The sequence below is a fragment of the Mesoplodon densirostris genome, chromosome 1, assembly GCF_025265405.1.
Source record: "Mesoplodon densirostris isolate mMesDen1 chromosome 1, mMesDen1 primary haplotype, whole genome shotgun sequence".
Lineage (NCBI taxonomy): Eukaryota > Metazoa > Chordata > Mammalia > Artiodactyla > Ziphiidae > Mesoplodon > Mesoplodon densirostris.
Window position 1 is genome coordinate 75,137,849 of NC_082661.1, and position 128,428 is coordinate 75,266,276.

At 40.9% G+C, this 128,428-nt stretch overlaps 1 protein-coding gene and 1 non-coding gene across 9 annotated transcripts; one reads left to right on the plus strand and one right to left on the minus strand.

Annotated features, from left to right (window-relative positions):
- The first annotated feature begins 32,383 nt into the window (after nt 1-32,383).
- Nucleotides 32,384-121,252, plus strand: SGMS2 (sphingomyelin synthase 2). 8 transcript variants are annotated; one of them, XM_060104647.1, is made up of 7 exons: nt 32,384-32,432; nt 70,064-70,183; nt 99,416-100,115; nt 103,496-103,613; nt 109,170-109,323; nt 114,942-115,108; nt 116,801-121,252. In XM_060104647.1, exons 3-7 carry the CDS (start codon nt 99,565-99,567, stop codon nt 117,002-117,004), a joined length of 1,194 nt encoding a protein of 397 aa, XP_059960630.1. In that variant the 5' UTR covers nt 32,384-32,432; nt 70,064-70,183; nt 99,416-99,564; the 3' UTR covers nt 117,005-121,252. The 8 variants fall into 8 exon arrangements, with proteins under 8 accessions (XP_059960630.1, XP_059960613.1, XP_059960620.1 ...); XM_060104630.1 differs by lacking the exon at nt 32,384-32,432 and adding an exon at nt 32,528-32,858; XM_060104637.1 differs by lacking the exon at nt 32,384-32,432 and adding an exon at nt 32,528-32,848 and having other exon boundaries at nt 70,064-70,371.
- TRNAA-UGC (transfer RNA alanine (anticodon UGC)) lies at nt 114,486-114,556 on the minus strand. Its single transcript has one exon. It is a non-coding gene; the product is annotated as a tRNA-Ala (tRNA).
- Nucleotides 121,253-128,428: the final 7,176 nt, after the last annotated feature.

The window sequence follows — 128,428 nt, forward strand, 5'->3', positions numbered from 1 at the left end:
TATTATATTTATTTTTTGGTTGCGTTGGGTCTTCGTTGCTGCACACGGGCTTTCTGTAGTTGTGGCGAGCGGGGACTACTCTTCGTTGCGGTGCGCAGCCTTCTCATTGTGGTAGCTTCTCTTGTTGCAGAGCACGGGCTCTAGGCGCATGGGCTTCAGTAGTTGTGGCACGTGGGCTCAGTAGTTGTGGCTCACGGGCTCTAGAGTGCAGGCTCAGTAGTTGTGGCCCATGGGCTTAGTTGCTCCGTGGCATGTGGGGTCTTCCTGGACCAGGGCTTGAACCTGTGTCCCCTGCATTGGCAGGTGGATTCTTAACCACTGCACCACCAGGGAAGTCCCCCGTCAAGCCACTGTGGCAAATCCCACCTCAGCTTCCGTCTTCCCAGAAACCGTTCCTACCTAGGTGAGCAAAGATCTCCTTTGTTGCCAATATAATGGAGGATGTTCTAGGCTTATCTCACCCAGCTACACAGGAGGAGATGACATAGTTGACTCCTCTTTCCTTCACACAGTACTCGCCCCACCCCGTCCCACCCAGGCATCTCCTGGCTTTTCTCCTACATTACTGGTTCTAAATATCTGCCTTCTTTTATTGGTTTCTCCATCTCTACCTGATGTCAAAATGTTGACACTTCCTGGGTCTTAAAATTGGAATGTCTCTTCCCTAGTCATGTCTTTACCTTGGGTAAATTTATTCATTCTCATATTTTTAACTGATTTATCACAGATGAATACTTCCAGACCTAACCTCTCCTCTGAGGTCTAGACTCATCTATCCAACCATCTATTTGACATTTCTTAGACATCGAATAATTATTTTTAGTCGTATTTAACCATACTCATAGTAACCAATATTTATTGGGCACTTACTATGTACCATGGAATATTCTAGGTTCTTGGGATATATTAGTATCATATTTCTCTCCTTCGTGGTGCTTATGCTCCAACGAGAGGAAATGAAGATTAACAATTGACCTTATAAAAGAATCATAGTATAGGGAATTCCCTGGCAGTCCCATGGTTAGGACTCCGTGCTCTCACTGCCGAGGGCCCGGGTTCAATCCCTGGTTCGTGAATTAAGATCCCACAAGCCATGCAGCGTGGCCAAAAAAAAAAAAAAAGGTCATAGTATAATAGAAGGTGATGAAACAGAAGTGCTAGGTAAAAAGAGAAAGTAGAGTGCTAGGGATGGAAGAGCAGTCGTGGTTTTAAATAGGGTGATCAGCGTAGACCTTACCAAGATGCTGAAATCTGGGCAAAGGCTTAGAGGTGAGGTCAGTGAGATAGTTAAGATATCTGTAGGAAGAGCATTCCAGAAAAAAAAAAAGAGAGAGACACTACAAAGATCCTGAGGTGGAAGTGTACCTGGTATGTTCATGGGACAGCAAGGAGAACAGTGCAGCTGGAAGGGAATGAGCAAGGACGTGTGTAGAAGACGAGGCCATGACTCTGGCTTTTACTCGGAGCTGGATGTGGCGTCATTGGATGGCTTTGAGTACAATTCAAAAAGATCCTCTTGCTGCTGCACTGTGAAAAGATACTGTAATGGAGTATGAGTAGAACAAGGGAGATCAGGTAGGACCCTTGTGCAGAAATTTCAAACTTAACATGTACAACATTGAATTAAAAAAAATTTTCCCCTAAATCTCTTCTTCCCTATGTCAATAACAGGCTCCACCCAGAAGCTAAAGCCATACATCTAGGGATCACGCTTGTTTCTTCCTTTTCTATCGCCTTCTTCTCCTTAAATCCATTAACAAGTCCTATCCCTTATCCGTGAACTCCTCTCCATCACCAAGCCATTATCCCTGATCAACAACCAGTCTCTTGTCTCTTAACAAAAGACAGCAGCCAAGCCAAATAAGGTTCTAGCCTCAGCTTCCTGACAATTACCGCCAGCTGCATCTTCTGATGATGAGGGAGATCCCTCACTCACTTAGAGATCCTCTTGCCTTCATATCCCCCAAGTCATCATTCTCCCTCCATTCTCCAAAAAGTAAAATGTTTTCCATTAATTATTCAAATTTTTTCGGTTTTATTAAAAGGAAAAACCTGCTGAGATGATTTTTTAAAACAAGTCAGTGTCATAGAAACCATCAAAACAATTCAGAAATCAGAAGAAACAGCAATAAAATTTTCCATTTGGGGAAGGGAGAAAAACACAACTACAAAAGCATTCCTTTGCTTTTTTCTCTCTGCCACCCAAGTCCTATTTGTACTTGACAAGGCCAAATTAAACTTTTTTTTGCCTTGTTAGGAACTGCAAGGACTTTTTCATTCTTCTCTTTTTCTCAGACAACAGCAGTCCTCTTCCAAGACACCAGACTGACTTCAATTTTTCACCATAATCCCACCGGATTTCCCTCCCTGTTTTCTCTGGAGAATGTCATTTGAATATATATTGCAGTGTTAAAAAGGAAATTTTAGTTGAATTTTTTTTGGGTTTTTTTGGTGGTACGCGGGCCTCTCACTGTTGTGGCCTCTCCCGTTGCAGAGCACAGGCTCCGGACGCGCAGGCTCACCGGCCATGGCTCACGTGCCTAGCTGCTCCGTGGCAAATGGGATCCTCCCAGACCGGGGCACGAACCCCATATCCCCTGCATCGGCAGGCGGACTCTCAACCACTGCGCCACCAGGGAAGCCCTAGTTGAATGTTTTTTAAATCACTGATTACTACTCAGTGAAGTTGAGACACTACAATATAGAAAATGATTTTTTCTTCCAGACATGTTTTCATTTGGTGAGAACTATGCATCTATCTTTCTGTTGTGGGTAATGTGAAGACTTCGTGGGAGGCTGTCTGAAGGACTAACAAATTGCCTAATTAAAGATGGTCTTGGGGAATTCCCTGGTGGTCCAGTGGTTAGGACTCTGCGCTTCCACTGCAGGGGAACCCAGGTTCAATCCCTGGTTAGGGAACTATAATCCCGTGAGCCACGTGGTGCGGCCAAAAAAAAAAAAAAAAAAGCCGTCTCGATTTGCTTTTCTTTATTGACTGTTTCACCTTTTTCCTTAACATTTCTGCTACTTGAAGCATTTCTGCTCATGCAAAGGAAGGACAGTCTAACGGTTAAGAGTGCAGAAGTTCTGAAGCCAGATGCTTAGGTTTAAATCCCAGCCTGGCTACTTCTTCGCTGTGTGACCACGGGCAGGTCACTTAACCTTCATCTCAGTTTCCCCATCCTACTGACATAAGATTGAGATATGCCCAGCACATTCTAAGTGCAATGTAAGTGCTAGCTACAACTAAGGGCTAGGTATACATTTGTTGCCAGGGATCAAATGATAGACGAGAGCAACGCCATCTTGCCCTATGGAGCTTTCTAGCTGTAGGACTTAAGCAAATGACTTAACATGAGCCTTGGTTTAATTATTTGTAATCAAGTGTTTCCCTCACAGGATTCTTACGGGAATCACATGAGATATGCCAAGGAAAATGCTTAATAGGGTGTGGTGAATATTAAACACTCAACAGGAGCTAATACTGTACAGCAAGACAGGCAGATCATTAAACAGCCTAAGAGATGCAATAACTTATAATAGAAGTTTAGAATGCTATAGGAGCGCCCCCTAGGATATCGAAAGTGAGTCCTAAAAAATAAGGAGGAGTTCGCCAGAATAAAAAGAGGAAGAGAGTTCCCAGAAGAGGAAGCCAGAGAGCTTCACCGGTTTAAACAAACTAGAAGTTTAATGTAGTAAAGAATGGAAGCCGGGAGTGGCAGGCAGAAATCAAGTCATTAATAGAGCTTTTCAGCTATACTCAAAGTTGACCGTATCCTGAAAAATGGGAGAAATGAGAAGCCAGGTAATGGGCTCAAATAGGGGGTGATAAAACCAGAATGGCACTTTAAAATGAGCCTGATGTCTGCAGACTAGGGAATGGAAGGGAGGGGGTCAGGAGGCAGGACGCCCTTTGGGAAGCTGCTGCAGTTTCTAGGTTCTAAGTGAGGGCTGGAAGGTGGTGAACTGGGACAGGGTAGTGACAATGGGAATGGAGAGACCTGGTGTCCTTCCTCAATCCTGCTGCTTTGGTGAGCACTTCATGTCTTCAGTCTGAAGTCTTCTTTCCTATGTAGATCCCACTGTGACTTTCTCACCTCCTCTCACCTACTGCAGTGAGGGGTGTTATTGTCCTCCTGAAACTTCCCCAAACATCCTGCCCCAGCAGCAGGCACTGGAGGAGAGCTCACCAGCTTAGCTGGTTTGAGTGTTGATTTCCTCCCACAAAGAGAACAATTCTTAATCAAATATTGCTTGAGGCCCCCTATCATTTGTTTTACATGCTGCCATGTGGAGCTGCCCCCAGGTATGTCATATGACCACAGTGTCGCCAAGATGATTAGGACTGCAGTTTTCCAGCTGGAAAGGTAATATTTACCTCACCAGGAGGAGAAGTGAAACTACTTCTTCATATAATAAAATAATGACTTACAAACTTCTTCACCACCTGACCATACTGTATCCAACTATTTATAAATAATTCCTTGGAAATGACTTGGGTGTTGGGCAGTGGGGAGGGTAAATTAGCTCTGTTATGGGCTTCCCTGGTGGCGCAGTGGTTGAGAGTCCGCCTGCTGATGCAGGGGACACGGGTCCGTGCCCTGGTCCGGGAAGATCCTACATGCCGCGGAGCGGCTGGGCCCGTGAGCCATGGCCGCTGAGCCTGCACGTCCGGAGCCTGTGCTCCGCAACGGGAGAGGCCACAACAGTGAGAGGCCTGCGTACCGGCAAAAAAAAAAAAAAAAATTAGCTCTGTTTTGGGAGCCCAACCCACCCTAATCACCTAATCCACCCTAATCACCTAATCCACCTTATCCACGGTCAGAGTTCAATGTAATCCTGTATAGAGGTTGTGGGTTGTGATAAGTGAGCAGTAAATATCTAATCAACTGAAGAAGAAATGCCATTTTAGAGGTCATTGGCCTCACTGTGCTCCTCCAAAACCATTATGGGATTTGGGTAGGAGGTTAGTTTTATGGTTTGTTTTCGTTTCCTTTGTCATCTTTGCTCAGTAGCAGTCCTGACTGGAATAGCCTCAAGCAAAATTGTAAGGGTGGTGAACTGAGACAGCATTTTCCTCGTTTCACCACTCTTTGCTTTCCTAAACTTCAGTGCCTTCACCTGATCCTCTCTTGAAAGCAGGAAAAGGTATGAACTTATTTACAATAAGACTAGTGTGTGTGTCTTAGCGTAAGGTGGACCCAGTCCCAGGGAAGCAAAGGTGATCTCAGACTCAGAGGGCCTGGAAAATTTGCTGAAAAACATGAATTTAGGATCATGAAGATAATAGGGGGAAGCGCAAGTCAAAACCAGTTCAACTGAAATCAACTTCCAGTCTGAGAGCCATGAACCTCAAGTCTTCCTCCCCTGCTCCCCTCTGGTCATGCCCCGTGCAACTTTAACTTTTAACTTCACAAACCATCCAACACCGTAACTTCAGATCTTTAGCTGCCATGCTGTAGCAAGCTTCACCCCCTGGTGCTTATGCAAAATCCCTTAGCCAGAAATAGGTAAAACCATATCACTTGGAACTGTGCCTACTCCAAAATAATAAACTTATAAATCCCTCTCTGAAAACAATGGCCTCAAACCTACACTTCAAGTTCATGGAGACTTCAGTCTTTATCCCTTTTCCCAACCTCAGCCCTTCCTAGTTTTATTTATTTAATTTAATTTATTTATTTATTTATTTATTTATTTATTTATTTATTTATTTATTTTTGGCTGCGTTGTGTCTTTGTTGCATGTGGGCTTTCTCTAGTTGCGGTGAGCGGGGGCTACTCTTCATTGCAGTGTACGGGCTTCTCATTGCAGTGGCTTCTCTTGTTGCGGAGCACGGGCTCTAGGCGCACAGGCTTCAGTAGTTGTGGCTTGTGGGCTCTAGAGCATAGGCTCAGTAGTTGTGGCGCACGGGCTTAGTTGCTCCACGGCATGTGGGATCTTCCCAGACCAGGGCTCAAACCCGTGTCCCCTGCATTGGCAGGTGGATTCTTAACCACTGCACCACCAGGGAAGTCCCCCTTCCTAGTTTTAGAGCCTCTGTAATCTAACCTGAATCCCATTCACTGAACTGAATTTATTAGGTTTCTATTTTATGCCAGACATTGTTCTAGACCAGTTGTTGTCAGCCTTGGCTGTAGACTGGAATCATTCAGAGACCTTTAAAAAAATACCATGCCTGGAACTCACCCAGAGATTCCAATTTAACTGGTTCAAGGTGCAGTTTAGGCATAAGGACTTTCTAAAGCTCTCCGAGTGATTACAATCCACCGTTAAGAGCCGTTGTTCCAGGTACTGGAGATACAGCAATGAACAAGACAAACAAGGCAGAACTCTTATTTTAACAAGTTCAAATTCTGTCCCTCCTCTGATTACCAGCTGTCTCAATTCTCTTGCTAGCTTATCTTTTCTACTATTCTTGCTCTTCCAGGTCATGGTCCTAGATAAAACCGTCTAACACTCTCTTTTCTCAAGCCCCCAGGTGTCCTGTCCCAGCTGTGTGAAACATATAACTCTGCTGATTAGCTTCATTACAAATTTATGAGCTCCATTCTCAGTCTGGCTCTCAACATTGGCAAATTTTTACTTATCTTTTGGCAGCTTCCTTTCTCATCTTTGAGAGCAAACATTTCAAATCTTTATTTCTCTCTTAAAACCCCATATCAAGATCCTGTCTCTCTCACTCTCAGCAGATAACTCAACCTCTTTTTAACAAAGAAAATAGTAGCCAGAGTGGTGAAATCCTTCAGCATTCTTCCTTCCCACCTTAACAGTGCCTTCCTTTTCTCCCCCTTGTATCTGTAATTTCTCTCTACAGCCAGACCCTTCTCTACTTCTTACAAATGTCCTCAAGCATCTACCTATTAAACCTACATAGAGGGACTTTCCTGGTTGTCCACTATGTAAGACTCCGTGCTCCCAATGCAGGGGGCCCAGGTTTGATCCCTGGTCAGGGAACTAGACCCCACATGCATGCCACAACAAAGATCCCACATGCCGCAACTAAGACCCGGCACAGGCCAAAATAAATAAGCAAAATAAATAATTTTTTAAAAACCTGCTTAGAATCAGTCTATTTGCTCTCTCTCCTTTCACTGACATATATATCTGGACAGACTTCTCTACACTCACAGCTTCCACCTCCATTTCTCCACTTAGACCTCATGAATTGCAGTTTGACTTCCACTGCTATCACTATGCAGCTGTGCTTTCCAAACTTTTCCATGTCACAGCAGCCAGAGAAAATTACTATATTTATTTGGTATCCTGAGAACAACATCAAAGTCAATCTAGCTCCTCCCGGCCATGTCAGGAACTTAAGGGGTTAAGTTTTCAGCCCCCCTTGCAATCATTCATGCCTCACCAGCCTACCTTGGCATACCAGGGGGGAGGCTCTCTTCCACTGCAACTGGTCTGGCAAAGGACACCAGTGACCTAACTGACAAATGCAGTGTCCACTTCTCTGTCCTCTTCCGTTCTATAGCACAGTTTATTGAACATGGAGATCCTATTTAAAATGACCACATTTGGTCAAGATAATGGGGAATTGGAGGCCAGGAAGTAGGTGGAGATGAGAAGAGCAGGCTACTTTCCTTTCACTGTCTCCTTAATCAAAGCCCAGTTGTAGGGCTTCCCTGGTGGCGCAGTGGTTGAGAGTACTCCTGCCGATGCAAGGGACACGTGTTCGTGCCCCGGTCTGGGAAGATCCCACATGCCGTGGAGCGGCTGGGCCCGTGAGCCATGGCTGCTGAGCCTGCGTGTCCGGAGCCTGTGCTCCGCAACGGGAGAGGCCACAACAGTGAGAGGCCTGTGTACCGCAAAAAAAAAAAAAAAAAGCCCAGTTGTATAGGAGAATCAATAGGCAATGCCTGGGAATCCATGGTCAGATTACGCGGCCAGAGAAGGTCATTTGCCCCAGGCAAAGGGCCCCAGAGTCTTTTTTTTTTTTTTTGGCTGCCTCCCACGGTTTGAGGGATCTTAGTTCCCCAACCAGGGATCGAACCCGTGCCCCCTGCAGTGGAAGCATGGAGTCTTAACCACTGGACCAGTAGGGAAGTCCCAGGGGCCCCAGAGTCTCAACTGACTAAGCAATTGGTAAACTGTGACACTCATGAACATTTTGTGTATTATTGTACCCCTAGAATGCTTTCACAAATCAATTCGAATTCATTAAGATCCTGACCATGGACTATCTGCATATTTCTGAGGAGAGGCCATTTAGGGAGTCTTTGCGTTACAAACCTTAGGATGGTTTTTGTTGTGTGTGTGGTTTAACTTGGGATTGTCCACAGCATCCATGCGTAACTGCTTACCTTACCTTCATGTTGGCTTCATTTTCTCCCAGTTGGCCCTTACTCTAATGGTAAAGTTTGGCCTGACAAAAGAGCATTTTCCCACCAAAATAATAGGGGTAGAATGTTAACAACTTGGCTACATTTAAACTATATAGTACCTAGTTGGTGTGTGGTGGGAGGGGGTTTGGGAGATTGACTGGTTAGGTTAAATTCTAAGGTCATTGGTCTCTTCAATTTGCCCTATTATGCCTGTTGCCAACCAGGCTGAGGATGCTGGAGTTCACTGCCTTAGAAATCCCTTACCATAAACCTACCTGCAGAGACTCCTAAAACTCTGTAGGGATTTGTGCTGGGTATTCTCTATTTGCCCTTCCAGATCCATTCTCACCCATCTCAGCTCTGTTCTGTACCCCTGGACACTAAACCTTTACCAACGGTATCGTCTGGGTTTTCTCACCCTTCAGCTTTGGGTTCGGGTCAGTTACCAGCAGGAAATCGGGGGGCAGGAGGAGAGGGAAGTCAGGATCATTGTTCTCACTCTTTCCCCTCTTGTAAAAGTTCTGCGTGGTTACACTCCTCCCGCTAAGGCCGTAGCTCCCGTCAGGCTGCCCCTTTACACAGAGCTGGCTCTTATCTGCTGCTGGAAACATCTTTCCCCTTCTTTCCCCTTCAGGCCTAGAGTTAGTAATGACTTCCCAATGTCCCTGGGCACTTCATCATTTCTTATTCTATCTTTGTATTGGCCTCTCTGACTACACCCTTTATAACTAGTCCCTTCGTTAAACTCTTTGTAGTTAAACCCTGTGGGTATATCATCTTTTTCCTGACAAGACCCTAACTGTATGAGCACATGTATAGCTGTATGCCAATGGTTCAGCATTTCAGTGAATATAATTACTATTGTTAGTCTATGTTTTCCTCTTAACTTTTTCATTTATTTAGTTATCTACTACTTTAATTCCCTAACATGTTTCAAGGGGTATTATCCTAGTGATGGAGGGACAGGGGGAAGCCAGAAGCTGTTGGCACTAGTAGGCACAATTAAAGTGGGTTCTAAAAAGCATGGCATGTCGTCCATGAGTTGGGTTGAAAAACTTTGAAAACAAATGTGAAATAAGTACATTAAGTTTTAAGTTACTTCCAGGTGAAGTATGATCACATTTTCATCAATGTAATTCTGATGTGTTTATCTTATTTTCCCAACTGTATTGAGAACATTTTGAAACCAGGAATATAGGCTATACTTTTGTCTCCCTTATAAAACTCAGTATTTTCCAGAGTAAATACTACAGTACTACATGATCTATAGCTGGTTTAATCTGCAAGTACAGAGGAACCAAGAAAATGAAGGGCCAACTGTCAATTGTACTCAGATTTTCAACTGTGTGGAGGGTGGTCACCCCTAACTCTCGAATTGTTCAAGCGTCAACAGTATAATGAAGGAAACCAGACCAGAGGAAGAGAGGGCTAAAAGAAGGACACAATTAATTTATGAGACCTAGCTACAGAAGGGCAAGGGCAGGGCTTCCCTGGTGGCGCAGTGGTTGAGAGTCCGCCTGCCGATGCAGGGGACACGGGTTCGTGCCCCGATCCCGGAAGATCCCACATGCCGCGGAGCGGCTGGGCCCGCGAGCCATGGCCGCGGAGCCTGTGTGTCCGGAGCCTGTGCTCCGCAACGGGAGAGGCCACAGCAGTGAGAGGCCCGCGTACAGCAAAAAAAAAAAAAAAAAAAAAAAAAAAAAAAAAAAAAAAAGGGCAAGGGCAACAGAGAATGAAGAATGCCAGGTTGGGTGGGTAGGGGTGATGTAATGTCAAGAAATTAAATGGAAAACAATGGGTTTTAAAAGCACAAAAGAAAACAGAAAGTGGTTTTTTAAAACTATTATAGGCAATTACTTTCTTCTGAATCTTAGAGCATTTAATATTAAATACTGAACGCAGACTAAGGAGTCACCAAAATTTAAGAGGATGTTGTAAAGATATAATAAATGAGTTAATGACATGAAAGTACTCTGGATTCTTTTCAACAACAACATTCGTATAAAAGCAAGATGTTATTTCATGTTAAATTTATAGATTGCATACATGATATACACTCTAATGGCCACTATCTGAAAACACACCTAAGATTAGAAGGGTTGAAGAAACTGGGAAGTCAAAGATTTTCATCGATTACTTCTTATCGTCTATGTCTCTCTATCCCTGACAATATTTAACTACTAGAAAGTTGTAAAGATGATTGAGGCCATCTTTGTAGATGATTGACCTACATGTCTGAGGTCATTGACTGAATACTTTCATATAGAAAGCACAACACAGTGCAATTATTACCCCCCCTTCATTACAGAAAAGGCTTGAATAAACAGGCAGAATTTGTACCTTTCTCGTTCAACATTTTGGTTTGAGCTAACAGCTGAAAAGTCAGGGCTGCATAAAGTTACCATGTCCTTCAGCAATATCATCCTCCTTCACATTTCAAATTAGGGGGGTAAAAAGTCTGTTTAATTTGCAATTCAAGTCCCATCCCTTTTTTTTTTCTCAACATCTTTATTGGAGTATAATTGCTTTACAATGGTATGTTAGTTTCTGCTTTATAACAAAGTGAATCAATTATACATATACACATGTTCCCATATCTCTTCCCTCTTTCGTCTCCCTCCCTCCCACCCTCCCTATCCCACCCCTCTAGGTGGTCACAAAGCACCGAGCTGATCTCCCTGTGCTATGTGGCTGCTTCCCACTAGCTATCTACGTTTGGTAGTGTATATATGTCCATGCCACTCTCTCACTTTGTCACAGCCTACCCTTCCCCCTCCCCACATCCTCAAGTCCATTCTCTAGTAGGTCTGCGTCTCCATTCCCATCTTACCCCTAGATTCTTCATGACCTTTTTTTTTTTCTTAGATTCCATATATATGTGTTAGCATACGGTATTTGTTTTTCTCTTTCTGACTTACTTCACTCTGTATGACAGACTCTAGGTCCATCCACCTCACTACAAATAACTCAATTTCGTTTCTTTTTATGGCTAATATTCCATTGTACATATGTGCCACATCTTCTTTATCCATTCATCCGATGATGGACACTTAGGTTGCTTCCATCTACTGGCTATTGTAAATAGAGCTGCAATGAAAATTTTGGTACATGACTCTTTTTGAATTACGGTTTTCTCAGGGTATATGCCAAGTAGTGGGATTGCTGGGTCATATGGTAGTTCTATTTGTAGTTTTTTAAGGAACCTCCATACTGTTCTCCATAGTGGCTGTATCAATTTACATTCCCACCAGCAGTGCAAGAGTGTTCCCTTTTCTCCACACCCTCTCCAGCATTTACTGTTTCTAGATTTTTTGATGATGGCCATTCTGACCAGTGTGAGATAATATCGCATTGTTGTTTTGATTTGCATTTCTCTAATGATTAATGATGTTGAGCATTCTTTCATGTGTTTGTTGGCAATCTGTATATCTTCTTTGGAGAAATGTCTGTTTAGGTCTTCTGCCCATTTTTGGATTGGGTTGTTTGTTTTTTTGTTATTGAGCTGCATGAGCTGCTTGTAAATTTTGGAGATTAATCCTTTGTCAGTTGCTTCATTTGCAAATATTTTCTCCCATTCTGAGGGTTGTCTTTTGGTCTTGTTTATGGTTTCCTTTGCTGTGCAAAAGCTTTTAAGTTTTATTAGGTCCCATTTGTTTATTTTTGTTTTTATTTCCATTTCTCTAGGAGGTGGGTCAAAAAGGATCTTGCTGTGATTTATGTCATAGAGTGTTCTGCCTATGTTTTCCTCTAAGAGTTTGATAGTTTCTGGCCTTACATTTAGGTCTTTAATCCATTTTGAGCTTATTTTTGTGTATGGTGTTAGGGAGTGTTCTAATCTCATACTTTTACATGTAGCTGTCCAGTTTTCCCAGCACCACTTATTGAAGAGGCTGTCTTTTCTCCACTGTATATTCTTGCCTCCTTTATCAAAGATAAGGTGACCATATGTGCGTGGGTTTATCTCTGGGCTTTCTATCCTGTTCCATTGATCTATATTTCTGTCCCATCCCTTTTAAGGTCAAATTGGAGTAAGGCTATATCATCATGTACAGTGCCCTTATGTAAACTTAGTTTGTAAACTGTAAGAGTTATGTAGATAATGGCCTTATTGTTATCACTATTAACAACATTAATATTAAAGTGTGGGGCTTCCCTGGTGGCGCAGTGGTTGAGAGTCCGCCTGCCGATGCAGGGGACACGGGTTCGTGCCCCGGTTTGGGAAGATCCCACATGCCGCTGAGCGGCTGGGTCCGTGCGCCATGGCCGCTGAGCCTGCGCATCCGGAGCCTGTGCTCCGCAACGGGAGAGGCCACAGCAGTGAGAAGCCCGCGTACCACCAAAAAAAAAAATATTAAAGTATGAATAATTTTTAAAAATCACAGTAAAAAAAAATCATATACAGTGCCCTGTTAAACTGTATGGAGGAAGATGTGTGTGTGTATGCACATTCTAATTGGAATATAACCAGGGATACAGCTGGAGATCCAGCCAATGAAGAAAGAGAGTGAGGCCTGGGAGGCTAGCAAGCTGTCCAGATGTGTTCTACAGGGGGTCATTTTGGGCACCAGTCTGTGAAGTCCAGTCTTTAGTTTGGTAAGCTTAAAATTCAACTTTGCTAGAATAGCAAGGTGACTGGCTTTCTAGAGGCAGCCTGACCAGAATTATGTCATAGAACACTCTAAACATCAGAACATAACTATTAAGTTCATTAGTGAATTCTCTTCCTCTTGGCTAGAGTCTAGACCAGTGACTGTCAAACAGAGAAAGAGGTTGGAAATAGGGTGGTGGAGGATGACCCTCCCTAGTGAGAAGGAGACTCAGTTTCTCTGGGGAATCTTTTTAAAGTTAAATCCACACTATCCTCCTTCTTACCCAATCCCAGACAGTGTTGTAATTCTGATAGCCCCGTCCAGGAGGGCATGGTCCCTGATTGAAAATTATGGCTAATATTTCTTATTATTAGAAATAATAATTATTATTATTAAGCAAATTACACAACTATATAGGGAAATTTGCTCAACTATATAGGGAAAAAGGTAGAGAATCATTGCCTTAAGCTAAAATTTTCCAAGTTTTTCTCAGCATAAGAATCACCTCAGGGGAGTTCCCTGGCGGTCCAGGGGTTAGGACTCGGCCCTTTCACCGCCGAGGGCCTGGGTTCAATCCCTGGTCAGGGAGCCAAGCCCACGTGGTGGCAAAAAAAAATAAAGAATCACCTCAGGCACTTACTTAACATGGTGTCAGGAATCCCTTCCCTGAAGATTCAGTGAGTCATGGGTGGGCCCCACGTAATGACGGTATTTAGAAAACTGGCTAGTTTGGGCAATGCTGCTACAGGCTAACCTCTCTGGGAATCAAATCATTATCATGCAGGCCTCCTTCTTGCTGTTGCTGAATTTTCCAAGGCACCTGTTCCCACTACCCTCCAGGAGACTCTCAGACATATATCTGCCATTTCTCATGTGGTTCCAACACTTACCCCTTTATGATAGAAGTGAGGGTCAAAGAGTAAAAACAAAGCAAACTCAAAGTCAGCCAGTCAAGCATATACACAGACCCCAGAGGTTAGACCAGCCCTTACTTCTGATTCAAGTACTATATTTCAACCAGCCAGATTCCCCCGACTGATGGACCTTTGGTACTATTCTCTCGATCCCTTGGGTGCTGACCACATAAAGACCACCTGGAGCCGCCGATATGACAGATCTCAATATTAAAATGGAAGGAGGGACTTCCCTGGTGGCTTAGTGGTTAAGAATCTGCCTGCCAATGCAGGGGACACGGGTTGGAGCCCTGGTCTGGGAAGATCCCACATGCCGCAGAGCAACTAAGCCCATGCACCACAACTACTGAGCCTGCACTCTAGAGCCCACGAGCCACAACTACTGAAGCCTGTGCGCCTAGAGCCTGTGCTCCGCAACAAGAGAAGCCACTGCAATAAGCCAGCGCACTGCAACAAAGAGTAGCTCCCGCTTGCTTCAACTGAAGAAAGCCCGTGTGCAGCAGCGAAGATCCAATGCAGCCAAAAATTAAAAATAAATAAATTTATTAAAAACAAAAGAACAGTACGGCACTGGCACAACAGACACATAGATCCATGGAACAGAAGAGAGACCCTTTGCCTGTCTGTTCCATCACTACTCCCATTCTCTGTGCCATGCCCAAGTGGCTGAGTGCTGCCAGAGAAAGCCACTCTTGGTATCACCATGGCCCCAACCGTGCCATCTGTCACATTTACAGAGTTTCTCTAGTCAGTTCATGTTCTTACTTTCCAGTGTGGTTACTTCAAACTTTTCCCATTCTCTCTAAAACCTCCCACCTCTTCCACTTCCTATTCTCAGTTGATGTTGTCACTTTGCGCTCAGCAGAATGGGCCTCCCAAAGATGTCCATGCCCTAATCCCTAGAACCTGTGAATATGTTACATTACATGGCAAACGGGACTTTGCAGATGTAATTAAGATTATGGGTCTTACAATAGAAAAAGTATCCTGAATTATCCAGGTAGGCCCAATTTAATCACATGCATCCTTAAAAACAGAGAACTTTCTCCAGCGGAGGCAAAGAGATGTGGCAGAGAAGTAAGAAAGATTCCAGTTGTGAGAAGGATTCAACATGCTGTGGCTAGCTCTGGGACAGATGCTTCTGCTGCCAAAGGTGACCCCCCACCCCCCAGCTGACAGCCAGAAGGGAAATAGAAACCTTTGTTCTGCAAGCGGAAAGAACTAGATTCTGCTAATGACCTGAGGAGTTTGGAAGCCTGCCAGAACCTGCTAAAACTTGGAGCAGAGAAACCAACAGACCAGCGGAACTGTGAGCTAATAGATTTGTGTTATTTCAAGCTAGTAAGTTTGTGATCATTTGTTACAGCAACAATAGAAAACTAATACACACCTCCTGACTCACAGAAAAATTGAAGCATCCAAAGGGGTGAGTTCAGGGCTTCCCTGGTGGCGCAGTGGTTGAGAGTCCGCCTGCCGATGCAGGGGACCTGGGTTCATGCCCCGGTCCGGGAGGATCCCACATGCCTCAGAGCGGCTGGGCCCGTGAGCCATGGCTGCTGAGCCTGCGTGTCCGGAGCCTGTGCTCCGCAACGGGAGAGGCCACAACAGTAAAAGGCCCATGTACTGCAAAACAAAACAAACCAAAAAAAAACCCCAAAGGGGTGAGTTCAACTTTCTACACGCAGTCTACAAACATAACTGTGTCACTCCCATGCTTCTCTTTCTTCCTTTTTCCCTCTTGTTGTATTGGACTAGCTGTTCTTTCTCATCTCCCAGGCCATTCCTTCCATCTGTTCTGAATACCGTCTCCTCTTGACTTCTGAACTTTGTTGATTATCCTCCCCATTGTCTCCTTCCTCATCCCCTTTACTGATTCCTTCCCATCAGCAGTCAATTGTAGAAAGTTTTCTTCACCTCAGAAAGAAAACCTATACTATTAGCCCTCATTTCCCACCAACCCAAGTTTATTTTACCAATTTATTCTGATAATGCTTTAGCACCCCTTATAGATCAGCCCTCCAGGAAGACAGCTCACTGGCCTGCTGCTGAACCCAGCTCTTTTTCACTCCCACTCAATCAGGATTCCACTCAACATAGCATAACCAAACTCCCTCTGGCTAAGGCTAACAAAGACCTCTATGTTACCAAATTCAATGGACTTTTACATCTTTATTTTACCTGCGCTCTCAGGAGCATTCAATATATTATAGATGGCCATTCTGCCTTTCTCAAAAAGTCTTTTTTTTTTTTTTTTTTTAGTTTCTGCTTTATAACAAAGTGAATCAGTCATACATATACATCTGTTCTTCCCCCATCCCTTCCCTCTTGCGTCTCCCTCCCTCCCACCCTCCCTATCCCACCCCTCCAGGCGGTCACAAAGCACCGAGCTGATCTCCCTGTGCTATGTGGCTGCTTCCCACTATCTATCTACCTTACGTTTGGTACTGTATATATGTCCATGCCTCTCTTTCGCTTTGTCACAGCTTACCCTTCCCCCTCCCCATATCCTCAAGTCCATTCTCAAGTAGGTCTGTGTCTTTATTCCTGTTTTACCCCTAGGTTCTTCATGACATTTTTTTTCTTAAATTCCATATATATGTGTTAGCATACGGTATTTGTCTTTCTCTTTCTGAGTTACTTCACTCTGTATGACAGACTCTAGGTCTATCCACCTCATTACAAATAGCTCAGTTTCATTTCTTTTTATGGCTGAGTAATATTCCATTGTGTATATGTGCCACATCTTCTTTATACATTCATCTGTTGGTGAACACTTAGGCTGCTTCCATGTCCTGACTATTGTAAATAGTGCTGCAATGAACATTTTGGTACATGTCTCTTTTTGAATTATGGTTTTCTCAGGGTATATGCCTAGTAGTGGGATTGCTGGGTCATATGGTAGTTCTATTTTTAGTTTTTTGAGGAGCCTCCATATTGTTCTCCACAGTGGCTGCACCAACTCACATTCCCACCAACTGTGTCCAAGGGGTCCCTTTCCTCCACATCCTCACCAACATTTTTTATTTGTGGTCTTTATGATGACAGCCCTTCTGACAGGTGTGAGGTGATATCTCATTTTGGTTTCAATTTGCATTTCTCTGATGATTAGTGATTTTGAGAATTGTTTCATGTGCCTGTTGGGCATTGGTATGTCTTCTTTGGAAAAATGTCTGTTCAGACCTTCTGCCCAGTTTTTTCTATTTCTGATATTCAGTACTATGAGCTGCTTAGATATTTTCAACATCAACCCCTTATTGTTCAGATCACTTACAAATATTTTCTACCCTTCAGTATGTTGTCTTTTTGTTGTCAATTGTTTCCTTTGCTGTGCAAAAGCTTTTAAGTTTAATTAGGTCCCATTTGTTTACTTTTTCTTTTGTTTCATGTGCCTTAGGTGACAGATCCAAAAAAATATTGCTACAATTTATGACAAAAACTGTTCTGCCTGTGTTTTTTCCTAAGAGTTTTATGCTTTCCAGTCTAACATTTAGGTCTTTAATCCATTTTGAGTTTATTTTTGTATATGGTATGAGAAAATGTTCTAATTTCATTCTTTTGCATGTAGCTGTCCAGTTTTCCCAGCGCCATTAATTGAAGAGACTGTCTTTCCTCCATTGTATATTCTTGCCTCCTTTGTCGTAGATAAGTTGACCATAAGTCGTGGGTTTATTTCTGGGGTCTCTCTTCTGTTCCATTGATCTATGTGTCTGTTGTGCCAGTACCATACTGTTTTTTTGTTTTTAATAAATTTATTTATTTATTTTTAATTTTTGGCTGCATTGGATCGCTGCTGCACACGGGCTTTCTTCAGTTACAGCAAGTGGGAGCTACTCTTTGTTGTGGTGCATGGGCTTCTTATTGCAGTGGCTTCTCTTGTTGCAGAGCACAGGCTCTAATAGTGCAGACTTCAGTAGTTGTGGCTCACAGGCTCTGAAGTGCAGGGTCAGTAGTTGTGGCACACGGGCTTAGTTGCTCTGTGACATGTGGGATCTTCCTGGACCAGGGCTCAAACCCGTGTCCCCTGCGCTGGCAGGCAGATTCTTAACCACTGCACCACCAGGGAAGCCCCAGTACCATACTGTTTTGATTGATGTAGCTTTTTAGTATAGTCTGAAGTCAGGGAGCATGATACCTCCAGCTCTGTTCTTCTTTCTCAAGATTGTTTTGACTATTTGGGATCTTTTGTGCTTCCATACACATTTTAAAATTATTTTTTCTAGATTTCTGATAAATGCCATTGGTATTTTGAAAGGGGTTGCAATGAATCTGTAGATTGCCTTGGGTAGCAGCTATGGTCATTTTAACAATTATTAATTTTTCTAATCCGTGAACGCAGTGTATCTTTCCATCTGTTTGTGTTGTCTTCAGTTTCTTTCATCAGTATCTTACAGGTTTTTTTTTTTGGCCGCACTGCATGGCATGCAGGATCTTAGTTCCCTGGCCAGGGATCAAACCCATGCCCCCATGCCCCCTGCATTGGAAGCATGGAGTCTTAACCACTGGACCACCAGGGAAGTCCCATCTTAAGTTTTCTAAGTACAGTTAGATTTATTCCTGTCTATTTTATTCTTTTTGATGAGATTGTAAATGGGATTGTTTCCTTAATTTCTCTTGTAGTTGTTAGTTTTAGAAATGCAGCTGATTTCTGCATATTGATTTTGTATCCTACAATTTTACTGAATTCATTGATGAGCTCTAGTATTTTTTTTTTTTTTTTTTTTTTTTTGCGGTACACGGGCCTCTCACTGTTGTGGCCTCTCCCATTGCAGAGCACAGGCTCCGGATGTGCAGGCTTAGAGGCCATGGCTCATGGGCCTAGCTGCTCCACGGCATGTGAGATCTTCCCGGACTGGGGCACGAACCCCTGTCCCCTGCATCAGCAGGCGGACTCTCAACCACTGCACCACCAGGGAAGCCCATCTATTTTATATATAGTAGTGTGTATATTTTCAATTTGGATTCCTTCTATTTCTTTTTTTTTTTTTTTTGTCTGGTTGCTGTGGCTAGGACTTCCAATACTATGTTGAATAAAAATAGTGAAAGTGGGCATCCTTGTCTTGCTCTTGTTCTTAGAGGAAAAGCTTTCAGCTTTTCACTGTTAAGTATCATGTTAACTGTCAGCTTATATATGGCCTTTATTATGTTGAGTTATGTTCTCTATATACCACTTTGTGTAGAGTATGTGTGTGTGTGTGTATGTGTAGAGTTTTTATCATAAATCGATGTAGAATTTTTTCAAAAACTTCTTCTGCATCTACTGAGATGATCATATGATTTTTATTCTTAAATTTATTAATGTGGTGTATCACATTGATTTATTTGCAGATACTGAACTATTCTTGCAACCCTGAGATAAATCCCACTTGATCATGGTGTATTATCCTTTTAATGTATTGTTGGATTTGGTTTGCTAATATTTTGTTGAGAATTTTTGCATCTATGTTCATCAGTAATATTGGCCTGTAATTTTCTTTCTTTCTTTTTTTTTGATATCTTTGTTTGATTTTGGTTATCAGGGTGATGCTGATCTTGTAGAATAAGTTTGGAAGCATTCCTTCCTCTACAGTTGTTCTACAATTGTTTGGAATAGTTTGAGAAAAATAGGGTTAACTCTTCTGTAAATGCTTGGGAGAATTCACCTGTGAAGCCATCTAGCCTTGGACTTTTGTTTGGGAGTTTTTTGTTTTTGTTGTTTTTTAATTGGAGTATAGTTGCTTTACAATGTTGTGTTAGCTTCTACTGCACTGCAAAATGAATCAGCCATACGTATACATATATCCCCTTCCTTTTGGATTACCCTCCCATTTAGGACACCACAGTGAATTAAGTAGAGTTCCCTGTGCTATACAGTATGTTCCCATCAGTTGTCTATTTAATACATAGCATCAATAGCATATATGTGTCAATTCCAATCTCCCAATTCCTCCCACCCCACCCCTTTCCCCCTTGGTAACCATACATTTGTTCTCTATGTCCATGTCTCTATTTCTGCTTGGCAAATAAGGTCATCTATGCCATTTTACTAGATTCCACATATATGCGTTAATATACAGTATTTGTTTTTCTCTTTCTGACTTACTTCACTCTGTATGACACTCTAGGTCCATCCACTTCTCTACAAATGACCCAATTTCATTCCTTTTTATGGTTGAGTAATATTCCATTGTATATATGTACCACATCTTCTTTATCCATTCCTCTGCTGATGGACATTTAGGTTGCTTCCATGCCCTGGCTTTTATAAATAGGGCTGCTATAAACATTGTAATGCATGTGTCTTTTTGAATTATGGTTTTCTCTGGGTATATGCCCAGTAGTGGGCCTGCTGAGTCATAGTGTAGTTCTATTTTTAGTTTTTTAAGGAACCTCCATACTGTTTTGTTGGGAGTTTTAAAATTACTGATTCAATTTCATTACTGGTAATTGGTCTGTTCATATTGTCTATTTCTTCCTGATTCAGTCTTGGGAGATTGTACATTTCTAGGAATTTGTCCATTTCTTCTAGGTGGTCCATTTTATTGGCATATAGTTGTTCATAGTAATCTCTTATGATGCTTTGTGTTTCTGTGGTGTCCATTGTAATTTCTCCTTTTTCATTTCTGATTTTATTGATTTGGGCCCTCTTTTTTTCTTGATGAGTCCAGCTAAAGGTTTATCCATTTTATCTTTTCAAAGAACCAGCTCTTAGTTTTACTGATCTTTTCTCTTCTTTTCTTTCTTTCTTTCTTTCTTTTTCTTTCTTTCTTTCCTTCTTTCTTTTTTTCTTTGTCTCTATTTCATTAATTTCTGCTCTGATCTCTATGATTTCTTTCCTTCCACTAACTTTTTTTTGTGTTTGTTCTTTTTCTAATTAATTTAGGTGTAGGGTTAGGTTGTTTATTTGAGATTTTTCTTGTTTCCTGAGGTAGGCTTGTATCACTATAAACTTCCCTATTAGAACTGCTTTTGCTGCATTCCATAGATTTAGGATTATTGTGTTTTCATTTTCATTTGTCTCTCAGTATTTTTTTTTTTTTTTTTTTTTTTTTTTTTGCTGTACGCGGGCCTCTCACTGCTGTGGCCCCTCCCGTTGCGGAGCACAGGCTCCGGACACACAGGCTCCGCGGCCATGGCTCGCGGGCCCAGCCGCTCCGCGGCATGTGGGATCCTCCGGGATCGGGGCACGAACCCGTGTCCCCTGCATCGGCAGGCGGACTCTCAACCACTGCGCCACCAGGGAGGCCCTCTCAGTATTTTTTTATTTCTTGTTTGAGTCCTTCAGTGATTCATTGGTTGTTTAGTAGCATATTGTTTAGCCTCCATGTGTTTTTGTTATCTACATTTTTTTTGTTATTTTTAGTTGATTTCTAGTCTCATCACGTTGTGGTTGGAAAAAATGTTTGGTATAATTTAAATTTTCTTAAATTTACCAAGGCTTGTTTTGTTTTGTGGTATAGTATGTGTTCTGCCCTGGAGAATGTTCCATGTGCACTTGAAAAGAATGTGTATTCTGCTGCTTTGGGATGGAATGTTTTATATATATATATATATATATATATATATATATATATATATATGTATATGTCTATTTGTTTTAATGTGTCATGTTGTGTTTCCTTATTGATTTTCTGTCTGGGAGATCTGTCCATTGATTTAAGTTGGGTGTTAAATTCCCCTCCTATTATTGTTTTGCCATTGATTTCTCCCTTTATGTCTGTTAATATTTGCCTTTTGTATTTATGTGCTCCTAACTTGGGTGCATATATATTTACAATTGTTATATATTCTTCTTGGATTGATCCCTTGATCATTATGTGATGTCTTTCTTTGTCTCTTATTACAGTCTTTGTTTAAAAGTCTATTTTGTCTTGATATAAATATTGCTACCCTGACTTTCTTTTGATTTCCATTGCATATTACATCTTTTTCCATCCCTTCCCTTTCAGTCTCTGTGTGTCTTTAGATCTGAAGTGAGTCTCTTGTAGGCAGCATATAGATAGGTCTTGCTTTTTTTATCTATTCAGTCACCCTAAGTTTTTTTTGTTTTGTTTTGTTTTTAGAATTCTCTCTTCTCTTTAATCACTGTGTTTCAGATTTTACAAATAATCTTAGAACAATTCAGGTAACTAAGGTTTTGGGAGGAAACAGTTCTTACTTGTACATGAAAAACTACTACATGCTCCATTTTTTTGTAAATAACTCCATTGGCTGGATTAACAAAGATTGTCACAGAAACACAGAACTTTTTTAAAGCCATAGATCACTGCATATATATTCACAAAAAGCCATAAACAAATGTGCATTTCTTCTTACTAGGAGAACTTAATTAGATGTTTGAACATTAAGGCAGTGATGATTCTAAAACATAATGAAATTCTAAGTTAAGCCTTTATGTTTATTTTGAAACCCATATTCATAGGCAACTGTGACCAAAGCAAACTTTTATCTACCAGCTTGAGTTCATCTGCCCAGGGTATGTTATTTATCCACTACCAAAAATTCTTTGACAGGATAGGAATTAGTAGCGACACCATTGATTTACTTTAATGAATTATTAGTCCCCTCCTTAGGTTTTATTTTGAGGATTTAGCTTTCAGCAGCATAAGCATGTGCCACAGAAGGAACAGAGCATTTTTCTGTGTAAACTTAGAAAAATTTACAGACCGCACTGATTTTTACTTGCTTGAAAGTTGGCCAATAGTCAAGAACTCAGAATCTCCTAAATACAGAAAACCCCAAAAGCATGCTTCACCACACACCCATCTCAAAACATAGATGTTCTTGATTATTGAAGCACTTGGTTTTCACATCATTTTCTTTGAAGATTGTTTGGTATTACCCTTTCTAAACAAACAAAGCAACAAAATGCAGAATACGATATTTTAGATGGATCTATTCTATAATTGCTACCCTCAAGGCACAAATACTGTCCTTGCTAGACCAATGTGTTTCCTCATTTAAGAAAAAATGAGAGATGGATGAAAAGAAGATTCACTTTAAAATAGTTGTTGACTGCACTCTTGCCCTATCAAGCTTATGCAAAGTATTCAAATTTAGTGGGGAATGTCCTTTTCTCCTTATGTTATTTTTTTTAACATTTAGAGAGACAAAACTCAGACTCAGCTGGTGGGTGCATTTTGAGGAGCATCTCTGGGGCACCATCTTGGCCTTCTGTAAGGAGTAGGAGGGATGCTCATAGGACACACTCCAGTCTGAGCTAACAGGCATGATTTCACAGCCCAGCGTTTCCATAGTTGGGGTGACTTACTGTCCCTTAGACTGAAAGTCAGTCATCCTACGTTTTTTGATTGGGACATTTAGTCATTTACATTTGAAGTAATTATGGATAGGTTGTATTTAATTTCATTTAGTTAATTGTTTTCTGGTTGTTTTTGTAGTTCTTCGCTGTTTCTTTCTTTTTCTCTTGCTCTCTTCATGATTTGATGATTTTCTTTAGTGTTATGTTTGAATTCCTTTCTGTTTATTTTTTATGTCTCTATATTAGGTTTTTGGTTCATGGTTACCATGAGGTTTATATATAGCAATCTTTATATATACATGATTATTTTAAGTTGCTGATGTCTTAATTTCAAATGCACTTTAACAACCCTCCATTTTTACTCTCCTCCCCCCATCATTACTGTTTTTGACATCATATTTTACATCTTTTTGTTTTGTGTATCCCTTAACTGCTTATCACAGATATAAATGGTTTTACTACTTTTGTCTTTTAACCTTCCTGCTAATTTTGCACATGGTTGATTTACTACCTTTTCTGTATATTTGCCTTTACCAATGAGGTTTTACTTTTTTGTAATTTTCATGTTTCTAGTTGTAGCCTTTTCTTTTTCACTTAGAGAAATCCCTTTAACATTTCTTGTAAAGCTGGTTTGATGGTGTTGAACTCTTATCTTTTGCTTATCTGTAAAACTTTTTTTTTGAATTTTAGAATTTTATTTACTTTTTTATACAGCAGGTTCTTATTAGTTATCCATTTAATACATATTAGTGTATATATGTCAATCCCAATCTCCCAATTTATCACCTCCCCTCCCCCCACCCCGCTTATCTGTAAAACTTTTGATCTCTCCATCCAATCAGAAAGAAAGCCTTGCTTGGTGGATTATTCTTGGTTGTAGTTTTTCCCTTTCATCACTTTAGATATGTCGTGCCAGTCCCTTCTGGCCAGCAGAGTTTCTGCTGAAAAGTCAGCTGAGAGCCTGATGGGAGTTCCCTTGTATGTAATTTATTGCTTTTCCCTGGCTGCTTTTAATATTCTCTCTTTATCTTTAATTTTTGTCATCTTAAATACAATGTGTCTTGGTATGTTCCTCCTTAGGTTGATCCTGTTTTGCACTCTCTGTGCTTCCTGGACCTGGATGTCTGCTTCCTTTCTCAGGTTATGTAAGTATTCAGCTATTATGTCTTCAAATATGTTCAGTCCCTTTCTCTCTCTCTCCTCTTTCTGGGATTCCTATAATGTAAATGTTAGTATGCCTGATGTTGTGCCAGAAGTCTCTTAAACTGTCCTCATTTCCTTTTATTCTTTTTTCTGTTCAACCTCAGTGATTTCCACAGCTCTATCTTCTAGCTCACTGATACCTTCCTCTGTATCATTTAATCTACTCTTGATTCCTTCTAGTTTATTTTTCATTTCAGTTACTGTATTCTATCTCTCTCATTCTTCTTTATATTTTCTAACTCTTTGTTAAAAACTCCTAATTTCTCACTCTGTTCATCCATTTTTCTCCCGAGTTCTTTGATCATCTTTACAATCATTACCTTGAACTCTTTATCAGGTGGATTGCCTATCTCCATTTCACTTAGTTCTTCTTTTGGGGCCTTATCTTGTTGCTTCATCTGGAACATTGTCACCTCATTTTCCAAGTTGCTATTTTTACTTCTATGTATCTGGTAGGTTGGTTACATATCCAGACCTTGGAGAAGCTGCTGTTTGGAGGAGATGTCCTATGCATCCCAGCAGCACACTCCCCTCTGGTAACCAGAGCTATATGCTCTAGGGATGCTCCCTATGTTGGGCTACATAGGTCCTTCTCTTGTAGTGGGCTGACTACTGTGGGCAGTTTGGTAGGCGTGGCTGGCCCCCTGTCCAGTTGGTTGCCAGGCCCTGCCTGTGCGGAGGCTGCCAGCTGCTGTTTGGTGGGGCCAGGTCACGAGTTGGCTAGCTATGGAACCTCGGGGGCTAGCTCGTGGTGGGCAGAGCTAGGTTCTGTAGTGCGTGGTTGTGGGGCTGGACTTCCCAAATATAGTGTTGGTGGTGGGTAGGACCAGTTCCTGACAAAGCTGGCTGCAGGTTCTGGGGTTTCCCAAAGCTGGTGCTGGCCCACTGGTGACTGGGTTTCAGAAAGAAACCAGAGCCTTGGAGCCTTGGGTGTCTGAGGAGTCCAAGTATCTCAGACCTGGTGTTGGCCTGCAGGTGAGTGGCCCCAGGGCCCAGGGGCATCCCAGGACTAGTGCTGGCTCACTGGTGTGTGGAGCTGGGTACCAGGGTCTCTAGCTGCAGGGCCCTGGGTGTTCCAAAGCTGGTTTCAATCCGCTGCTGGGCGGGGCTAGATCCTGGGGCTGCTGGCTAAAAGGTGCAAGGTGTCCCAGAGCTGGTGGGCATGGCCGGGGCCTGGGGGTTTCCAGGGTTGCTGTGTTGGCTGGGTCCTGACAAGTCAAGCTGCAAGGCTGCACTGGTCCTGGGGCCAGTGTCTGCCTGCTTCTGTGTGGGGTCGTGGCGCAGAGATCCCGGGACTGGTGGGTCGCCCACTTGGGTGTATGAGTCTTGACTGTACTGTGTGTGACTCCACTCCTCCTACCCATCTCATTGCTGTTTCTATTTTTTTTTTTTTTTTTTTTTTTTTTTTTTTTGCGGTACGCGGGCCTCCCACTGTTGTGGCCTCTCCCATTGCAGAGCACAGGCTCCGGACGTGCAGGCTCAGCGGCCATGGCTCCTGGGCCCAGCTGCTCCACAGCATGTGGGATCTTCCCGGACCAGGGCACGAACCCGTGTCCACTGCATTGACAGGCGGACTCTCAACCACTGCGCCACCAGGGAAGCCCTGTTTCTTTCTTTATATCTTTAGTTGTACAAGATCTTTTCTGGTAGATTCTGGGTTTTCTCATCAAACGTTGCTCTCTAAATATTTGTAATTTTGGCATGCCCACGAGAGGAGATGAGCTCAGGGTCTTCCTACTCCACCATCTTTGCCAAGGTCTCCTATGGCTTTCTTATCTACATGCTGACTCTTCTCAAATTTATATCTGCGGTTCTTGGCTCTTTTCTGAGTTCCAGACTACTATCATCAGCTCCCCATTTGACATCTCCAATTATACGTCTCAGATCTCAAAGTCATCATGTTTAAATATAATTCATCATCTTCCTTCATAAACCTGTTCTTATCTTGGCATTCCTTGTCCTGGTAAAGGGCACTACCATCCATCCACCCAAGTGCTCAAGTAAACAAAAAAAGTAGGAGTATCTTTGGCTCCATCCCCACATCCAATTGATCTGCAAGTTCTGTCCATTATCCTTCAAATCTGCTCTACCTTCTACATTCCCATCACTACTCTCCTAATGCAGACCATGGCCATTTCACACCCGGACTGCGGCAAAACTGCTTATTGCAGTCCCTACACCCTCCTCATTTTCCTCCAGTCCAGAAACAGCATGGACAGTAATGTTAATAAAATGTGGCAAATAGTACATTTCATTTACTTTTCTGAATACCCAAAACACTTTCATTTAATATAGAACATTTGTATAGATAGTGTAGTAGTACTAACTGTAAAAAAGATAGCCCAAGGATTTTCATTAGTAGAAAAATATAAAAATATTAAACTAAATTGCTCCTCAATCAAGAACTAGACTACCATGGGCCTCCCTGGTGGCGCAGTGGTTGAGAGTCTGCCTGCCGATGCAGGGGACACGGGTTCGTGCCCCGATCCCGGAGGATCCCACGTGCCGCGGAGCGGCTGGGCCCGCGAGCCATGGCCGCGGAGCCTGTGTGTCCGGAGCCTGTGCTCCGCAACGGGAGAGGCCACAGCAGTGAGAGGCCCGCGTACAGCAAAAAAAAAAAAAAAAAAAACTAGACTACCAGATTTCAGAGACCAAGTTCAATGCACACACATACATGTACAAGCATATATATATACTTTTGGCACACCTTCCAGCCACTGAAATAATAATCTTGAGGAAAGAGCATATGATATAGTGCTCATTTAAAAAAAAAATCAGAATAAGAATAATTTGTATGCTGTTGTTGAAATTATCTTAAACAATGGAAATCTAAGGGAAGGAGATTGGACACCAAAATGTTAACAGTGTTTACATTTTTTCTTCATTTTCCAATAGCAGCATAATATGGTACTATTACCTTATTTTTAAAATAAGTTTAAAATAAACATGTTTTAAAAACCAAAGTAAGAGTATTGTTACATCAAAGGAGTTATATCAGTGTGGATGCAATTTTTTTTTTTTAGAGCATGTTTCAATGTCAGTGTTTAATGTGTCACAACATTTGGCTCATCTTGGCAAATCATGAAATTTTTCTAATTCCTAAGGTATCATTAAACAGCTGTTGTTTTTCTTCTAAATAATAATAACTCTGCCCCCTCCCCAACCAGGACTGTCTAGGTTTCAATAGCCTAGATTTTCAGTGCAATGGTGTCAATTTCACTTTGGAATCCTTTCACAGATTATGGATGTCCACTTCTCATGCAGGGGTATGAACATGCAAGAAATGGTCAAGAGTTTGCTGTTTGTGAAAAGATTCAGCTGTAGCGGCATCTGGACAACACACTTTCAAAACGGGGTTATTTCATAATTGCATCGGCTCAACTCCGACTGCACTGGACCTTGTCAGTTTATTGTTGGCTCCGCAGTTCCACGCTCCAGGGTGGCAAGAACTGCCCTGCTTGGCCAGCCTGGAGAAGGCTTGGTGAATTCCTGCAACCATGGCTCCATTTCTTGCTGCCCACGATTGGCATGGCATTGGAGTGAAGTCCATTTGGCCTGTGACTGGACCTCTTATTAGTCACAGGCAAAAAGTCCACTGAGGTCCCCAGGAAAAATAAGATGGAATCCAGGTGATAAGGTCTTAACCCCTTCTTGTGCGCTTGGTCTAGTTTCACTTGCTCACAGGGTGCCACATGCAGAGGCCTTGCATCATCGGCCCTTCACACCACAGCTCCTAGCATGAAAGAGCCGGGCCTGACTCCTCAGCTCCGAGACCATGTGCAGAAGCGCCACGCACAACACTCAGTGTGGATGCAATTTAAGGAATAGTGGCCCAAAGCATGAACTTTAGGGCCAGAAGACCCTGGTTTTATGCCCCAATGATGCCACTTACTTTTTTTTTTTTTTTTGTCACCTGGTTTTAGTTCCCTGACCAGGGATTGAACCTGGGCCCTCAACAGTGAGAGTGCAGAGTCCTGACCACTGGACTGCCAGGGAATTCCCATGATGCTACTTACTTGAATGTGATCTCCAGAAAATGACAATCTCTCTTTTCTTTGGTTACCTTATATGTAGAGAAGGGCATTATGAGTACCTATCTCAGATTGTTGCTGGAATTGTTAAATGAGATAATATAGGTAAAGCAATTTGCACAGTCCCTGGCATACAATAAGTACTCAATAAATGGTAGGTGTTTGCTTTTTGGATGGGCCTGGCACAGAATAAATATCTGAAACCCCAAATTCAGAGGGTGATCAGCCTTAATCTCTATTGTTCTGGGCATTATTATCTCTCCAACTAGACAGTAAGCTTCCTTATGTCATGGACTTGTATTACTGCCTTCTCAGTTGTAATATTGCTTGTGTTGTTGTTTTTGATTTCAAAAGTAACGTCTCATTGAAAAATAGTCCAGAAATACTAGTTTCCCCCTCACATTCTTACCTTCTATATAGTTGCCCTCAGTATCTGCAGGGTATTGGTTCCAGGACCCTGGTGGGTACCAAAATCCATGGATGCTCAAATCCCTTATATTAAATGGCAAAGATTTTGCATATAACCTATGCACACCCTCCTATATACTTTAAATCATCTTTAGATTACTTATAATACCTAATACAATGTAAATGCTATCTAAATAATTGCTGGCACTGCAAATTAAAGTTTTGCTTTTTGGAATTTCCTGGAATTTTTTTCTGAATATTTTCAATCTTGGTTGAATCGGAGGCTACAGAACCTGCAGATACAGAGGGCTGACTGTATCTCATTGCAAGAGGTAATACGTAGTTTGATTCTGGATTTTTTGGGGGGAAGTTTTTTTTTTTTTAAACCTGTTTTCCTCCTTTTTTAAAAAATGTTTTCTTTTTGGCTACCTTGGGTCTTAGTTGCTGCGTGCAGGCTTTCTTCTAGTTGCGGCCAGAGGGGGCTGCTCTTCGTTGCAGTGTGCGGGCTTCTCATTGCGGTGGCTTTTCTTGTTGCGGAGCATGGGCTTTAGGCATGCAGGCTTCAGTAGTTGTGGCTCACAGGCTCAGTAGTTGTGGTGCACGGGCTTAGTTGTTCCACAGCATGTGGGATCTTCCTGGACCAGGGCTTGAATCCGCGTCCCCTGCATTGGCAGGCGGATTCTTAACCACTGCGCCACAAGGGAAGTCCTGGGAAGTTATGGTTTTTTTTTTTTTTCTTTTTAAATTTTATTTATTTATTTTTGGCTGCATTGGGTCTTCGTTGCTGTGCGTGGGTTTTCTCTAGTTGTGGCAAGTGGGGGCTACTCTTCGTTGCGGTGCATGGGCTTCTCATTGTGGTGGCTTCTCTTGTTGCAGAGCTCGGGCTCTAGGTGCGCAGGCTTCAATAGTTGTGGCACATGGGCTAAGTAGTTGTGGCTCGCGGGCTCTAGAGCACAGGCTCAGTAGTTGTGGCGCACGGTCTTAGTTGCTCCGCGGCATGTGGGATCTTCCTGGTTCAGGGATCAAACCCGTGTCCCCTGCATTGGCAGGAGGATTCTTAATCACTGCACCACCGGGGAAGTCCTGGAAGTTATGTTTGATTCATAAAAATTGTGTGTGTGTGAATATATTTCTCATCAGCTCAAACTTTCACTTAACACAGAGTTTTCTAAGAGCCTATGGAACTATTTTATTCTTTTTTTTCCATTGCCTATATAGTATCTCATAACATGGGATTACTTCACTATTAGTTTGTTCTTTGAGGCTTGTTCATTCATTTATTTCACTCACTTAATAATTACATTCCAGGCACTGGACCCTGGGAAAATTATAAATAGTACTGCTCTAAACATCTTTAGGTAATTTTTTTTAAAAAGCAAACATTCCCATTGCTGAGACATATGTTTAGAAGATGCACATGGTGATTCTTAGACAAACAATGCAGGCACAAAGTGGGAACTCAATAAACATTTGTTGCTTGAGTCAATGACTTAGGTACATCTAGAGTAGAAGTTATTATAAGAGCAGATAAGTACTACAGATATGTATGTTTTCCTAACTTAACCAGTATGTTGTATCATACCAAAGAAATATCTGTAAAACTCACTTTACAGTATGTACAGGTTTAGAAAAAAAAATTGACAGGAATACAACTGTCAGCCCTATCTCTCCTTTAGAACATTCAGCATTATTATTTTCGGAAGGTGATTAATCAGGGACTTAATAAACTTTGATATGTTGTATAACAAAAAGTTCAGTTGAAAAAAAAATCACCTCTTTCTGTGAGACAGACAAGTCAATCAGTGTTTTTCAAAACATGGAAATTAAGATGAATAATTTCCTTTCTCATATGTTGATAATGAGTAGAATGGAAAAACTTTATGGAACTCAATCACAATTATATTATTCAATATTACATTTACTGGGGTATATTTAAGTGGTATAATAAAATCATGTAATTATTTATTTCACAATATTTAAACTGAGACATAATAGTAACTACAAATTTAAAACTACCCATTAAACAGCCTCTCATACAGACAGTGACCTTTGTAAGACAGAGCTGCAGGATTTACATCTGCAACAAGACACATAGGATGGGAGGCCTTCTTTTGAGGTTTTTGACTTCACCCACGTACATAGACCCTGAAACCCACAATATCATTTTCTGAGATCTGTAGAAAATCTTACCTAAACATATCTCCATAATGCCTGAACATTTGGGTCATAAAGTAGGGAGTAGGTGGGATATTCACTCAAACTTTCCTGTGGCTACACATTTGAATCTAGTCCTTCTGTGTTACCAGTGGACAGGACACCCAAGCCTCTGATTACATCTGCGATGGTCTATAAAAACTGTTGGTTTGAATTTCTATTTACTTTACATCCTAGCAAACCAATCCATTTGCTAGTGCCTTCTGGGCAAAATGCCTGGGTTTTGTAAAAAACGAACTCCTATTGAAAAGGAAACATAAACCCAAGTAAAATAAATTTCAATTGTTGGTGTTCTGGGTTGTTACCTTTCTGTACCTTGATGTACATTTTCCACAACAATGATGTTGAACCTCTGGTTAACTCAGGAGCGTTTTCATTTCAGGGAAACTCCTGTAGTGACATCATACAGTTGTCCGTTTTGGGACTGTCCTGCAAGTTTTTGTGTGTGTGTTTTTTTGTTTGTTTTTCTGTTACCATCCTGTTGAATAATCATAAACAGATGATTGTTTACCTCCATGATTTCTGCACTGGGCACCCAGACATGTCTCTAGATTATTTTTGTTGACTATATGTAATCACCCACAAGCCAGTGCAAATCCTAAGCATAATTACCCTGTCCGAAACTAGAAATTAACATAAAACATATCTGTCAGTTAAATTCAATAAGGATTTGACCAAATTCCCTCTGATTCATCCTAGTTAGAATCCGAGGCAGCCATCGTTTACTTTGAAAACTGCCCAGCAGGTGTATGAATAGCAACTCCAAAAACTGTAGAGCCTCGACCATTTTAAAGAAGGCAACACCCTTCTAAAAACATAACTGCTGAGCTCATCAAAGAAATCTCACACGGCCGTCTTGTGCTCTCAAAAAGCTGCGGAAAAGCGCAGTGTTCCGCTGAGCAAAGAACTACTCTCTCACTGTTTATTTTGGTTACTGTTTTCTATCCTTAATGAGAAGCAAATCAATTAACAGGATATATGACATGGTGGTTAGTCACCTAAGGGAAAGTATTAGTAGCCTCATTAACTTGGAGAACCCTTCCAGCTCTCACCTAGAGTTACCATCGTGCGGACCCATGACTAACCCTGCCAGGCAATCCTTTGAGGTCTGGAAACCCAGTCTTTGGCCCAGGCCCAGGCAATACCCAGTGAATCACCGCTGGTGCCCCAAGCCCACTCACACCGACATCAGGATGCCGTTCCCGAGAAAGGCGACGTGCGGGGGTGGGGGGATTTCTTCCCGGCCCCACCCTTGAAAGTTGCAGGGAGTGGCACCCAGAGAACTTTCCCAGATTGTTCTCTGTCACCGCTCAGGGAGGTCCGCTCCAGCCTTTCCCCGCTGAGCCAATCTGCCCCGCCTGCCAAGCCCCTCCTTCCCTGCACCTTTAACGGCTGGGAGCAGAGAGCCGCGTCTTGGGGTTCACTTCTCAAGAAGTCGCACCGGTTTTTCGAGCTCCGCTCTGCGCCTGGAGAGCCACAGCAGCGGGAGCGGGCGCCGCTGGGTGAGTCACTGTTTGGAAACGGAGTGGGCGGGCAAGGGTGTGAGAGAATGAATGATGTCAGGAGCGCGCAGGGCGGCGGGCGGGGAGAGCGGGCCGCGGGGCCGCGGTAAACACCGAGCGCCGCGGCGCGGGCTGAGCGGGGAGACCCCGCCCTCCGCGCGCAGAGAACCGTCCTCGGCCGCCCGAGCCCGGCCGGTGCTGCAGCGCCGCCGAGAGCGGCCTCGGAGGCGGCAGCCGCGGGAGCGACCCGGGAGGTGCTTCCCTGGCAGGGCCGAGGCAGGAGAGGGCGAGACCCCGAGCAAACTTTACAGCGGCTTCGGCCGGGGGCGTCTGCGGCTGCGGCAGCGGGCTCCGTCCGCGAGCAGATCCCGGGCCCAGGAGCTGGTGCGTCCGGCCGGGAAGGTCTGGAGCCCCAGGTGAGAGCGGGTAAGGAGCGCCGGAGGGGCCGGGGAGGAGGATGGGCTGGAAAGCCGTGCGGCGGGCGCAGCGCGGGGAGGGCAGGGTGGACTGCGAACGCGGACGTGGCTCTAATTCGGCTCCCACGCGCCCCGCCCCAAGGCATCCTTCCCTGATTTTGCCTGATAGAGAGGATGGACGTGTGGCTTCGTCTCCACGCTCTGAGCATTCATCTCATTCATTTGCAACCATTGCGGGTCACTGGGTCCTGACGTTGAAAGGACACAGATTGAGCCATAGATTGTCCTGAGCCACTCTGGAGGTCAGGACTGAAGTTCAAAGGAGGTGGAGGAGGGACTGTCTTTAAGCTTTTTTGAGAGGCACTTACTGATGATGTGTGAACGGTAAGAACCCAGCTCTGGTCTGCCCACACTGAAACGTTTCCACGTTTGGCATTCCAAAGCTTCTACCCTTAAGGAAAGGGAGACTTGGTGTTTCAGCGCAGTTGGGTGCCAGTGGACCCGTCTACTTCTCTGAGGTATGGATAGTTAATAGCCCGAGGTTACGTCTTGAAACAACTCAAATGTTATGTCCTGTAATTTTTATACATCAGTCTTTGCCATTCTATTTCATCTTGCTTGCTCTTATACGACCTTAAGATCGTTTTGACACGTATGTTAAATTTTTGAAGAGATTCAGTTGTTTAGTGCCTCTAGGTGGGCGTGGATTTTGAACTTAACTTTCCAAATCCTTGGTTTCACTCCTAGTCACATCTATTAATGGTGGGTTCTCAGTCGCATTAAACACTCTGAACTAGTAAAATGGGACCGTAACTACTTCAGAGGATAATAATGAGAATTAAACCTCCGAAGACCTATCATAATGTCTGGCACAAAGCAGACCTCAATAAAATTTAACTGTTTATATATAAATAGTGTGTTCCAGCTGGCTTAGATAATCACCAATTAATTTCCACAGCATTTCCTACTTATAAACCTGGTGGGTTGAGGTTTAGGATGTGAAATCCTTTGACAAGTTCCTCAGAGTGTGAAGTCAGTTAAACGCTTCTGTGTGGATACCTAAAGAGTTCCGGTTCCCACCCCATACCAGGGGAACTGCCATTCACTAAACAGAGTCAGAGCAGTGGCTGAAAGTGACAAATGGAATTTGGAGGAAGAGAGGATGTGTGGATAACTCTCTAACTTTACCCTTAACTTGTTTTTTTGCCTTTTAAAAAAATACGCAGTACAAAATGATAGCCCTTTCCTTGGTTTGGTGCTGGCCTTACTTCACAGTAGTCTTCTGGTTGAAGTGTTTTTTAACGAGTTAATGTTTAATTTGGTTTCTCTAGTTTCATTTTTCAGTAAAGCTGGTTGACTTTTGAACATGGAGGGAAACACTTGGACACCTTTGGGTTGCTGCCTACTGTCCTCTTTTCACGGAATCTTATAAAACCCCCTAGGAGATAGCTGGAGGGATAGGGAGCATTTGCTCAGGTGTTACTGAAAACATTTGTTCTTACCTTATATCTGCAACAACTTTTAGGGTCAAAGGTTACAGGGAATTTTTTTCCCACAGTGAGATGCAGAGATCTTGGGCATTAGAATCCAGAAGACCTAAGGCTATCCAGGTGGTAACTTACTGGCTGTGTTTCTCTGAGCAATTTACTTAAACTCCCTGGAATTCTTGTGGGACTTTAAACAAAATATAGGGGAAAACATAGAAATAATCTTACATCTATTAAAATAGACAATGGAATACAAATGAGAACTTTAAAAAAAGTGATACGTTGAAGTGAGATGTTGTTTGTTTTCTTTTCTTAAGGAAGAATTACCGAGAATTCTAGACAGTTTCAGATAAGAGTAGCCTATCCACCTTTATCTAATTCCCTTATGAGGGATTTGAAGCCTCCATCGTGAACTACTACTATCAGATATTTATTCAGTTGGTGAATGTTTAGTGAGCAGCTACTATATTCCAGCCACTATGCTAGGTACTAGCAACTCTAACATGAAGGAGGCACTGTAACTGGCTTACAGTCCTGTAGAAAGAACCCCTAGGCTTTGATTATGGAGAGGAGAAAAAAGTCAAAAAGAAGGAGAGAGGAAGGGACTTGGGAGGAAACCAGAAATGATTAGGCTATGATAGGCTGCCTCCCACTGATAATTTGAGATCTACTGGCTTTCTAGTGAACTGGGTCTCATAAGTTTTGAGGCTGAAACATGCACATATGCCTTGATTTACCCAGTAACAGTATTATATAGACACATTTAGCCCTTAAGTCAAGTATTTTTTAAATAATTTATTTTATTTTATTTTATTTTAATTTTTGGCTGTGTTGGGTCTTCATTGCTGCGTGCGGGCTTTCTCTAGTTGTGGCGAGTGGGGGCTACTCTTTGTTGCGGTACGTGGGCTTCCCACTGCGGTAGCTTCTCTTGTTGTGGAGCACGGGCTCTAGGCGTGTGGGCTTTGGTAGTTGTGGCTCACAGGCTTAGTTGCTCCGTGGCATGTGGGATCTTCCCAGACAATGGCTTGAACCTGTGTCCCCTGTATTGGCAGGCGGATTCTTAACTGCTGTGCCACTAGGGAAGTCCTTTTTTTTTTTTTTTTTTTATGTGACCATTTTTTAAAAGTCTTTATTGAATTTTGTTACAATATTGCTTCTGTTTTTTGTTTTTGTTTTTTGGCTGAGAGGCATGTGGGATCTTAGCTCCCCAACCAAGGATCGAACCTGCACCCCCTGCATTGGAAGGCGAAGCCTTAACCACTGGACTGCCTGGGAAGTCCCAAGTCAAATAATTTTAACCATATCAGAACAAACTTGCTTAAATGAAATCTGAAGGGTAAAATCAGTTCAACCAAGATTTATTTACTGTGAGCAAAGAAAGCACCGTTGTAGATTTTTAAGAGAATAATCACTGTGTGTGAATAGTATAATATTTCAGTTTCTTACTTGTAGAGGTTTAAAAGTACAAGGTAAACAAATCAGCCACCATCCAGAAAATTACTTAGTGTTATATCCTCAAATGCTTTCTCACCGCTATGAACATACAACATCGAGAGCTAACATGTATAGCACTTACTGTGGGCTGGGCAATATGCCAGTTACTTTATACAGAGAATCTCATGTTATCCTCACTCTAACCCTATGAGGTAGGTACAATTATGGAGGAAAAAAACTGCTTTAGGGAAATTAAGGAACTTTCCTGAAGTTACACAGCTAGAAAATTATTCTCTACAAAACTGGGTTTGTTCTCTACAAACTGTTTTCTAACTTTTTTTTTTCACCCAAATATGGATGCCTCTATATATCACTAAAATATGCTTAAACAGCATCTTTTATAGTTTTCTACTGAATGGCTGCATCTCAACTTAACCAATCCCTTATCGTTGGACAGTTAGTTTGTTTCCAGGTTTCACTATTTTAAGCAACTCTGCAATAAGTATCCTTCTAACTATATCTGTGTGCAATCCATGATTATTTTAGTCATTTTAAAAAGTGAATTATGATCTTTAATTTATCTGCCTTTTTTTTCACCACATTCAGAATTAGAAACTTTCTCCTTTCTCTTTAAAATTTGTTATAATTTCTGTTCCTTTAGTGTTTCTCATAAGATTTCAGCAATAGGATCAACATTCTCTATGGAGGGGCACAATAGCTCAGTAGGTCATTACTCAAGGGATTTATGAGGAAAACAGAACACAGAGCCTTTCTTAACAACTATTTGTGTTTGTATTATTGTTATTAGATGTAAAGCTGAACTTTTATGGGGAAATATAGCAGAATGGAGCAGTGCTGATTTTGCCAGGCAGAAAATAAATTTTTTTTTGTTTGCGGTACGCGGGCCTCTCACTGTTGTGGCCTCTCCCGTTGCATATATAAGTGTTTGTCTCTCTTTCTGACTTACTTCACTTAGTATGATAATCTCTAGGTTCATCCATGTTGCTGCAAATGGCATTATTTCATTCTTTCTTTATGGCTGAGTAAGTCTATTGAAAATATGTACCACATCTTCTTTATCAATTCCTCTGCTGATGGACATTTAGGTTGTTTCCATGTCTTGGCTATTGTAAATAGTGCTGCTATGAACATAGGGGTGCATGTATCTCAGAAAAGAAACTCTACTTCTACAGTTTGCCTCCGTGGTACCCAGTAGGATAGACAGGTTGCATTTTGCAGATATTACATATACAGCAGATGTATCATCAGGTTTAGAATAAGCTCATCACTTTTAAACTGATCACCTTTAAAAAAAAATCTTAGGGGGCTTCCCTGGTGGCGCAGTGGTTGAGAGTCCGCCTGCCGATGCAGGGGACACGGGTTCCTGCCCCGGTCCGGGGAGATCCCACATGCCGTGGAGTGGCTGGGCCCGTGAGCCATAGCCGCTGAGCCTGTGCATCTGGAGCCTGTGCTCCACAACGGGAGAGGCCACAACAGTGAGAGGCCCGCGTACCACAAAATAAATAAATAAATAAATAAATAAAATAAAAATAAAAAAATCTTAGAAATTTGTTGTTTAATCTCTTGAAAAGTGTATCACCGCTAAGACATTTTCTGGTTGATTTAACGAACGAAAGTGCAAGAAATATCCATTAGCTAGTTTTCATTATAGGTATAAAGCATTTCTTCATTTAAACATTTCTCAAGTTTTATTATAATATCATACCCTCTTTGCTACCCTGAGTCAAACTTTTATATTTATCATTATTATTTTTTTGGCTGTGTTGGATCTTAGTCGCGGCATGCAGGCTACTGTCTAGTTGCGGTGCGCGAGCTCAGTAGTTGTGGCACATGGGTTTAGTTGCCCCAAGGCATGTGGGATCTTAGTTCCCCCACAAGGGATCGAACCCACGTCCCCTGCATTGGAAGGCGGATTCTTAACCACCGGACCACCAGGGAAGTCCCAAGTGAAACTTTTAATTTTGCTTTGGGTTTATATTTCCATATCCAGTGCTAGCTACTTTATCCTCATGGTTTTGATAAAGGATGTTGGAATATGAGTAGTGTTCAATTCAGCCTCTTCATACAGAAACCCAGATAAGTTCAATTTGTTAATTCCTAACAATGACTTTTAATTCAAAGCAGAATTTTAAAAACAGCTAATAAAATTGCAGTATAATTAGGTTAATCAGTTATTTGGTGATTGGTTTTCCCTACTGTCAAACCCTAATTTGGTGATTTGCTTACAGTTTAAAATTCAGCCTTACAATTTTGTGTCTTTAGATTGATCGTGTCACTTAAAACTTTCAAAGAAACTTGTGCACGTTCTTAGGTCTTTTTCTTAAAAGCAGCATTAACTGGATTGAGTGTTTGTCTTATATTTACATCTTTTCTCCCAGTAAACCCCTTGTACTATTTAAAAAGAATAAAACCACATACTAAAATTGTTAAAGTGGAGGGAATAAAAGGAGGTGAAAGATAATTTTGAAGCCAAAGTTGTCAGAAAAGACAGCTAGCTACTAAAAGTCAGATGAAGTGAAAGGCTCTGGAAGGGACCTTCAGGTAAGTGTCATTTCTCCGCCTGGTAGTGTCTGTGCTGAGCTTCATTTAGGGTGATACATTTGACTGTGGAAAGAGAAATACCCAAGTGTTAGGGCTGGCCTCAGGCAAAATTGAGACCTTGAGCTGAAATACTCACCTTAGGGCATCCTTAACTCTGAGTTTACCGGGCAGGACTTGCCTACACCGAGAAAGTGCTCGATGAGTACCTGTATAAGGGCAAAGTGCTATCCAGTTGAAACTGTGGACCTGGAGGCATCATATTTATGGAAAACTAGGGGATGAGTATCCACCTCTGGAATTTATTTTATTTTTGGCCACACCATGCAGTATGTGGGACCTTAGTTCCCTGACCAGGGATCGAACCTGCTCCCTGCAGTGGAAGCTCGGAGTCTTGACTTGCTGGACCAGAGAAGTCCCCTACCTTGGGAATTTAATGACCTCTTTTCAATTAAGATGATTAGAAATGCAAAATACGCAATAAGAGTTAAACTTCTGAAAAGCTTTTCCACAAATGGGAGGGACTGAAGGGAGGAGTAGCCCTGGAGGTGGGGAGACAACTGTAGAAAGATACAGATGTGCCAAAGGCAGACTCTGTGTCCCTTGGAAGGTAGTACGTAATCTCAAGGCTTGCTGGGAATTGGCTCCTGCTGTTGAAACTGGGGTCACATGTGATCCTGTAGGGTCTGGCCTGCCAGAATGTGAAAATGCATGTTCCGGGCCTCTCTGACCTGCTCTGTTGATGAGAATCATCCTGGGAAGCACCTCTTAACATGCACCCCACCCAGATGGGTTAAGGATACTTTTCCTTACCTGGGAGTACTTTAAGTAGGTAGTCTGATGTAACTAGAGAAAATGTGAAGGAATGAGTTTTCATTTAGGGAGTAGGAAAAAGGGTTAAAGAATAAACGGTTTTGGATTAGGGATCACTTAGCTAATTGGGATGCCAAGGAGGGATACCTCTAGATAGAAGCCCACTTCCAGTGAGAAGGGAAGACCTTTCAGGAAAAGACTGGCAGCAGTAGTTGAAAATGAAGCTAAGCCTTTAAAACAGATGCCAAACGCTTGAGTTGGTTCTCCAAGCTTCACCAAACACAGACGCTGGAGATGGTGCAGTAAGATAGCGATGGTTAGATAATGGTAGATACTCTGAGATAGGTTCTAGAGAAGATTAAATCAAATTCTCTATCTTCAGACAGCCCTGCAAAATAGAAGTTGTGTTATCTCCACTGTGGAAGTAGGGAAACAATTTAGAAAGGTTAATATACTCAAGGCTGCAGAGCTGGTGAGAAGAGGAGCAGGGCTTTGAAGCCAGGGGCAGCTGTTTCTCTTGCCCATGCACTGCCCAGCATCCCCCTAGGCTTTCTGTAATCTCTCCACTAGCTTTGGAGATACAGCAGGTTTGAGGGGGGGACATATTTTGATACGGGATTGTATGTCTACCACCCATCTCCTGGAATGCTTCTCTGGTCTGTGCTGCTTCAGGCCATGAAGTAGTGCCAGAGAGATGAAGGCCCATAGGCTTACTCGGACCACACTTGGACTTAAGTCCCAGCAACATCCCTCACCACTAGGTGACCTGAGCAACTTCCTCTGATGAACCTCCATTTCCTGGCTGTGAAATGGGAATAAGATAGTATTTACTTCCTAAGGTGACAATGAATTATATTACTTTAAATGTGTAAAACACTGAGGATAATGCTTGGTTCATAGTTAATATTTGGTGGCTCAGCTATTACTTTTTTAAAAATATATTTATTTATTTATTATTTATTTTTGGTTGCATTGGGTCTTGTGCTGAGCGTGAGCTTTCTCTAGTTGCGGCGAGCGGGGGCTACTCTTCGTTGCAGTGCGCAGGCTTCTCATTGCGGTGGCTTCTCTTGCTGTGGAAGACGGGCTCTAGGTGTGCGGATTTCAGTAGTTGTGGCACATGGGCTCAGTAGTTGTGGCTTGTGGGCTCTAGAGCACAGGCTCAGAAGTTGTGGCACGCGGGCTTAGTTGCTCCACGGCATGTGGGATCTTCCCGGACCAGGGCTCGAACCTGTGTCCCCTGCATTGGCAGGCAGGTTCTTAACCACTGCGCCACCAGGGAAGCCCTCAGCTATTACTTTTTGCATATAGACTATACTTCTAACTTTTAAAACAAAGGGTTCATTCCTATTGTCCCCCAAATCAAATTGTTTCTCATTATTTCTCATGAAGGTAGTGTATTTTTCTTGTAACCTAATAGCCATTTGTTATACCTTGCCTGCATTGGTAGGATCTGGGTCCTATCCCTCTCTCCTCCTCCCTTCTTTCAGGGTTAAAATAAATTTATTAAAATTGGTCGTCCACTGCCATTGAATTCAAGAACTTTCGTAAGAAGTATATAACATCAGCTGTGAATGCTGAAAAGCTTTCAAAGCTGCCATCACAATATGCCAGCCCTCTCAGCAGATGTTGGTAGCACTGGTGAGCATAACCGTCACTGTCCCTCACAGAGCTCAGCCTTCTGCGGAGTATTGTACCATGAGCACCACTGTCCCAGAAAATGCCGAGGCCATTAAGAATCACAGACCCTACTGTCCTCCCCGGACAGTACGCTCTACATCTTTCTTTAGGAGGCCCTGAGACGGTCTGTCTAACACAGCCGCTACTGTTTTCTGAGATTTGCATTTGATCTGCAAGTTATTTAACCATCCAGTTATTACTGCCCCAGTAGTTGCTACCAAACTTTAGTAGCAACAAAGGGCATTGTTTCTGTTAAATTAATATTTATGTGTGTATATATATGATATCATATCCTCTGTGATGGGTTAGCTAGTGCTGAGAGGTACATTCCCCTGGTGTATAGTTTGGTTGGCAAGTTATAAGCAACAAGCAGGAACACTTACAATTTTATTTTCCAAATACTTAAAGCATTCACTATATGCCAGGGTTTGTTCTGAGCGCTTAGAACTCTTACTCATCTCTTCCACCTTAAACACTCTGAGACAGATATTATTATCCCCATTTTAAGAATCCTCTTTTGAGACACAGAGAAGTTAAGTCACTTGCCTAAGGTCACACAGCTAGTATGAGGCAGGCAGAATTGGGTTTTGAAAACAGACAGTCTGGGTGTGAGGCCTAACCACCGCACTGTCGTTTGTAGAATCTAGCATGTATCTCACACCTTGGGCCTCATTTTCTCCTTGCACATGCAGTTTTAGCAAAGGGAACGTCACACCTGTCCACACATGCTATCACCTCCTCATGATTTACCATGTGGAGGACTACAGCTAGGTCAAATATTTCAGTGTTGCTATTGAAATGTATTGATGATACAGTATTGTCAAACATTTCTCTCAAAAAGCTTGTGAGTGCTCAGTCAGGCCTGGTGGTGTGTCCGGGAAAGGAGCAGTGCATTCTTTCTCCCAGTCCCCTGACCAGCACACTCAGCTGCAACCTATTCTGGTTTCTTTAAACATATTTTTTAAGTTCTCAATTTTTTTTTTTTTTTTTTTTTTTGTGGTACACGGGCCTCTCACTGCTGTGGCCTCTCCTGCCACGGAGCACAGGCTCCGGACGCGCAGGCTCAGCGGCCATGGCTCACGGGCCCAGCCGCTCCGCGGCATGTGGGATCTTCCCGGACCGGGGCACGAACCCATGTCCCCTGCATTGGCAGGTGGACTCTTAACCCCTGCACCACTAGGGTAGCCCTAAGCTCTCAATTTTTTAAAAAAATTATTTATTTATTTATGGCTGCGTTGGGTCTTCATTGCTGTGCACGGGCTTTCTCTAGTTGCGGCGAGAGGAGGCTACTCTTCGTTGTGGTGCGCGTGCTTCTCATTGCGGTGGCTTCTCTTGCTGTGGAGCACAGGCTCTAAGGTACGCGGACTTCAGTAGTTGTGGCACGTGGGCTCAGTAGTTGTGGCTCACAGGCTCTACAGCACAGGCTGAGTAGTTGTGGCGCACGGGCTTAGTTGCTCTGCGGCATGTGGGATTTTCCCAGACCAGGGATCGAACCCGTGTCCCCTGCCTTGGCAGGCAGATTCTTAACCACTGCACCACTAGGGAAGTCATCCTGCTGCTTTAATGTTACTTATTTTTTTAAGTTTTAGGGCTTTCACCTATTGTAAATTAAAATATTTAAAAATCCTTATTGGAGGAGAATAGCTTGTACATGTGAGGTTTCTTTGAATGTTTTCTAGTTACTCTTGGAGATAGTGGTAGGCAGAATAATGGTGCCCCAAAGATGTTCACATCCTAATCCCCAGAAACTATGAACTTGTTATGTTACTTGGCAAGGAGGGATTAAGGTTGCTAATCAGCTGACTTAAGGTATGGAGACTATCCTGGGTTATCTGGGTAGACAGGGGTCCCAGGGTCTGGGTAGACAATGTAATCACAAGGGTCCTTATGAGAAGAGTCAGAATCAGAGAGTTGGCACCATCAGGAAAACTTCAAACAGCCATTGCTGGCTTAAGGTGGAAGGAGGCCACGAGCCAAGGAATGCACGCGATCTCTAAGAAGCTGCGAAAGGCTGGGAAATGGATTCTCCCCCCGGCCTCCAGAAAGGAGCACAGCCCGGCTGACATTTCATTGTTAACCCACTGAGTCCCCTTTTGGACTTCTGATTTCTAGAACTGTAAGAGAAGAAATTTGTGTCGTTTTAATCCATTAACTTTATAGTCACTTATACATCTGCAACAGGAAACTAATACAGAGAATTACTAGAACAATCAGTGCTTTGATTTGTTCCTTTATGCCAGCCCTGTGAAAGAGCTGCTTCATCTCGTGATTTATTGTATGCACATGTCAAGTATAGCAAGTATTTACATTTGGGGGGGGGGCTGTTTTATTTTGCATATAAACTGAACGACTTTGGGGCAGAGGGAGTTAACTTTTGATAATTCTATACATTTGTATACAGATGTATACTGTCTATTTTAAAGGACAGTCTCAAGGTTTTAGCAAAAAAAGAAAAGTCTTGTTGATTCCAGAGCAAGTGGAGCCACCCGGGTCTTTCATCAGAGTTGCCTAACAGAAATGTGGCTCTGTACCCCATGTGGCAGTCCTTATAGCCTTGCATTTGTTTGGGGTAAGATGATGGTCCACATGTGGTGGTGGTGATGGTTGTGGGCATTATCCCTTGAGTTTTGACTCCAGATTCTCTTTATTTTATTTTTAATTTATTTTTTTATTGAGGTATAGTTGATTTACAATATTATATTAGTTTCAGGTGTATGACATAGTAGTGATTCAAACTTTTTTTAGATTATACTCCATTTATGTTTATTATAAGATATTGGCTGTGTTCCCTGTGCTGTACAACATATCCTTGTAGCTTATTTATTTTATATATAATAGTTTGTACCTCTTAATCCCCTATAGCTATCTTGCCCCTTCCCCCTTCCTCTCTCCCCACTGGTAACCACTAGTTTGTTCTCTATATCTGTGAGTCTTTTTTGTTATATTTGCTAGTTTGTTTTATCTTTTAGATTCCACATATAAGTAATAACATACAGTATTAGTCTTTCTCTGTCCAACTTATTTCACTAAGCATAATATATCCTCCAGGTCCATCCATGTTGTTGCAAATGGCAAAATTTTATTCTTTTTTATGGCTGAGTAGTATTCCATTGTATGTATATGTATCTCACATCTTCTTTATCCACTTGTTTATTGATGGGCACTTAGGTTGCTTCCATATTTTGGCCATTGTAAATAATGCTGCTGTGAACATTGGGGTGCTTGTATCTTTTCGAATTAGTGTTTTAATTTTCAGATATATACCCAGGAGTGGGATTGCTGGATCATATGGTAGTTCTATTTTTAGGTTTTTGAGGAACCTCCATCCTGTTTTCCACAGTGGCTGCACCAGTTTACATTCCCACCAACAGTGTCCAAGGGTTCCCTTTTCTCCACATCCTCACCAACATTTGTGGTCTTTTTGGTGATAGTCATTCTGATAGGTGTGAGGTCAGATTCCCTTTACATTTTAAAAATCTTTTTCTTGCTGTGCTTGCCTAGCAATGTTATTATGAATTCTTTGAGAGCAAGAGCACTTCTATACAATGGCTTTTCAAATTGTAATAAATTAAACAAATAAAAGGTGGTATCAGTCATTGGGTCATCTGTAGTAAGTACCTAGAGGGTTATAGACCCCAGAGTAGACGATATCTTGGAATCAACGTGTCAATTATGGAAATTAAAAATAGCAAGAATTATCATAATGGATGGGGTTAGTTTTTGGGTTTTGTTTTTTTAAGGAATCCTCCAGTAACAATCTTTAATTTTTATTTGGAGACAGCTTGCATCAGTTAAGGACCCCTTTGTGCAATGTAGAAATAGTACCAGTGTAAAAACTAAAATCCTGGGAATTTTCCTGCTTGAGAAATGAAATAAGGGATAACATAAGATTTTTGGTAGTTTTAAAGAAATATGGGTGAAACACTAGCTGGATGGTGTAATATATACATATAGCAGTTTCTAGAGGGAAGAGACTGTCTTGTGTAGAAGTAGAAAAAAATTGGAGACTCTTAAGACCACAGAGATAGGATATTTGGAGTCATTTTGTTAAGGACATATTTTATTTAAGAGCATATTTTATTTAACCAGTGTATCAAAATGTTATATTTAGTATTATAGATTATAATCAATGTAAAAATTCTTGACATTTTAACTTTTTTTCTAAATCTTCGAAATCTGGTGGGTATTCTACACTTAACTGCACATGTCAGCTTGGATCGGCCACACTTCAAGTACTCAGTAGCCACATGGGGCTAGTGGCTGCTTTGACAGGCAGTGCAGCTCTGACCAGCCTTATCCTTAAGGAACAATACCCTGCATGAATCTGAGGTTATCCTCAGAACTATCCCTGTATTTTATTTTATAAACGGAATAAAATAATAATATAATATATATACAATAATATAAAATATTATTGTATTTTATAAATTATTATAATAATAATTATAATTTATTGTATTTTATAAACTGAATTATATGATGGAGTCACCAGAGAAAACTGGTTCTGGTGCCTTTTGCTAGAATGAGTGAACTGGCTGAACGATACAGTGAAACATGTCTCTAAGGTTGTCTGTAATATAAATTTGTGAATTTCAATGCCAGGAGGTGTGCCTGGGCCTATAAATGAAATATTTAGATTATTAGGTTCTTGTTATTATGCTTATAGGAAAGATGGCTGCTCATATGCCTTTGTGGGCTGTGATAAGTGGGATGTGTGTGGCATCTACCCTGGTCTCAGTCCCAGAGCCTCACCACACTTACTTCCTCTCATGTGTCACCTCACTGTTTACCTGTTCATCCATCACCACCTTCACCCTATCCTTGCCCTGTTTATATGCATGATGCTGCTTACTAATTTGTGTTCTTGTTCAGTGCTTATTGTGACAATTTAGGAAGCAAGGCCACTGTGGAACCTAGATCAGAGAAATCATTACTTGATATCAAATATCAGTCTGCCAGGAATAGATAAGATTAGACTGTAAGAAAACACAGGTGCAGTATGAGAGGGAGAGGGGTAGGGGAGAGAGGGGTAGAGGGTGGGGGAGGGAGGGAGGAAGGAAGGAAGGAAGGAAGAAAGGGAGAAAAGGAGGTCAGGAGAAAGGGAGAAAGGAGAGAGTACCATTCTGTTCAGGAAAATCACCTAAATGCAGAGGAAGGAAATCATGGTGGAGGATTTTGTAGCAAAACATTCCCCCAGCCACTGGACAAGCTGCTGTTCTCACCAAGGTCTCAAGATAGGTTGCTCTGGATTTCATAAATATATTGACTTTATCAAATACCTGTACTACACAGGTGGCTGAGACTAGTCCTAAGCCCTCCTCAGCCCCTTCTGAAATTGATAAATGCATTCAACACAGTTTTTGAGCACTTGCTATGTGCTAGACTTTATTCTTGATTCTAGGAATTCAGTGACCAATAGATAATCAAGGTTTCTACCCTTAATGGAGATTGTATGAGTTTATGCGTTGAGAGAGGAAAAAGTGCTGAAAAGGGAGGTTGAGCAGATGATAAGCAAGTAAAACTAATAAACAGTTTTATTAGTAAAACTAATCTTTTTATTAGTAAAACTAATTTTTTTATTAGTAAAACTAATAAACAATTAGTTCAGACTTGGACCAGTTCTTTAAAGGAAACATGTAGAGATGCCTGGGGAAGCCTGCCCTAGCACAGTCAGGAAAGTTTGTCAGAGGTTGGACTTTCACTGAGGGGTGAAGGGTGAGAAGGAGCCAGTAGAGGGAACAGGGAGAGTGCTTGGTTACACAAGGGAAGGAAGGGAGACCAGTCTGGTCGCAGTGTCTGCGCAGGAAGGAATAGTGAGAAAGAAGGTGGCGAGGCAGGCAGGACCCAGTGAGGAGGGGCTGGTACTTTCAAAATTTGTAAGGCCTATGGATTTTACTCCAAATGCAATGAGAAGGCATTGTGAAGTGATCTAAGGAGAGACACATGGTCCAATTTACATTTGTAACAGATCTGTCTGTCTGCTGGGCAGAGCGGAGTAGAAGGGGTCCAGCGTAGAAGCAAGGAGACCAGTTATGAAGCTATTGGCAGCATTCTACGTGAGAAGTGATGTGGGCTGGAGCAGCGTGGCAGTATTAGAGATGGAGAGCAGTGGATGGTTTTGAGAGGTTTGGAGATAGAATCGACAAGACTTAATGGATAGGCCTGGATGGGTGACGTGACAGAGTAGGAGAAATCAAGCAGGACTCCTGCTGGTGGGTGACGGGGTTGTAGGGAATAGAGTTCTCTTTTGGCCGTTGGTTAGCATGAGTTGTCTGTTAGTTGTCCTGACGGAGATAGTTGTCAAACGGCCGGTAGTGATTCTGAGAACTGCATTCAGGGACAAGATCAGGGCCAGTGGGTGTCAGCATAGAAGTGGTATATAAAGAGATGGGAAATCTAGAATCACCTGGGGAGATTTGATAGGCAGAGAAGAGAGGCAGTGGAGATCAGGCCCCGAGGAATAACGGAGTTAATAAATAGATCAAGTAGGAGACCAGGGAGTAACCAGTGAGGTAGGAGGAGCACGAAAAGAGCAGTGTTCCAGGGGCTTCCCTGGTGGCGCAGTGGTTGAGAGTCTGCCTGACGATGCAGGGGACACGGGTTCATGCCCCGGTCTGGGAGGATCCCACATGCCACGGAGCGGCTGGGCCCGTGAGCCATGGCCGCTGAGCCTGTGCGTCTGGAGCCTGTGCTCCAAAATGGAAGAGGCCACAACAGTGAGAGGCCCGTGTACTGCAAAAAAAAAAAAAAAGAGCAGTGTTCCAGATGCCAACTAAATCGAGTGTTTAAGGCAGGATGGAGTAATCAGTTCTGTTGTAAGTTCTTGAGGAGTTGAGTAAGATGAGAACACAGTGCTCAGTGGGTTTTACAATGTGGAGGATTCCTTTACATGGTGATCTTGTTGAACCTTTTAGAGGAGTGATTTAAAGCACAAATGACCTCCAGCATCTCCTGCAGGGAGCTTTCCTCACTCTCTTCCATCTCCAGTTCACCCCCATAGGCTAGGTGTCCCCTCTTTGTTCCAGAATAGTTAGGCTTTTCTCTTGTCACTGGACTACCATACTGTAATATGATTTTTCTGCTGAAACTATGTTTTTCTTCCAGCCTAAGCTCCTCCGGAGCAAAATTTATACTTTGTTGTTGTTATTTCCTAGCATGATGTAGGCGCTCAACACATGTTTTCTTTTTTCTTTTAATATATATATTTTTTTAAATAAATTTATTTTTGGCTGCGTTGGGTCTTCGTTGCTGTGTGTGGGCTTTCTCTAGTTACGGCGAGCAGGGGCTACTCTTCATTGTGGTGTGCGGGCTTCTTACTGCGGTGGCTTCTCTTGTTGCAGAGCACGGGCTCTAGGAGAGCAGACTTCAATAGTTGTGGCACGCAGTCTCCGTAGTTGTGGCTCGCGGGCTCTATAGCACAGGCTCAGTAGTTGTGGTGCACGGGCTTAGTTGCTCCGCAGCATGTGGGATCTTCCAGCACTGGGGCTCGAACCTGTGTCCCCTGCCTTGGCAGGCAGATTCTTAACTGCTGCACCACCAGGAAAGTCCCTGAACACGTTTTCTAAATTAATGGGTATTCTTTTTTTTTTTTTTAAACAAGATGTTGGGGGCAGGAGTTTATTAATTAATTTATTTATTTTTGCTGTGTTGGGTCTTCGTTTCTGTGCGAGGGCTATCTCTAATGTGGTAAGCGGGGGCTACTCTTAATCGTGGTGCGCGGGCCGCTCACTATCACGGCCTCTCTTGTTGTGGAACACAGGCTCCAGACACGCAGGCTCAGTAGTTGTGGCTCACGGGCCTAGTTGCTCCATGGCATGTGGGATCCTCCCAGACCAGGGCTCGAACCTGTGTCCCCTGCATTAGCAGGCAGATTCTCAACCACTGCGTCACCAGGGAAACCCGGTATTCTTTTTTTTTTTAAATCATGTCTTTTATTTTTAAATTTTATTTACTTATTTTTTTATACAGCAGGTTCTTATTAGTTATCTATTTTATACATATTAGTGTATATATGTCAATCCCAATCTCCCAATTCATCCCACCACCCCCTGCCGCCCCCCATGGGTATTCTTGAATACTGCTTTTTTGCTTGCATTATTTACCCCTGTGTTGTGTCAGGCAGAAGCCAATGAAGAGCCCAGGTTTTCTGATTCTCAAACTGCTGCTCTCTGTCTTCTGTAGCCACTGTCGGGCCTGGGCTGAGGATATATTTTGCCCAGGACTGCCCTCCCCTCCCTCCCCCATACACATCTCACCAGTTGCCAGGGTTTGGTTTGGGAGGCTTACAAAGCTCTAATGTCCTCTTAGACATTTTACCTGTACCTTGTTCCCTGTACCTTCTTGGGAGCCACATGTGAAACCTGTGGAAATCACTTCTTATCTATTTCAGGAACCTCATCTCTTCCCCACCTCAGAGTTCTTTGGGTGAAGTCATCTGCACTTGCTCCATAGGATTCACCATTTTGGAAACTTTTATTTGCCTCGTTGGATACTTGAGTATCTTTCTTTTTTTTTTTTTGCGGTACGCGGGCCTCTCACTGTTGTGGCCTCTCCTGTTGTGGAGCACAGGCTCCGGACGCGCAGGCTCAGCGGCCATGGCTCACGGGCCCAGCCGCTCCGCGGCATGTGGGATCTTCCCGGACTGGGGCACGAACCCGTGTCCGCTGCATCGGCAGGCGGACTCTCAACCACTGCGCCAGCAGGGAAGCCCGATACTTGAGTATCTTATAGCCGTCGTAGTGACTGCGTAAAGCCACACCCGAAGGGTTCTTTTTAGCAAGTTTCCTTGTTTCTTTTTGGTAGTTATTTTCCCACCAAGGCTGTGAGGAAGTGGTTTTTTCTTCTATGCTACTTCTATCGCTTTGTTTTGCACTTCATTATCCTCCTGTTGCAACACCCCAATTATACTAGTTGCTGTGGAGATATTAAGTATATTGCTAATAATGGAGGACTATTCTTTTAGGTGGAAGAGTAAAAGCAAGGAAGGATATAAATCTTGTTTTTGTGCAAATGTCTCCTAGTAACAGCAATAACTAAGTGGTATTAGAGGCTATGCTGCAGAAATATCTATACGGGGTTGGTTTATGTTTTTAGAAAGGATTGGCTCTCTTAATTAAAGAAAATATTAATTTAAGCTTCTGGTCCTATTAGAGGTTAACTCCTTATGTTAATACTTTACTATTCATTCTTTAATTTATATCCTTTGTTTAGTAGGATGTTGCTTCATATGGACAAAATCTTTTGTGGACTTTAGCCTTTACAAATTCATCTCTTAAAACTTTTTTTTTTCTTTAAAAACTTTACTAAAGGAGACACATTTTAAAATTGTTCATCTGATTTGTATTTCATGAAATCTTACAATTTTCCATGAACTCTATTATAATTAAGGTGATTATGTGTCCTGATTTGCCCAGGACAGTCCCAGTGTATACATATTGTCCTGGTTTAATTATTAGTAAGTCTCTCTTTCACTCAATATTGGCCTGGTTAGGGTGTTAAATTATATGGTCACCCTAATTAAAGACCACATTCAATAGAAAACTGAGGGAATGAAATATCATATATTTTTTTGTTTTAGTCCATGTAACTTAGGTAGATATAGATGTATATGGATATATATGTGGATTATATACATATATGCATTCATACACACACACACAAGTATATCTATGTTTTTACTTTTTCCAACTAAACTTATAATTGAGAACTTGCCAAATATCTTGATACTGTGGAAAGATATATATTTATTGTTGTTCTAAGCAAATCAAAAGACTTGCTCATCTTCCTGATTTCCTCTCGTAATATTTTCACGAAGATAATTTTGACTGTGATAACGCCTGACCTGACTCCTCCTAGGTGGGCAGGATCTATTTTCAGGGGGCGATATCATCCTAACAGCAGCTGTTCTGATTCTTTTTTTTAAAATAAATTTATTTATTTTTAAATTTTTGGTGCATTGGGTCTTTGATGCTCTGCGCGGGCTTTCTCTAGTTGCAGCAAGCAGGGGCTACTCTTCATTGTGGTGCACAGGCTTCTCACTGCTGTGGCTTCTCTTGTTGTGGAGCATGGGCTCTAGGCATGCGGGCTTCAGTAGTTGTGGCTCGCGGGCTCTAGAGCACAGGCTCAGTAGTTGTGCCGGCTCAGTAGTTGTGCCACACGGGCTTAGTTGCTCCGCGGCATGTGGGATCTTCCCCGACCAGGGCTCAAACCCGTGTCCCCTGCATTGGCAGGTGGATTCTTAACCACTGCACCACCAGAGAAGTCCCAGCTGTTCTGATTTGAAATGACTTCCTGTATGTCGTTTTATTTCCGTCTGCCCAATACATGTGTCACCTCTTGTTCACATTAGAATTTCCCCTTCTGCATGTGGAATGGGTGTATGTCCTAGACTGTTCCATTACCTTGTCTCTCTGTTAGTGGTTCCATTATTGATAAACCCGGAAGCAGAACAACAGCTGTGGAGTAAGAAATGAAAGGTCTTTTAAAATCTTGGATACCTTGAAGAATAAAAAGTGCTATTTTGATATTCATTCTTGCATTTAAAAAATATGCACATTCCTTGCCTAATCCTTTTCTCTTAATATCAGGTTTATTATTGTAAATACTCTGAAAGTCATACTAAAGTTTTTATAGTTGATCAAAGATCCTTGGGAAAATTTCTGGCAGGTTATGCTCTGGGGCCAAGGGGACCTTGAAGTGGATTTACAAGAAAGTAAGAGTGAATTAGGAGCATTGGAGACCATCTCTTGCAGTTAATGTCTGGAAAAGGGTCCTGACACGTCCTTCAGTATGTCAGGAGAATAAAAGTTGGTCAAGGGGAAAGGCTTGGCAAGAACCAGCAAGCACCTGTTTTGTGCCAGACAGGGTGAACTCCTATAAACAAACAGACATGGTCCATCACCTTGTGAAGCCTGTCACCCAGTGTGGGAGACACCCAGGCAAAACAAGGGAACAAGAATATAATTAAAAATTGTGAAAGTGGATCAGCAGTGCTGAGAGAGAATAAGAGGAGAGACTTACTTTAGACAGTGGTTAGGAAAGGACCCCTTTGAGGAAGGAGCATTAAAGTTCTGTCTGGGTTCCTCTCTCAGTGTTTTTCCACCTTTTGCTTTCATTATTGTCTTTTTCGACAGGTTTTTTCTAACCACTCCCTTCCCCCTGAGTAATTTTAATGCCCTTTGGAGGACCGCAAACTATTTTTCCACTCTTAGAGCACTAATTTTCACCACTGAGAATTGCACACTCAATCAGTTACTGTCTGTGGCCCTCATTTTGGGGGCAGTCAGAAATAAATTTTATTAGGTTTAACATAGCATCCTTGGATCCTCAACTGGATTTTAAGTTCCTTGAGGCAGGGAACCATCATCTAGTAATAATAGATGCCACTTAGCATGACTTAAAAAAAAAATCTTCCATGAGGTTGAGAAAGGTGGAATAAAAATGTTGGAAGTAGGGCTTCCCTGGTGGCACAGTGGTTGAGAGACCACCTGCCAATGCAGGGGACACGGGTTCGTGCCCCGGTCCGGGAAGATCCCACATGCTGCGGAGCCGCTGGGCCCGTGAGCCATGGCCGCTGAGCCTGCGCGTCCAGAGCCTGTGCTCCACAATGGGAGAGGCCACAACAGTGAGAGGCCCGCGTACCGCAAAAAAAAAAAAAAAAAAAAAATGTTGGAAGTAGAGCATGAAAAACAATCCTTAAATGGCCTAGTTAGTCTAATTTTTTATTTAGATGAAGAAACTAAGATTACTAGGAAGTTATTAATCAGTCTCTCTAAGCCAGTTTAGTGCCATTTCCAGGACACTCTGGGTAAGGAGCAGATTCAGGAAGGTGGTGATTGTCAAGAGGAGGAGTTCAGGTTTTATTGTAGAGCCTGAAGATTTGCATGTGCACAAAGTTGAAATCTTAGAAAGACTAATTTGGCAGGCTCTTCTAATACTTTTCTGGAACAGGATGATGATCATGACAAGGGTGCTGTTGCTAATAAGGACAAAAAGGAAAAATTTGATTAATAATTGCTTCTGTGTTTCAGAGGCCGCACGACACTGGTCTACAAAGAAAACTATAGGAATTGAGGAGAAAAGTGAACTAAAGATATAGAATACTAATAACCTTTTTCAGAGAAAGGAATTAAGGAGGTGATATAACTGTTCTTTATCATTGAGATTCTTGGGGTTTTTTGTTTTGTTTTGTTTTTTTGCGGTACGCGGGCCTCTCACTGTTGTGGCCTCTCCCGTTGTGGAGCACAGGCTCCTGACGTGCAGGCTCAGCGGCCATGGCTCACGGGCCCAGCCGCTCCGCGGCATGTGGGATCTTCCCAGACCGGGGCACGAACACGTGTCCCCTGCATCGGCAGGCGGACTCTCAACCACTGCGCCATCAGGGAAGCCTGAGATTCTTTTTTTGTTTAGGGTGAGATTATACATGTCTAAAGGACATGGGTTTATCAAAGATAATTCATGTTATATATATTAGGTTGGGAGGAAGGCAGAGAAATATATTTGAAATTAGGAGAAGGAAGCTATATTCTGGAGCTTTTTCTGTGTCTCTGTTTCTATGTGTTAGTGTGTATGTGAGAGAAATTTAGCTTAAGCTACTTCTACTTATCTGACAAACAGTCTTGGAAACTGGAGTAAGGTGTACCTGTCTTAATGAACTGTCTTGTAATTTCCAGTTGTGCCTCAGTGAATTTTGGAGGTCGGCTCAGTCTGTCAAACAGACATACATTTTGCAGTGATTTCTTCCTTTTACTGTTTCTCCATTGACCACTAGTCACATATAGATCTTAATTTTTTTTTAAGGTTCTTTATCCAGTGGTGTAATCTAAGCCTACTTCCCCCCGACCCCTTTTAATCTTTTTTTGTTTTGTTCTCCTTCTTGACAAGTCAGTTGCTTTTAGTAGGTGAGCAAGGAGCAGGAAAATTATGAGACAACAGCCAGAAGGATATAATTTACAGAAGTTCTTTCTAAATGGTTTAGTAGAGAAGATAGAATACTAAAGGTAATATATGGTGTTAGACCCTAAGTTTCATTTCTGTTCTTTTTGCCCCATTTGCCAACCACTTGAGCCCCTGCCCTACCCTACCATCATCATTAAAGAAAATGAGGCTGAATTCTTCTGTTTTAAACGATGTACTTGAACCTAGATTCTAAAGTGCTATTTGTAAAAATAATCTTAAGATTGGGTACATACTCACTTTTTCATACAAATAATTAATTAGCTATTTTTGAATTCTAAGAATCCTTTGATCCCTTTCAATATGAATCTTAAAAAGAAGGAAATATTGACAGAATGCTTTTTTTGAATCACTTGTCCTCAAACACATTTTTATTCATTTAAATGAATAAATTTGATTATATTCTAATGAGAATTTGGATTTGACTCTTTAAATACAACCAGTTTAACAAATATAGTTGTCTGATGAGCCAGCTTTATTATTGTTTGTTTATAAACCACAAGTGTTACTAATAGTTTCTAAATATTGTGTCTGAAAAGGGAAGTAGTGGAAGTAGTGTAGTGTCAGCCATGAGTTGCCATGGACACAGTTGTCATCACCTGTGAGTTGCCAGGGACACGGTTGTCAGTGAGAAGTAGAATGGGCAGAGGCTGTGACTGCAACAGGAAATTGGAGGTGGAACTCTGAGGTCTAGCGTCGTCAGGGTCTACCTCCATCCTAAGGCTGCCTACACAGGAAAAGGTTCAAAGATCCCACACCCTTTAAGGTAGGACTGAAGAGTAAAATTACCACTCAGGGGGTGCTACTTTACAAAAGGTGCTCAGGGTGACCACCTAGGTCACCTGCACACGGTTCCATGTGTAATTCTGAACTGTAATTCACAGAAGACTTAAGAAGGCTGTTTGAAGTTGAAATGTTTTCATTTAAAATCACAGTATAAAAACTTACATGGAATTTTGCAAATAGCTGAAAAAATATCTTTTGGGACCTGACTGTTATTTTCTGTGGTCAGATTTCTGTCTTATTGCCAGATGTGTCCCACGTTACCTGCATCTTCTTAGCTGATAGCAAGGCTCTTGGTAGCAAGGTTCCTTCCTTGAAGCAAGCAGTTTGGGAACTCTTCACTTAGGGAGCTCTGTTAAAGTGCATCTTTGGCTAGGAGAATGTTCTTAAGGGATGTGGTAAAAATGTCATTTTGGAAGGAAAGCAAGTCTTCTCTTAGGTGTAGTTTCATCAGGGTACAAGTTTGCAAATGGCACATTACATATTTGTGCTGAGTCCCCTCCTTATATGTATGTGCTTATGTTGCTCCCTGAATGAAGCCTTTAATTTCAGCAGGATAAGGTGTGCCCTGCCATGTGGTACACAAAGCATCATCTTCATGTCTGTTGGAATGAATATGTACATAGAATATGAAAACCTGTGGCGGCAGAGTTATGAAATCGAGCACTGCCCTGACCACGAATGTTGCTTCATCAACATTAAGCAGTATTTAGAAAGTTCTCTGTATTTAAAAGACTTAAGTGCTTTTGAATTACAAGGCAGTTTTAGATTAGTAGTTGGTGTTTGAACAAATTGTCATTGTCCTTAAAGGGCATAACTGGAGGCTATTTTGCCATTAATTTTCGAGTGTTGCTTTACAGGTTAAATCACAATATTTGGAGTATTTCTTGTTTTTATTTTTGAAAAAATTATTGCTCTCTTAAAAATATCTTTAAAATGAATGAGTTTATAGCTAATTCTGAGAAGTAATTTTTTGGAAATTAATAAGCTTTATTTTTTGGAGCAGTTTTCGGTTTACAGAAAAATTGAGCAGAAAGTACTGAGTTCTCATATATGTCCCCTCCTCCCCCAGTTTCCCCTATCATTAACATCTTGCATTAATGGGGTACATTTGTTACAATTGATGAGCCAGTGTTGATACACTATTTTTTTTTGAATTTTATTTTCTTTATTTATTTTTATACAGCATGATACACTATTAACTAAAGTCCATAGTTCACATTAGGGTTCACTCTTGTACATTCTATAGGGTTTTTTTTTTAATTGGGGTATAGTTGCTTTATAATGTTGTGTTAGTTTCTGCTGTACAACAAAGTGAATCAGCTATATGTATACATATATCCCCTCCCTCCTGGACCTCCCCCACCAAGTCCCACCCATTTAGGTCACCAAAGAGCACTGAGCTGAGCATAACCATCATTTACAGTATCATATAGAATAGTTTCACCACCCTAAAAATCCCCTGGCAACCACTGATCTTCCTATTGTCTCTGTAGTTTTGCCTTTTCCAGAATGCCATGTAGTTGGAATCATATAGTATATAGCCTTTTCAGATGGGCTCTTTTACTTAGCAATTTGCACTTAAAGATCTTCCATGTCTTTTTGTAGCTTGAGATAGCTCATTACTTTTTGTCACTGAATAATATTCCATTGTATGATGTATCACAGTTTATCCATTCCCCCATTGAAGGACATCTTGTTTGCTTCCAATTTTTGGCAATTCTGAATAACCTTGCTATAAATATTTGTATGTGTGCAGGTTTTTGTGTGGACATAAGTTTTTAACTCCTTTGGGTAAATACCAAGGAGCACGATTGCTAAACTGTGCGGTAAAAGTGTATTTAGTTTTATAAGAAACCATCAGACTGTCTTCCAAAGTGGTTGTACCATTTTGCATTTCGACCATTAGTTAATGAGTGTTCTTGTTGCTTTACGTACTCACCATCATTTGGTTTTGTCAGTGTTCCAGATTTTGGGCATTCTGATAGGTGTAGTGGTATCTCATTGCTGTTTTAATTTGCATTTCCTGTGTGACATGTGATGTGAAGCATCTTTTCATATGCTTATTTGCCATCTCTGTATCTTCTTTGATGAGGTATGTTCAAGTCTTTGACCCATTTATTTATTGGGTTGTTTGTTTTCTTATTGTTGAGTTCTAAGAGTTTTCGGTATATTTTGGAACAGTCCTTTATCATATATATATATATATATATTTTTTCCTTCGGTACGCGGACCTCTCACTGCTGTGGCCTCTCCCGTTGCGGAGCACAGGCTCCGGACGCGCAGGCTCAGTGGCCATGGCTCACAGGCCTAGCCGCTCCACGGCATGTGGCATCTTCCCGGACCGGGGCACGAACCCGTGTCCCCTGCATCGGCAGGCAGACTCTCAACCACTGCGCCACCAGGGAAGCCCTATCATATATTCTTTTGGAAACATTTTCTGCCAGTCTGATGCTTGTCTTCTCATTCTCTTGACATTGCCTTTCACAGAGCACAAGGTTTTAATTTTAGTAAAGTCCAGCTTATCAGTTATTTCTTTCAAGGATTGTGCTTTTTGCTGTTGTATCGGAAAAGTAATCTCCATATCCAAGGTCAATTGGTTTTCTCCTGTGTTATCTTCTAAGAGTTAGTTTTGTGCTTTACATTTAGGCCTGTGATCCATTTTGAGTTAACTTTTGTGAAGGGTGTAAGAGCTGTGTCTAGATTCATTTTTTTGCATGTGAATGACCAGCTGTTCCAGTACCATTTATTGAAAAGACTATCTTTGCTCCAAGGCATTGTCTGCTCCTCTGTCAAAGATCCGTTGACTTTATTTATGTGGGTCTATTTCTGGGCTCTCTATTATATTTCATTGACTTCTTTGTCTATTCTTTCACCAATATGAGACTATCTTGATTACTCTAGCTTTAAATTGTCTTGAAGTCAGGTAGTGTTATTTTCCTTCAAAACTGAGTTGGCTATTCTGGGTCTTCTGTCTCTCCATATAAACTTTATTTATTATTTATTTATTGGCTGAGTTGGGTCTTTGTTGCTGGGCGCGGGCTTTTTCTCTAGCTGTGGTGAGCGGGGGCTACTCTTCTTTGCAGTGCGTGGGTTTCTCATTGCAGTAGCTTCTCTTGTTGTGGAACACGGGCTCTAGGCGCACGGGCTCCAGTAGTTGCAGCACGTGGGCTTAGTAGTTGTGGCTCGCAGGCTCTAGAACGCAGGCTCAGTAGTTGTGGCGCAAGGGCTTAGTTGCTCTGTGGCATGTGGGATCTTCCCGGACCAGGGATTGAACCCGTGTCCCTTGCATTGTCAGGTGGATTCTTAACCACTGTACCACCAAGGAAGCCCTCCATATAAACTTTAGAATCAGTTTGTCAATATCTACAAAATAACTTGCTGGGATTTTGATTGGGATTGCATTGAATCTGTGCTTCAGTTTGGGAAGAACTGACTTCTTAACAACATTAACTCTTCCTATTCATGAACATGGAATATCTCTCCATTTATTCAGTTTTTCTTTGATATCTTTAATCAGTCTTGTAGTTTTCCTCATGTAGATCTTATACATATTTTGTTAGATTTATACCTAAGTATTTCAATTTTGGGGGGAGAGCTGCTAATGTAAATAGTATAGCGTTTTAAATTTCAAATTCCAGTTGTTCATTGTTGGTATATAGGAAAGTGGTTGACTTTTGTATGTTAACCTTGTATCCTGCAACCTTGCTATCATTGCTTATTAGTTCTAGGAGTTTTTTTGGTCATTTCAGATTTTCTACATAGATGATCATGTTGTCTGTGAAACAAAGATAGTTTTATTTCTTCCTTCCCAATCTTTATATTTTTTATTTCCTTTTCTTATCTAACGGTATGAGCTTGGATTTCCAGTTTGATGTTAAAAAGCAGTGGTGAGAGGGCACATCCTTACCTTATTCCTGATCTTAGTGGTAAAGCTCCAAGCTTTCAGCATTTAGTACAATATGATATTAGCTGTAGGCTTTTTGTAGATGTTCTTTATCAAGTTGAGAAAGTTCCTCTCTCTCCCTAGTTGACTGAGGGTTTTTATCATGAATGGGTGCTGGATTTTGTCAAATGCTTTTTCTACATCTGTTGGTATGATCATGTGATTTTTCTTCTTTAGCCTGTTGATGTGATGGATTACATTAATTCATTTTCAGATGTTTAATTAGCCTTGCATACCTTTTATAGATCTCATTTAGGCATGGTGTATAATTCTCTTCTTATATAGTTGGATTCAATTTTTGATATTTTGTTGAGGATTTTGCATCTGTGTTCATGAGAGATAGTGGTCTACAGTTTTCTAGTATTGTTTTTGTCTGGTTTTGGTATTAGGGTAATGCTGGCCTCATAGAATGAATTAGGAAGTATTCCCTCTACTTTTATCTTCTGAAAGAGATTGGTATGATTTCTTCCTTAAATACCTGGTAGTATTCAGTGGTAAACCCATCTGGGCCTGGTGCTTTGTATTTTATAAGGTTATTAATTTTTTTTTGGCTATTCCTAACCACTGGACTGCCAGGGAATTCCCAAGGTTATTAATTATTGATTCAATTTATTTAATAGATATAGGCTTATGCAGATGGCTTGTTTCTTGTGAGTTTTGGCAGATTGCATCTTTGAAGCAATTGGTCCATTTCACCCAGGTTATTAAATTTATGGGCATAGATACATTCATAGTATTCCTTTATTATCCTTTTAATGTTTGTGGGGTCTACAGTCCTCTCTTTTATTTCCGATGTTTGAAGTTTGTGTTCTTTTTTTTTCTTAGTTAGCCTGCCTAGAGACCTGTTGATTTTATTGATCTTTTCAAATAACAAGCTTTTGGTTTGATTAATTTTCTCTTGATTTCCTGTTTTCAATTCCATTGATTTATGCTCTAATTTTGTATTATTTCTTTTCTTCTATTTACTTTGGGTTTAATTTGCTCTTCTTTTACTAGTTTCCTAATGTATAAGTTTAGATTATTGATTTTAGATCTTCTTTTCTAAAATGTACATTCATTGCTATAAATTTCCTTCTGCTTTTGCTGCATCCATAATTTTTTTTTTTTTTTTGCCATACCACATGGCATATGGAACTTCCCCGACCAGGGATTGAACCTGTATCCTGCAGTGGAAGTGCAGAGTCTTAACCACTGGACCACCAGGGAAGTCCAAAATAATTTTTTTTTAAATTTGGCCACACCATGTGGCATGTGGGATCTTAGTTCCCTGACCAGGGATCGAACCCTTGCCCCCTGCATTGGAAACATGGAGTCTTAACCACTGGATCGCCAGGGAAATCCCTGCATCCATAAATTCTGATGTTATATTTTCATTTTTATTTAGTTCAAAATATTTTAAAAATTTCCCTGGGATCTCTTTATTGGCTCATGTATTAATTAGAAATGTGTCATTTAATCTCCAGGTATTTTGGGATTTTCCAGCTATCTTTCATTATTGATTTCTAGTTTAATTCCACTTTGATCTGAAAGGAGACATTGTATAATTTCCATTCTTTTAAATTTATTAAGGTGTGTTTTATGGCCCAGAATGTGGCCTCTCTTGGTGAAAGTTCATGTGAGTTTGAGAAGAATGTGTATTCTGCTGTTACAAGAAGTAGTCTAGGGATGTCAGCTAGATCCAGTGGATTGATTGTGTTGTTGAGTTCAACTTGATTTTCTGTATGCTGGATCTGTTAAAGTGACTTTTAAAGATCACACTTAGCAATATCAGAATCCAGGTTAAAACCAGGTCTCCTGACTGTAGTAAAGTATTCTTTGCTCATGCTCTGTCCCTCAGGAAACCTCTTTACTTTCTTGTTTTCATCGTATTTCCCACTGCTCTCAATTAGAGAGTGACTCACCACCTAATACATTATTACAGTTTAAAGTACCATGAAAGAGTGAAAAATGAATGTGTGTATTCTCAGTGGGGAGAATACACATGCTTGCGTCTCCTTGACATAGTTTTGTTTGTTTGTTTGTTTAGAAAGGTGATCCAACATTGGGATTATTTACTGTCTGTAAACCTTTCTGTAAGGGTGAATAGGAATTATTCTTTACTTTTCTCTAGAGCAAGCTTTAGACACTTCAGGGAGGTTAGGGAGGACCTCAGAGTTTCTTTTTCGATGCGCTAAACCTCATCCTCTCTTCTCTGAAATCAAGGTGGTGTCCAAAGTATTCAAAGCCCATGGGTTGATTTCAATAGCAAGAGAGGGTAGGATGGTCATTAATAATGACATTCATAATGTTTACTCAGACTTTTCCTTCGTGTACTCTGAGATATAGCCTCTGACCATGCATGACATAGAAGCTCAACATAAAAGTACACAGCTGATTTATTTACTTGGTCAGCATCACCATCCATTTCTATGACAGCCCGTTAGAGCCTGATTTCTACCAGCAGGTTCTACCAGCAGGAGCTCTGGTTTACATCTTGATTCTCTCCACTGGCCCCTGCCCTCAAAATATGTTCATCATCCCTGGGCTTTGGATGCGTTGCTTCATTTTCCTTTATTTTTGCTCAAGGTTCAGTTGCAAAACCTTCTGCTAGTGTGCCCCTCATTTCACTTCTTTCTTCTTTCCCCTTTCCAGTTATTCCTGGTATTTTAATTGTTCTTTTATTTGGACACCAAATAACTCTTTGTGGTCCTGAGAGTTTACTTTCTTGACTCAACATTTTGTTCTCTGAACATCATCCTTCCTCCAAGACTTAAAAAGAAGATCTTGAGGGCTTGCCTGGTGGTGCAGTGGTTGAGAGTCCGCCTGCCGATGCAGGGGACACGGGTTCGTGCCCCGGTCCAGGAGGACCCCACATGCCGTGGAGCGGCTGGGCCCGTGAACCATGGCCACTGAGCCTGCGGGTCCGGAGCCTGTGCTCCGCAACGGGAGAGGCCACAACAGTGAGAGGCCCATGTACCGCAAAAAAAAAAAAAAAGATCTTGAAAGACATTGCTTTGTGAAATAGAGGATTATGTAAATATGCCAGTATGTATTTTGCTTTGATATTGCTTGGAAGGAACGTTGGAAACCTGTTGGGTGAGGATGTCTGTGATGGGTCATGATACACAGGTAGACCAGGTAAACTTTATAAGAGTTAAAGTAAGTACAAATTATTCATTTTCTAAAACAAGAGAAGCAAACTGCTGATAACTAGTGAGGAGGCTGGAGTAATCAATCTCTTGGAAACATTAAGAGCAAGGACAACAAAAGATTAAGAGAGGGAAAAATAAGAACTAAAGGAAATGGCTTACAAAACCAAGAAACTTGGGAATCTAAAGGAGACTTCCCAAGCAAGAGCTGGAGAGCTAGTGCAAGTTTAGTGCTGGCTGAATTACTCAGGTGTAGCTAGTCTGCTCATTCTGTTAATCTACTCAGGTACCTGTACTATAGAATCCTTGCGGTTTTGATTATAATGCTTCTGTATCCTGAGGAGTTACTCTGCCTCCCCACAAACGTCCTTTCTCCCTGACCAGAGGTGAATTCTCTCTGTCTGGCAGCCTCCTTCTAATAATACCCCCTCCACCACCGCCACCCCCACCCCCGCAATTTGTTTCTGTCTTAATTCATATTTATCCATGTCTGGTTTCATTTTTTTTTTTTTTTTTTTTTTTGCAGTATGCGGGCCTCTCACTGTTGTGGCCTCCCCCGTTGCGGAGCACAGGCTCCGGACGCGCAGGCTCAGCGGCCATGGCTCACGGGGCCCAGCCGCTCCGCGGCATATGGGATCCTCCCAGACCGGGGCACGAACCCGTATCCCCTGCATCGGCAGGCGGACTCTCAACCACTTGCGCCACCAGGGAGGCCCATGGTTTCATTTTTACTTCTAGTTTCATTTTTATTTTCAAAGACAGCATTTTATTTGAGCAAGAGTAGTAATCACAGCAAATATGTACATTTTACTTTAATTTTATGAACTATATAATTATGCTATATTTAACTAGAGGGGCTGATCTCTTTGCTACCTGGTGGCATGTTACCACAAATGGCATCTTGCTAAAAAGAAAACTTTTTAAGTTGCCGAGACAGAATGTTTTTATTTGCCTACCCCACACATAGTTACCAAAATGAAAAATGAGGTTTATTATTTTTATCCTTAGTACGTGATATTAAACAGACTCTGTGCTTATCATAATACTAAACGTCTTTAAGAGACTGTTAATATAATAGCTGATATTTGGAAATTTATTTTGGGAGTTTAAGACTCACCTTTTCTCTTTAACTTTTAAATTATAGTAACAACTCATGTTTATTTTAGAAAATTTTGAACCTTGATACGCAAAGGGAAACCTTAAGTCATCTATAATCTATCACCTGTTAAAATTTTGCATGATCTTTCCAGCATTTACATTTATGTGTGCAACTTTTTTTTTGCAGCACCGCCTGGCATGTGGCATCTTAGTTCCCCGACCAGGGGTCGAACCCATGCCCCCTGCAATGGAAGTGCAGAATCCTAACCATTGGACTGCCAGGGAATTCCCATGTGCAACTTTTAAAAAACAAGATAAATAGGGTCATACATATATCACTGTTTTGCACTTATGGATATATCATGAACCTCTTGTCACTCCCCACTCAACATGGTAGAGAAGTATTTCAGTATTCTGTTGCATTCATCCATCATAATTTATTTAAGCAACCCACTGTTGTTGGATACTTAGTTATTTCCAGTTTTTCACTGTTATTAATAATGTCAGAGGCTCAGAGTTAAATCTTGTTCACAATCTTAGGGTGTTTGTAAAATATAAGAAATGTATTTTACAGTAGTCCTAGAGAGCAGCTTGATATTTTTGTGGTTTTTTTTAACACAAATATTTTGATTAGGGTTTCTTTCCTCACCAGTAAGTTTAAAACACCTTCTCACTTTCAGTGTTAAAGTATAAAAATATTGTTTTCTTTGGTTGCAGTAGGTCTGAAAGCATTTCTTAAAATTAAGTAATAATTGAAGTTTCACTGTTACGATACTATGTGGTACTATTTCTTGTGACTTTTACTCTAAAGAGTTAAGGAATTCAAATCTAACAACAACTTTGTGTCCTGAAGGAAAGAACTAGATTGACAATTGTCTCTTCATGGAAGACCTAACAGAAAAACTGTAGAGGCTGAGAGACACAGGGCTTTTTAAATCTGTTCAACTTCTTCTCTCTGGGCTTTAAAAAAAAAAAAAAAGGGCTCCTATTTCTGGGATGTTTGAATGCTGCTTGTATTAGGCAGAGGGAAGTACAGGGTGACCTTTCAAATTTGAGTCTATAATTAGAAAACACTATTTGAGTTCTCATCATACAGTTTTACTCTTAAAGCACCCGTCTAAATTAGTCCGTCCTCCCTCCCCCGTTTCTCCCTCCCTCTGTCACTCATACCTGCCATGTGTACATCCAAGGACTCTGCTTCTGAAAATCTTCAAGGCATCAAACTTGTGGGTTTCATGATATGTAATGCTTTCCTCCCTTCCTCCCCCCTTTATAAGATTCCTTCAAGGACTTCATTGTCTTACTGGCAAGGGGCTTACATGGGACTCTTCAGGAACACAGCTGGCTATCTTATAAAGCGGGGGTTACTCAGTGAACAAATAATATCAACTATGTGCCAGGAGCACAGCAGATAAACCTGACAGATGTGGTCCCTTCCCTCATGGGGTTTACAGTCTGACAGAAAAGAGCCAGTAAACCTTTACCAGTAGTTGACTAGAGAGTTACAATTAGCAAACAGTTATGGTGGAGAAAAAGTATGGAGTGATGTGGAAGCAGGTAAAGGGGACCCTAATCCAATCTGGAAGAGTCAAGAAAAGGCTTCTTTTCAAGGAAGTGATATTTGTCCAAAGATGCATGGGGATTTATTATACATGCCATCCTGTGCTCTTCTTCCTTGCCAAGTGCTATGTTTAGTGCCTGTAACCTGCAAGTGAATTCATCTATTTCTGCTTTCTTTGGGTGGCTTTAGTAATACCCCCCAAGAATTAAAATGAAAATACATTGTTATAGTTGATTACCAACTTTAAGATGGAACACTTTCAATCTGAAGAAACATTCTTAACTAATCAGTCCTAAGAACAACACACTTTGCCTGATGGAATGAAAAAAGCTGACAAATCACTGGAACATCAGCTAATCCACAGGGTTTATGGAATAGCTTGGGAGTTCAGCTGTGTCATGTCTTCCATGTACAGCAGGGGAATATCTGAAGGAACAAAGGTCCTTGGCTAGCTAAGCTTTGCTCTCTAATAACTAGTCTTTAAAATAAAAATTAATCTGTTTTCCAACTTACAATAAAACGTGCCTCAAGCACAATGGCTTTTGTAATTTGGAAATGCTCCACGTTTAACTGTTAGGTAGAGCCTGAGATGGCTAGGACAAATAGAAATATTCTTTGAGCTGTTCAATCCCCTGAGATATTATGGCTGTTCTTTGGCCAGATGGTGACTCTCAAGTCCATTAGACTTAAAAACAGAGGCTTCTGTGGAAAGTCACTTTCAATGCATCAGGTTACTTAGTGTTTCTATGTGGCTGTACCTTGGCCATCTCCTGATGGTAGAGAATTTGTTCCACAAATATGGAACTGTCTTCTCTTCAACTCTTATCAGATGCATGGCTGAGGGATATGGAAGTAAAGGATGGATTTCTGGTGCAGTTGTGTCCCTGAAATAAGCCAGACCATCAGAGCTGCTTATTTATATTGCATTGCCTTGGCTTCCTACCAAAGAAACTCTAGAGAGCCATGCTTCGGAATTTATTGAGGGTCATGATGAAAAACTATCATGTGACATGGTCTCCCTGATCTGTGCTGTTGCTCACTGACTCGTGTGTACAGACCTGCAGTGAGCATGTTACAGCTAAGTGTCAAGAAAAACTTTTTTTCCCCTGGGGGATAAGACATGGTTCCCCATTCCCCATTCTTCCAATACATGCAGATATGGAGATACTCACACTCTTGAGTTTGGAAAATTTTGTCTCTTCTCTTTTTTGCTCTAGCTGCAAAGGAACTGAGAGTCAAATATGTATCCCAGTTTTTGTCATGTTGTAAGACTTAACCAGTACACTCAATTCCCCCTGTTCTTTCCTTTCTATTTTAGTTAGTTAATAAATATGGATAATGCATACTATATGCCAGGTGCTGTTTCTAAGGTCTTTATAAGTATTAACTCCTTCACCCCTCTTAAGGACCCTATGAAGTTAGTGCTGTTGTTATCCCTATTTATAGATGAGGAAACTGAGGCACAGGGAGGTTATGTATCATGTCTGGAGTCCCAGAGGTGCTGAGTGTGGCGATTCCTTGCTGGGAGTGGGTGAGACAATATTCAGTCACAGGAAACACACCCGCACTCCTCCCACTGCATCTTGTGATCAAGAACCCCTGGGCTTCCCTGGTGGTGCAGTGGTTGAGGGTCCGCCTGCCGATGCAGGGGACAAGGGTTCGTGCCCCGGTCCGGGAAGATCCCACATGCCACGGAGCGGCTGGACCCGTGAGCCATGGCCGCTGAGCCTGTGCATCCGGAGCCTATGCTCCGCAATGGGAGAGGCCACAACAGTGAGAGGCCCGCGTACTGCAAAAAAAAAAAAAAAAAAAAAGAACCCCTGGTCTCTATTTACCTGGCTTTCTGATCCTATGTTACTCCTTTTACAGGAGTATTTTACTTCTTAGTTGTATCATTTACTTTATTCCTTTATGAAGTGATGCATGGTATATATACTTCAAATGAAAATAAATGAACTTCCATGACACTCTTTTAAATGGGTCTTCTCTTAACTACTTCAGGATGTGTACAGAGTGTTTGGAGTAGTCAGCATGAATTTGCAGTCTAACATCCGCCCCCTTTACCCATCTCCTTTTCAACAAGAGCACACATTTAAAGTTTGACTAGATGAAAAAAACTATAAGCTGATGATGTTATCGGTATCATTAATACCATGTTAGAAACAATTATAAATGTCCACAGACTTAAGTTATGGCCCAGGAACCACTATCTGCTCTTTTTTAATTTGACTTACCCCTGCTACCTAAGAAATAAACTGTTGCCCTGTTTTGTTTTTTTGTTTTTGTTTTTGTTTTTGCTGTATGCGGGCCTCTCACTGTTGTGGCCTCTCCTGTTGCGGAGCACAGGCTCCAGACGCGCAGGCTCAGCAGCCATGGCTCACGGGCCTAGCCGCTCCGCGGCATGTGGGATCTTCCCGGACCGGGGCACAAACTCGTGTCCCCTGCATCGGCAGGCAGACTCTCAACCACTGCGCCACCAGGGAAGCCCTGGTTTATGAACTACTTTAAGTTTCAGCTTCTCCCAACTTGACACTCTGGGCTTGTTTCTACATACCGCGCTGTGTGTAGGTACATGAAAAGCATTGGACCTTCGGGATGTGTGTCTTCTTGAGAAATCTCTTTGTTAGCCCAGTTCTTACCTTATCAGGTATTTATCTAAGCTAACTTGACTCTTGACCTTATAAATAGGCAATTGAATTGATCCTTTTGATAGAGTAGCTCAAGTTACAAAGATGCAAAGATTAGCCCATGAGATTATTGGTGGGTGTTAACAGTGCAACCAGTGTCCCTACAGGCAGGGACAGGCAGGGACAGGCATGGTTTGGGGATACTTTGAGGCCATATTTTTAGGCACCTTTAATATTAAGAGGCACATGTACTACCTGATTGAATATGAATATACATTAATTTCTTCTAATAGTACCTCTGTGTTCCAGAAATGGCTTAAATATGGGGAACCTCTGAAGGGTTTCAAGTGAGAGTAAATTTTTAGAAAGATCAGATTTTCCTGTGGAAAATCAGGAGCGGCAGAAGATTAAGGCAATCCAGGGGAAACACTGGTGGCTGGAAGTAGGGTCAGGTTAGTGGCAGTGGTGGGTGAAGTCAAGAGAGAGGTCATAGCTGGAACGAGGTCCCAAGTGAAATGAGAAAGACATTCTCTGAGGGTGGAGCGGTCTTTTCAAGGGAGTGAATGTGGCCCATTGAGTGTATTGTATGGTATCTGCAATGTAAACTAAGTTGCTTCCTATTATGGGCCTTCTTGGAACTTAGCACTGTTGACCAGTTGAAGTCTATTCATCTCTACCCGGCATTTCAGATATACTTATGTTTTTTAATTTTAATTTTGGCCACGCCGAGCAACTGGCAGGATGTTAGTTCCCCAGCTAACAATCGAACCTGGGCCCCAGCAATGAAAGCACCACGTCCTAACCACTGGACTGCCAGGGAATTCCCTTGTTCTTTCATTTTTATAACAACTTTATTGAGATGTAATTCATACCATAAAATTCTCTCTTTTAAAGAGTATAATCAGTGATTTTTAGTGTATTCACAGAGTTGTGCACCTTCACACTATCTAATTTTACAACATTTATATCATCCCCAAAAGAAACCCCATACACACTTTTTTTTTTAAATTTATTTATTTTTGGCTGCATTGGGACTTTGTTGCTGCGTGCGGGCTTTCTCTAGTTGCGGTGAGCGGGGGCTACTCTTCTTTGCAGTGCCCGGGCTTCTCATTGTGGTGGCTTCTCTTATTGCGGAGCACGGGCTCTAGGTGTGTGGGCTTCAGTAGTTGTGGCTCACGGGCTCAGTAGTTGTGGCGCGCGGGCTTAGTTGCTCCACAGCATGTGGGATCTTCCCGGACCAGGGCTCAAACCCGTGTCCCCTGCATTGGCAGGTGGATTCTTAACCACTGCGCCACCAGGGAAGCCCACTGCGCCACTAGAAACCCCATACACATTGATATTCACTACCAATTCTCTTCTGCCTCCAGCCCCTGGCAATGCTCATCTTCTTTCTCCATACCTACTTCTCTCAGAGGTATGGATCTGCCTCTTCTGCACACTTCAAATAAATGGAATCATGCAATATGTGATCTTTTGTAACTGGCTTCTTTTATTTAACGTTGTCAAGGTTCATCCATGTTCTAGCATATATCACTCCTTCATTCCTTTTTATTGCCAAATAATATTTTATGATATGGTTACACCACATTTTGTTCATCCATTCATCAGCTGATGGACGTTTGGATTGTTTCCATTTTTTGGCTGTTATGAATAATGCAGAATGAACATTTGTGCACAAGTGTTTGTGTGGACTAGGGCTTTCATTTTTCTTGGGTATATAACTAGGAGTGACACATTCGTTCTTGAGTCTCTTCCAACAGTTGAGTATTTTTGGTGAAAGTGGGATCTCAGTTGAAAATCAGTTTCTGGTTGCGGATATGTATGTATATGCCCTGTAATTGTTAAACATAGATTTTAATGAAATTTGTTAAGCATTTAAAAGGTATATATACATCAACTACCAAATATCGTGTGTGTGTCTTTGTGTGTGTGTGTGTCTGTGTGTGTATCCCAGTCTATACTCTTAGGATGTTCATATGGTGGTTCTATGAATTGTAAACTTCTGGAAAATGGTATACATTTTACTTCCACCCACCAGTCAAATTTCAGCTACTTAAAATCCATTGAAAGAGAGGAGGGAGAGATGAATAGGTGGAGCGTAGCAGATTTTTAGGGCAGCGAAACTACTCTGATACTTTAATAGTAGATACATGTCATTATGCCTGTGTCCAAACCCATAGAATGTATTCCAGCAAAGGTAAACGTTGCTGTAAACTGTGGACTCTGGGTGATTATGATGAGTCCATGTAGGTTCATTGATGGTAACATATGTACCACCCACTCCATGGGGGACGTTGATAATGGAGGAGGCTATGCATGTGTGGGGAAGTATGGGAAATCTCTGCACTTTCTGCTCAATTTCACCATGAATCTAAAACTCCTCTAAAAAATAAAGTCTATTTAAAAACCCATTAAAATATCACAGCAGTTGTGTGTATTTCGAAGGGAATCCTCCACCATTTTGTTTGAACATGACAGATTATGCACCTCACAGCAGCCTGGGTTTCGGTGACACTGAGCTTGCCTGTGTATTGGCAGTTCCTCACCTGCTCTGCAAAGCCCTCAGTGACCTGGCCTCTGGCCTCTTGTCTCCAGCCTCTGGTCTCCACTGCACTTCTCTATTCCTGAGTTTCAATGCTCCATTGCCTTTCCATTCTCTAAACCTGCCTGGCTCATTCCTGCCTCAGGGCCTTTGAACCAGCTGCTTCTTTGACCTGGAATGCTCTTCTTCCATGTCCTATCCCCCATTATTATTAAGTCTTAACTCAAATAGCATCCCCTCACTCCCTAACCACTTGCTCTAAATCAGCCACGCCAGCCTTGCTCTGATTCTGACTGACTTCTCTCAGTGGCATTTATCACAGGCTTCTTTTATCTGCTTGTGAGCATCATGATGGGAATCCACCTACCTTCCTTGCTCCACCTCTGAACAGGTCTGTCAGGTATTAAATTAATGTTGGTGGAATGCATGGCCAAGTTGCTTTTCTCCCCCTGAAATTCTGGTACCTGTTAGAGCCAGTGTTCTCCCATGACTCTTCCAGGGACGGCAGTATCATAGAACTCATCATTTCACCCTCACCTCCAGAAAACCAGCAAAACATAACAAAGCATCATTCTTATTTAACCTCTCACTTTCTCTGCCTTTTAGAGCTATCATCCTCTGCCCCTCCCACTCTTCGCAGAAAGGATCTGCTACAAGACTGAATGTGTTCACTGCTTCGAGGACCAGGGACCACGGTGGGATTTGCTGTGCTGCCATCTGCAAACAGTAGGTTGGGTGCTTCCTGGTGCTAGATCTTAAGTGTGATTTGCATCCGCTGAAGGTTGGCTGCCTACCAGTTGTCCTGCAACTTCTCGGCTATCTTCTCTTATCTAGTTAAGACATTTCGAAAATGCCTTAACTCTGAGAATTTCTGTTTTATCCTCAAGAGAGTCTTAGATTTCAAGCTGTTTCAGGTGAGTGGATGTTTCCTTACTTGTTGGATTGTTGTCTTAAATGACAGCAAGAGAAATAGAGGTGACACCAAAACTTCCTAACCTCTTTGCATGACTGCCAAAATCGGCACTCAGTAACTGCCTCAACTGTGCATTAAGAAAAATTAGTGGCACTATAAATCTTCAAAGAAACATTGGTCAGCTGTGCACCTGTTCAACAACATTACTGAAATGATTACTAGCAAAGTTATTGTTTCTGCACTTTTTAAACTAAGGTCAAAGAGATGTAGGGCTTCCCTGGTGGCACAGTGGTTGAGAGTCCACCTGCCGATGCAGGGGACGCGGGTCTGTGCCCCGGTCTGGGAAGATCCCACATGCCGTGGAGCGGCTGGGCCTGTGAGCCATGGCCACTGAGCCTGTGCGTCCAGAGCCTGTGCTCTGCAACAGGATAGGCCACAACAGTGAGAGGCCCACGTACCGCAAAAAAAAAAAAAAAAAAAAAAAAAAAAAGAGAGATGTGGTAGTTATACCCATTCTCTGCCCACTGAGGAGGAAGGAAGTTTTCGTGTTCATGATTGACATTGTGCAACTCAATTAACTGTCTAAACTAATTTGAATTTAGTTCCTAGGATAATTTTACTCTTGAAAATATAAATAGGAGTTGCATTTTTAATGCACAAGATTTTCTTTTTCTTCTTTATAGCTAGGGCACCTTAGGACCGGGGCTCAGTTGACGCTTATCATAGCCATTCTTCTTCATCATTACTAGTTAGTGTGGTGTTTGCCTAAAAAGTCTTCAGCCCAAAGATGGACCCCAGGGCCATGTAATCCCAAGTTAATTAAAAATAAATTTTTAGGAATATTTAAGAGTCACTGTTCAGCACAGCATTCCATAGGCATATTTGTTTGTCTTCTGTAAAATTCAAAATAATTCTAAGAATGTTGCTAGGATTAGAATGACCATATGGGCCGATACTAGGAATGACAACTATTTCTGAATATTTGACCGTAGTGATATCTCTCCCTTTGTCTGATAGTGTCTGTCCCATGGAAGCTGGGTAAAGAAAAGAATTCATGTATTCAACAAATACTTACTGAACAATTTCTGTGGGCCAGGCACTCATTTCAGTGTTGCGAATGAGGCAGTGAACAAAGCAAAATTCCTGCTTTCATGGAGCTTTTTAAAAGCCCCCAAATAGGGCTTCCCTGGTGGCGCAGTGGTTGAGAGTCCGCCTGTCGATGCAGGGGACACGGGTTCGTGCCCCGGTCCGGGAAGATCCCACATGCCGTGGAGCGGCTGGGCCTGTGAGCCATGGCCGCTGAGCCTGCGTGTCTGGAGCCTGTGCTCCACAATGGGAGAGGCCACAACAGTGAGAGGGCTGCGTACCGCAAAAAAAAAAAAAAAAAAAAAAAAAAAAAGCCCCCAAATAGGGCTTACCTGGTGGCACAGTGGTTGAGAGTCCGCCTGCCGATGCAGAGGACACGGGTTTGAGCCCTGGTCTGGGAAGATCCCACATGCCGCAGAGCACCTAAGCCCGTGCGCCACAACTACTGAAGCCTGCGCGCCTAGAGCCCGTGCTCCGCAACAAGAGAAGCCACCACAATGAGAAGCCCACGCACCGCAACAAAGAGTAGCCCCCGCTCGCCGCAACTAGAAAAAAGCCCGCGCGCAGCAACAAAGACCCAACACAGCCATAAATGAATGAATGAATGAATGAATAAATAAGAAAGAAAAAAAGAAAGAAAGAAAGAAAGAAAGAAAGGAAAGCCCCCAAATACCCTCAGCAAACAGATGGGAGAAGGGAGGCGCAGATAACTTGACTCACTCTCAGGTGTCCTGGGAACAGCTCCTTCTAGGTGGTAGACAGGCACAGATGAAAAAGAGTTGAAACCTGATTCGGAAAATAAGATAAAGCAATCTTAATGCTCTAGTTTAATCACTGCAAAATAGAGAAGCTTATTAAAACAATAAACAAAAAACAGGTGCCAGGGTGATGTGACCTAGGCTTAGAAAAGAAGGATTACTTTTCAAGGATACCATTTTACTTCATTTTTTTCATGTTCACAGATTCTGCCCAAATTCTGCCTCCACCACCTCCTCCCAGCGTCAGCTATCAGTGCCTAATGCAGCCTTCCAGAGTATCTCTGTGCACAAGTATGAATTCATTTTTGCCCCCTTCATAAAGTAAAAGATAGCAAACTATACTTTTGAGCAATGTATTTTTTTCTCCTGATATATGTAGGAGGGTTCAACAAATCAGTACAAAGAGAGCGTCCTCATTCTTTTTTTTCCTTCTCTCAACAGTCACAGAGTAGTCCATTGTATGGATGTACCACAATTTAAATAGTGACCTATTGATGCACATTTGGGTTGTAGCCAATCCTTGCTCTTAAACAATGCTGCAATAAATAACTTTGTGTGTAGGTTATTCTGCGTGTACACAATTTTATGTGTATAAATTTGCAAAGTAGAATTGCCAGTCACAAAGGATGTGTATAATTTTGATAGCTGTCTTGTCAAATTGCCTCCCAGAGGGGATTTATCTTATTCTCACCCCCTGCTAGAAACTTGTGAGACTAGTTGTCATTTGGGTCTGGATTTTTCACCAATCTGATAAGTTAAATGGTTTCTCACAGTTTCAGTGTAGGAATACTATTCATTCAGAATTTTCAATGGCATTTTTAAGAAGAAAGTGCCCAGAAAAGTAAACAGGACTAGAATTCAGCTCTTTTTATTATGCAAAAAAAAGGACACTGAAGGCCATGTTAGCTCTTTTACTATGTAAGTTAAGACAATGTCCACGTTAAAAATGCTGCATTTTAAATACTGAAAATATACAGGGTAAAAGTGCTTCTTAGGATCATGATGTACCTAGGTGACCTGCTAAGAGTAAGACCTTTCTCCTATAGTTTGGTCCTGTATGGTAGCTAATTGAAATAGAACAGTGTACAAAAATGAGTTAACACAGCAGGTCTGAGACTGCGCTCCTTAGAAACGCCCACTTGCAAGGTTGGCCCTTGACTGGTGGTGCCTGGTAACTTAGATTTGAGGAGGGTTCCCACCATTTCCTGGTAAGAATGGCTCACTGTGGCTGGACTGTTTGTGCAAACAGTATGGTTTCTGTTGAATGCCTGCTTGCATTCCGAGAGTGTAGAATTTAGGTACATGCCTAGCAGAAGGTTCCTATGTGACCAGCCCTAATAAAAACCCCAGACACAGAGTCACTAATGAGCTTCTCTGGGAGAAGATATTTCACAGGTGTTGTCACAACTTCTTGGGGAAATTAAGCATCACCTGTGTGATTCCACTGGGAAAGGACTCTTGGAAGCTTGCTCTGGTTTCCTCTGGACTTTACCCCATGTACCTTTTTCCTTTGCTGATTTGCTTTGTATCCCTCTGCTGTAAAAATAGCCATGAGTACAACTGTATACTGGGTCTTATGAGTCCTCCTAGTAAATCATCAAACTGGGAGTGGTCTTGGGGACCCTGACCCAGTCAGCTTGCAAAGGCTTTAATATTCTCTCTGTCTATATTGGTATTAGTGGTGACCGACACAGATATTTTTAGCATGCAGTTAATTGACCTTTGACATTATATCTTGACTTGTAGTCTGTGTGTTATTGTAAACTGTGCTTCAGAGTTCTAACTGTGATTTAGCATTTACATCTAACAAGTGGAGGCAACAAGACGGCGGCTGGATATTGGAGAGTTTTTTTTTTTTTAATATAAATTTATTTATTTATTTTTGGCTGCGTTGGATCTTTGTTGCTGTGCGCAGGCTTTCTAGTTGTGGTGAGTGGTGGCCACTCTTCATTGCGGTGCGCAGGCTTCTCATTGCAGTGGCTTCTCTTGTTGTGGAGCACGGGCTCTAGGCATGGGGGCTTCAGTAGTTGCAGCACGTGGACTCAGCAGTTGTGGCACGCGGGCCCTAGAGCGTGCGGGCTCAGTAGTTGTGGCTCCTGGGCTCTAGAGCTCAGGCTCAGTAGTCGTGGCACACGGGCTTAGTTGCTTCACGGCATATGAGATCTTCCAGGACCAGGGATTGAACCCATGTCCCCTGCATTGGCAGGCAGATTCTTGACCACTGTGCCACCAGGGAAGTCCCATATTGGAGAGTTTTATGTTGAGTGGTGAATCCACAATTGATTCTTCGGTCTTCCCAGTGTCTATACTTAGGCTTAAAAACTTCTTGCTTTAATTTTCTATAATTTGATTATTAGGTAAATGAATTTATTCATATTCTTCTGGATTCATAGCCACAGAATTTTAGCTAGACAGTCTGATTTCTAAGTATGCTCTGATTTTGAAGCTTAACTGCAAACCAGTAGTTCTGGAAACGTCACTTAACATAGCAGATTTTTGTCCAAATAGGACATAAGGTCTAAAGAATGAAATAAAGCTTATTTTTGCATAATTGTATTATATTAGCATCCCGTTTTAAATTTTTCAAATGGAAAACTGATAAAAGTGTTAAACATAAAGATTTATTTCTTTAAGCTGCTTTTTAAAAAAGAAATTAGATGGCTTCTGAAGAGAAGTGTTTGTACTGTTTAAAAATATTACATGTAGTCCAGAGCAGTGGTTCTTAATGCTTACGGTTGACTGGTATATTTTTGTTGATAATAACTAAGATGGAATGACATTGTGGCAGCCATTGTTGTTAGTGTTTTACATATAGAACCTCATTTAACGTTGTGAGGTAGCTGTTATTAACTCCAGTTTGAGACAGAAGGGGTTTAAGCAATTTGCCCAAAGTTAAGTGATTGGCTGGCCAGAACATGGTAGGACTAGAATTTGAATTTAGGTCATCTTTCTCTATAGGCTGAGCTCTTAGCCACTCTGCTTTCCTGGGTCCCATGGTAGCATCTCACTGGTGCTACAGAAAATTGGTTCTGCGAAGACCCTTATACATTTATCCTTGGGTATAGGGACGATCTGGTAATTTTCTGCTGAGAGTAAGAAATGTTCATCTTCTCAGTTTCTCAGTGTCGGAAATCATATGTGGGATCCTTCCAAAACACAAAACGCTCCTTGATCCCATTATCCTGGGGGCAAAATCCAAGTATCATAACAAGGCCTTACCAGCCTCTTCATGAGCCAACCTTTCCGCATTTCAGCCAAGCTGACTTTCTTTTTGTTCCCATACACACAAACCACATTCTGCTTTGCTCCTTAAGGCCTTTGCACGTGCTATTCCTTCTGCCTTAAATAACCCCACCCGCACTTTGCCTGACTTTTCTTCATCCCTCAGATCTGAATTGAAAAGTCCTTCTTCCAGGAAGCCTTCCCTGACTTTCCTGAACTGAGGGGCGTGTGTGTCCCTGTAGCATCTTAATTTTACTATCCAAACATTTATCTCCTCGTGTTGTAGTTATTTGTTTCCCCAACTGACACAAGCTGTGTGAGGTCAGGGCCTAGGTTTGTCTGGTTTACTTGGTCATAACAGGCACTCAGATAGCAGACATTCAAATACCTAAATGAAGGTTAAATAAGATTTTGAAAGATGAGGCAGAATTAGCAATTTAGGGACTTCCCTGGTGGTGCAGTGGTTAAGAATCTGCCTGCCAACGCAGGGGACAGGGGTTTGAGCCCTGGTCCAGGAAGATCCCACATGCCGTGGAGCAACTAAGCCCATGCGCTACAACTATTGAGCCTGCCCTCTAGAGCCCGTGAGCCAAACTACTGAGCCCGCGCGCCACAACTACTGAAGCCTGCGTGCGCAGAGCCCGTGCTCCACAACGAGAAGCGCCACCGCAATGAGAAGCTTGAGCACAGCAACGAAGAGTAGCCCCCGCTCGCCGCAACTAGAGAAAGCCCGTGCGCAGCAACAAAGACCCAACACAGCCAAAAATAAGTAAATAAATAAATTTTTTAAAAAAGAGCAATTTAGCTTTCGGAGTACACAAATGCAATAAACTGTGGTGGTATCACAGATGAAGCTCTATTCCCATTAGTTATCAGAAATCTTCAGTGATAGCATGGGAACGAACATTCTCTTGTTACTGAAACTTGCATTAAGGAGGTAGTCAGCAACAAATTCATGAGCTTAAATACGAAGCTTTCTGCTGGCAGTTTCGTTTCCCAAGTCTGAACTCCATTTTGGGAATCTGAAGAATGAAGCTCTATATCCCCAGTTATATGCATGAGCCTAAACATTTCATAGGGCTGCACCAGGTCCACTCATGAGCTCTGAACCCCAAATTGGGAGAATCTGCTTAGACATGGTTAAGGACTTAACAGTACTTTGGAGAGCGATTCACCCCCCATGTTGCTTGCCAGCAGTCATTGTAATCTGCAGTTATCCAGTTGTAGATAACGAGAGTACCCATTTCTTAAATCTGCTATGGAATTTGTCTGGTGGACTTCAAGAAATTTTTAGACATGGAAAAAAATTTTTCCCTAAAAACACCTTTCAAAAAGAAAATATTTTGGAGAAGATAAAGTTTTAACATATATTTAAGATGAAAATCTTTGCTAAGTAAACTTATACACCCCTTTGTCAAGAACAAAATAAAACATCTATTATTCATTATACTTTTAATAGTACTTAAAGATATCAGGCATGCTGAAACCCCTGTGTTAGGATGAATATTATTTGATCAAGGGAAGAAGAAAACTTTCTAAATTATATTTGTCCCCTTCAGTCCATTAGCATTAAATAAATTTAGGATTCAGGTCTTTCCCACTAAGGTTAGAGGTAACATTTAGGCACATCCTTACAATCTTACTTTCTGTGTCCATAGCTTGCAGGGCTGAAAAGGACCAGACAAAAAAGCAACACAGTATCTGGTATGTGTGCATGTGTGTGGCTTTTTTAGAACCACTTTCCCCCTTTGAATATTTAATGCATAGAAATGATTAGAAAGAATGGTGAATCCATAGAATATTAGGGAACTAGTAATAACTGGTGGAAGAAATTACATACAATGCAAACCCAGAGTATTTTATTCTAGATTTTTGGCTTCTAGAGTGACCTAGGCACGCGTGCTGCTTTATGTTTAAAGACAAAGCTCAGCAAGGTGACCTTAGGCTGCCAGTGACATTTATTTATTTACTTATTTTTGGCTGCGTTGGGTCTTTGTTGCTGCGTGCGGGCTTTCTCTAGTTGCGGTGAGCGGGGGCTACTCTTCATTGCAGTGCACGGGCTTCTCATTGTGGTGGCTTCTCTTATTGAGGAGCACGGGCTCTAGGCGCACAGGCTTCAGTAGTTGTGGCTCGCGGGCTCTAGAGGGTAGGCTCAGTAGTTGTGGCACACAGGCTTAGTTGCTCCGCGGCATGTGGGATCTTCCCAGACCAGGGCTCGAACCTGTGTCCCCTGCATTGGCAGGCGGGTTTTTAACCACTGCACCACCAGGGAAGCCCTGACATTTATTTATATTCACAGTGGTGTTTGAGGGTGAACCCCTTCAATTCTGAAGCTACTTGTATTATGGTATCAATTCTTTCAGATAAAAAGACAGGTATATGTAAAGGTGTAATAGATTTTCTGGCCTGAAATATGGCCCACCAAATGAGTCAACCCTCTGGTTGCCTGAAAAAAATTCCTTCTTTGACTATGAGGTCAGAATTAGTGACTCAGGACTGTTCAGGAATATATAAACTGAATTCATGAGAGAATTAATTATTACAGGGATGGCAAGTAACTTCCATGACAGCATATAATTCCAATTCACTTTTATATGTAAGAATCCTGTAATTGCTTTTTGTGTTAAAGCTCTTCTTCAGAACTCAATAGAAAAAATAATGTAGCCTGTATTTCAGTTACAAGGGATCCATAGATTCTGTGCACAGCATAGTTGTCTTTGAATTCCCTGACTTGAAAAGAATCGAAGGAGCTCTGCTCCCAGTGACATGGGAAAGAACAGTGTCAAGATTAAGCATGAAATCAACCATCTAGTGCCGGGAGGAGTTTGCACCGAGTAAATATCTGTCCTGCGTCTGACTGTACCTGTGCCTGAGTCACTTTCCTCCTGCCAAACAGGTTACTAGGCAACAGGGGTGATTCAGACACTCTAAACATCTCACCACAGCGAAATGTCCATCTGCAAGATTTCCAGGAAATGCCCTTCTTGTAAGTCACTGGGGAGCTAGATAAACATTCACACAGGCACCGAAGGCATCAGATGACCCAGAGCTAGTAGCTGTGTATTAAAATGTAGGGCCAGCTAATATCTGGAAGGAAGTCACCTCTCGGGGCAAACACAGACTGTTAATCTGCATGGTAACTGTGGGAAGGAAACATGGAGGAGAAAAAGGTGAAATCTCTCCCCAGAAGGACTCATGGGGAAGGAAATGCATTGCTCTTTCGGGGCGGGTGCGGGGAGGGAAAGCACATTCCAGATTGTTAAAATAGACCAAGATTTCAGAAAACCTAGCAGAGTGGCTAAGATTGCCTGGGTTCAAATCCCACCTTTGACCACTTGCTGGATTTCTGGGTTTCACTTCCTCATGCCTCACATGGAGGTGATGATGGTACCTACCCTGTAAGGTGGTTGTACATATTAACATGTTGATGCTGGGGAAGCTCCAATGCCTGGTATCATAAGCTCTGGGGAAGTGTAATCACATCCTGCATCCTCCAGGCATCTCCCTAAGTAAGGGGTGGGGGCAGAATTGTGTGGGAATGAAGGAAAACCCAAAAATAGGTGAGAACTTTTCAGGGATTTATCTATTCTTTTTATCATTTTGAGAACTGCAATTATAGAAATTATAGCATCTTTTAAGAAACGTCTCCAAGGGTTTTCAGCATTACATACTTTGAAAATTATTTATATATTGATAAAGTACATTCGGATTATGAAGGGGGAGGAGGATATAATCATGAAGATTGCTTGGGGGCTTCCAGGGTATCAGTAATATTCTGAAACTATGTATGGGTTTTTGCTTTACTATTTTTTATACTTGATGTTTTATCCCCCTCTTTATATAAGATGTATTATAATTAAAAATGCAGTCACCTAAAGTAAAGCACTCTAAGTTGGGTGAAATTTTGGGGTCTTGTATCCCATATGGAAATTATAATTATGCAGATCCATTATTGACTCCTTTAGAAAAAGAAAGGTGCTGGGGGTATTTTGGAAAAGGGTGAGATAGAGCTGGAGTCTTTCAGTGTGTGAACTGACACGTTCATTCACAGCCATTCTAGTGCCTCTGAATGCCAGTCCCTTGGCTGGTAGCCACATTGACACAAATCAGACGTGGACTGTCCTTGCACCTTCTAACCCAGCAGAAGAGATACCCTGTGTAGGCTGCAAACTACAAACCGTAGGCTAGACTAAAGAAATGGGAGGAGCATAGGTAAGGGGAGAAAGGCATGGCATTGAATCCCAGTCTGATCTTTTAAGAGTTCTCACTTCCCTTGAATTTATTTTTTGAAGGGAAAGCAGAACGTTAGCAGATTGGATTGAGAATATGTTGCTGCACGTTGGGCTGGGCTAGTGGCACAGCAGTGCCGGGGTGACTTGAGAGAGTTGTGAGATTAGGAACTGTTTTTCTTCCTGAATTTGTAAAGTCTGGTTCTATCAGGTGGGGATGCATCCCAGGGAGGGATCCACTGTAAAGTCGAGTGAAAGAAGGGGATTAGAGGAGTGCCTCTAAGGGTTGTCTCAAGAGCTCAACACACGAGTCCATGGTGCAGCACTAGTACCTGACACCATTTTATTCAATAACCATACAGATTTCTTTATTACCGAATTAGTAGCCAAATGACTTAAGGTTAACTTTTAACTCTCTATAAAAGGTAAGAGACAAATCCATTTAACTCTAAAATTTCTTACTTTCCCTAAAGCCACAATGTATAGTGCTTCATTCGCTGAATATAGCATTGAAGGTAGCATTGTTTTATATTGAGTCTTATACCTTGAATAACTTTCTGAGTGTAGAATATTGATTTTGGGGAAATACTTTTTTTTTCTGGCCACTCTGCACAGCATGTGGGATCTTAGTTCCCCAACCAGGGATTGAATCCGTGCCCCTTGCATTGGAAGCATGGAGTCCTAACCAGTGGAGCGCCAGGGAATTCCCAGGGAATGCTTTTAAGTTTGACTTGTTTTATAAAGAACCTAGAGTTTTCCCATTAATTAATTAATTATTCAGTAATTAATTATTGAAGGATAATTGGTATACAGTAATATTATATAAGTTACAAGTGTGCAATATAGTGATTCACAATTTTTAAAGGTTATACAACATTTATAGTTGTTATAAAACATTGGCTATAGTCCCTCTGTAGTATAGTATATCCTTGTAGCTTATTTTATAGGTAGTAGTTTGTACCTCCCATTAATTTAGATTCTCAATCTTTCATCAGGAATCTTTATGTTATTTGATGGAAAACTGTATTAACCATTATTCATAAAAGCTTACTGAACAAACATAACTTATTTTCAAAAACACAAGAAGCCATAAATAATGCCTCAAACGATTCAAATGAACTTTGATGGAGTTCACTTACTTTATTTGTTGCAAAAATGTTTGCAGTAGGAATTTGTTATTTTAATTAATGAAGTTCTAACACATGATCGGCTGCTTTTCTAAAGTTATTTGTTCCTCTGCGTGTGTGTGTATGTGTGTGTGTGAGAGAGAGATGTGTGATGTTAAAACTGGAATAGTCTGCTACCCAGAAAAAAAAATCAATCTAGGATTGCTAATCCTAATTACCAGAGAAATCTAGTCTTATTTGACTCTGTAAATTGTCTGCCTTTAAACATTAATGCTAGTGGAATAGGTAGTTTAACTCTTCAAATCAAGATATACAATTTCCAGTTACTTGGAATATTTTTACTTCTTAATTTTTAGTATTTCATAAAAGGCCTTTTAAAATATAGTTTATACTAATTTGTATTATTTCCTAATTTTGAATCTGCATCCACATAGTGGTCAGTTGGTATAATAAAGAATAATACTTGATTCTTTTATATCCTTTGGTGTTGGTCCTGAGCTGACTCAATAACTTTCTATTTACCTTGCAACTAATTAACCACCTCTTATTCTATGGGATAGGACCTTTCACTTCAACCTTATGAAATTATTTTCTTCAGTTTTAATGTCTTATTTCTTCTCTATTTAATTAATGAGGTCAGAAGCTCTTTGTTAAAATCTTATTTAATTGGCTTCTGTCATGGTAGGAAAGGGGTTCTGCATCAGGCCCCCCGCAAAAGTCTTCTTACTCCATACAGATGCCCAAATAGTGGATGGAACCTAATGAGTGATTCTTCCATGAATTTATTTCCCTTTTCATGCAGTCTGTTCTGACAGGATGACTTCTGACATTGAGAAATAAAGACATAAGCTAACCATTTTTAAATTGTAATATGCCAATGGCCAATCATTTAACATAGTCCCCTATTTGAGAATGTGAGACAGGTAAGGCAGAAGAAACTGAGGACCAAGGGGATTGCCTTAATTCTCATCAAGTAGTAGAGTCGGGGTTAGAACCCAGATCTTAGGATTCTAAGATGTTACCATACATGGTTGACCTGTATTTATTTTTTTTCTGGTATTAGCAAGGGCATGTTTTAGGGGCCATGGTTATTGAGTGAACTTTTGTTGTTCATTGTTTTAATAAACTCATATGGACCTGTTACCCATAAATTACCTGCATCAAGCTAATTAAAATGCCAAAAAATGTTAAACCTTTGAGAGAATCGATTTCTCACCCACAGGACCAATCTCATGGTGTTCTGAGCGCTAAGAGGAAATACCTAGACCCTCTGATGGTTAGTACACTCTTTATCAGGAAGGTACCTTACCCTACTTCTTTTCTTTCTGTGAGAAATGAGATTTTTGTTTGCTTTCTTTAACTGTCTTTGGTGGAATCACCAAAAATACAGTAATCAATTGACTTCACAATGTGAATTAGATTTGTTAAAGCCCCAGAGAAGTCTTCTCGTGTGCCTAGTTATTATGCATGGCCTTATTTTTGTAGATAAGGAAAGCTACCAAAGTGGTCAGCCAACATTTCCAAGAGAACTTTCTGACAGTTGATCTTCAAATATAGGTTTCTGATTGCACTTTGGTGAAAGTCTATGCAGAGAAAGTCAGTTTATTTAGCCAGTTATCTGTTGAAGTACACTAATGTCCTTGATGAGTGCATTTTTGTTTTTAGAGTTGGTGCCACTTTTAGAATAAAATGAAGCAATTATGTGCTCCAGTAACAATAGGATTCTGAGCTTTTTTTAGAGTTAGGGTCTTCTGTGGCCACTAGCTCTTTTGTCCCTGTCACTACCACACCCAGATATTTGCCAAATATCTAATTCACATTTGAAAGCTTCATGATTATTAAATATAATGTTTAAGTAATTCTGTGGATTTTCTTACTACTGAAATCTTTGCACTGATGTCTGATTTGCCCCTCTAGAACACCATTTATAAGAGGTTTGTATAATAATTGTGCATGAATATATAGTCAAAGCGCAAAATAACGAATGGTGACCGTACCATGAAAATGTCAGACACAAAGCACCCCAGAGTGGAAGGTTGGTTTCTATCTAACAAGCTGGAAGTTATAAATTGGCATTTGTCTTTCAACAGGGACACTAGGTTTTGTACCCTCTCTGGGCAGTGAGTGCTGTGTTTGACAATTCATTTCTGAGTCCAGGAGTTGTAGCGAGAAAGGTTTTTTGGAGGAAGTGACATCTAAGCTGGAACCTGAAGCATGAGAGGCAGGTGGGCAAGCAAGAGGGTAGGGGCAAGAGGAGGTTTGGGCTGCTGGAAAATTGTATGGAAAGGCCTGGTAAGAGGAGATACTGCATGTGAAGGGAACAGAAGTTAAGCAGTTATGTCTGGAAACACGGGATTTAGGGAAAGGAAAAAAAAAAAAAACGACTCACAGACAGCCTGAAAAGGAGGGCAGAGGCCAGATTATGAAGGTCCTTGTAAGCAGTGTCACCCGTCAGAAGGACACACCAGCATCTGAGAAGCAGTCTGGGGGAAAAAGATAATTGGGGAAAGGTGATCTGACCAGATATTTGTCATTAAGGAAAGAAAGTTTATTTTGTTTACCTATAATGGCATTAGTGTTTTGTTGTTTTTGCTTTTGTTTTTGTTTTTTTAAAGAGAGCCTTAAAGAGGCATACTGAAATATTTACAAGTGAAATGATGTTTGGGATTGTTTCCAAAAAAACCCAGGGTAGAGGATAGATGAAATAGATTTCCCATGATGATCATTGTAGCTGATGAGGTTTGCTGTACTATTCTCTCTACTTTCAATACAACATTTGAAATTTTCTATTATAAGGTGTTTTGTTTTTGTTTGTTTTTTGTTGTTTTTTAAGTCAAAATAAGCAATGGACTTTTGGCCAGAGGGAGCCATTTAAGGGCTTTAAGGAAGCCAGTAAAGCAGGAAATGGACTGGGAACAAAACCAGAGAGGGAGGGAGTGCTGCATTAAGTACTTGCTCAGTCCTTTTCCCACAGTGACTGTGGCGCTTCAGTTTCTCCTTGTGCAAGGTTCATAACTTCAGGTCTTCTTAGTGACCTGTTCTCTATTATCCACTTCTTCTTAATACTTTCACTTTGTATTCAGTAGTCCAAAATACTAGTAGTACCCGATACTCCTAGTACTACATCAGCTTTCTTTTTATTAAAAAAATTTTTTAGTGTATCTTTTTGGTGGATGGATTTAATCCATTAAAAATTTGTTGTAACTATTGATATGTTTGGACTAATTCACGCCCTCTGTAAGGAAGGGTGTTTGTGAGCTGAACTAAGCTAGAGAGAGCAGAGTTAGGTGGATAGATGGAAGATTAAAATGGACAGGACCTGGGCTGACTGGCAGGGCAGCAGAGGAGGGAGTTTGAAGCCCAGATGATAACTAAGGTTTTATTTACCCTACAAATACCCCCCCCAATGGAATTCCTTCATTTCCTTTAAAGATACCCCCCATCAACCCATCATCCTTTCTGACATTCTGAAGAAGTACCTCTAAAGTATATAAACATATTAACCAGAATGTCATTTTGGGGCTTGTTCAGTACAAGCCTTGGAAACGGGCTTGCAATCTTCTAATATCTTTATTGTTGTGGATTAAGCTACAGAAGAAAAAAATGAAAACAAAAAACCAGAAAATGAAAAACTTCTAGGCTGCTACTTTGTTTCAATTTATTTTAAATATAGGTTTTTGATAACATTTAAAAAAATTTTCAAGTGAGTATTTATAGTCAAATACTTTTATTTATGTAGAGTCATCAATGAAAATTACATTTAATGGAAATAAGATTAAATATGGAATTACATCTTTTAACTTCCTGATACTAATTGAGCATTGAGTTTATAGCGTTTCCTGAGTACCTCTTGGCATGAGGTTCAGGTTTAGAGACAGTACTTTTAATCATCCTGTGTTTTTCTGAACCTGCTTCACTCTGTAGAAAACAGTCTGACCATAGTTTACTCCCAAGGATAGACCAGTGCTAAACCTAATAGAATGATTTTCTATTCATTACTGATTAGTAGAACTTGGCATTTTAAAAAGCTGTTTAAAAAAAATAAAGACTATTCTAGTTTTTAAAATTTTTGTTTTCAGTTTTCATCTATATACCCTAGACTTTTATAAAGTTTCTAAGACATATATATATATGTTTCCCTCCCCACCCTCCCCATTTATGTTCATTATTTGAATTTTCTTTTTACTTTTACTTCTATCAGGTACATGGTTTTACTAAACTTCAAATGTTATTTCAGGCTCTTCTCTAATTTGTAAAAGTTGTTTTTGTTGCTCATTGGTCTTTTTAAGTGACTTCTGGGTGGAAGGGGAGAGTGGGAGTTACTTAATCAAAAACCTCCTGAGGATAGGAGCCAGCCTTCTCTTCTGCTACCTTCCTGAGCACTTAGAGCCGAATTCCACACAGAAGGGAAGGCCAGAAATAGTTCTCTCTTCTGGTTGGCTGGCCATTCATTTGCCTCACCTTTCAGGCTTTCAGCAGTGTTGCAACATTTGCTATATATTTAACCTTTGAGTATTGCTTATCTTGAGTTTGGTCGCTCTGTTTCATTAAACAGCTTTTTAAGTTTTCTATATCTGTAGTTTCTATCCTACCTATTTAAGATAAAATAAAATTTCTGCATTGAAAGTCAAATTGAGTTCTGAATCCTTATTAGATATTTGGTAGCTTCAGCTCTTCTGTCCCCACATAATATCTTTGTTTTTATTCTTCCTGTGTTTACATAATAATATTGTATCTTTAACCTTTTCTTAAATCCTCATGTGGGTTAAACATTTCTTAGAAGATGCACTGGGGTGATCAATTTTTTTAACAGTCCATTATGACTTCTAAAAAACAGAATAGAATTAGAATACTGTAAACATTCATACATTATTTCAATCTATTAGAAATGGAAAGGACTCGAAAGCAAAAATCCACAACTGAGTATGGGAGCATTTTTGGTGGAATTCCTTTTTAGTTTTAAAAAGTTATATTTGTGGGACTTCCCTGGTGGTCAAGTGGCTAGACTTCACGCTCCCAGTGCAGGGGGCCTGGGTTCGATCCCTGGTCAGGGAACTAGATCCCACATGTCACAACTAAGAGTTCGCATGCTGCAACTAAAAGGTCCCGCATGCCGCAACTAAGACTGGGAGCAGCCAAATAAATGAATAAATATTTTTAAAAAAGTTATATTTGTGCAGGTTTCTAGAAGCTATTTATTGTAATTGGGTCTCAGCAGGTTGGAACATAGATATCTTGATGTTGTTTGACTTGATGGTGTACTGATTTTTTTTTCTGATAATGAGTATTCATTTAAAAATTTTAAATTGAGTGTTGCCTCATAAGCCTGGTGATCTAACTTTGAATAACCCTCCTGTTTTATTTTTCTTCATAGCACTATATTTATATATTTTTAAATAAATTTATTTATTTTTTTGTGCTGTCTTGGGTCTTCGTTGCTGTATGTGGGCTTTCTCTAGTGGGCGACTAGTGGGGGCTACTCTTCATTGCGGTGCACGGGCTTCTCATTGTGGTGGCTTCTTTTGTTGTGGAGTACAGGCTCTAGGTGCTCCGGCTTCAGTAGTTGTGGCACATGGGCTCCGTAGTTGTGGCTCGCGGGCTGTAGAGCGCAGGCTCAGTAGTTGTGGCTCACAGAGCTAGTTGCTCCGTGACATGTGGGATCTTCCCAGCCCAGACCAGGGCTCAAACCCATGTCCCCTGCATTGGCAGGCGGATTCTTAACCACTGTGCCACCAGGGAAGCCCCAAAACGCAACAGTCTTAAGCATATACTTTTTATTGCCGTTAATTGAGGCTGAGTGAAGACATGAAATAAAGAGATTTCAGTAAATACATATTTCTGTGAAAACAACAGCAACAACTATATGTGGTTTCCAATACTTTTAGCTATAAAATGACACATTGGTAATGAAAATGTTTTTAATGTGGCCTCTACACAAATGTAGGAAGGAAAAAAATCTCATACTCCTGCCACTTGGACAACCATTCTTAATATTTTAGTGTACTTGTGCACTGACTGTTCTGTACGTGCATTTTTTACATATTTGAAATTGTATGAACCAAAATTAACTCTGTCAATATTTCTATAGTTAAAATAGCCATTAGCATTTTCCTGATTATAAGACTGATTAATGTGGAAAATTAGAAAATACAATCCAGAATAAAGAAAAAAATTAAAATCACCCATAAATTCATCAAGCAGTATTACTATTCGGTATATTTTCTTCAGACTTTTAAAAATATATATGTAACATACGTCTGTACATTGCTGAAATCATACTGTAATATCCTCATCATTAAAATCTTAAACATAATTTTAATAAATTATTTGAGAATACAGTTGTATCTAGATATATGGGTGAATACTTTTATCATAGAAAATTTGGAGAAAATAGGAAAGTACCAAATAAAACAAAAATAATTGGTAAATCTCACGACCAGCATTAACACCTTACCTTTATTTTGGTGTATTTATTATTAACTTGTTTTTTAAAATGTCATACATTTACATTTTAAGAAAATAAGAATATGGTACCATTTTTTTTTCCCCCCGGTACGCGGGCCTCTCACTGTTGTGGCCTCTCCCGTTGCGGAGCACAGGCTCCGGACGCGCAGGCTCAGTGGCCATGGCTCACGGGCCCAGCCGCTCCGTGGCATGTGGGATCTTCCCAGACCAGGGCACGAACCCGTGTCCCCTACATCGGCAGGTGGACTCTCAACCACTGCGCCACCAGGGAAGCCCAGTACTGTTTTTTAAACAGTAAGTTTAATGCAGTTCATGGATCCTTCAAAATGTCTACTGTAGACATTTAGACTGTTTTAATGTTTCACTGAATGTATTTTTGGATAATGTTTTTTCTGTATTTAAAACTTGTTCCAAATAAATTCTTAGTAATAGTTATTATAATATGTCAAGAAGTATAAGCATTTTTTAAAACTCATCATGTGTTTAAAAAGAGAGATTTTCAAAAAAATTGTACCGATTGATGATCCTACCAGTAACTCGTATTTTGTATGCTTCTTTCTGATTACAGCTTAAACTACATTTTAATGGGCTTTGTTTCAAGGTGACTTCCCAGTATTCTCATCCATGGGTTACAATCGGGTAGAAGCTTGTGTATTTAATCTGTCAGTGAGAAGTTCTGTAGGAAGTTTTTGTTTTTAGAAATTGGGAGACATTTAGTCACAGAAATTCTTTTCTTAGGATTTGTCAGAGGAGGTGTAGAAAGTAAGGCAATGAACTCTGGCAATTTTATCCTTTACTTCTGTTTCCTTTCCTGACCATTCTTCACTCACTGCATGGATAAACCAGCAAAAATCATTCTCTGTTCCTGTTGTCTCTTTCCATGTTCTCCCAGTGGCTTTTGAGGGTGGACTTCAGGGCTTGGGTTCATGAAATCACCTGCCCTTACTGCAAAGATTGTGAGAATGAAAAGCTGACTTAATCTGCAAATAAAGATGAGAGGCAAGGCCCACGTGAAAGCCTTGATTAAATAAATCATCATACTTCAAGGATTTTACATGTTATTTGTATAGAACCTATCTATATGTTATAATTATATATTTATTTATTTACATATAATACCTAACCATTTCTGCTAAATAGAATATCTGACTTTTTCATATGCTGAATTAATTTTACTGTGGTTGCATGTACTATTGCTTGGGTAGAAATGTTTCAGTAAAGGTGGTCCCCAGACTTTCAAAACTATGTTGCTGTGTAACAGTGCCAGCCCCCAATCCCTACCAGTTTTTTGGTTTTCTAGCCAAATCCTCTGGACTCTCCTGGTTTTGATGACAAGGATTAATGCTCACCTACAGTGCCCCTCTGGACTCCCCAAGCTGTAAGTGCCCTTTTATGGAACATGTCTTACTAGGAGCCATTTAAGTGCATCTCTAATGTCTATACTTTTCCATATTGTCTTTCTCTTTTAAGGCTTCCTTGTAAAAACTCTGACTCTTGTACTGTTATCCCTTTTCTTTCCAAACTCTCTTCCCTCTTTTTCTAATTATCTCCTGGAGGGACAGCTTGGGTGTATTGGAATTCCTCATATTATGGTATTATGGTATTCCTAAAAGAAATACAAAATAAGAACTGTGTATCCTGTTCTAGATTTTTGCTTAAGAGAAACAGGAAGTTGGCTAAGGGTCACTACGAAACCAGTGGTGTGCAAAAACTCACTCTATGGTCTTTATTATACCAACAGCCGCCTACGCTTTGTGGTGGAGTGCTCAAGCTTCATACAGGAGACATTTCGTAGAGTCGGCAACAAAAGACACATTTGTTTATTAAACTTTGCAACTTTGTGAACCAGCGCAGTTGGTCACAAAAGGAAATAAAACTCTTGAGTGAGCTGTTCTCCGTGCTTTGAGAGAGAAATGCCTCAAAACATTTTGACACAGCTGAAGGTTCCTGGATCACTTGCTCTTGCTAAAGACATTGAGATTTAGTTCTGAACAGCCTCATTTTCCCTAGCAGACCATGTCTGTTGACAGTTATTCTGAAAATCCAGATATTCACTAATATTTCACAAAACAATATTTAAATACTATGGTGTATAAACCAAATTTATTTCCTTCAAATGAAATTTTTTAAATATGCAAACTTTCTGGTGAAAATTATAGAAAGGGACACTTTGTGAGTTTCTTCTTTTCCTTAATTTATTAAGATAAGTTAAAATTTGATAGATAAATATTTTATAGATCTATTTCAAGTCCCAATATAACAGTCACTTGTATTCCTTAAAATTGTTGAAATGGCATTGTTAGACTCAGGATTTTAATCTTTTTAGTTACTCTTTTGCTGCCTCTTCCCCACGTGTGCCATTCTTTATGTTGCAGTTATATGCAGAAACCAAAGCCTAGGTTGGAAGCGTTGGTCAAATAAGTGCTTTTGAGAAAGAAATAATTTATTTAAATACAACATAGTAGTTTAAGTTCTGGAAGCCAAATATAGTGACCTTAATGGGTTTGGAGAAGGTATGGCTTTTTATAGCCTCATACCATTTGAAAGCAATGGCTTATTCGGCCAGTCATTGCAAAAAAACCTTTTTGTGGTTGGCATAAGAGAATGAGAAATGAGGGCTTTATACAGACCTTTCTGGGTCTTCCATGCTTGCTTTCTTTTCCTACTTTGTCCTTTCCTTATATGAAACGGTGCTCTGCCTTGAGGATGCCAGATGGGCTGCAGCACAGGACTTTAAAACCCAAAGAGTTGTCTAGCCTTCCTGCTCCCCACTTGCCTTTGCCCTCTACCAAAGCCTGTAGAACACCACATCTAAATTGCAGCAAGCAGATGGGACTAACCTGCTGAAGGTGCAGATTCTAGAAGCTTCCTTTTCCTTAATTTTTCAGCGTTTAATTCTTGCTAACAGGAAGTGTTCCCCTTAATGTCTTAGGCTATATTAAGCGATTTTTTGCACTTGTTTCATTGGTACAGAGTACTAAGCAGAAATATAATAACAAGTAACCCATTGTATTTTAAATACATATTGAACTGTCCTAATTCTAGACTTTAGACCTCTATAAGGAAATTGTGTTAAAGTGTACCTAGGTGCAGTTTCTGAGCAGCACTGGGGATTGAGTAAGCTTCCTGTTCTTAGGCATCTGCCTCTGTTTACAACTACGAAATGTACTAAGTGTACTAACCGCAGGCTCGGGGTTAAATGTTTCTGCTGAAGTCTCACCTTTGCCTCCACACTAGAGCAGGATTATTTAACTCCTTTCTATGGATTCTTGCTTAAAGGTGATTGCACTCAAATCTCAAAGTGTTAATATTGTCTTCTAATGTACTAGTGAACAGCAAGCGAAGTTTCAAGATGTCATTTTTTTTGAATACTCATTTAAATAGCCTGTTAATATTATTTTATGCAAACTTTTGAAATTGTATAAAATATACACAAAGTTTGGTCACCATGTGGTAGAGGGAGAAATCAACAGGTGTATTTTATAATAATCTGAAAGGCACGTAGTAAAGGAGCTTTATTAGAGGAAAGAATTATGAAATTATTTTTAAGGAACTATCCTTTTTTTTTTCTTCTCATGGTTTTCCTATAATATTTAAGATACTATGCTTCCAACAAATCTAGAAAATTTGTTGTTGTTGTTGACAAAGAAATATACTGTTGACTTTGTGATCTATTTATTTATTTAGCATGAGATCTCCAATATAGTTTAGAAAATGTTGTGTGGTTTGGGAGTATAGTGTTAAACTCTTAGACCTAGCTTCCGCATTTCTCTCTTTCTCAAACCAGCCACTGTTGTTGGGAGAACATGTAAGCTCCACTGTCATTTAAAAATATTAAATGGAGTAGTTTTTTAATGGTTTTCAGAAACCTCTCACTTCAGTAGGTAATCTGTGCAGACTCCTATTACAGAGTAATAAGTATTAAAACCTACGGGAATCAGTTTCTAGGTATATAAACCTTTGGGGTATATAAGGAAAGCTAGGAATGGAGAAACATAATCACCACTGTTGTTCAGTTAGGCTGTTAGATTTAACCTTTGTGATAAAGCCCCCAGAGTGTTTCTACTAAACCAGTGCCAGCAGCTTTTGTTTGACCATTAAACATGGAGCTGGTGGTGCCAGTTAGCACAGAATGATTCTTTGACCAAACATCTCTCTGGCAGGGTTGCTCAGGAATTAACGGAATCACAGTTCAGGTTGTTAAAAGTACAAATGTCTTTGTTTAAATTATTGGGGACTTCTTTTGCTTACCTGCTAAAGTAGTTATAAGCATTTTACCACAAACACAAACCTTCAACCCGCCTTACTTATTCTCCGGGGTCATGGGTTTATCATACTGGCTGTAAATTCATAAAGGGGTGGGAAGTAAAATATGCCTGCCTTGTTCTTTTTTCTCAACACTGAAAACACCCAGGCACAGGAGGAAGAAACCATCTGGAAAGCCCATCCACCCCCATCCTCCAGAAGTTCTCTAAGCTCCTAAATGTATCAGGAATCGAGGTGGGGAAAGGGGTTTGGGGCAAGCATAATCCAGTATTTGGGGAAAATGTGTGATGTTCCCCCACTCTACCCCTTAACTCTCAAAACCTCTGATTTAGGGTATTTCCCAAAGAAATACAAAGGATTATTTAAATATTCCCTAGTCTTTCACCTTGTTTTACAGCCCTCTTCTCTCTTCAGGGTCCTGTCTGTGTGTTTACTTATCTAATCTAATCTGTTCGTCTACCTGCTCATTCCTTTATTTATTCATTTGTTCGTTCATTCTCCTTACCATGTGTTCCACATTATACCAGGGATTGTTAAATTGTCTTTCTCTGGGTCTCCACCTCTCTTTAAGATTCCTCTCCTGGAATCAGATCTGATCTTCGGAATTCTCCAGCCACAAATAAAAAGATAAACAGGAAATAGAAGCCAAAATTTAAAACATCCTATGAAACATTTTGCATGTCAGATTTTAGTGAAGGTACTTTATTCTGTCAGAATTGGTGATGTCACAAACAGTTGCTCTAGGCTGAGTGCTGTACCACCCTCTCAGTCTGCCCTGTGGACTGCAGATTATCCCTTCCTGTGAAATACTCCCAGTCCCACAATTTGTTTTCAAATTTGCACAGCTAATATTTGCTCTGTGTAAATAAGTAGTATGCATTTCAACAAGTATTAAATGGTCTACCTTGCCAGTTAAAGTGATCAAATTTTTTTTTTTTTTTTTTTTTTGGTGAGAAAGAAAACAGATCGTCTCTTTTTCCTTGGGATCCAACTCCTAGTAAATTTTGGTGAATTTTGTTAGAAAATCCTTCTGTTTTTTATCACTTCATATTATTTAGTTACAAGTTTATTTTTGGAGCAGTTTACACAAATTTTGTAAAACAGTTTGCATTTTATTGACTTATTCTTGATCCTGTCTGTAGAAAACTTTGAAAGGTGTGTTATTTCCAAGTCACTGCTAAAGAAGTGCTCAGCTGGTAAGTACAGCACTTTAAAGGGATAAGTGAGCCTGGAATATAATAACAGAACATGGGTTAGTCCCTGGTTTCTAATTCTTTAGAAACCATATATCTCCATGGGCTATAGCTTTATTTATTTATTTTTTAATTAATTTATTTATTTATTTATTTTTGGCTGTGTTGGGTCTTTGTTTCTGTGCAAGGGCCCTCTCTAATTGCGGCAAGTGGGGGCCACTCCCCATCGCGGTGCGCGGGCCTCTCACTGTCATGGCCTCTCCTGTTGCGGAGCACAGGCTCGGGGCGCGCAGGCTCAGCAGTTGTGGCTCACGGGCCCAGTTGCTCAGAGGCATGTGGGATCCTCCCAGACAGGGCCCGAACCCGTGTCCCCTGCATTAGCAGGCAGACTCTCAACCACTGCACCACCAGGGAAGCCCTGGGCTATAGCTTTAAAAAAAACTTAATTGAGTTATAACTTTCATCCTATAAAATTCATGTGTTTTAAGGATACAATTAAATGATTTTTATTAAATTTACAGAATTGTACAACCATCGTCACGATCTAATTTTAGACCATTTCCATCATTCCCCCAAAGAAACTTCCAGCCTGTTTGCCGTCACTCTCCATTCCCACCAGCAACCACTATTGATAGGCTGAGTCTTTCTTTTATAACAACTGGATACAGAACTATAGTTGTCCAGTCTACCTTAGCGTGAGATAGTAAATTAGTACCAAAAATCAAAACGTCTATTCTCTACCCGAGCATATCTCTTCCAGAGTTCAGAATTACAGTCATGGGTAGCTGTTTTTTCAATTCTATCTTTTAAATTTAAAAAAAAAAAAGTTTTCTTTCCCCCAGTCCATTCTCAGAATAGTGTCACAAGCCACCTTACCCACCTGTCCGTTTCCCTAATTTAAATCTATCATACTTGTACAGATGTGGGACCTGTAATGGTATGACAAGGACTCTTTTCCATGTTCCCTTTTTGTTGGGAAAGTATTTCACAAATATACGCAATAATTTTTGAATAAACAGTGGATCTTCTTTTCAGTTTTCAAGAACTTGTTAGTAAAAATATTTAACAAATTTTATGGGTGTTTCTGAAATTAGAATGCCATGACTCACAAGGCACCCTTGTTTCTGTAAGCATATTAATGCCTATCCATTTTAGGCAGGAGGATTTTTACAGGTAAATTTAGCTCTAAGAATGTAAATAAGGAGAAGCTAAGATGTCTTGGTCTCTGCAAAAACTTTTATAAGCATAAAACTTCTTAGCTAAAGTGAATGCTGTTAACATAGCAATATACCTATATTATAAATGTAATATAGTGGTTTGTTAGTTACAGTAGTTATAATTAAATGGCAAGTATGGGTAACAGGGAAATACTTAACAGGCTCCTTCCCTCTCCCTGCCAAGAGAGGTGATTTATATATTTATTTATATTATATATATTTTTTCTAAGTTTATATTAATTTTTGCAAAATTATGAAGATTTAAAAATGCCTGTAATGTTATCTGGAGACTTTCCTATGTATTTTATGTATCTCTCTGTTTTAAAAAAGCTTGTCATTGATTGTCATTGATTGTCTCAATCTTTTTTTTTAATTAATTAATTTATTTATTTATGGCTGTGTAGGGTCTTTGATGTTCCGTGCAGGCTTTCTCTAGTTGCAGCGAGCGGGGGCTACTCTTCATTGCGGTGCACGGGCTTCTTATTGCGGTGGCTTCTCTTGTTGCAGAGCACGGGCTCTAGGCGCGCAGGCTTCAGTAGTTGTGGCATGCGGGCTCAGTAGTTGTGGCTCACGGGCTCTAGAGCACAGGCTCAGTAGTTGTGGCACATGGGTTTAGTTGTTTCCGCAGCATGTGGGATCTTTCCAGACCAGGGCTCGAACCCGTGTCCCCTGCGTTGGCAGGTGGATTCTTAACCACTGTGCCACCAGGGAAGTCCTAATCTTTTTCACTGACTATATTGTTGATTGTTGACCTATAATATGTAATGCACTAGAGGTAGTGATGTGGTATTAAGAACAGGGACTCCTGAGATTGGATTCCTGATTCAAATTTGAGCTCTGCCACTTCCTACCTGTCTGACCTTGAGCATCTCACTTATGTCAATTTCTTTTCTTTAATATATTTCCTAGCAATGTTATGAGGAATAATTAGATATTACACAAAGCACAGTACCTGGCACATAGTAACATTTGCTGAGGACTATTATATTGTGGCCATTTTATTCTACAACTTGACTTTTTAATGGCTTTACACGGTGACCACTGGGTTTTCTGTTTTAAGGGCTGAGAAAGCTTAATGTCTGTTAAGAAACTCATCAGCTCTTTTGTTTCCATTGATCTTCAACTCTGTTTCAGGACCTTGTTTTTCTTAAGCCTTTAAACAACTCCTAAATCTCTTTCATTCAGAATTGCAATTTGTAAATGTTAGCACCACATTGTCTTTGGTCAACTCTATCTTTAACAGATTACATCTTTTTAAACATTGAAACCCACATATAAACTTAGATAAGTTTCCTTAATTTTTAAACTACATTTACATGTTTAATACATCTTATCTTCTTAACCACTGCAAACCACAAGGAGGCCAACATACAAATTTAACAAATTTGACAAGCAAAACATTTCTAAGCCTGGCAGCTGGAGCTCATGTCTGCATTTAACCTCTCCTGTGGGATGCTGTCCGTGAGCTTCAGATCAGAACTGGGAGTGAGTCATGAGTCTCCCACTTGCACCTTTTCTTCGAGCCTTGAACCTCTGTCACGTGGCCGCTTTCCTATTTTTTTTGGTAAACCATAACCTCTGATATGAATTACTGAGGTCCTACACCTCCTATCTAAGTTTGTACTTAATTGGATACTGCATCCTTCTTATAGTATTAATATACTTGTCTCACAATTTTGTAGTTACTATATCAAAATACAGTATTAACATGGCTATAATTTATTTAATCCCCTGTTGTTGGATATTAGTCTGTTTCCAATTTGCTCTTATAAATAACTGTGTTGAAAGCATATTTGTAGAAACATTTTGTGTACATGCTTATTTCCTTGGGATAAATTCCCAAAATAGAATAACTGGGTACCATTACCTCAATATTGGTTGTATAATGTAGTCTAACGTCTACTGGTACAAACCTTCTACTGCCGCCCCCATTTTCACTCCCTGATGAACCTTAGAATTATTTTTTGTCAAATTACAGGAAAAATACTCTTGGGATTATTAAGAGAAAATGACTAATGTTGTATAATAATATGGTAAGATCAAACCCTTTATGGTATAATAGAGGTGAAATAAAACATAGAAGCAAAATTATGTATTTTCTTGTAATTTGACAGAAAGATCCTGAAGTTCCCTTAGGGGTGAAAAGTGGAGGATTTTTTCCACTAGATATTAGAACACATATTACACAGCTAAAATAGTGGTATTGGCATTGAAAGAGCACAGCTATATACATACTTCTGTTCCTACTATTGAATACTTTCTCTCCCCCAAATCAAGTGGATACTGAATTTTATCAACTGCCTTTTTTAACTTCACTCAAGATGATCGTATCTTTTCTGTTTACATTTCTTTTTTGTATTTAATAAAGTACAAATTAGTCATTTCCTAATTTGAAACCTTCCTTGTATTTCTGGAGTAGATCATACTTAGTTCTTAAAAACAAAAACAAAACCTAGTAAAACAGTATCACTGTACTAAAAGTTTCAGAGTTTCACAGTTGCCTGCAAAAGAAAGATTAATCTATAGAGATCTTGAACTTTAAAAATATTATCTAGACTAACTTCTAGTATATTGCAATGTAAGAGAACTTGGAAATCTTTTCATCTGCTTTGTGCTCTGACAGAGGACCCTGAACAAGTGACCTAATGGGATTGCCATTCCTCAAGAGGAACTGTTGTGGCTTTTGTCACTTTCCAGATCCTTTACTGGTAGGAAAGTCTCACCATAGGAATGAGTATGTTGTAATCATCATCTTGATGATAAACATTGCATCTCAAGATTGGCTGACACATGATGAATGTGCTTTGTATACTTAATCCTCTTGATGAAACCCCAAGGAAAATAACAATCTCGCCACTAATATTGATAAATGGGCCTTGTACTCACAGAGTGCTATTGCTCCCAGGAGCACAAAGCTCTTCAGGATTAATTATTTCAGTCATTCTCACAGTTGTCCCAGGAGGTGGATGGCTGAACGCTTCCTCTTTAAAAAAAAGGTAACTGTTCTCTTCTGTTCTACATTCTGTGTTCTAGAACTAGGTAGCTATCTTTTCAAAGACCATCTGTATGTCCGCTGGTGGACTTGGGTTTCAAAATCAACACGCTTCTTTCCCCTGTAGACACCAGGCTTGGAGCAGATGTGTAGTAGTAAAGTTGGACGGAATTTGGATAATAGTTTGGCAAGATGCTATGAGTGGTGTAGCCTGAAGTTCGTAACGAGAGACAGGCAGTGGCTGAGTTAGTGCTTTGGTACCTCCGTTAGAAGTAATTGTCCATGGTGTTGAAGGTTTGTTTTTGAAAATGCCTTACTCAGGCACCTCTTCATTATACTTGTCCTACAACACTGAGCTAGGGCAATATAGAGAATCTCTGTCAGTCTTCTTTTACAGAGAGGGGCCCTGGTCCTTTCTCACCCTGCTCTGATGCATTAGTATCTGGGGGCTTTTTACAGGGGCAGAACAGTAGAAAGGTGAGAGGTCCAAAATTTTTGGTTCTACCCCTTAGCCAATCTCCGTCTCTTCTGTTTCCCTGCCAGGCTAACTTTCCTCTTGCTTTCACTTCCTCGGAAATGGACAGTGGCTTTCTGTGGACACTTCTTTAGGGATACAGCTAAGGCTACATTTTGATCTAGCGATCCACCTCAGCTTTCTTCGTCTTAACAATATGCCAGTTAGTCTTCTCCAAAGTTCTGCTATTTTAGTTCCGTCTCTTCAGCTAGACTTCAAGCTCTTTGGGTGAATGTTCAGGTCAGTGTTTTTCTTTTTTTTTTTTCAAACTCCTTTTAATTGCACCCACATATTCCTCGGTGCTGGGACATTTAGGTGCACAATAAACATTTGTGGTTGATCATCTATTTGCCATTCACAACTGTCAAGAAATACTGCTTGTCCATACTGACTGTGCCATTTTAACTTTTTTTTTCCTTTTTCTTTTGTTAAACAAAGGCCTAGCTGTCACCACTTTGAGTTTTTCCTCCTCCCTATTTTTCTCCCCTGAAGTTACCCTGAAGGGGAGGTCTTTAAAATGAAAAGGATTGTGCTTAAGTTGTGCAGTGTACCCTGGGTGGGGACTAATTACAAGCTTTGAAAACTTCTTCAGGCAGCTGGGTTCTGGATCGGGCCGAAAATACTGCTTTCCTAAATTGACAACAGCTGGGGCCGTGTTGCTGGCACATATAAAAGAGGTGGTGCTGGTGCTCTGTGTTGTGGAGAAATCTTCACTCTTTAGAGCCTGTGGAGCTTTAAGCAGAGGGCACCTTTCATCACTGGTGTCGTGGTGGGTAAGTGCCCCGAGCTGGTCCTCTGGGTCCGCATTTCTGTTGTTTGGTAGAAATTGTGGTGACTGTATCGAAATGTTGTCAGTTACTAATTTAACATGTTAGTTGTAGTGAATTATTTTATCCTTCCAGTAAGGAGTAGAATTTCTCCCTAAATGGGCATAGCTAATAAGGCTTTGTGTATCTTTTCACTGTGTTATTTTGAAGGCTGTCAGCTTTCCTTCTGTATGGTGTGCATCTCTGTATATAAAAGGATAAACAGAGGTAGTGCCATTTAAAGTATCTTGAATGTGTAGTTCTTGAATATGTTCTGAAAAAGAGTCACTTAAAAAGATTCCAGTTTTTAATATGAAAGTAGAAAGTTGACCATTTTGACAAATGCAGAGACTAACAATTATTCTATGCATGTAAGCAATTCATCACAGTTTTTTATCCTTTAAGGTTCATAGAAAAGACACAGTCTTAGGAAGGAGTGATGTAATCTCTGGGTGGGTCTAGCTTTTTATGACCTCATGGTTTGCAACAAGTGATAGTGTCTGATGAAGTGTTTGCAATGCTGGGTCCTGACTTTTATTTATAGAAGTTTAAAAGGAATTGTTTATTAAAATTTTCCTATTTATACTGACATGAGCTCAAAAAGAGAAGAATTCCAAGGTGAAACAATTCAATGTTTTATTTTTATTTATTTATTTTTAAATTTTATTTATTTTTGCCTGTGTTGGGTCTTTGTTGCTGTGTGTGGACTTTCTCTAGTTGCGGCGAGCGGGGGCTACTCTTCATTGTGGTGCGCGGGCTTCTCATTGTGGTGGCTTCTCTCGTTGCGGAGCACGAGCTGTAGGCACACAGGCTTCAGTAGTTGTGGCACATGGGCTCTGTAGTTGTGGCTCACGGGCTCTAGAGCAAAGGCTGAGTAGTTGTGGCACACGGACTTAGTTGCTCCGCGGCATGTGGGACCTTCCCAGACCAGGGCTCGAACCCGTGTCCCCTGCATTGGCAGGTGGATTCTTAACCACTGTGCCACAAGGGAAGTCCCTCAATGTTTTATAAATATACTCCATCTCAGCAGCTTTAACTATGTTCTGACGATACATTTATAAAGCAAATGGCTTTGGTATTTGTTTCCTTATTTTGATAATGTTTTTGTTTTGGATGCTTGACAACTGGACAAGCACAGTTTCTGAACATAGTTCTGTTTTGTTTTTACAGGTGGGATAGCAACATCTTTGGGGGAAAGAAAATTGGCTTCCTTTCCTGAGAGCGGTGAATGTACAGCAGATGGTTGTCCAGGAGGAACCGTAGTCCGATGGAGACCCTCTATGTTTTGTACTAGGAAACAGAATCAGTTGTAAGAGTCCATGTTGATCTTGGCAGTAGAAGGATTAAAAAAAGTTGAGTTTCCACAAAGAACAAGAACTTTACCATCTCCTTTTTGGTCTGAAGACCGGAGGACAATGGATATCATAGAGACAGCAAAGCTTGAAGAACATATGGAAAACCAAACCAATGATCCTGCGAACACTTACACAAGACCCGCTGAACCTGTTGAAGAAGAGAACAAAAATGGCAATGGTAAACCTAAGAGTTTATCCAATGGGTTGCGAAAGGGCACCAAAGAGTACCCGGACTATATCCAAATTGCTATCCCCGTGGAATCGAGGAACCAATTTCCCCTAGAGTGGTGGAAAACGGGCATTGCCTTCGTGTACGCTCTTTTCAACCTCGTCCTGACAACCGTCATGATCACGGTTGTGCACGAGAGGGTCCCTCCCAAGGAGCTCAGCCCTCCACTCCCAGACAAGTTTTTTGATTACATAGATCGAGTGAAATGGGCATTTTCTGTATCAGAAATAAATGGAATTATATTAGTTGGATTATGGATCACCCAGTGGCTATTCCTGAGATACAGGTAAGTAAGGTCTAACATGTTTTGGGGATTGGCCATGAGTTTATATTTTAGTGAGCCGGTGTGTAATTGAAATGATCTTTCTCGGTTTTATCTGATAAATTCAGTCTTATCCAGGCACTTAATGAAAATAATCAATAGAAAGATCTACAGCCTTGAGTAAATCCAGTCATTATTCCATAAGCATTTATTGAGCAACTGTATGAAAGTGGCAGCTGTGTGTGAAGGTGCAGAAGTACTGTGGTGGATGATTCAGACTTTGTAAATTTAAGGTGCAGTTCTAATTTCAAGCAACTTGGCACTATGGTATTTGCATGATACATTAAGAGCCTTGGAAAGGAAAAACATTCACTTCATCATGCTTGTGTTATTCCAGGCTCTTGACAGGTGGGGAAAGTTGTAGGCTGGTAAGCTTTTTTCTCTGTTACTCATAATGTGATGACTGTATTGGTCAATTGCAGGCTTTGAGGTTTGCCTGTCTTCAAGAGCTCGAATTTTACATGTCTTTTCCTTTTGCCTTTTGGCAATCCAGTCACAAGAGTTTGTTTAATAAACTGCATTTAGAAGTGGGTCCATGCGGTTTGGGTTTTAGATTTCTAAAGTAAACGTGCCTTCTGGTTTCCTCAAGCCATCACAAAGGAGCATTTAGTTCATTGGTTTAAGTCTTCCCATTTTAGAATAGCAGGAATCAGGAAGTGTAGTAAGCCAGGTACTTTTGCTTTGAAGATACTTAAAAATAGGACACAGCTCTGAGGTGGTTATTTCTGCTTCCCTGTTGAATTCTGACTGCTAGTCCATTAAGAAAAAAGGCCCCTCAATTTTCCTTTTGTCCTCAGCCATCATTCAGATGTTTTTTCTCTACTAAGATTCTAATAATTAAATCACAAATATAAGTTTAATGAAAACATTGCCCATAAACGGAGGCTTTTGAAAGTGTAATACATGCTAACATAGTCAATACACTTCAGAGTCAAATAGGGTTTCAGTAGTAACGTCACAAGATCATTTTTTGAAGAAGGAATTTATGCTATATTGTTCTTTCAATTGGTTGTTGCTTTGAGATTTGAAGAGTTCAGTCTCTTTGTTAAAGAGTTCCGCACATGCAGGTGTGCAGTTTTGAAAACTTATTCCACAAACTGAAGTCATTCCTAAGCATTTTCTTTAAAATATTTCTCTTAATAATGTATAAGTAAAAGACATAGCTGTCAATTGTCTTTTACTTAGTAGGGGAACTTTACCCTAAAGTTGTTAGTTGTAACGTGCTTTATGCTAAAAGCAAACACAGTGTAGCTGTTGAACTTTAGCGTTTTCCTTTTTAGTGTCTGGAATTGACACTGAATATAAGAGAGACTGCCCAGGCCAAAGATATTTGCTCTCTCCTTTGTTTCAGAGCAAAGTTTTATTTGTATATGTGTGTGAAAGAGAAATTTCCCAGGGCCGGGTAAGTAGCTGGCTTCCAGCCTGCAGTACAGTCTTGGTGTATTTGCATCTTCACGTAGAGGACAGTTGTTACCTGTCTCTCCAGTGCCAACTTCGGTTTTACCATGTCAAAACTTATTTCCACACAGGCCAGCTGCATGTTTTAATGATAGCCACTGTTTGGGTCACAATCCACTAGCAAAACCTTGGGGAAATCACACTAATTTTCCTTTTTCCTTTTCGTATAGAATTGGATCTTATATTTTAGTAACTGGTAGAGTAATTTTTATAACCCGTTTTGAACATTCCAGCTGAATAAGAAATTCTAGTTGTTCTCTCTCTTTCACTCTCACTCTCTCACTTAAAACACCTTTAAAGCTATGGGGGAAAAAAATCACTGGCAGTAGTTCTTTAAATAAGGCTGCGGAGTGCCTGTTTCACCTCTTAAATTAATTTTCTGTTCTGAGTACAGCTGAACTCTGAATACTGGAATGAATATAATTGACCCATAATAATTCCTGCTTATTACTTCACCTTGTCTAACAGCATGGAGCACAGTTCAGCACTCTTTTTGAACCTGGGTTTGAATCAAAGGGAGAATAGTTTTTCACTTAACCAAATGGAAGCACTCAGCAATGTTCATTACCTGTTCCTTTTCAGTACTAGAAAAGGCAGGGCTAGAATAGCAAGCCTTTGAAAGAAATGCCTTGCAAGAAATAGATACTTTCATCAACTAGTCAACGTGTTTCTCTCTATATTTTGACCCCAGAAACCCTGGAATCTCCTTAAAATAGCTTTTGGAGACAGGCAGCTAAAATTATATTTGTACATGATTCTTTAGAAGTCCCAACAGTTACCTGAATTATACCTTGATCCGTGGCACACCACAGTCTTGGAGAAAACATAAAATATTCCACATGCCTAAAATTGCCTGTTTTTCCAGAGGTTTTTGATCACTGGCTTTGGAAGTTTGAGAGCTCTGAAAATGGGAGACCTGGAGTAACATATTTTATGTACTAGGGAAGTTACAACTAGTAATTCTAGGGGCTTTGTGGATCCCAGCCATCTTTATAGAGCCCAGAGTTTATAGGTCCACCTCTAACTACACAACAGAGTCACCTTCAGAATTCTTGATGCCCATTCAGGTACCCAAGAGACAGTGGTGCAGATGGGCAAAACCCTTCCCTTTGGAGGACAGTGTGCTCAAAGCCAGCTTCTGGGAACCACTGCCTTAGACTGATGACTTAGGGGGCAAAGGACAGGGACTAATGTTAGTCAAGACAACTGTCTTCACCGAAACATATAAGGTGAAAAAGGACTTGTGGGATTCTTTTTTTTTTTTTTACGTCTTTTGATCAAGATTGCATAAAATCAGGATAAACTAATCAGTTTACAGCTTCACTCTTAAATGTCCTTAAATGCACGAGGACACTTTGAACATCTTCAAAATATAATTTTCTGAAAATCTCTGTAGTCGTAGACAAAATAGTTCATGCCTAAGTTGTCAGAATATTTTTGGATAGTCCCCAAATAAACCTTGCTTATATAACTTAGGTTAAAAGAGTTGTCCCATTTCCCTATGTGCCCAATTATGTCGTATCACCTTAGCTCATTAGTTAATTCCTCTGTGACTGTGGCTCGCTTATACCTCTGCTGTGTTCTCAAGAGAGGGTTTATTAATGCAGTGAGTTGACTGACAACGTAGAGAGGTCCATTGAATTCTCTGGCAAAGAGGGCCTTTTTTAGGGGTGGTAGTTGTGTAAAATCCTTAATCTACTTTAACACCCCCTCTCCCCAGAGACTCATTCCTTTGGGGCCCAACCCACCTAGATTAATTGCACTATGTGAATCTTCAGTTCTGAAAACTGCAATTATTCTTTATTCTGTTAAACATTATTTTATGTTGCCTTAGGAGCAAAAAACCCCAGTAAACCTGTTTTTCCCCATCCCTATTTTTCCTTTAGGTCAATAGTGGGGCGCAGATTCTTTTTTATCATTGGAACTTTGTACCTGTATCGCTGTATCACGATGTACGTTACTACTCTCCCTGTGCCTGGAATGCATTTCCAGTGTGCTCCAAAGGTAAGCGCCTCTGAATTACCATTTAGAGGACATTAAGCAAACAGTGATTGAACACCTGCTCTCTGTTACACATTCTCCTAGACACGTTCATATATGTTAACTGAAATCTAGCATGTTTTGTTTTGCTTTAGATCTTGGGGGGAAACCTTAAAATGTGTTCATAAAACTGATATGTTTTCTGCATAAAAAATTCATTTTCTGCTAACTGGAAGTTACTATTGGGTCTTTGACTCTGCATTTTTGCCTTCTCATTTGCTCATTCATGAATTCATTTTGAAAGTATTAAGTTCCTGTTATATACCAGGCACTGTGTAACAGCAATGACCAAAACAAAGTTCTGCTCCTCCGAGAACGTATATTCTTATTGAAGGATGGTGACAGTTAAATGAAGTCATAACTTGTTACACGGTGGTAAGTCAGGTGGCTATCAGATGGAGAACGGTAAAGCTGAGTAAGGGTGAAAGGGACTGTGAGGGTAGGTACTAATTTATAGACTGGTCAGGAAAAGCTTCTTCAATAAGAAAGCTTTTGGGCAGCCAAGATGAGGGAGTGAGCCATGTGAATGGGGTGAGAACTCCAGGACAAGGAAATAACTTAATCATAGTGCATTCAGGGAAGAGCAGGGAGACACGTGTGGCTGCATAGAGTTATGAAGAGTTGAGATGATGCAGCCACAGATCTCACAGGGCCTCTGTGCCCATTGTAGGAACTTGAACCTTGGTGGTGGCAGTGGAAATGAGGAGAAGCCGTTTGACTCGGGATGTATTTTGAAGGTAGAGCCAACAGGATGTGCTAATAAGTTGGATATGGGTTTAAGAGAAAGAAGTCAAGGATGACCTCAAAGCTTTTAGCAGCTGGAAGGATCGAGTGGCCTTTCACTGAGATAGAGTGTGAGAATGGATACTGAAACTGTTGTAAGCAGGATTTATAGTTTCTCCAGGTAGAGTCATTTCTCAAGAGAGCTGTTAATCATCTTAGACCCCAGTGTGCCCTGGTTTAAAAAGGAAACTTACAAATCATGTGCTTTCTGGGCAAGAGAATGAAGACTATCATATTTAACTGAACACTAAGCAGATGTCCAAGGTGGAAGGAAAAATAGAGTTGTTCTGAAGAAGTCAACAGTCTCCATCACCAAATATAGGTGCGGTTTGGAGAAGCTATAATTTTCCAAAGCCATCAAAGCAGAAAGTGTCTGTAATGAAAAGTGTACATATTGAATTTAAACATTGACTGATTTTTAGTGAAACTAATTTAAGTCATGGGAGAAGTTCAGAAGCATAATAAACACTTCTAAGGGGTTATTGCAATGGGTTAAATGAAGAAATGGCCACAGGAAAGAAGGCAAGCCCATCCTAGTAACGGGTGAGGTTTGCAGGGATGAAGTGCTATGATTACAGAAAGCATGTAAAGATTATCTTCTGTGGAAAAGTTGCAATTTTCAGAAGCCACAAGAGCAAATGTACTGCTGGGTAACCAAGCTACAAATGTTCACAGTGGAAGCTCTGGGAACAGCCCCTGTGTTCAGATGTCAAGACCTAAGACCCTTTCCTGAAGCATCAGCAGGCTATTGGTGCCTGGATTGTGGTTCAGTAAAACAAACACAAATCAATTTGTTTCAGTAGAGGTGATGTGGTCTTATAGAGCAAGAGGCAGAATTGCATTCTATTTGTGGTTCAGCCGCTGGCTTTGAGTGCTCCTTAGATTTTTGTGGTTACAAAACTATTAGATAATCTACCTGTCTCCTTTGTTGCTGACTCTATAGAATGCCCTTAGTGACTGAGAGCAATGACAGAACTGTGTATACTGAAGCCACTTGCTATGGAAGGTTATCTGACTAGTCACTGATGCCTCACATCACTTGTTACTTAGTGGATGTGATCACAGAAGCCATCACAGTGATAGGCCCTTAGTGAAATCCTTGGCTCTCACAGTTTTCCAATTGCCTTCCCCCTTCTCCATCCTATGGTTTACTTTAAGTCCTTGGCTTAATGATTTGCTTCTTCCCACACACCCAAGTCTTAGTTTGAAGTTGCAAAATTTGAGTTCTGAAAATTGTGTTTAAATAGATATTGACCTAGTTATTGGAACTCACATGAAATGATTTAGCTTCTCAAACCCCTTTTGCCACAGGAATGTTGGGCTGGCACTGCTACATTCCTTTCCCTGAGAAAGCTTCCCTCTCATCCTGGCCATAGAGGTCCAAAGGACTTCTCTTCTAAATTGAAGGGATGGTGTGTGGATGGTAAGGTTTCTGGTTTGGCAGCAGCCAAGTTGGGCTCTCTTGTACCTAATTTATTTTTGTGGGAAATGTTGTGTGGAGGTCATAGTTTGAGGAACCCTTGAGAACACTGAGCTCTGTCTGTTTTGGCTATTATGATCAATGCTTCTCTTCCTGGTTTTCCACATCTTCAGTTTCATATCCAGCAATGGCATAGAATGGGTCTGAAAACTGAGGAAATTACGAGGAACTAGAGTCTTTAGTGGTGTGTGATAGAGGGCCTCAATGAAATAGAACAGAACTAGAAAATAATCTGTTAATCCCAGCTCTCACTATTACCCTCCCCCTTCCCAGTTTTCTTTCAGCCCTCTTTTAAAATTTCCTTTCTTGAAGTTCTGTTTAACATTTATGCTGGGGCTTCCCTGGTGGTGTAGTGGTTGAGAGTCCGCCTGCCGATGCAGGGGACAAGAGTTTGTGCCCTGGTCTGGGAAGATCCCACATGCCGTGGAGCGGCTGGGCCCGTGAGCCATGGTTGCCGGGCCTGCGCATCCAGAGCCTGTGCTCCGCAAAGGGAGAGGCCACAACAGTGAGAGGCCCGCGTACCGCAAAAAAAAAAAAAAAAAAACACATTTATGCTGAGCATGGTCTGACATCTTAAGATATCAGTGACAGGACTGAGGAATTAAGAACTTAGAAAGTACAGAAAAAGCAAGAAGAGAGTCCTTCCTCTGTTCTGTGAAGGCATTTGGAATCAGATGCTATCGGAAATCTCAATACACCAACATTGCTGAAAGAAAGGGGAGAGAAGAGAAAGTGTGGCAGTATTTTAGCTCCTGGTTTAATTATGCCTTTTGATCCATCTACATATCTTTCTAGTAAAGAAATTTAAGTGTTTCTGCCCTTAGAAAATTCGAGTATTGAGTTGGGGTGGGTCAGTGGATAAAAAAATATTATTATAGTTTTGAAATGAATAATGTGTTCTTTAAACTGGGAACACAATGGTCAGGCGGAGTGTACGTACCTTTCTATTTGATCTCATTGTTGACAGTTGTTTGTACCAACCGCACCACCAGAAATTCCTGAAGGTCTGTGGCTGATCTGATAAAGCGCATGCTAGATTCTATCCTCCACATCAAGGGCTTTCACGTCATTTTATGTGGTTTGCAGTACGCCTTTCCTGAGGGGCACCTGAAATGAGTCCTGCAACTCTGTCAACAGTCCTTATCTTCTCCGGGTAGAGATCCTTTACTGCCTTCTAGACCCTGTCTTTTCAAGGCAGGGTCACCTGTTACTTGGCCTGTTTGGTTTAAGGACTGTCAATTCTTGATAAAATGCACATGTTCTCTTGGTTTTGCCAGCTGGGCTCGGCCTAAGCAAACTCTTGAAGAAAGTTGAGTTTCTTTGAAACCTCCAGTTTCGCACGCTGCACTCTAATCCTGTTTCATGTCATTTTCTGCTGCAGAGCCTTATTCTCAACTATCACCCGATCACGGTGTGTTTGCCTTTTTACAAGGGTCACCTGAATACCAGAAAGCTTTCCAGATCCATAAGATTTTTTTTTTTTTTTTTTGCGGTACGCGGGCCTCTCACTGTTGTAGCCTCTCCTGCTGTGGAGCACAGGCTCCGGACGCGCAGGCTCAGCGGCCATGGCTCACAGGCCCAGCCGCTCCGCGGCATGTGGGATCTTCCCAGACCGGGGCACGAACCCGTGTCCCCTGCATTGGCAGGCGGACTCTCAACCACTGTGCCACCAGGGAAGCCCCATAAGATATTTTTAATCAGGAAAGTTTTAGGCAAGGAATCCTGCCCTAATTCCCATTTTACCATATAGGATGGTTTCCCACCTGCTTTGGAGACTCAATTTCTCTACTCCTAGACTGTCTTCTCCATCTGTACACATCTTACCCTCCTTCACCACTACACATCTACTTGGACTAGACACTACCTGTCTACACCACCAAACAGTTTGCCACCATCATGACTGGCCTGGCCATGCTTCAGGGGCCAGTTGCCCAGAAGGATCATCACTGAGTATGAAAAGCACCGTATCTTACAACTGTGCCCCCGGTCCCAAGTGAAAATAGTCATTAATGGTCTTCCTATATTTCTCTTCTTGTGTATACTCTGACTCCATTTTATTTCTGAGTGTCATTCTTTGATTTTCTGAACCTATTCACTTGCTATTAGACTGATCGGAAACCCTCCATCCGGCCCTACAGTGTTTCAGTATTCCATTTTCCCGTGCATTCCATCTCAGTCCACTACTCCTTCCTGTATGCTTAAGGTTTGGGTTTGGGGGGGCGGTTTTTTTTGGGGGGGTTTAATACAATTTTTAAAGGTTACACTCCATTTACAGTTATTGCCAAATTATTGGCTCTATTCCCCGTGTTGTACAATGCATCCTTGAGCCGATCTTACACACAGTAGTTTGTATCTCCCACTCCCTCACCCCTATATTACCCCTCTCCCTTCCCTCCCCACTGGTAGCCACTAGTTTGTTCCCTATATCTGTGAGTCTGCTTCCTTTTTTGTTCTTTTACTAGTTTGTTGTATTTTTCAGATTCCACATGTAAGTGATACCCGTATGCTTACGTTTTAACGGGGTATGAACTTTTGACTGTTGCCTCAAACTCCTGCCCTAACCCATGATTGTTCCCCATGTCATCACGACAGCTTCTCGGGGCTTCTCCACCCTTGCCCAGGGAGCTCTCTCCTGACCTCCTGCCACAGCACACAGGTTATTGCTTTGGAGGATGTTTTTCCTGATCGAGCTACTCATTTTAAAGCTGCCAGTACATCCCTCATCCGTCATTTTCAAGCCTATTTAAATTAGTTAATGTATTGCAGTGCTTTTTAACTGTAAATGTTTTGATCAGATGTTAATACAGCTATATGCACACTTTAGGTTGCCCACCTAACACAAGGTACGAATACACTGTAGAGTATTAGTGATGTGGAGTGCAGCCCAATCAAGTATTAGCCATCTGAAACCCCAACCTCCCCCTGCAAAGAGGAAAGAAAGGAGCTTTGATCTTTTTAGTCCATAACTGTGGTGAAGTCATTGGTTATTAGTATTTTTAAAAGCTTTGCCCAAGGACACACCACCACTAAAATGTATTATTAGTAACATACTGAATAATTTAAAACGTATCACTAAAACTGGCCAGTACAATGAATAAAATTCAGTTTGAGTAGCTTCCCCCTTGGATTCTTTTTGACTGAAGTTAAAAAGAAAAAAAATCACAACCTGGTGGCCTTTCTAAATATCACATTAATTAGGCTAAAACATGATTTTATCAGCTTATAAATTTTTTTCCTGATCTTCTTGTGTCATTCAGCTCAACGGAGACTCTCAGGCAAAAGTACAGCGGATTCTACGGTTGATTTCTGGTGGCGGATTGTCCATAACTGGGTCTCATATCTTGTGTGGAGACTTCCTCTTCAGCGGTCACACAGTTGTGCTGACACTTACTTATTTGTTCATCAAAGAATGTAAGTAATAACTCATTCCTGCTTTATTGATTGTTGTAGTGGGCGGGATCCCTAAGCCCTGAAACTGATAAGAGTCCTTATTCTATTGGAATTGATAGCTATGGAAAGAGGGATATGTGTGTGTGTGTGTGACGTGTGTGTGTGTGTGTGTGTGTGTGTGTTTAAATCATTTCAACCAGTCGTATGTGATTTGAACACTGAAGGAAGGCTTAAAGCTTGGCCCTGTTTTGTTTTGTTTTTTTGCTGTATGTGGGCCTCTCACTGCTGTGGCCTCTCCCGTTGCGGAGCACAGGCTCCGGACGCGCAGGCTCAGCGGCCATGGCTCACGGGCCCAGCCGCTCCGCGGCATGTGGGATCCTCCTGGACCGAGGCACGAACCCGTGTCCCCTGCATTGGCAGGTGGACACTCAACCACTGCGCCACCAGGGAAGCCCGGCCCTGGCTTCTTGCTAACATTTAGCATGCCTCCAAAATGTCTCCCTCCTTGGTTAGTAGTTCTTAAGGTATGAAAAGCTATTTTAATGTTGAAACAAAGAAGAATTATTGTTAAGGTTACTGCAAAAAAGAATCAGTATGTTCCAGAGCCAAATGGAAAGGACTTTTGAATGAAATTTCCATTGTATGGAACATCCATTCCATCATCCCAAATACTTTGGTTAATATTTTCCCCTTTTTAAACCTTTTTTAACGTGTCCTTATCCCACTTTATTCTAGTTTCGTCACTTCCAGTAGCTTTCTGTGCTTTAATATGCATCTTCATGAAACAGTTTGCCAATGCTAACCATTTTCTTCTTAGAAAGCAACATGGAGATGAGAATGTGAAATATCTCCCCATATTTATATACTTAATTCCCATTATACAAAATTCTTGTGTATTCCAGTGGCTTTTTTTTTTGGCTGGAATAACGTCTTGTTCATTGTGAAGGAGGTTGTATTTGGTTTTAGCTGCCTAGCAGATTTCTGAGGCTTTGTATATTTGGACCCATTCTCTCAAAATCCTTTTGAAGTAGTGATGCTTCTCCCTCCATTTTTTCCAATCTGGTCGGTATTAACCTTCATCTTCAGTTCCAAGATACCCTATCCCCATGCCATTGTTCTTTTAGAGGCTTATCTCAATTGTCTTCACTTGCAGAGCATATCATGGAGGTCTTTGGGCAGAGACCAGGGGAAGGAGGCTCCTTGGTTAGTCCCCTTCTCTCCTTTCTTCTCTTAGTCTGTCATGGATCCAAACAGGTTTAGACCCATCAAAGTTTATCTTCCAGTGGTGCAGAAGTGAGTTCTTGCCCCATAGACTGCCCAGGGTTATAGGTTTTAATTCTGCTTTGAGGGCAATATGACAAAGAGAGGAGAGTCTCTGTAGTAGATGAAGTCTTTTTTTTTTTTTTTTTTTTGGTGACAATTGTATATCTTCTGAATTGTTTTCTTTCTGAATGCTACACACAAGCTTTGAGTTAGAAGAGCAGCATGTTAAGTGTTCGGCCTTTGTCATACTGTCTGACTGGAAGGCAGAGGGCCTTCTGCACCTTGTCCCATAGTTCTGTTCTTACACGGTTGGAGAGGGGTGGTGGAGGGGAGGAACCTAGCTCTGTCTGTGCGCCAATAACTCCCCCTTAAATTTCAATCTTCTGAAATTTCTAATTTCTAATACCTAGTTACAGGTTCTGGGTGGTGGGCAGAGCGATTTATGTTGTTTATAGGGCTCAGTCTTTTGCTGTGGAAAGTTCAGCAAAAACTGATCTGTGTAAGATCAGTCATTTTCCAGTCCAGAGGTTCATTTGGGTTGTAGGATCTTCTCTCTAATCTACAGATCATAAAAGCTTATAGAAGAAGAGGAGGAGGATGGGCTTCCCTGGTGGCGCAGTGGTTGAGAGTCCGCCTGCCGATGCAGGGGACATGGGTTCGTGCCCCGGTCCGGGAAGATCCCACAAGCCGCGGAGCGGCTAGGCCTGTGAGCCATGGCCGCTGAGCCTGCGCGTCCAGAGCCTGTGCTCCTCAACGGGAGAGGCCACAACAGTGAGAGGCCCGCGTACAGCAAAAGAAAAAAAAAAGGAGGAGAAGGATGAGGGCCGGGAGGAGTTACATGTTAGAGTGTTAGAGTGAAGCTACTGTGGGTGGAAAACATAAGGTAATGAAGAGAAAACATCCCAGGAAACTGAGAGTCAGTTTTATAAAATAATTGAAGACCAAGTGATATTACCAATAACAGCAAATAGACATAGTACTATTTTTCTGTGCCAGGCACTATTTCAAGGCCTTGATGCAAATTAACTCGTTTAATTCTTGTAGCTACCTCATGAGGGAAACACTGTTTTTCCCCATTTTTCAGAGGAAACTTAAGCATAAAGAAAGTGAATGAATTAAGCCACAGTCCACAGTTAGTAATTGGAGGATGGGGTATTCAACCTCAAGCAGGCTGACTCCAGAGGGTACACTACCAATTTCTTGGCTCTGTTTAGAATTTTTGGAAACCCAAGCTGTCTGATCTTATAGAATTGCTAAGAAATAGCCTGGATGTATTGCTTATTGTTGTACTTTCACCTCAGAGCAATAGCAGGGCAACTTTGTGTTTATTTCTATGCTTTAATAAAGGTTGATGCAGTATGTAGAGACATTTTCTTCCCCACATATGATTTGAGCTTGAGCTTGTTTAAATTGTATAAGTCTACATACAGCAAGGAAAGAATTACATTCTGCTTTTTCCTTTCTATTTCTTTTAAAATAGATCTTTATTGGAGTATAATTGCTTTACAATGGTGTGTTAGTTTCTGCTTTATAACAAAGTAAATCAGTTATACATATACATATGTTCCCATATCTCCTCCCTCTTGCGTCTCCCTCCCACCCTCCCTATCCCACTCCTCTAGGTGGTCACAAAGCACTGAGCTGATCTCCCTGTGCTATGCAGCTGCTTCCCACTAGCTAGCTATTTTACATTTGGTAGTGTATATATGTCAATGCTACTCTCGCTTTCTCCAAGTTTTGGTGAGAAACCAAAGGGCAAATCTGTAATGCTTGATACAAACCCAACTTTAGAATCAGTTCTGTACATAAACTGGGCATTCCATGTTTACGCCCGTTTCCTATGCAATTAGGAAAAACAGTTACCTTCTAAATTATACCATGTGTTGCTGTTCTGAGTAAGCATCGGTTCCAGTGGTTTCTTTGAACATTCTGCTTCTAGAATTAGATGCATCATTTGTATATTTTTTGCTTTCCTGCCTTTTGATCATTTTGGACTCTCCCTGTTTACTCCGTTGTTACGAGCAGATTTGAATTTAGTCATGAGAGTAGTTGAAAACGTGGGACCAGCATCATTTTGTGGATTAATGAGAGAGGGTCTTACCCAGGTGTGCAAATATTATCTTTGGGACTTAGGTTCCCTATAAAATTAGCCTGGAAAAATCAATGTAGCTCTTAAAACCAAATGTCTTGCTAGTCGAGGAAACTACTTTTTTTTTTCTTTTTTTTTTTTTTTACCTTGCTACTACACAAAGTCTATTGTCTCTATTATTCATTGACAACTAGGGCTAGGATCCCACACAGACAGTGGAGTTCATTAATAATTGTATCATCACCTCTCAACTCAAGGTTATCCCTGTGGGTAGAATGAGAGAACAGAGAGGATTACCATTTTGCCATTTCTATTTCAAAATAGTTCATATTAAATCTTTTCTTTGGGCCAGCCAGTGTGCTCAGTTAATGAGCAGTGATCCCAGTGTGGTAGCTCATAGAGAATACATTTTTATGTGCCAGGAGAGCAGTGCTAGGGCATCTAGCCATTCCTGAAACCTCATTTTCAGTTCCACGAGTAGTAAAGTGGGCCACCTCTTTACTCCCTACCTACTTCAGCTTTGCTTCTTGTGGATAAACAAATACAGCATAGTTCTGCTTTGCTCAGACATTTTGGACTTTTAAGGTAAATACCAGATGACCTGTTAGGAAGGGAAGTAGGGCTGATGGGAGGCTTCAGGGAGGGGTGAGGTCTGTGGTGCTGGAGAATGCATATTTAGTGAAATCTCCAGATTTCTGAATGTTACTTCAATTTGTAACATTCAGATCCCACCAGAACAGTTATGGGGACTGGATCTGGCCCCCCAGGCTACAGAAGTAAGGCCTCTCCTAGCTATAGAATTCTCAGATTTCCTGAGTTATCTGCTAGAACCTCATGGCAGAATGAACCAAGCAAGAGTTGGAAATAATGAGCTGCATGTTCAGAAATAGAAAATCAGACTTTCAAATGCAAATACAGGTTTATCATCTTACTGTTCCACGTAGGACTAAAAGAGCAACAGCTATTTAATTTTTATTTGAACCATGTTTGATTTGATGTGTCATGTCAAGTTCGGGAAACGGATCTTTTTGCTCTTCAACCATTCTTCCACACTTGAAAGTAAATATCACTATAAATATAAACACAGTTAAATATGAAATAAATTTTAGTTTATTCGATTATTATCTTTGTGAGCTAATAAAGCTTTAAAATAGAAAAAAGGAAACAGTTATTCAAAGAAAAGAGAAGTTACTAGAGATGAGCACTGGTTCCAGTTACACCTGTGTCATTACCACCTGTGTGGGAAGGCTGGGGGGCGTGCGATCATATTTAACCTCCCCAGTGCTTTAGTTCTCTCTTATAGCTGATCAGTGTCATGAACTTAGTGCCCTCTTTAGGTAAGGCTCAAACCCATAAGTGAATAGGCAAGAATCCCAAGCTTTACATAGGGAGTGTCTTATAGTTGCTATTGGCAATAACAGTATAAAATTGCTGAGAAACAGGCTTCCCTGGTGGCGCAGTGGAGGGGACATGGGTTCGTGCCCCGGTCCGGGAAGATCCCACATGCCGTGGAGCGGCTGGGCCCGTGAGCCATGGCCGCTGGGCCTGCGCGTCTGGAGCCTGTGCTCTGCAACGGGAGAGGCCACAACAGTGACAAGCCCGCGTACCGCAAAAAAAAAAAAAAAAAAAAAAAATATTGCCGAGAATCAAAATATTGCTAGCCACAAATACCATTTTTCTCTCCCTATAGAAATCAAAGTAAGTTTATATATAAGGCCTAAAATTACTCTTGCTTTCTCATTCCCTCCTCCACCCCACCGCCCCATTTTCATAGACAACGACCCTTTCGTTTTCTTTGTTTGGCCACACAGCATGGCTCATGGGATCTGAGTTCCCTGACCAGGGATTAAACCCAGCCACAGCAGTGCAAGTGCTGAGTCCTAACCACTGGACCATCAGGGAGTTCCTGACAACTATCCTTTCTTTTCACTCTACTGTTTCTCTTTCCAGTGGGGTCCCTACAGGAGCCAGCATGAGCCGATTCAAACCTAATGTGAAATATTTCTGTTCTCTTCCTAATTATTAAACACTGTGGGTAAGACCTAGAGTACATAGTGTTACCAACCGCCCCGGGGAATTACTAATAGACCTGTTAACCAACAGCACCCCGTCTCCCCCTGGCAACCGGAGCAAATCCCAGCCAGTTCACAGGGACTCATTTTGGGTTATCCATTCTCTCCTTCAGTGACTTCCTGGCCTTAGACTTTTCTCAGGTCATTAGGATAGACTGTCATCATTCAGTCCACCTCTGGGAGTCCTATTAACTATTACTTTTTCTGCTGTCCAGATTCGCCTCGTCACTTCTGGTGGTATCATTTATTCTGCTGGCTGCTGAGCGCTGCTGGGATCATCTGCATTCTTGTAGCACACGAACACTATACTGTCGATGTGATCGTTGCTTATTATATCACAACACGGCTCTTTTGGTGGTACCATTCCATGGCCAATGAAAAGGTGAGAGCAGTGACATTATCCTTGGATAATTTCTTTTCTTTAAATGCAGTGGACCCCTTTTCACACAGTGGCATTTCCAGTAGCTTAATGGGAATAACTGCCGTCGCTGCCTAAACGTGTGGTTTAGGTCAATTCACTTAAACTTATAGTAATGACTGCCTCTTAAAATAAAGAATGTCACAACTATAAATGATGTTCGAGGGTAAAAATGCTGTATAATTATAAAGCACGGTGTTTTACTAATTTCAGCTAATTTATAGGAGAATTAAAATTGAATAAAAGTTTAGGAACCTTCTCTGTGGAAGCATTGTTGTGCAGCTAGGTGAAACATGCCCTGCTCTTTTGAGGAAAAGACAGCAACTATTTTAAAAGTCAGGCAAAATGAGTAACTAATGAAGAGCTGGACTTTGTACATCTCTTGGTGATACTGTGCTCTCTGGCTTCCCTTCTTTTTTTTTTTTTGCGTTACACGGGCCTCTCACTGTTGTGGCCTCTCTCGTTGCGGAGCACAGGCTCTGGACGCGCAGGCTCAGCGGCCATGGCTCACAGGCCCAGCCACCCCGCGGCATGTGGGATCTTCCCGGACCGGGGCACGAACCCGTGTCCCCCGCACCGGCAGGCGGACTCTCAACCACTGCGCCACCAGGGAAGCCCTGGCTTCCCTTGTTATCCTTCCGTATTTGTTTCTGCAGCCTCCTGTTCCTAGATGACTTTTTTTTCTTCTCCCATTCATTCTGAAAGAGCTGGTTCAGATGCCATCTCTTCTGAGAAGCCTTTCCTAACTCCTGCTCTCTGCCTCTAGTCCCAAGATGGAATGATCCCTTCTCTGTGTCTTCCTAGCCTTAGTGTATGTCCTTGGTGTTAATAGAGTTAGTCTGCGGGCCATGACTCACTTATCTTGGGATAGTCCTGCCATATTGTCTGATGCATATAATGTTGGGAGAATTTGTGAGCAACTGAAATATGTAGTTTCCCCAAGGATCTAAATCCAGTTCACAGTTAGTGGTGTCCACTAATAAATGCCCCTCCTATGGATTACTTTACTTGTCTCCGTGGCTCTGTTTCCTATTTTGTCATCTCCTATTTCCATCTTCCTTCTTCCATTTCCATCTAGATGTCTACTGAAACCAATGAACCAAAATCTTCATTTTTCCCCTTGAATATGCTCAACCTTATGAGCTCTCCTTTCACTCTTCCATCTTCCTTGACCCACAGATCTGATCACTGACATATCCTGAAAATTTTTCCTCCTGGAGAGCTAGCTCTCCCACCCATTCTTGAGTCTCCAGTCTTACTGGAATTGCAGGCAGAAGATTTTCCTGAGAACTTCTCTGGTGGTCCAGTGGTTAAGACTCCGTGCTTCCAACACAGGGGGTGCAGGCTCGATCTCTGGTTGGGGAACTAAGATCACACATGCCACAGGGCACGGCCAAAAAGTAAAAAAAAAAAAAAAAAAAGAAAAGAAAAAAGATTTGCTTGAGCCACAGAGAGGGAAAGAGTGGAGGGGGTTGGAAGTGTGGCCAGAGTCCTGTCATAGTTAGGGGAAAGGAGCAAAGACAAGCATTGCCTTGCGATCCGGATTCTGCTGCTTTCCCTGTTCAGTTACAGCAAATGACAGTTTAATTAAGAAACAAATTAGGATGCAAATTGTGAAAAATATGTCTCATTTTACTTTTTTTCTATCTTTTACAGAACTTGAAGGTCTCTTCACAGACTAATTTCTTGTCTCGAGCATGGTGGTTCCCCATCTTTTATTTTTTTGAGAAAAACGTACAAGGCTCAATTCCTTGCTGCTTCTCCTGGCCACTGTCCTGCCCTCCAGGCTGCTTTAAATGGTCTTGCAAGAAGTATTCACGGGTTCAGAAGATTGGTGAAGATAATGAAAAATCTACCTGAGGAGCAAAACAAAGGCATCAGCTCTTAGACCAAAAGAGTTATCGCTATAACCAAAGGTATAGTGTTTTTTTTTTTGTTTTTTTTTTTTGTGCTGTACGCGGGCCTCTCACTGTTGTGGCCTCTCCCGTTGCGAAGCACAGGCTCCGGACGCGCAGGCTCAGCGGCCATGGCTCACGGGCCTAGCTGCTCCACGGCATGTGGGATCTTCCCAGACCGGGGCACGAACCCATGTCCCCTGCATCAGCAGGCGGACTGTCAACCACTGCGCCACCAGGGAAGCCCTGTTTTTGTTTTTATTTTAGGAGAACTGATTGCTAAATGAAGCAGACCAAATTTTGTGCAAATGATTAGGAAGATGAACGAAGTATTACCCTTTGACTGGTTTTTTATTCATCCTGAGAAAGTTATATTCTCCTGCAGGTATTCATTCGTTGGTCACAAGTCCTCAAACTGGGATTTTACTAATGAGCTTGTTTAAAGAGGTGCCAGAGAACATACTACTCCTTCCCTCATTCTTTCTCCACTAAAGCTCTCTACTTCAGAACTTTTTCAGGAATTTTTTTCCCTCCAAGGTCAAAAGAATTTGTTAATGTTTTAAATAAAAATCTGATATATACGGCCACTGTGTAAATAGAATCACCTAATGTTGAGAGTGATTTTTTTTTTTTTTTTTTTTTTTTTTTGCGGTACGCGGGCCTTGCACTGTTGTGGCCTCTCCCGTGGCGGAGCACAGGCTCCGGACGTGCAGGCTCAGCGGCCATGGCTCATGGGCCCAGCCGCTCCGCGGCATGTGGTCTTCCCCGGATCGGGGCACGAACCCGTATCCTCTGCATCGGCAGGCAGACTCTCAACCACTGCACCACCAGGGAAGCCCGGGAGTGATTTTTAGCATTTAGGCTTATCAGTGAGGGGGAGATCCATGGGTTGTGAGTGAACTTCAGGTAAACTTTGTTTCTGCTCTGTCAAGGGGAAGGTCAGGGTCAGGTCTGGGAATATGCGCTGCTGCTACCACCCAATGTACTATATCACTTTCACTTTATTATTTTTTTTAACTGATAATTTTATAACTTAAAAAAATGAACTAAGTAAATATAGTATTTGACACACCCACAGATTTTTACATGTGTGTAAATATTTCATTTTAAGATCTCTGTTGCAGACATACAGGAGACATGGGGCTATTTATGCTAATGAGGAGTCCTTCTGCTGTCCACCTGGTAACTTTGCACCTGTGCCCCCAGAGCAGTCAACAGTGTAGCACAGGCTGAACACACATAGCTGCATGAACTGATGCTCATGCCCTTGTGGGGAACAAGCCTGTGTTTCTCTCCCAGGTCACGCCCTGTGTGAGGTCTGTTTTAGAGCTGCAAATTGGAACTCAGAAATACAGTTGGTCACATTTCACTGAAACCCATTTCTTCCTAGTGACATTGTGCTTTATGGAAAAACCAAGATGGAATCCAAAAGTTTAATGCATCCTTGCCTTTTAGCAAGAGACTCCGTTTCTTATGTACTGGTCCTAAGGACACATACCACAATTGAGTAATTTTACTTTGACCCTAAAATTATACCACGGTGCTGCACTATAATCTATGGTTGGAATTGGTGTGTTAGTCGGTTACAGCTACTCAATAAAGGGGAATAATAGTTTCTAAAGTTCCTTCAGGTGATGCAAAAAAAAAGAAAAGATGGATTTTTAAAAATCTGACCAGATGTAGTGCATTATTTAATGCTGTTGAATCTTTTGGATAATTCTTGGCTTAATTTCTTTAGACTTCTAGTAACCGTAGGAAAAAATTTAAGGTCACAAAGTCATCAACACTAGTCAGAGAGTGGAGAGGCCAGGGGGGCTGGTAGGAGGCAGTTACATTTATACTGAAGGTGAAAATTTCTCCCCACTTAGAATGAAAAACATCCCTAAATTTGTCATTGTAAACAAGTCGGCCTTGATTCGGTACACAAAATTGACCTTTAAATTGTTGGAGAGAAGCACAATACAGATCTGTTCAGAAGGGTCATCATCCTTTGGTGCTAAAATTCTGTATATGTTTTCAGTATGGCTCTTTCTCTGTGTAAAAAAGAAACACTAAAGGTTGAATTCAAAGGCAGAAAGACAGACTAATCTGGTTATTTACAACAAGAATTGAAACCCTAAACATCCTTGGCAGGCTTTGGAATGCAAGAAGTTTTTCTGGTATTTATTATTAAGTAAGTCAGTAAGAAACATGTGTAGCTTACCTGCTGTGTTTAGCTATAATTCTACATAATTTTCACTTATTTTCATTTGTTAAATATTGACATCTGCGATAAGACAATGTGTTCTACTTGAAAACACTGATTTTAAATTTCTTTTGTCTAATTGTGAGGAAAAGTATCTGATACGGAAGCCTGGGTTTTGCTCTCCTAACATTGGTGTATTCCTTGAGCCTCGAATTCAAATAAAACAACCTGCTATACCTTAGAGCCTTATTCAGCTGCATCTTAGATAACCCAGTCTTCTTCAAATTAAGTAAGGAAAGGTGTTTAACCTTTAAAAATCATGGAGATCCTTGATTGTTGGAGATCCTTGAAAACAGTATAAACCTTGCATTTTAGTCAAATAATCCTGTTTTGTTTTTTTTTCACATAATACCATCACCTTTTAAAGAACTTTAAAAACATCTATGACCCCATTTGTGGACACTACTGCTCCCGTGTTCTTTACATGTATATGTCATAGCTCTCTAATAAATGCTGTGGAAGCATGTGCTATGAAAATAAGGGGGGGTGGGGAATATCAAAGTTTCAAGATGGGAAAATAAAAAACCCACTTACATTTAGAAAAGCAAACTTCAGTTTCAACCCAACATGCCACTTTGGGATATAAAACATAAACAATTACTAGACTTACTGTGGTGATCATTTCACAATATATACAAGTAAATCATTATGTTGTATACCTAAAATTAATATAATGTTATATGTCAATTATACCTTGATTAAAAAATCATAATTATGAGCTTGCCTTTTGAAACAATAAATTTTTGGAACTCCTTTTCCTTGCTAATCAATCTATAAGATCTTATTCGTTATCCTTGTTTTTGTAAGCCAGTACTCCTGTTTGAAGCTTTTTCTGTGATTAAGTCCTCGGTGCAGTATTTCTATAATAATTTCTGTAAATGATGCCACATTTTTTTCTAAATTCTTTCAAATGAAAATAAATTCCTTTCAGATTCTATTTTTTTTTTATCTCCTCCACTAGCTCTGAAAATAAAGCCTTCTTACCTACTCGGTTCCACCCAAAGTAATTTAGAATTTGTTATTTAATTTACTGGCATCTTGGGAAACAAGTTTTGCTGTGGAAGGAAAGTGGTAGTGAACTAGCCCGAGTTTCTAGTCTTGGTTGATGGATGACATCGCAAAGGTTCTTTGCTGTATAGCAGTGCCCCCTTGTGGAAATACCTTATATGACTTGGAACACAAATGCCACTTTTTAAAGTGTATTTTCGAGTTTTGAAAGGCATTTTAAAAATTATTTTTGTCAATAATCTGAAAGCATCATGCAAAAGGATAATTATTTTAAAGGCATTTTAAACCTTTCCCAAAGGGAAAATGTGCTTAGGTCACAGGGGGTTGCGATTCTAATCTTTTATAAGTTTGATCAAAGAAAACTTGCGGACAGTTTTTACCTCTCACCATCACAATCATTAATGTCTCCCTTTATAACTGCCTATACTTTGTTTACTTTGAAACACCAGGTTGGCTGTCTTTCTTGTGTGTGTGTGTGTGTGTTTTTTTTACGTGCTAGAACTCATGCAGTTTCTTTTTCAGTCGAGAGTTCACATCTTGTTCCTTGAATATTTTGAACATTTCTTTTAAAATTCTTTTATAAAATTTTTTTGTTTTGCACTGTAAAACTGATTAAAAGTTTAAGCTGGTCTTAACACACTCACTTCTGTAGTGTAAGGAAGTATGAGAAGGAATTTCTTAATAACTGAGTTTACATGGTTAAATCAAGCATATTATAGTTAATATGCCCTGTGTTAAAGGCTTTTCTATTTGTATGTATAGAGTCCTTTTTATTAATGTCATTGTGTTGCAATAATTTAACTCCTTTGACTTACTTGCTAAAAATATTTCTTCTATTAAGAAGTGCTCTTGACTTCAATACCTAAACACTGAAAATCATGTCAAAAGGTACCCAAAGATAAGTTTTTATATAGATACACATCTTGTAAGTTGTGATTTATTTTATGATTCATTTATCTAAATATGTTGTGTTCTGAATGAATCATGAATGAGAATAGTTCTTTATTGTGGAATTATTTATAACTGTCCTTTAAAAGAAAAAGAAGAAACTATAAACATATAAGTTAATCTAGTTGCCAAGTTGGAATTCATTATTTAATTTACCTCCTATGCAATGATTAATGCTGCAAAATGTATGGTTATGTTAGAGTATATTCACAAAAGAAATATTATTACAAGGTTTGAGAGGTAGCCAATTGCATCTTTTGGAAATTTACTGTACTGTTTCAATGTGTTAAGTGCCTTGTTGTAAAGTAAAATTTTAAGTCTAGAATTCATTATTTTCCTGACATATATTTTTCATTATCATATATACTGTATATTATTGTAATAGTTTTATTAAATGCTTAAGTTTTAATTAAATATGTAAATTTCAGAAGCTCTTTTCCCCTACCCACCAGTACCTTAATCATTGGTCTATCATATGGGATTTGAATTCAGGTTCTTTTTTTAAAAAGGGGAAATTATCTTAGTTTAGAAATATGTTTTCCATGCTTGTGCATTTGTGTTTATAAAAACATTTCAGGAGGAATTTAAGAGTGTAACTATAGTTTGTACTTCAAAATGCCATTTTACATTTACATTTTAAGTGCCTAATTGTTAGTTAAAACTAATTTATGTTTCTATTCTAAAGAGAATATGTCTACTTGGTTTCTAATCTCTTTGGCTTTGCTTAAAAAAATAAAAGAGCAAGGGCCTATACTTTGTATTTACCCAATAAACCACCATGACATCGACAGTCTTTTCAAAATCAGTATTGCTGTTTTTTTAATTAATAAAATTGTTTTCTTTAAAGATTTGTAAAAAACATTTAGTTTTAAGTAGTTATTAAAACCACAAGAGGGTTATTTTCTTCAAGCACTGTTTTTTTGGGGGGGTTTTTTGTGGGGTTTTTTTGCCCTACGCGGGCCTCTCACTGTTGTGGCCTCTCCCGTTGCGGAGCACAGGCTCCGGACGTGCAGACTCAGCAGCCATGGCTCACGGGCCCAGCCGCTCCGCGACATGTGGGATCCTCCCGGACCGGGGCACGAACCCATGTCCCCTGCATCGGCAGGCAGACTCCCAACCACTGCGCCACCAGGGAAGCCCCAAGCACAGTTTTTTAAATAAGCTGATAACCTTCAATTAATGGCACACTAAATAAACTGGAGTGTGTTATTTTACTCACCCTTGGATTTAAGGTGAGAAATAATTCACAACAATATAAGGTCATTCATGGAGAAAGATAAAGTCAGTTACCAGTTCCATGATTCTCATTCTCTTTGTTCACAGAGGGGCAAATATCATTAATTCTTCAAGGAAAGCATTCTCTGTGTCACTCAGTTTTGAAAGAAATGTCATCTTCTTCCTTCACAAAGGGGCACCAGGGTATGGCCTCAACCAGACCTTAGTAGTCATTGCAGCAGTAGATCACTGTAAGTTGTTTTTGGACCCACTGAGTAAAAATGAAAGCATGACCCTCAAAGACAAATTTACTAAAAGAAACTCAGTGGGATGAGGGGACAAGGATAAGATAATATGGTTCAAAGATCAAGTTGTTGGATAATCCAGGTTTATTTGGATTATCTGGAAAAGATAGAGGATAAATCACAATAGTCTTTCTGCCACCTCCACCCAGGTCTTGGATGAAAAGGTTATCCCATCCTCCTGTTTGAAACAATGGCTTGCTGATTTTTCTGGCCAGAGCCTCAAAGACTGCCCTTATTATCTCCAATGTATTATACAAGGAACTAATGTGATGCCTCACAAACCTTGACACCTAACATTTCATTTCTTCTAATAAAATTTGTAAGAATATCAGGAGCATAAACTAGATTACTCACCGACATGTTAGAACAATAGTGGATTATGTACTACTGTGTGTCTATACAATGCATATTCAATTCATACATGGCAGGTTGTAATGAGACATCACATTTTACTGTTTTTATGCTTGACATACATTCTTGAATCTTCACAAAACCCCACGAGGTAGGCAAGGAAAGAGTTGGTGACCCCATTTTGTGAGATGAAGGAACTCGGAAGTATTAGGGCTGGAACCTGAATTTTGTTTTCTCTGTTTTGCTACCTTCCTGTGATAATTACTGTGGTCACCATCACTGTTCAGAGGTTTTGTTGTTGTCACTGTTGTTGCTTGTTTTGGGGGGGAGTTTATTCCCTTATCAGCCAGTTAGTTTGTTGAGAGGGCAGCTGGTCGTTGGAACAGGTTCTTTGTCAAATGCTACCGATTTTTCCTGTAGTTGGAATTTACTACATTTCAGAGGGGAGAAAAGTCAATTCTTCTAGTGCAAAATGGCCTTGAAAGCAAAAGAATCCCCAAGTGTTTGAGCTTTCAACTTTGTTAGAATAAAGCTAACTCGTTGCAAGTATCACTTATAGGATAGTAGGTAATCATGTACCTTAGCCTTACACAAGTTGGGGTGGGGGGAGAACCAAAGTGCATAAGGTTTTATCTCTAAATGTGACTCTCAGGGATTATTCCCAAGGGAATGTCAAAAGGCAGGAGAGATACAATGATCTGTTTTCAAAGGATAGCAAAGTTCTGAGGAAATGGAACGGAGTCTTGGGACACACTGTAGTCTGGATTGATGCTGGGCTCCCCAAGGGACCAAAGTGAAGCTATAGGATTGTTTGGTCCTGGTGTGAACTGGTGAGTTCTCTGTGCTAAAAATCTGTCCAACCTGTGCCCTTGCTTCTGATCAAGTTTCTGGGCATGCTTTACTTCAGTTCTTATATCCAAGAAGTTATCTCTTTTTCTTCCTAAGTTCCTTAAATCATGTGTTTATTTGGATAAAGAAAAAAGAAGCCACTACTCTTGAGAAGCTGCCATGGATCAGGCACTGTTCCTTGGTTTCCTCTTGTTTAAAGCCAGGTGAATCTCATTATGCTCTTTTTTGCACTTGAGGGAACTCCAGACTCAGAGAGCTAAATATAGTACAAGGAGCCCCACTGGCTGATTGGCACACAATTGCCCAAAGCCCATAATTTTCCCACCATATTAATGGGATGGAAGAATCACCTGCCATGGGAGGAATGCAGGAGAGGAAGAATTGCCTCTTCCAGAAATCTTTTGACAACCAAGTTTTGTGCTGTTGAGAGCAAAGTTATGGAGGGCTTGAGCTTGAGCCCTGTAAGATTCTTTGACCCACATTCAGAAGATTTCCTGTCTCCACCTTAACTCTAGTCCTTTCGTCTATAGATATGCTCTTTCCTCTTTATATCCTCATGCCCTATTACTGACGTGTGATGAAGGGGGCAAAACCCAGTTGCCCCGTCATTCCTCTCCTGTCATCACACACCTGCCTCTGGCCAATGGCAGGGGCTCTGGGTCTGTGAGGAGACTGAGCCCCCAGAGCACACATCCCAGGTCCCCAAGCACACAGGGTTTTGCAGGGAGGAAGTGATACTTTTGAACATATTTTGTATTACATCTGGTCAGTTTCCCAGTCCATGGGTTGAAGGGAATGTTTACATTTGACACCAGGGGAAAGACGTTTCCCTGCTGTCTGCGTGGGTTTAAGCCGTTTTAACAGAATACCATAAACTGGGTGGCTTAAACGAAAACGTTTAATTTCTCACAGTTCTGTAGGTCGGGAAGTCCGAGGCCAGGGTGCCAGCATGGTCGGGTTCTGGTGAGGGCCCTCTTCCTGGTTTCCTCCCCTGTGGGACCCATGGAGGAGTGAGAGCTCTAGTGCCTTTCTCTTCTTCTAAGGACACTAATCTCATCACCCTCCTGACCTCCTCTAAACCCAGTTACCTCCCAAAGACAACTTCGCATACAATCCCCTATGGGCTAGGGTTTCAACATAATGGATTTTCACGGGGACACAAACATCATGTAGTCCACAACACCTGGGTTTCTTGATTTTATACAAATACATCTTTTAAAAGCAAAGTGCACTTTTTTGTGCAAGATCTTAAGCTCTTTGGGTCCCGTGGCTTTTGGCAATCTGTGAGCCTGTCTCTGCAAGGCACTTTCCCATTGCTTCGGTGAACAGTGCCCTCTGTCCTGGTCAGGCTGCTCTCATCCCGGTCCTCTGTGCTGCAGCTCCCAGTCCAACCACGTGAGGTGCTTCCCCCAACCAGACTGTCACCTGTGTACCCAGGAAGGCAGTGTGACATGGTGGCCCTGTGCTCTCTGGGTCTGAATCTCGGTTCTTCCAGTGCTGGCTGGATGTGGAACACGTCAAACAAGTTGCCTAACCTCTGTGCCTCGGTTTCTTTATCAGTGGGATGGAAATAATAATAGTCCATGTCTCACAGAATTGTTGGGAAGACTAAAGATGTTGTTATAAGATACACATTCGGTTAAGTGTTAGCCAAATTCAGTTAAATATTTTAGGTACCATAGTTCTAGCTCTGAAATTATTCACATATCAATATATCCAGATCTTGCTTGTCCTGAAAGTTCAGCTGAAGTCTCATCTCCTGAAAACTTTACCTTGCTTCACTGAATCTGAGTTCCTCCCTAAAAGATACATACAAACTAATTGTCAAAATGTGAGATACACTCACTGATATAAGATTTTAAAAAATATGTCCTGTTAACATACCAAATTTCCTTAAGAGAAGGAATTGTCTTAGTATTCATTCCAGTGTCTAATAAAGTTCTTATCACATACAGCAAATATTTGTTGAATGAGTTTTTTTAAATATCATCATTTGTGTTTGGAATATTAACAGAATTTATGAGGCTTTGATGAAAAGGAAATTGCCCGTCATGCCTCTAAATAATTTGCTTTAAAATAATTGAAGCACTTATCAAATCATCAGATGTTTATAACTTAAATGTTTCAGTAGCCATCATATTATATGTATTTTGTGAGATTTTAGCCAAAAATATGGATTGAAAAATAAAGGCTGAAGTGAAAAATCCAAAGACTTTGGACTCAGCCCCTAGGTTTAATTCCTAAGCAAGTTACTTTACCTTTCTGAATCATCATGTCCATCCCTTCTGTAAAATGAGAGTGAAGAAACCTACCTCCCAATGTCATGGTGAGGATTGTAGATAATGTTTAGTAAAGCACTTGATACTACCTGACTCATTAATATATATTCAAGTCTAATCAGAAAATAAATTCATGGGATTTTAAAACTTTTAAATTTTATTGGAAGGAATTTTAGAATTTTTAAATTGCAAGGATTTAGAATTTTCTACTTAATACAAGACACATATGTTTGTCACACTATACAAGCTTTTGGATTTCAGTTGGGAACAATGTCAGGTGTTCAAGCTTATGTTTCCAAAGCCTCCACTCTGCCTCTTCCCCACATTTTGTACACTAATCAGATACATGAATTGTTTTGCTGTATCTCTCCAGAAACATCCAGAAAAATGAGTGATGAACTGCTAGTGTGGAAACAGTTTTTTCTAATGCAAAAGGACAGTTCATTCAAAGAGGTAAACTGTGGCTTGCCCTTGACCATTGAATTAAGGGTGATTATCCCGGTCATAAGTAGCTACAGCTGGTCCATCACAGTGGGGTTATATGTCTGGTACAATGTTGAACTACCAACAAAGTTACTAGATTTCACCAGAAACTCATCTAGTGACCTGACTTTTGAATGACCTGTCTATATATTGGGGGAACACCAGAGTTTGGGCAAGTGCCAAAAGGTCTTAAGATTAAAGAGAGTTAAGCTCAAAAGCAGAAAAAGTTGTTAAAGGCTCTTTTGCTATACGACAGCCTTTCCAAGAGGAGTGTTGAGAAATCTGCTTCTGGAGCTATTTAAAATGAATTGTCCAAACAGAAAAATTCACAAAAATATGAGAATTAGGCAATATACTCTTTTAAAATTTTTTTATTTAATTTATTTATTTTTGGCTGCATTGGGTCTTTGTTGCTGTGCGGGCTTTCTCTAGTTGCGGCAAACGGGGGCTACTCTTTGTTGCAGTACGCGGGCTTCTCATCACGGTGGCTTCTCTTGTTGTGGAGCACGGCCTCTAGTCGCTAGGGCTTCAGTAGCTGTGACACTCAGGCTCTAGAGCGGAGGCTCAGTAGTGGTGGTGTACGGGCTCCAGAGTGCAGGCTCAGTAGTTGTGGTGCACAGGCTTAGTTGCTCCGCGGCATGTGGGATCTTCCGAGACCAGGGCTCGAACCTGTGTCCCCTGCATTGGCAGGCAGATTCTTTTTTTTTTTTTTTTTTTTTGCGTTGCGCGGGCCTCTCACTGTTGTGGCCTCTCCCGCTGCGGAGCACAGGCTCCGGACGCGCAGGCCCAGCGGCCATGGCCCATGGGCCCAGCCGCTCCGCAGCATGTGGGATCCTCCCGAACCAGGGCATGAACCCGTGTCCCCTGCATCGGCAGGCGGACTCTCAACCACTGCGCCACCAGGGAAGCCCGGCAGGCAGATTCTTAACCACTGCACCGCCAGGGAAGCCCAACCAATACACTCTTAACTAACGGGTCAAGGAAGAAGTCACAAGGGAGATTTGAAAATACTTTGAGACAAATGACAATGAAAAAAAAAACACCATCAAAATGTATGGGATGCAGTGAAAGTGGTGCTGAGAGGGAAATTTATAATTACAAATACATACATTACAAAGAAAGATTTCAAATCAATAACCTACCTGTAGTTCTTAAGGAACTGGAGAAAGAGAAGCAAACCTACACCCAAAGTTAGCAGACGGAAAGAAATAAAAGTTAAAGTAGATATAGGGAATAGAAAAACAACAGAGAAATCAATGAAGCCAAAAGTTGCTTCTTTGAAAAGACCAACAGAATTGACAAATATTTAGCTAGACTGACTAAGGAAAAAGAGAAAGAAGGCTCAAATTACTGAAGTCAAAATGGAAGTGGGGACATTACTACTTGATTTTATAGAAATAAAACATTTGTAAAAGACTATGAATAATTGTAAGCAGACAGATTGGATAACTTAGATGAAATGGACAAATTTCTAGAAGCATGAAGCCAGCCAATACTGAATCATGAAGAAACAGAAAATCTAAATAAACCTTTAATAATGAGAATTGAATTAGCAATCAAAAATCTCCCAACAAAGAATAGCCCTGGACCAGATGGCTACACTGGTGAATTCTACCAAATATTTAAAGAATCAACACCAGTCTTTCTCAGTCTCTTCCAGAAAATTGAAGAGAATACTTCCTAACTCATTCTGTGAGGCCAGAATT

Bases quoted from the DNA above. Each gene is read 5' to 3' on its own strand.
- SGMS2 (XM_060104647.1), top strand. From the start codon at position 99,565: ATGTTGATCTTGGCAGTAGAAGGATTAAAAAAAGTTGAGTTTCCACAA. The intron at 109,324-114,941 runs GTAAGTAATAAC...TCTGCTGTCCAG, and splicing joins TTATTTGTTCATCAAAGAAT to ATTCGCCTCGTCACTTCTGG. The intron at 115,109-116,800 runs GTGAGAGCAGTG...TATCTTTTACAG, and splicing joins ATTCCATGGCCAATGAAAAG to AACTTGAAGGTCTCTTCACA.